Genomic DNA, 144,179 nt, shown 5'->3' with positions numbered 1-144,179 from the left:
GTGGGTCAGTTGTCTGCTGTGGTTTATCTCACCAAAGGGATGGAGATATTTTCTCTATCAGCTATACCCTTGCTGACACTCCTATGATGATTTTTGTGGCTCACCAAGGAAGCTGTCCCAGTGAAATTAACCTGCAGGTTTAAAACACTAAAAACCAGGAAGGAAGCTCACTTCACTCAATCTCTTCTCCCCACCCTCCACTATTGTTTTCCACATTTTATCTGTCAAGAACATAAATAAAAAAATCTGATCCAGTAAAGGATCCACACAGCATCCAAGTTTGGTGGACACCATGTCTAGACATTAGGCAAAGAATGCATTTACATGGTGCAGGCTGCTCATCTGAACTGTTACTCTCTGGCTCCTACATGCTAGGGTGAGAGTCCAAACTGGTGAGTGGGCAGCAAGCCATGCCAACAGATGGGCACAGGGATGAAAGCCAAGGAACTATGTATGTGCATCAAGGATAGGTATTGAGAACAGGAATTCCAACTGAGAAGATCAAAATGACTGTCTCAAGCTTATGGTTATGTCAATTCATGCCTTGTTTAATATAACTGGACTAGAATTCAAGAGAATTGATAGATTCTGACAAAATCTGGCATTTATTTTTATTTTTGTAGAAATATGAAAATAACTTAGACATTTGTAATAAATGGTTTGGTGGCATTTTGTAGGCAGAAAATGTTTCAACTTCTTCAGAAGCTTTCATGATTATTCAAACTTCTCCTAAGGAAATACAGAATTGAACCTTTTAAGAGAATAAGCTGATCAGCTTCTTATATGCTATTAAACTCCTTAAGTACATTCAACTCCATTACTTCAATGTCATGTGTAAATTTTTAGGAAATTTATCCGAACAGATCAATGACATTGTGCTTCCTAATTTAATCATTTATTAAATCTCAACAATACCTGAGATCTACTCTACTTTGTTTTTAATGTACGAAAAATAACTAAGAGGACAATTTATTGGTGTTTTAAGTTTTCTAAAAATAATTTCAAAACTTCAATTCCTGGTACTATATGGTTTGAAACATAAATGGAAGAAGGGGAGATTCAGAATCTCCTAAGATTGCTCATATGAACAGAGAAGGGAATATGTGGTTTATATTATTTAACTTATCTGTGCTTTTTTCCTCATTAATAAAATTAGGGTTTTTTTTTTCTAGGTTATGCCTAAGGTCCTCTCCTGCTCTAGGAAATTCTCTATTGGTAATGCAAAAAAGTCAAATGATGCTGTCTTTTTCAAAATAGGAATTAAGCCCTGAGTGGTGTGGCTCAGTGAGTTCCACATTGTCCCACAAACCAAAAAGTTTGCTGGTTTGATTCCTGGTCAGGGCATATGCCTGTGTTGCAGGCTAAGCCCTTGCTTGGGGGCCTATGAGAGGTAACCAACCCATGTTCATCTCCCTTTCTTTCTTGCTCCTTTTCCATCTCTAAAATAAATAAATAAATAAATAAATAAATATCTTTAAAAAAATAGGAATTAAAATTCTGAGTGCAAATTTCCTCGTGACTATTACAACTTCAAAAGAAGACAAGGTGCAATGGTTCCCACTACACAATACAAGTTGCCCTGGATTCCTAAACTTTTTAGAGATAAGAAAGTCTTGATTCATCCCCACTCTTTGAAAGGTCCTTAGAAACAGATTTGCCCTATCAACCAAAACTTCTTTATAGAAATATTTTTATAGTTTTCAATGAGGAATAATATAAACAGAAAAGGACACATATCACACTTGTATAATACATGAACTTTCATACTCTGAATACACTCATAAAAAGGGTAATAGATCAGGCAAGAGAATATCATCAGCACCCCAGAGACACTGCTACTCCTTCCCGTCACTACCTCCTCAACAGCAACCACTGTTGGACTTCATCAACATAGGTTAGCCATAAGTGGCTTTTGAACTTTACATAAATGGCATCACACAGCCTGAATTCTGTTAGTTGGCTTATTTCACTCAATGTTATGTTCATGAGTTTCATCCATATTGTTGCATCTGGTTTTAGAATGTTATTCTCGTGGCTGTGTAGCAATACATTAACCTATTCTATTGTTGACAAGCATTTGGCTAGTTTCCAGATTTTGGCTATTACAAATAGCATTCCTATGAATATTTGAATAAATGTCTTTTAATAAACATATTAGGCATTCAAGAGGGGGTATACAACTACAGGGAAGACTTGCTGTTCATAGGTTATGATATGGTTCAGCTCTAGTAGATACTGCCTTTTTCTTAAGTAATTGTAACCAATTTACACATCTACCACCAGTTTATGAGAGAGTTCCTATTGTTCCACATCTGTGCCAAAGTTTAGTATTTATGTCTTACTTCAGGTTTACTTTTCTAGTGGATATTCCAATGTGTAGGCTTTTAAAAAATATATTTTTTAAATGAAATTTACATAACATAAAATCAAGCTTTTAAAAGTGAGCCATTCTGCCTTGGCTGGTGTGACTTAGTGGTCTGAGTGCCAGACTGTGAACCTAAAGGTCATGAGTTCAATTTCTGGTCAGGGCACATGCCTGGATTGCAAGCCAGGTCCCCAATGGGGGCAACTGATTTATGTTTCTCTCCCTCTCTTTCTCCTTCACTTCCCCTCTCTCTAAAAAATAGTCAATAAAATCTTTAAAAAAGTAAAAAATATAAAAGTGAACAATTCAGTAGCATTTTGTATTCACAATGTTGTGCAATCACCATCTCTATCTAGCTTCAAAATATTTTGTTTTTTGTACCCATTAAGTATTCACTCCCTATTCTCTGACTCCTCCCTACCTTTCCATGGCAACTATCAATCTTCATTCTGTCTCTGAATTTACCCATTCCAGATATTTTATATAAATGAAATCATATAATATATGATTTTGCCTTTAGTTTCTTTCACTTATCACAGTGATTTTCAACTGGTGTGCCACAAGAATTTTTAAAACACGTAATACTTGACTATTTCATCAGGGGCACTGACCTCTTTTTCCTTAAGTTGTCAAATAAAAAATGACAAAAACCAGCACAATAGTCATCCAGTGTGAATGAATCAAAATTATACCTATTTATTTTCAGATTGACAAAAAAATGATATATTTTGGTGTGCTGCAGAATTTTAACAATTAGTTTATGTGTGCTAGCCATGAGATGAAAAATGTTGAAAATCGCTGACTTAGCATAATGTTTTCAAGTTTCCTTTATATTGTGTCAATACTCAATTGTTTATAGAGGAATAATATTCCATTCTGTGTGCGTGTGTATAACAATTTGTTTATCCATGTATCTATTAATGGACATTTGGCTTGCTTCCACGTTTTGGCTATGGTGACTAGTGCTGCTATGAATATGTGGGTACATGTATTTGGTTGAGTACCTCTTTCCAATTCTTTTGGGTAGGTATATATAATACTTAGGAATGGAATTTCTGGGTCATTTTGTAATTCCGTTTAACTTTTTAGGGAACTGACAAAGTGTTTCCACAGCAGCCTAATCATTTTAGATTCTCACCAGCAATATGTCCATCCAATTTCTCCAAATCCTCCATAGAAAAGTAACACTTGTCATTTAATGGATTGTTAAAAGAATTGCTATTATAGCTATAGTCATCCTAGTGGGTATGAAGTGGTACCTCATTGTGATTTTGATTTGCATTTCCCTAATGATTAATAATGGTGAGCATTTTTTCATGTGTTTCTCAGCCGTTTGCATATCTTCTTGGGGAACTGTCTGTTCAAGTCTTTTGTTTTTAGTCAGTTGGATTGTTTTTCTCTTTGATGTTGAGTTGTCAGAGTTTTTAATATGTTCTGGAAACTAGACCTTTATCAGATATATGACTTGTGAATATTTTCTCCTTTTGATGTTATCTTTTCATTTTCTTGATAATGTTTTTTAATATTAGCACAAGAGTTTTTAATTTTTATGAAGTCCAATTTATCTATTTTTTTCTTTTTTTTCTTGTGATTTTTCATGTCATATCTAAGAATTCATTGCCAAACTTAAGGCTATGTAGATTTACCACTATGTTTTCTTTTAAGAGTTTAATGATTTTAATTTTTATATTTAGTCTACTGATTCATTAAAATGTTTTATTCAATTACATTTTAGATTCAATATTATTTTGTATTAGTTTCAGGTGTATAGCATGGTGCTTAGAAAATCATATATTCTACAAAGTGTTTCCCCTGATCTTTCCAGTACCCAGCTGGCACCATACATAGTTATTATGATATTATTGGCTATATTTCCTATGCCGTATTCTACATCCCAATGACTATTGTGTAACTACCAATCTGTACTTCTTAATCCCTTCACCTTTTTCACCTAATCCTCCAGCTCCCCTTGCCAATGGCAACCATCAGTCTGTTCTCTGTATCTATGAATCTGTTTCTCTTTTGTTTATTTATATTGTTCTTTATATTTCATATAAATAAAATCATATGGATTCATCTTCCTCTCAATGATACCACTTAGCATAATACCTTCTTAGCATAATACCACTTCACTTAGCATAATACCTTCTAGGTCCATCTTTGCTGTTACAAAGGGTAAGATTTTGTTCTGCATTATGGCTGAGTAATGTTCCATTGTATATATATGTACCACAGCTTTTTTTTATCTGCCTGTCTATTGATGGGCACTTTGGTTGCTTCCATACCTTGGCTATTGTAAATAATGCTGCAACAAACATAATAGTGCATATATTCTTCCAAATTAGTGTTTTGTGGTTCTTTGAATATAAACCCAGAAGTAAAATCACTGGGTTATAAGGCAGGTCCATTTTTAATTTTTTGAGATAACTCCATACTGTTTTTCGAAGTAGTTGCACCAGTCTTCATTCTCACCAGTGCTCTAGGGTTCCCCTTTCTCCAGACTGTTCCCAGCACTTACTGTTTGTTGGTTTATTGATCATAACCATTCTGATTGGTTAGGAGGTGATCTCTCATTGTGGCTTTAATTTGCATTTCTCTGGTGATTAGTGATGTTGAAGATCTTTTCATTTGTCTTTGGCCATTTGTATGTCCTCTTTGGAGAAATACCTGTTCAGGTCCTTTGCCCATTTTTTGATCGGATTGTTTGATTTTTTGGTGTTGAGTTGTATGAATTCTTTATAAATTTTGGATATTAACCCCTTATCAGGTATATCATTGGCAATTATCTTCTTCCATTCAGTGGGTTGCTTTTCATTTTGTTGATGATTTCCTTTGCTGTACAAAACCTTTTTAACTTGATGTAGTCCCATTCATTTCATTTTTCTTTTGTATCCCTTGCCTTAGGAGATGTATCAGAAAAAATATTACTAAGAGAAATGTCAGAGATTTTACTACCTATGTTTCATTCTAGTAGTTTTATGGTTTTAGTTCTCACTTTTAAGTTTTTAATCCATTTTTAGTTTATTCTTGAAATGGTGTAAGAACATGGTCTGGTTTCATTTTTTTTACAATATTTGTTGTCCAACATTCTCACCACCATGTATTGAATGTATTTGCCCCATTGTATGGTCTTGCTTCCTTTGTCAGAGATTAATTGACCATATAGGTGTGAGTTTATTTCTGGGCTCTCTATTCTGTTTCATTGATTATTAATTTATTTTGAATTAATTTCTGTATATGTTGTGAAGTAGGAGCCCAGTTTTATTTTTTTGCATGTTTATCTGGTTATGCCAGCACTATTTGTTGAAGAGAGTGTCTTTTTCCTATTGAATGGTCTTAGTACCCATGTTAAAAATCAATTCACCATAGATGTGTGGGTTTATTTCTGGAATTTAAATCTATTACATTTGTCTATATGTCTATCTTTATGTCAGTACCACACTCTTTTGGTTACAGTAGCTTTGTAGTGTTTTAAAATTGGATGTATGAATCCTTCAACTTTAGTTTTATTTTTACTAAAAAATATTTTTGAACTCCTAAGGGCTGCTTGGAACTCCATATGAATTTGAAAATTGGCTTTTCTGTTATTGTAAAAATTGTAATTGAAATGTTGATAGACATTTCCCTGAATCTGTAGATTTCTTTGGGTAGTATTACCATATTAATAATATTGTCTTCCATTAAATGAACACAGGACATCACCTTTAATTTTTTTAAGCAATATTTTATAGTTCTCAGTGTACAAGTCTTTCACCTCCTTGGTTAAATTTATTTGAGGCACTTTTTTCTTTTGAATAGTATTGAGAATAAAACTCTTTTATTAATGTCCTTGTTGGGTTATTTATTGCTGGTGTATTGAAACAAAAGTGTGTGTGTGTTTGTGTGTTGATGTGCACTTTGCAACTTCACTGAAATCTACTTATTAGTTCCAGCAGTTTTTTTTTTCTTTTTGGTAGGGTCTTTGAGATTTTCTATATATAGGATCATGGAAATCTGAACAGAGAGTTTAATTTTCCCTTTCTCATTTGGATGCTTTTTATTTATTTATTTATTTATTTATTTCCTAATTGCTCTGGGTAGAACTTCCAACACATTGTTGAATAGCAGTGGTTAAAATAGCCTTCCTTGTCTCATTACTGATCTTAGGGGGAAAATTTTTCATCTTACTCCATTGAGTATGATGCTAACAGTGAGTTCTTCATAAATACCCTTTATAATGTTGAGGAACTTGCCTTCTACTCTTAGTTTTCTGTTTTGTTTATTTGTTTGTTTGTTTTTTATCATGGATGGGTTTTAGATTTTGTCAAATGTCTTTTCTGTATTAATTCAGATGACCATGTAATATTTTACCTTCATCTTATCAGTGTGGTATATTACACTGATTGATTTTCTTATGTTGGACCACCTTTGCATTCCTGAGATATTTCCCACATTGTCATAGTGTATGATCCTTTTAATATGCTATTGGATTTATTTTGTTAATATCTTGTTGAATATTTTTTGAATCAATATTTATAAGAAATATTGGTCTGTAGTTTTCTTTTTGGTAACTTCGTTTGCCTTTAGTATCATACTAATACTGACATTATAGTATAAGTTAGTGTTTCCCCCTCTTCTATTTTTAAGAAAAGTTTGAAAATAATTGCATTAATTCTTCTTCAAATGTTTGGTAGAACCAATGTGGTTTTAACTTGCATTTTTCTTTTTTATAAAGAAGTTGAACATCGTTTCATAAGTTTGTTGGCCATTTTTACGTACATTTTCTTTTGTGAAACTCTGATCAAGTCTTCTGTCTATTTTCCTTGGTATTCTGTCCTTTTTCTGGTTTATAGAAGTTTTTATGTGCTCTAGATGAGTTTTTGTTTTTTGTTGTTATATGTATTGTTATATTTTTTCCCATTCATAGTTTTCCTTTTCATTCTCATAAGAGTATCTTTTGATTAACAGAATTTCTTAATTTTAATAAGGCATTTTTGCCTCCTCCAATGTTGCAAGTATTTCTCCTGTGTTTTCTTCTAAAAACTCCATAATAATTTTACCTTTCACATGCAATCTTCTCCCTGAAACTTATTTTTGTGTAAAGTGTGAGGTAAGGGTTAAGATATTCAGGGGCTCCCCCCAAAAAACAGAGTTGTCTTCTGGAGGGCGGGCACCTTGTAGTACAGGCTTCTCCTGCTAGGTGAGTGTTCTAGGAACCTATCTGCATCAATGTACTAGCTGGAGTTGTTGTGAGAGGCTGTGTTTGGCTTCAGTGAAATTTTTTTGAAATTTTTTTAAATTTTATTTTTAAATCATGTTTATTCTTTTACAGTTGTCTCAATTTTTTCCCACTTTGGCCCCCCCCACAAATTCCACCCCCACCCCTGTTCGCACAGTCAATTCCCACTCTGTTGTCCATGTCTGTGGGTCATTCATTCATGTTCTTTGTTTAGCACCTTCTCCTTCTTTACAGCATTGTCCTCCTTCCCCATCCCCTCTGGTCACTTGCAGTCTGCTTCAAGTATCCATGCCTGTGGTTTATTTTGTTCGTTAGTTTATTCCGTTGAATAGATTCCACTTATTAGTGAGATCATAACAATATTTGTCTTTCACCAACTGGCTTATTTCGTTTAGCATAATATTTTCCAGTTCTATCCATGATGTCACAAAGGGTAGGAGTTTCTTTCCTTCTTTCTCTTTCTTTCTTTTTTTTCAAATTTATTTATTTTTTCAAATACATTTGTCTCCACCTTCCCCCCTCCAACTTTCTTCTGCTCCCCTCCCCCACTGCCTCCCTCAATCCTTCCCCACTTTGGCTTTGTCCATGAGTCCTTGCTATATATTCGTTGACTTGCCCCTTCCCTTCCTTTTCCCCCGCCCACCACTAGTGAAATTGTCTTGAAGACTCTTTTAATACGTTTGTCCATTTCAGAATGGGCGATTTACAAGTGCACCTGCTCACACAGCACTGAGTGTTCAGTTTTTAACTGGAAAGAGCATGACCCCTATGTCCCACCCTCCCTATTCACTCGACCTCACCCCTAGTAACTTTTTTTTGTTTCTCCAGATGAAAAAGTCCTCAAAGAGAAATATTTTGCCAATGTGGAAGAGCTGAAACAAAGAATGGCAGAAGCACTAAAAAACATCAAAATCAATGAGTTCAAAAATTGTTTTGAGCAGTGGAAAAAACATTTCAATAGGTGTATTGCATGAAATGGAGAATACTTTGAAGGTGACTGATGTTTAAACATGTAAGGATAAATACACAATTTTTAATAAATTAATTCCATTTTGGGTTTTGGGAGTCTCCCTCATATATTTTTTATATACAGATATTCAATTGACACAGGACCAATATTTTCTCTAATGGCCTTCAGTATCACCTTTTTTATAACTTAGGTAACCATATATGTATGGACCTTTTCTTGGATTCTATATTCTATATGTTGGTTTGTCTATGCATAAATACTACATTGTCCTAATTACTATAGTTTTATTATATAAGTCCTAGTATCTAATAGTGAAAGTCATCCAACTTTGTTTTTCAAGATTGTCTTGAACATTCTTCACCCTTTGCATTTCCATATTAACTTTAAAATCAACTTCTTAATTTCCACAAAAGAAAAAGAAAAGGCTTACTGAGATTTTGATTGGGAGTGTGTTGTTGCACAGGGTTTCAGAAGCTAAAAAAAATAAAGGACACCTTTAGAATTTGGGAAAAAGATGAGAAGAAACATTGTTTAATTCAGTAAAATTTGTTCATTGGCTGAGTTTGGCGCTTCCCTCTGTGATTCCCACTTGTGTAGCAATACAGTGGTAAATAAGACATAGAACCTACATTCAGGGAGCTAGTCTCTGAATTCCACACTGAGAATCTCCATAGATATGGTTCTAATTGCAATATCAGTTCAAATACTGGTGAAAATTATAAAAACCCCTATATATGCAAGGTTATTAGGGGCTCAGATTTTTCAGGAATACTGATTTGGGTTATCTTTTTGGCTTAAGAATCCCAACCAGCTGAAGGTAAGGGAACATAGTAGAGAAGGAAAATCATAATACCTACCCTGGCCTGCTAATTCATAATGTGAGAGCTATTTCCTTCTCTCCTAACTCAGGTATATAGCTATAAATTTTAAATAAGTTCTATTTTTTCTCTAAGTCTCTTTCCCCACTATTTTATATAGGCTGTAAGTTCATCTAGTGATTAACTTTATAACTTAGTCTACAAGTAACAGAATATTGAGAGGGATGGTGATGAAACTGGAAAAAGAATGCACATTGTCCTGAGGTCCTGACTTGGAACAGGATGCAGTTACTAATTAGACTCTGCGTTGACCACCTGGGGAAAGAGGGGTGCACATTTTTCCATGGAACTGGGGGTTACTGGTCATGTTAGAATCATCTCTTCCCTTCTAAGATTCTTCTTCTCTCTCTCGCTCCTTCATTTTGTCCTTCCATTTTTGGAAGTTTAAGTAATGGAAGAAGATTGTATGCTGATAGGAGGCAGTTACAGGGGTGATACATAGAACTGGGTAGGCTCTTGTTATGGTTTTACCATCCAATAGCTGAACTCTTTTTTTAATTTTTGGAGAATCCCTGAAGCTTGTTGGTTTCTAAGCTGAAAACATGAAATACTTGCTTTTCAGATTCCCTGCACTTAAGTGAGGGCTGTCAATGAGATGCATCTACCAATCAAGGTATTGGAAGCTAGCAACAAAAAAGACTCAAGAGTCATGTGCTCTGGTGAAAGATGTTAACTGTGGCCACTTCTGGAACCAACAAGGGGCGGTAGTTCTAGCAGTACTGTCCTGTGCCCAGCTAGTGACCGGTCTGTGTTCAGCTGTCTTGCATGCTGTTTGCTCATTTACGTGCAGCGTTATCTTCCATGGAGCAGTGCTGTGGATGATTTGGGGTGGTTGCTGGCTGGGTGGCCTCAAAACATTGGTGTACTAGATTGAGCCGGCCATACTAACTTGTAAAAGTCAACTGCTAGATTTTCAGGAATTTTGTGAGTCAGTCATTAAATGTAAGTCTATTAAATTATATAAACTTCCAATTAAATAAATTATATATAAAACAAAGATAATAAATACTTAAAATTCATCATTTCCTAATTATTTCACTGTTACCTATGGACTTAAGGTTATCCACATCTTCTGCATCTGTATGGTACATCTTTTCCCAATTCTGTGATCAATAATATCACATTGAGAACTTGATATCAGCCATGGTGGGAGTATTTATATAACAAAAATTGGCAAACACTACAAATCAGGGCTTTATTTATTGTTTTGTTGATTGTCTAAAGTTAAAGTGATGATAAAATGTTAGTAATACAGATTAAACTTAAAGGTGTGTCATGTCCATAATCATTACAGAAGTTAAGAAAACACATTTTTTTCCCCCAGAGGGCTGGTTTCAATTACCAAAAGTTTCATTCTCTAAATCGCTCAGAGATTTTTTTCTGAATAAATCAGTCAGTGTATGTTTTTAAGGACTAAGAAAACTGATAGATGCACTACTTTATTTATAATGGGACAGGTATCTTTTCAGCAGGATGTAACAAAAATCTCAGCAATAAATCCACAGTGTTCACGATGGGCAGGATTCTGCCTTTCATTTTGAAGATTAGCCTCAGCCTGTAACAAGAACATTCTAATATTTTGGATAGTAGTCAAATTCCTATTTTAAATTGTTCATCTTTCTATATACCCCAACTTAACATCCCTTCCACATATTATAACATACACCCACTGTCCCCAAATGTAAGTTTATATTCTGATGTGGGACTATATTACATAGTTTTTTAGGAATTAAGCTACTCACGTTAAAAGTCACAAATATTTATTGAGTACCAACAATTTTCCCAATATTGTAGCAGAAACTTTCAGAAAATAAGAAAGTTTTGTTTTGTTTTTGAAGAACTTTATCATACAGTACTAGAGATGATGTAATCAGTCATTATAATTCAAAATAGAATGTATTAGGAAACAGGAGAGGATTAAATTACCATGAAATTTACCTATTTCAGTGAGAAAACCACTAAGCAATCATACTGTCTATAACAATAAGCCAAGCTTGATAATGTCATCCAACCAAAAATGTTAATTTTTTTTTTTCAATTGAGAGGATGACTGATACAAGCTTAAGAGTCAGACAGATCTGGGCTTGAGAAGTGACTGAGCAGTTTGCTTGTTGTATGTATCAGTTAATAGTTCAATCAGGGAAGCAGAACCACTAGAAGTGATGTAGAATTAGAGATTCATTATAAGGATTAGGCCTTACACAATTGTGGGAGAAGATGTGGTAGGAAAGCTATGTAAAGGAGAGGATAATTGGATGATCAGATAAAGTAGCTAACCTGGGAGTTTATAAAGGGTTCTATGGAAAGCTGATTCCTCAGCTGGTGGGCCTGACATCACTGCAGACCAGAAGAACAGGCTGTTGGTAAGAAAAGCTGGACATGAAATAGCAACACAGTGTGTTGGCTTTTATTGTCTCTCACTGCATCTAATCTGGCCCAGGACTGAGAATGCCTGGAGAATATTGGCAGAAACTGAGGGAACTGCTTGCTGCCCAAAGCCAACATGGTAAACCAGGAGATCAGCAACAGTGTGCTTTGTGTCATGGCTGCTGCCTCACTTCTACATTCCAAAGCTTGCACAGATTTGTCTTGCGTCAACTTCAAATGAGAATCATACAAACAGGGGAATCTTAGGAAATGTAATTCCAATTTAGCTAAACTGACACAGTATAAATCTACTACAGCATGTTACCTTGGGTAAGAGACTAAAACTCTCTCAGCTTCAGTTTCCTCATTTGTGAAAAGGGAATAATAGTACTTACCTGGGAGAGTTGTCATGAAGATACATATCTTAAGGCATATCTCTTCTTACCTGGCATATAGTCTATATTATTATTTATCCCATAGAACAAATTACTTGAAAGCCTGTAATGCCACTTTTATGGTATTTCACTCTATTTTTCACATTATCCTCTTTTGATAAGATTATCATTATAATTTGATATTTTTTTGTCTGTAATAATTACCAGTTTTATTCCTCTGGCTACAAGATCCAGTGGTGCTTTAAACCTTACATTTTAGTAGTTATTTCATCAAGAGTTTAGGTGCCCCCCTTGCTCTAATAAGCTTGTTGCAAGTTACTTGATTCTCTTCAGTATTTAGAAAATTTTAATTCTGTCTGTGACACGTGTTTATTAAAAAATACATAAAAGCAAAAAGAAAACTCACCTCACACAGAAATAAGCACAGTTAAGTTTTCGATGTATGTCTGTATGTACATACACACGCATGAACACACAGACTTTGGGATTTTTATCCTACATAATGTAAGTTGATACTAAATATCTTGCTTTGTAACTTGTTATGTTTTACTTTATAATATGGGATACATATTTTCATGCATTTTTGTGAAACTTCCCAATCGAAAAATAGAACTAGGGAATGAGTCAAAATACAAAATCCAGTAAGATGACGGTAACAAGGAAACTACCTAAAACAAAATTCCACCAGATGATTAAAAGTAAAACAAAGGTAAAAGATACATCAAAAAATGTTAAAAGAAAGAAAGCAGGAGCCAGGCTATACATCAGATTTAAAAAAAAAAAAAAAGAATTCAAGGCCTAAGGCACACAGGATAAGGACGTCTGTGTGAATGCCTTTGCTTTCAATGCATCATCACAAACTTGCTTCTTACTCCTCTTATTTCTTCCCTAAGCCTTTCTAACTCATTTACTCCTCTTAGCATTTCTTCAGGGTCCAAATACCTAACAGGACTGTCCTCTTTAAATCCCTGAACAGAATTAGTCATCCCGTTTCTAAGGTTTCCTTCTGCTTCCTGGCTTACACCTTTTCTGAAAATTGAGGATTTTCTTCTGCCTCCTGTGGTACATCTTCTGAAGGCTGGCCTTCATCAGCCTCTGGCTTATTCTGTGGTTTTCCTTCATTTTCTTCATAAGACTTTTGCATACTGAGTATTTTTCTATTTCCTTTTTGGATAAATTAATCCTGCTTGGACCCAGGGGATTTTTCTCCTTCCCTTACTCAATTTATGTCATGCCCCAAAGACCAAGAGTCCTGAAAGGATCCTGGGCACTCTTCTCCCCCAGCAATAGGGAGCTGCTACAGGGAAACAGGCCTCAGACTATAATGACTTCTGCAAATGCCTGATTTGCTATTTTTAAAGAAGTTATGTTTAATTTTTTGAATATATACTAATATTGTGTTTATTGTGTCATTTTCTTTTGTTAAAAATGATTTTTTAATATTATTGAGAGCAAAACTCACATGCAGGTAACATTTGCTTTTATGGCCACAAACTTGAAAATTGGCACATGATCTGGATAATATGAGTTTTCTTTAAGTCATCATCAGTCTTGTCCTCAACCTAACTGAATGGAATTTTTAGATTCCTCCAAAAATTTTGTGATCCTCTCTTTTGATGTTCTCTCTTCCTTTGAGGACCTTGAGACCAACAATTATGCCAGATTTAGCAATAAAAATATAAGATGTCTGGCTGAATTTGAATTTAAGATAATCAATGAATAATTTTTAAGATAGGTGTATCCAATGCAGTATTTGGGAACTTATAAAAAATCATTCATTATTCATTAGAAATTTTAATATAACTGAGCATCCTATATTTTATATGGTAACCCTCTCTGATTCCCCAGTCCTTCAGAGACACCCTGATCTCATTAATTCAGGAATCTCTCCTATTGTCATATCTTTCCATACTATTTTGCTGACGAGTCCCACAGCAACTCTACACTTAGCATATCCCAAGATGAAGCATGACCTTGACCTCTAAAATGGCTACCCTTTCCATCAAGTCATCTGCATCTGCACTATTGACATTCTTCTCATTTCCTCAGGTTGAATTTAATTCTTGAGTGCACTTATCTATCATTAACTATGTCTGGACATTACTAAATTCTGTTAATTCATTATTTAAAGTAATTTCCAAGTGCTCATTTTCTTCATTTTCACTGCTACCACCTCTGCTCTCTCATTGGCTAGATCATTTCCTTAACTCCAGTCTCCTTCTTTGATAACTTATGAATTCCACTCATCTACCTAAACCATTAATGTTTCACTGTTCTGTGCTTCTCAAGAACTTAGAACTGCTTGCAATTGTCTATTGTATTAAACACTATAACTAATGTAAAATCATCTGTTCTTTGAGAGGTAATATTAAGAAAATGAAAAGGGACAGTTCTCGAAAATAATAGGTAACCTGAGTAGTACTATATCCATTTTAAAAATAATTCATAGCTAAAAACATTAAAACAGAGAAAACTGCAGGCCTAGGTGGCTTCTCTGAATTCCACAAAACATTTATTTAAAAAATAATACTAATTCTCTACAAACTGTTCCAGAAAATAAAAGAGGAAGAAGGTCAGCATTACCCTGACACTAAAAAGGAGACAGATATTAGAAGAAAACTACATCCTAATATGCTTCATGAATGTATATACAAAATCCTCAACAAAATATTAGCAAATTATATCCAGCAATGTATAAAAAATAATACATCAAGATATCATGGGTTTTACCTCATAAGTACAAGATAGGTTCAAAATTTAAAAATCAACCACTATAATTCAACAGACTAAAGAGGATTGTATGATCAACTCCATCATACAGAAATTGGCTTTGAAAAAATTCATCATCTATTCATGATGTTAAAAAAATTCTCGGCAAACTAGGAATATAAGGAATGCTACTATGTTTCTCAACCTAAGAAAATATGAGAAACAAGGTAAGGATGTCTACTTTAACCACTACTATTCAACATCATACTAGAGGTCCTAGCCAGTACAATAAGGCATGAAAATAAATTAGAAATCTACAGATTGGGTAGGAAAAAAATAGAGCTATCTCTATTTACAGAAAATATGATTGTCTACACAGAAAAGTCCCAAATAAAGTCTATAAAAAAGCACTAAAATTAATAAGTGGGTTTAACAAGGTCATAGAATATAAGGTCAACACACAAAATCAGCTTTATTTTTATATTCTTGCAATGAATAATTAGAAAGTGAAAATTTTTAAACTATCATTTTAAATAGCACCTAAAACATAAAATATTTAGGTACATCAAGTCTCTCTGGAAAAAGTCCAGCCCTTGTTAATATAACAGCCACAATTTACATGACATTGATATAACCTGACAGCCAAGGAGCGTGGACTGGCATGCACATGTGTGAACAATGATGATTTCACTGTACTAGTCAGTGGGAATAGTAGATGCCAATGAGTGAGCATATGTACTGTGTGGCCATGGCATTCAAAATGACTGAGCAAATAAAGCAACAAATCTGCATCAAATTTTGAGTTAAGCTTGAACATTGCTTTGTGGAAACTATTCAGAAGGCCGCAGCTATGGGCAACTGGTAACAGGCAGCTTCATCACGATAATGCACCTGCTCATGCTGCACGTCTTGTGCAGAGTTTTTTTTTGTGAAACATCAAATCACCCAGGTGACTCAGTCCCCTTTACAGCCCAGATTTGTTGCCCTGTGACTTCTGGTTTTTCCCAAAACTAGAATCACCTTTGAAAGGGGAAAGATTTCAGACCATTGATGAGATTCAGGAAAATACGATAGGGCAGCTGATGGCAATTGGGAGAACTGTGTGAGGTCCCAAGGTTCCTACTTTGAAGGAGGCTGAAGAGTTGTTGTCCTGTGTATGATGTTTCTTGAATCTTGTATCTTCTTCAACAAATGTCTTTATATGTCATAGTACATGGCTGGATACTTTCTGAACAGACCTTGTAAATATAACAAAATATGCATAAAGTCTTCATGCTTAAATATAAAGCATTGATGAGAGAAATCAAAGGAGACACAAATAAAAGTAGAGATATGTCATGCTCAGGAATTGGAAAACTCAATATTGAAAAAGAAAACAGTTAAAAGACTCACAGTACCTGATTTTAAGACTTACATAAAGATATAGTAATCAAGACTGTGTTGGTATTGGCAAGCAAAAGGAGAGGCACATATATCAATATGTCATAGAAAATCCAGAAATATTATCCAAGATGGCACTGGATTTGGTGGAAAGTATTCTCCCTCTTCCTAGGACCACACTGGAATTACAACTAAAATATAGAACGATCAACCAGAATAACCAATTGAAGACTAGCTGAATGGAAGTCTTATAACTGAAGATTTAGAGAAGAAGCCACATTGAGACTGGTAGAAAACATGGTAATACGAAAAGAGCTGACTCTGCTCCAATGCACAGTAGCTGAGATTCTGGAGGGATAGATAGTTCAGCTGCAAACGTCTCAACCCCATGCCAGGCTCCCTAGCCTACAGCACCAGAGATGGGAAACGACATCCACATCACATCTGGTATGAAAAATCAGTTGATCTTCTGTCCACCAGGGAGAGAATGAAGTTTCCTAGAGACATAGGCACTCTCTTAAAGGGCCAACACACAAAATCTTGTTTGTAACCACTCACCCTGGGCTCCAACAGAGAGTGGATGAATGGGACTAGAGTCATGTGAGGATAGACTGGGATTTGTGAATCTGGGGAGAGAGCTGAAGAGACAGTCACCAAGATCTCTGTGCTGAGTTCCACTCCCACATCACAGAAACCATCTTCTTGGGTGGAGCAATCCCCTCCCTATGGCATCAGCCTGGGAGAAGGTAATAACCCCACCCTCTGGACATTCTGTTGCCCCATTCTCTGGACATCCTGTTACCCCACCCGATGGAGCTCATGCCCTGCTGAGGAGTTAGCTACTTTGGCTGGGGAGTAGAGATCTAAGCAGAATCAGGGTGTCAGTGACTGTGTTGTGTGGCTTTGGAATGGGAGCCATCTGTCCCACTTTTCCATGAAATTGACTATACCTCCCCCTCAGAGGAGATCCCCTAACCCTATCATTCAGGCTATTAGAGGCCTCACCCTACCAAATGCAGGCTCCCTAGGGGGTCTTGGATCCAAGACAGGCTGAGTCATGTGGCTCTGGGGCGAGGACCATTCCCCCGCCTTCCCCTAAACCTAACTGACACCTCCCCTCATGGGAGATCCACTGTCCCACTCTCCTGACTTCTGGCAACCTGCCCTGTGGAGCTATAGCTCCTGGAGGAATCTGGGACAGGCTGACTTTTATGGCTCTAGGATGGGGGCCATTTTACCTTCACATGCTTGACCAGTACAGAGTCTTCCCTTCACACAACTAAATCTTGGTCTGTTTGGGACTGAGAAACTCTTGCTGAGCTCACTCTGACAACTCCCTGATACCCTGCCCCACCACAAATGTCTGTAGGCACCTGCCAGGGGACAGCTAGACTTGGTATACTCTGGGACGTACACTGAGTGGCCTCGGATCCAGATCTGATTCAGGTTTGAACCTGAATCAATCTGGGGAACACCACTCCCCTCTACCTGGTGACTCACTGAAAGCCTACCTCATGCAACTCCATTACCACCAGAGGTTCTTTCAGTGACTGAGCCTATGAAGCAGAGGCAGGAAGAGGCAGATGGAGGTGGATCTTGGGATGTCTTGGGCCTTTTGATGACCTGTCCTAGGCTTGGTGCAGGGGGAGGCTGGCACTGGTGCACAGCTTGGTGCTTCCTCCACACACCCAAACTCAGTTGAGGAAGCCATATACTGCATATTTTTTAGTAACTCCAAATAGGTTGCCCAGGGCCAATCACAGGCAGCATCTGATATTGACCTGTACCAGAGCCCCTCTCTCTACGGGCCCCAGAACAGACACACCCACCAGTGGCCAGATTCAGACATCAGAGCAGGATCCAATTTTGCTTTGCGTGGTCTGCACCTGACAGAGATTCATGCACTGTCAGCCAACATGAGGGTTGACACCACACATGAACAAGCCAATAACAATCAAGACTCAAATATATCAGGAGGGTTCACATAACCCACACAAGGGACATTGTTGGAGCACCCAGCTCAGGTGATCAAGGAGACTACACCCTGGGTCCCACAGGACACCTACCACATAAGGCCAACCTACCAAGACTGGGAGATATAGCAGATCAACCTAATGTACAGAAACAGATACAAAGAGGCAGCCAAAATAGGGAGACAAAGAAATAGGCCCCAAATGAAAGAGCAGGAGAAATCTCAAGAAAAACAGCTAAATGAAATGGAGGCAAGCAATTTACCAGATACAGAGTTTTAAAAAAGGGTTATAAGGATGCTCAAAGAACTTAGTAAGAACTTCAAGGAACTTAGAACTCCAAGAGCATGAAAAAAGACATAGAAACCATGAAAATGAACTAGCCATAAATGAGGAATATAATACTTGAAATGAAGAATACACTAGAAGGAATAAACAGAAGGTTGGATGAAGCAGAGGACTGAATCAGCCATTTGGAAGACAAAATAGCAGAAAACACCCATCAGAACAATAAAAAGAATTTTAAAAAGAGGAATAGTCTAAGGACCTTTGGGACAACATGAAGCATAACAACATCCACATAATAGGGTACCAGAGAGAAGAGAGAAAGCAAGAAACTGAGGGCCTATTTGAAAAAAATAATGACTGAAAATGTCCCTAACCTGGCAAAGGAAAAAGCTACACAAGTTCAGGAAGACAGAGTCCCAAATAAGATGAACCCAAAGAGGCGCACACCAATACACATCATAATGCAAAGACAGAATCTTAAGAGCAGCAAAAGAAAGAAAGTTACCTACAAGGGAGTTCCCACAAGACTGTCAGCTGATTTCTCAACAGAAGCACTTCAGGCTAGAAGGGGAATCTCATGAAATATTTAAAGTGATGAAAAGCAAGGACCTACAACCAATATTACCAGGCAAGCCTATCATTGAAAATTGAAGGAGAAATAAAGAGATTTCCAGACAAGAAAAACTAAAAGAGCTTATTATCACCAAAGCAGTATTACAAGAAATGTTAAAAGATATTCTTGAAGAAGAAGAAGAACAGAGGGACATAGTTAAAAAGAATAAAATAGCAATAAATATCTATTAATAATCATTTTAACTGTAAACCACTTAAGTGCTCTAATCAAAACATATAATGTAGGTGAGTAGGTAAGAAAGCAAAACCCATATATATGCTGTCTACAAGAGACCCACCTCAGAAAGAAAAGCACACACAGACTAAAAGTAAGGTGGTGGAAAAATATATTTCATATAAGTAAAAGTTTTAAAAAGCTGAGGTAACAATAATTTTATCAGACAAAGTGGATTTTAAAACAAAGGCTATAGGACTTCCAGTCAAGATGGAGCCATAGGTAAACACAGCTCACCTCCTTACACTACCACATCAAAATTACAATTAAACTACAGAACAAAGATCACTCAGAACGGTCAGAAAAGAACATAAGAAAACAAAAAACAACCAAGCAGATATACAAAATGAAGATGAACACTCTATCAGATGCAGAATTCAAAACACTGGTTATAAGGATGCTCAAGTAACTCACTGACTTCAACAGTATGAAAAAGAGCCAGACAGAAATTAAGGATATACTAATGGAAATTCGAGTAGAATGGAAATCTGACAACTACAGAACTAAAGAAACTGCATCAGTCCAGATTGGTAGGAGACATGGAGACATGGGAGACATGGATCCCACACCCACACATGGTAGATAAAAATTCAGGAGGGATATCTGGGGAGTGAGGATTCCCAGCCCTACACTAGGTCCCCCAGCTCAGGATACCAGTGCCAGGAAGAGAAACCTCCTTAACTTCTGGCTGTAAAATCCAGTGGGACTGGAGTCAGTGAGGAAAAACTACCAGACTTCCTGGCAGTTCCTTTTAAAGGGCCCGTGCCAAACTTACTCAGAGGTACTCCCCATGAGCTCCTGCACCACTGGGGTAGTGGCTTGAAAGGCACCAGTGTCATACAGGTAGGAACTGAAGTGTCTGGCATCAGTGTGAGAGCTGGGGGATAGCTCTCTCCCAGACAGAAGGGCAGGCTGAGGCCACTGTGCCTTTTTTAAGATCCTTCCCACAGAGCCACAGAACCAGCAGGCAGGTGCCATATCTGAGGCTCCATCAACCTGGCTTACATTGTTTGCCTTACCCTACTAATTACCTGAGGCTCTGCCCCACCCAACTTATGGGCTGCCCCCAGTCCCATACCTCTATCTAAGCGGCTCCAGGCCCGCCACTAGCAGCAGCCAGCTTTGGATTACAGTTTTGCTCCACCTGGAAACATACAAGAATAGCACACATAGCAGCCATTTGCTGATTGCTTTGTAGCTCATGCTGGGCGGCCCCAGGTGGAACATAGGTGGTGGCTGAACCTGACCCTCACCACCCATGAAACCCAAACACCTGCGCACCCAGTGGACAGCTACAGACCACATCAGAGCACCACCACCTGGCCCCATCACAGCTGATCCACCATGGAGAGTGGAGGCTGGTAGTCAGTGGTCACAGCCAGTCCTTGCAACTGACTGCCTTGGGTAAATACCTCCAATAGACTTGCTAATAGCAAACAAGGTTCAACTACAAGAGGTGGATATATTCAGCCCCGATGGAGGGTACACATGGAATATGCAGTTTGTGTGATAAGGGAGGCTGTGCCAAAGGAGTCTACAGGCCATGCTACCAAGACAGGGAGTCATAGCAGCTCTACCTAATACACAGAAACAAACACCAAGAGGACTGATAAAATGAGGAGATAAAGAAGTGTGACCCAAACGAAAGAACAAATCAAAACTGCAGAAAAAGAACTAAACAAAATGGAGATGAGCACTCTATCAGATGCAGAATTCAAACCACTGGTTATAAGGATGCTCAAGGAACACAGTGAATACTTCAACAATATAAAAAAGAGTCAGACAGAAAGGAAAGATATACTAATGGAACTGAACAATGTAAAGGGAATCAACAGTAGAGGGGATGAAGCTGGGAATCAAATCAATGATATGGAACATAAGGAAACAAAAAACAACCAAGCAGAGCTACAAGAAGAAAAAGATTCCCCCCAAATGAGGATAGTGTAAGAAGCCTCTGGGACAACTTAAAGCCAACCAACATTCACATCATAGGGGTGCCAGAAGGAAAAGAGAAAAAGCAAGAAATTGGAAATCTGTTGGGAAAAGTAATGAAAGAAAACTTCCTTAATTTAGAGAAGGAAATAGACATGCAAGTCCAGGAAGCAGAGTCCCAAACAAGATGGATTCAAACAGACCCACTCCAAGATACATCATAATTAAAATGTCATAAGTTAAAGATAAAGAGAGAGTCTTAAAAGTAGCAAGAGGATAGTTACCTACAGAGGAATTCTCATAAGGCTGTTGGTCAATTTCTCAAAAGAAACTTTGCAGGCTAGACGTCATTGGTAAGAAATATTCAAAGTCATGAAAAGCAGGGATCTACAGCCAAAATTGCTCTACCCAGCAAAGCTATCATTTAGAATCAAAGGACAGATAAAGAGTTTCCCAGACAAGGAAAAACTAAAGGAGTTCATCATCACCAAACCATTATTATATGAAATGTTAAAGGTACTTACTTAAGAAAAAGAAGATCAAAACTATGAATAATAAAATGGCAATAAACACATACCTATCAACAACTGATTCTAAAAAACTAAGCAAACAAGAAGAACAGAGACAGAATCATGGATATGGAGGATGTTTTGATGGTTACTAGATGGGAGGGGAATTCGGGGGAATGGGTTGAAGAGGTGAGGGGATTAAGAAGTACAAATCATTAGTTAGAGAATAGCCATGGGGATGTAAAGTACAACTTAGGAAATGCAGTAGCCAAAGAACTTACACACATGATCCATGGACATGGACAATGGTGTAGGGATTGCTGAGGGAAGTGGGTGTTGCTCGGTGGGGGTAGCAAAGGGGGAAAAATTGGGACATCTATCTGTAATAGTACAATCAATAAAATATTTTAGAAAAATAAAACAAAGGCTATAGTAAGAGACAGAGAAAGATACTGCATAATGATAAAGGGAGCAATCCAACAAGAGGATATAATCCTAGTAAACATTTATGCATCCAACAGAGGAGCACATAAATAAATAAATAAATAAATAAATAAATAAATAAAGCAAATTTTAATGGACCTAAAGAGAAAGATCAGCAGTAATAGTCATATAGGGGATTTTAACACCCCATTGACATTGATGGATTGATTTTCTAGATAAAAATCAACAAGGAAATGGTGGCTTTAAATGACACACTGGATCAGGTTTATTTAATTGATATCTTCAGAACATTTCACCCTAAAGCAACAAAGTACACATTCATTTTAAGTACACATGGAACATTTTCTGGGGTGAACCACATTAGGACACAAAATAAGGCTCAATAAATTTAAGAAGATTGAAAGCATATCCACCATCCCCTGGATCTAATGGTATAAAACTGGAAATCGATCACAAGAAAAAACTGAAAAACATTCATACACATGGAGGCTGAATAACATGTCCCTAAGCAATAAATGGGGTTAACAATGACCCCATTTTACCTCAAGGAAGAAGTAAAAGTGCACCTTGAAACCAATGAAAATGAGAAAACAACAACTTAAAATCTGTGGGACACAGCGAAAGCAGTCTTAAGAAGGAAATACATAGATAGCATTACAGTCCTACATCAAGAAACAAGAAAAATCTCAAATAAAAAATCTAATTTTACACTTAAAGGAAATTTTTAAAAAGGGCCCAAAATGAGTGAAAGAAAAGAAATAGCAAAAGTAAAGCAGAAATAAACAAATAGAGTCTAAAAAGTAATACAAAAGATCAATGAAACAAAGAGCTGCCTTTTTGAAAAGATAAACAAGATTCACAAAACTTTAACCAGACCCACCAAGAAAAAAAAGGACCCAAATAAATAAAATCAGAAATAAAAGAAGACATGACATTACAGAAATACAAATGATTATAAGAAAATACTATGAACAACTATATGCCAACAAATTGCACAACCTGGGTGAAATATATGCCAACAGATTGCACAACCTGGGTGAAATAAGTTCCTAGAAACATACAATTTTCCAAAATTCTCTGAGTCAGAAAGAATCAGAGAATTTGAATAGACAGATTAGAACTAATGAAATTGAAGCAGGAATTGAAAAATTCTCAATAAACAAAAGTCCTGGACTGGGTGGCTTCACAAGTGAATTGTACCAAATTTTTAAAGAAGAACTAACACCTATCCTTCTCAAAATAGTCCTAAATAATTAAAGAAGAGGGAAGACTTCAAAACTGTTTTTATGAGGCCAGTACTATCATAATTCTAAAACCTGATAAAGATACTAAACAGAAAGAAAGTTATAAGCCAATATTCCTGAGGAATATAGATGCTAAAATCCTCAACAAAATATCAGCAATATCAGCAAGATCCAGTAATACATTAGAAAGATCATACATCATGACCAAGTGGAATTTATTCTAGGGAAGCAAGGTTTGTATAATAACAGCAAATCAATAAATGTGATACACCACATAAAAAAAAGTATAAAAATCACAGGACCATATTGATAGATTCAGAAAAAGCATTTGACAAAATCCAGTACCCAGTTATAATAAAAACTTTCAGCAAAGTGAGAATAGAGGGAATATACCTCAATGTAATAAAGGCCATATATGACAAACCCACAGCCAACATCATACTGAATGAGCAAAAATACAAGAACCTTCCTTAAGATCGAGAACAAGACAGGGGGTGTTTGCTTTTACTACCCTTATTCAACATAGTAGTGGAAGTCCTGGTCAGAGTGAACAGATAAGAATAAGAAATACATGAGATCCAAATTGGAAAGGAAAGAGTAAACTGTCACCCTGACTGGTGTGGCTCTCTTGGTTGGGTGTTGTCTTGTGACATGAAAGTTCAGCGGTTTGATTCCCAGTCAGGACACATGCATGGTTTGTGGGTTTAGTCCCTGACTAGGGCATGTACAAATGGCAACTGTTTGAAGTTTCTCTCCCTCTCTTTCTCCCTCCCTTCCCCTCTCTAAAAAAATAAATAAATAAAATCTATAAAAAAAGAAATAAAACTGTCATTTGCAGATGACTTGATAATGTATATAAAGAACCCTAAAGATTCCACCAAAACACTACTGGAACTGATAAATGTATTCAGTAAAATAGCAGGATACAAAACAAATATTCAGAAATCAGTTGCATTTTTATACACCAGTACACCTGAATGAACTATCAGGAAGGGAAACAAAGAAAATGATGCCATTTACAATTGCATCAAAAAAAAATCTAGAAATACATTTAACCAGAGTAGTAAAAGATCTATACTTGGAAAAACTATAAGACATTAAATACAGAAATTGAAGAGATACAAATACGTGGAAGCATATACTGTGTTTATGGATAGAAAAAGTTAACATCATTAAAAGGTCCTTACTACCTAAAGCAATCTATTGATTCAACTTAATTCCTATCAATATACTAATGGTGTATTTCACTGAACTAAAATAAATAGTCCAGAATTTATAAGGAACTATGAAAGACTCAGTATAGCCATAGTAATCTTGAGAAAGAAAAACAAAGTTGGAGGAATCACACTTCCTGATATCAAATTGTACTATAAGGCCATACTAATCAAAACAGCATGGTACTGGCATAACAACAGATATATAGCTCAACGGAACATAACAGAGAACCCAGAAATAAACCAATGTCTTTATGGTCAACACATATATGAAAAGATACTCAACTTCACTGGCCAAAAGGGAGATGAGAATCAAAACAATGAGATACCACCTCAAACCTGTTAGAATAGCTATTATTGTTAAGAAACTTTTCATGAAGGAAATGTTCTGTATCATGAGTGTGGTGGTGGATCATGATGTTTACATCTGCCAAAACTCATCAAGTTGTGCTCTAAACATGAATAAATTGCATTGTATGTAAATTATGCCTCAGTAAAGCTGTTTTTATTTATTTTTATTGGGATGACACTGGTTAATAAAATTATATAGGTTTCAGATGTACAATTTTATATAACATCATCTGTATGTTGTGTGTTCACCACCTCAAGTCAAGTCTTCTATCATAATTTATCTCACCTTTACCCTCTCCTACATTCCCCATCCCCCTTTCCCTCTGGTAATCATCAAACTGTTGTCTGCGTCTATGATTGGTCTGTTGTTTTTTTTTTTGCTTAATCCCTTCACTTTTTTCACCCAAACCTCCCTCTCCTCTGATAGCTATCAGTCTGTTCTCTGTATCTATGAGTCTGTTTTTATTTTATTAGCTTATTTTGTTCATTAGGTTCCACATATAAGTGAAATCATATGGCACTTGTCTTTCTCTTACTATCTTATTTCACTTAGCATAATAATCTTCAGATAACTCAACACCAAAAAAAAAATCCAATTAAAAAATGGGCAAAGAACCTGAATAGACACTTCTCCAAAGAGGACACACAGATGGCCAATAGATGTAGGAAAAGGTGCTCAATGTCACTAATCACCAGAGAGATGCCAATTAGAACCACAATTAGATATCACCTTACACCTCTCAGAATGGCTATCATCAATAAATCAACAAACAAGTTTTGGCAAGGACATGGAGAAAAGGAAAGCCTCATTCACTGTTGTTGGGAATGAAGATTGGTGCAGCCACTGTGGAAAACAATATTAAGTTTCTTCCAAAAATTAAAAGTGGAACTGCCTTATGATACAGTGATTCCACTTTTGGGAACATATCTAAAGAAACCTGAAAACTAATTCAAAAGAATATATAAACCCTTATGTTCATTGCAGCATTATTTAGAATAGCCAAGATTTAGAAGCAACCCAGGTGCCCATCAGTAGACGAGTGGATAAAAAAAATGATGGTACATTTTACACAATGGAATAGTACCCCACTGTGAAAAAGAAAGAAATCTTGCCTTTTGTGGCAAGCATGGATGGCCCTGGAGAGTATTATGTTAAGCAAAATAAGCCAGTCATAGAAAAACAAATAACATGTTATTTTATTTATATGTGGAAACTAGTGAACAAAATAAACTAACAAAATAGAAACAGAATCATAGATAAAAAGAACATACTAACACATGTCAGAGGTGAGGGGTTTGGAAGGCTGGATAAAAAAAGGTGAATGGATTAAGCAAAAAAAAAAAATCATAGGTACAGACAACAGCTTGATGATTAACAGAGGTAAAGGGGGATAAGTAGGTAGAAGAGACTAGAGGGGGATAAATGGTGATGGAAGGAGACTTGTCTTTATGTCGTAAACACACAATACAATATACAGATAATGTATTATAGAATTATACATTTGAATGCTATATAATTTTGTTAACTATACCACTCCAATAAATTCAGTAAAAATAAGAAAACCTAGAAAAATCCAGAAATAGAACCACATATATGTAGTCAATTGTGTTTTAACATGACTGAAGACAATTCAATGGAGACAGGATAGTTTTTTAAAAAATAGAGCAAAGTAATTGAGTGTACATATGCCAAAAATCTCAATTTAATTCATATCTCAAAGAGTATATAAAAATTGACTTAAAATGGATCACAAACCTTAATGTAAAATCTAAAACTGTAAAATTCCCAGAAGAAATCATAAGTGAAAATTGTGGAAAATAAAAAGACAATCCACAAAATGGACACAGAAATACTGCAAAAACATATCTGATAAAGGATATGTATCCAAAACATATAAAAAACTATCAAAACTCAATAATAAGAAAGGAAATTACCCTATAGCAATGGGTCAAAAATTTGAATGCACACTTCACTAAATATATATATATATATATATATATATATATATGAATGACAAATAGATACATGAAAAAATGTTCAACATCATTAGTCATTAGGGAAATGCATATTAAAGCCACAATAACATACTACTACACACCTGATAAAATGTCTAAATTAACTGATATTATCACATATTAGGAGGATGTAAGGCAACTGAGACTACCATACAATGCTGATACCGGAAGGCAATATTATATAATATAGTTCCTGTTGAGAACAGTTTGGCAGATCACACCTTGATATTTATTCAAGAGAAATAAAAGTATATGTCTACACAAAATTAACATACAAATATTTATAGACATTTTATTCATATACTTCAAAAACTGGAAACAATCTAAATGTCCTGCAATTATGAATGGATAAACAAACCATGCTAATGATCCATACAATGAGATGCTATTTGGCAATATGAAGGAATTAACTACTGATGCACTTATCAACATGGGTGAATCTCAAAGGTATTGTACTTGGTAAGAGAAGGCAGACACAAAAACTATAAACTGAATGATTCTATTTGGATGACATTCCAGAAAAGACAAAACTATAGTGAGACAAAGTAGATGAGTGGTTGTCAATATCAGGAGTGTGGTAAGTATTATGACTGTACATGCTACATGACTGCATACGTTGCCAAAATTATTGATTTGTTCAATATTTTGAAGTTGTAGGGGTTATACCTCCGCATTCTGAATTGTGTGTCCTCCATTCTGTGGTAGGTAAGAATTCTTTTTCTCTTATTGTTTTAAATTTGCATAATCTTTCTAATGCCTTATGAAGCCTGTAGCTTTTTGTAGAAAATGTTCCAAACAGAGTCAAAAGGATCATAAATATGGATCACTGTAACTAGAGTATAAGACAATAACTTTCTGATGTTAGACAAGAGATGTTTCAGAGAAGAATGTGAAGACATCTTGATCTTTGCTTCCAGAGGCTTTCTACAGAGCTGCTAACCAAAGGAAATGACTCAAGAAAAACTAGAGTTAGAATGAGTAAGACGAGAAGGAATGGCCCCACTAGGCCTGCTTAAGAGGGAGGTGTCAAAGGTAGGCTGTTCATAAGGGATGCTGGCCTGGATTCTGAGATTCCTGGAGGATCAAAATATAAGAGGTAAGATAATTATTATCATCAAGGTCTTTGAGGGCCTCTTAGGACTATTGCTATTAAAAGAAGTCATTCATAAAAAAGATCCAGTCAGAAATGAAAGATACACTAATTAAAATAAAGAACAATTTATAGGGAAACAACAGTAGAGTGGATGATGCCAATAATCAAATCAATGATTTGGAACATAAGGAAGCAAAAAACAGTCAATCAGAACAGCAAGAATAAAAAGAATCCCCCCCAAAAAAACCACCCCAAAATGAAGATAGTATAAGGAGCTTCTGAGACAACTTCAAGCATTTCAACACTTTGATTATAGGGGTGCCAGAAGGTGAAGAGAAAGAGCAAAAAATTGGAAATCAATTTGAAAAAAATAATGGAAGAAAACTTCCCTAATTTAGTGACGGAAATAGACATACAAGTCCAGGAAGTATTGAGAGTCTGAAACAAGATGGATGCAAAGAGGCCCGCTCCAAGACACATCATAATTAAAATGCCATAAGTTAAAGATAAAGAGAGAATCTTAAAAGCAGCAAGAGGAAAGAAGTTAGTTACCTACAGAGGAATTCCCATAACGCTGTCAGTCAATTTCTCAAAAGAAACTTTGCAGGCTAAAAGTTATTGGTAATAAATATTCAGTTATGAAAAGCAGGGCTCTACAGCCAAGATTGCTCTACCCAGCAAACATATCATGTAGTGTCAAAGAGCAGACAAAGAGCTTCCCAGACAAGGAAAAACTAAAGGAATTCATCATCACCAAACCATTATTATATGAAATGTTAAAGGCACATATTTAAGAAAAAGAAGATCACAACTATGAACAATTCAATGGCAACAAATGCGTATCTATCAACAATTGAATCTAAAAAACAAACTAAGCAAACAAGAAGAACACAGACAGAATTATGGATATGGAGAATGTCTTGATGGTTGACAGGTGGGATGGGGGGATGGAGGAATGGATGAAGAGGTGAGGGGATTAAGAAGTACAAATAGGCAGTTACAGAATAGCCATGCTGTAAAATACAGTATAGAAAATGGAGTAGCCAAAGAACTTACACATGACCCATGGACATGAACAATGGTGGGGGGATTGCCTGAGGGAGAGGGGGTGCTGGGTAGAAGGGGGCAAAGAGGAAAAATTGGGACAGCTGTAATAGCATTATCAGTGAAATATAATTAAAAAAACAAAAAATAAAAAAGTCACTTTAGAGTCCCTGAAAGTAAAGAAGTACTAGGTAGTTCAGAAGTTTTTTATTTAATTTTGTAAGTAGGGGCTTACGTGCTTGGGATCCTCAAATGGTTATATCATGTGCACAACAACTATAAATCTGAATGAAAAAAAACCTATGACAGTAAAAACAAAATTATAATTACAGAATTATATTATTTGGTTATAATGCATGCATGAAGCACATGCACGACTTGGCTCTGAATACTTTTGAAGAGACATATAAAATGAGTTGCTATTATTATGTCCACTGTACATATGAGGAAAATGAGACAGAGAAAGTAAGTCCAAAGTCATAAAACTGAAAGTATGTGGGATAAAGCTGTGAGCTCCACTTGTTCTGTCTCTATGCTCTACTGTTTTCATTCAACTAACATTCTTGATTATTATGTTCCAGGTACTTGTCTCATGAAAGGACTCTTCATAAATGCAGCAAAGTAAAAAAGTAACAACCATAAAGGTTTAAATCTCATGAACTTCAGTGTACTTTAAGAAAGCGTTCTAACTTATTTACATGATTTATAGTGATTCTCAGTTATTGAGATAAAAATAAACTTTTTAAGCAATGTTATGGAAATCTCCCTATTACAAACAATAGATACATAGCTGGACAAATACCCCCAAAACTATTTTTTATATTTCTTATAGCTAAATCTTGTTATCCTAATTGAATATGCTATTCAAAAGATTGATATTCTACTTGAAACTAAGGATAAACTCTAATCCTTAAATTTGTCATTTAAATTCTTACATTTCCAAAATAATTATTCAGGTTATCTTAAAGGAAAAAAAGAGTAACAACTATTTTCATTCAAAAAAATGGTGCAATATTATTCCAATACACAAAGTAGCATTATCTACTATTCTGTTATTATATTTAGCTGGAACAATCTTTTAAAATTTCTGCATAATATAAAACTATGCCTGAGATTCTGATCACATTTCAATATAAAGGTTTTTTTAAACCATCTTAGGAATCATGATGAATGTGTTCAAATCTAACCAAAGGGAAAAAGCTTAAGGCTAACACAAATAGATTGTCTTCATGCCATTTATGTCAATGGACAGATACTTAATGCTTCGCTAAAGAATTGTATGTTACTTTATTGACATAGGCTTACCTCCCACCCCCTCACCCCTGCCAATTATCTGACAGGATGTTTGCTTGCAAAATGACTACTTTCCTACAGTCACTCTTGATTTTAATATAAAAGGGTATCATTATGACTCAATTTGAACATTAGTCATCATGGAATGTCATAGTTTCTACAGACAAATATTGATCATAGTAACTTTTACAAACAGAAAAAAAGCAAAATAAAATTAATTTAAAAGTATTAGTTTGAAGTGTTTTAGTTTTCCAAAAATACTTTAATTATTGGTAAAAATAGCTCACAAACACCTGGATTTAAGATTTTTATGTCCAACTTGTTACAAAAAATTTAAGGCAATCTTCAAATCTACAACATACATAGTAGAATATTGTTTCCCTTCTATTATTATTATTGACAAATGTAAAATCGGTATTTCCAGTATACACTGCTGAAAGAGTTCTTTTAAAAAAGAATGTATATTGTCTATAGAAATTTATAAAACACATCACATCTCTTTACTGGTACCATTGGTTTTATAAAAATGACTCATTTCAATTCTCAAATATTTTAATTACTGTTTCAACAAAAACAGAAGTTTTCTTAAACCTTTGTTGACTGCTCAAATGTATTGTAGCTGGGCCTCATTTAAAATTTTCTGTCAGCTTCAAATTTTAAGAAAAACAAATTAAAAGTCAGTTTTCCTAAGCCTCATTTGCAGATGTATTTCCATCTATACTTTATCAAATTTCTGATTTTTCAAAATTTTAGAGCACTGAAAGCCAAATAAAAATTGCCAATGTCTGATTAATTTTGATTTAGAATAATCTTGCTCCAAATAATCCAGGCCTATTTCCATTTAGAGCAAAAGAAAATTAAGTAACCACCCAGATGTTAGTTAATGCAGATCCGAGTGTCTAATTACATGGACTAAACTGACTACGTTAATACATTTTTCGCTTTCACCCTGTTGCTAGTCATTCATTACAGACGCTCCTCGACTTACGACAGGTAACCTATGTTAAATTGAGAATACTGTAAGTCGAAAATGCATTTAATACACCTAGCTTACCGAACGTCATAGCTTACCTTAGCCTGCCTTAAACATACTCAGAACACCTACAGTAGCCTATGGTTGGGCAAAACATCGAACACAAAGCCTATTTTATAACGTCCAGCATCATGAGAGAGAATCATACGACATATTGCTACCCTTGGAAAAGATCAAAGTTCAAAATTTGAATAGGTTTCTACTGAATGCATATCACTTTTGCCCCATCATAAAGTTGAAAAAATCATTAAGTTAAACTATCATAAGCCAGAAACCATCTTTATTTTCTTGGTATTTTATGACATTAAAAACATTTTATAAAACTTGTTCCCCAATACCTTTCCATAAAATACAGATTAAAATGTTTACACAAAGAAATGTAATTTTGAAAACATACTTAAAAGAGAACTGTATGTTTAACTTTAATAAAACAAAGTTTAGGGAGAAAATAACTGAATCTATGGGGGTTGGGGAAAATGGAGAGTTTCCATGTTTCATAGGTGCCTGTTTTCACAACAATCTATAAAATTACTTTCTGAGCATTTATTACGGTGTAAAAATCAGTTATGTATAAACTAAGGTATTTTCTGAATACTTACGTCTATGCCAAAAATACTAGTGAAAGAGTTGAATTCCAATTATTCTAAGATTTTTTTTTTAATCCTCACCTGAGGATATGTTTGTATTGATTTTAGAGAGAGAGGAAGAGAGAGAGAAAGAAACATCAATGAGTTGCCTCTAACATGTGCCCTGATAGGGATGGAACCCGCAACCTTTTGGTGTACAGGTGATGCTCTAACCAACTCAGCCACCCACCCAGGACCTCTAATAAGTTCTTTAAAGATGTACTTTTAGACTGAATTTTGCATAAAATTGTTTCAAGTCTATGTTTCATTTTGATAAGAGAGATAAAATATACATTCCCTTAAAAATAAGAGATTCAAAATAACCACAATTAAAATGTTAAATCCCTACCCAGTATTTCTTAAAATATCATGCATATTCCAAAATATTAAAACACTTTACCTAGGCTTTTCTTTGCTAGGTAAGTGCTTTTAAAATATTAATTTTTAGTTTAAATGTTTACTTTAAATGAGATAAAAGCTCATAGTGTTTTTAGTGTTTGTATTATATTTAATTCAGATTATGTATTCTTATGTACACAATTTCCATTCTGAAATAATTCATTTCATAATGGTCAAATCTTTCATTTGAGAAGCAAGTGTAGATTACTGTTACCTGAGTTTCAGTTTATAAAACACTCCTTGCATATTCTTGTTTCCATTTTTATTTTAAAAATTATACTCCTTTAAACAGATAAATATGAATATTTGTATATTAATTAAATTTCAAATTTTAGTATACAGAAAGCATGCTCTCAAAATATAAACTCTTAAAAATTACTGGCTTTAAATAATAGTTCATAAAGTAGGCCAATTTGTTCTATTTTTTTGTTGAAATTTGTGGATGTGGCAAAGCTCCAGTTTCTGAGGTAAGAGAAAATAGTGTTAGCACAGAAATTCCAAAATCAGAATAAAAAAAAATATGTTAGATACTCTGTTGTTGTAATTTAAATATCAAGATATAGGACATTTTGAAACTGATTAGGTTCTGGACATGACAGATGAAATTTCCAGTCTATTTCGAGCATTATTTTGAAGGTCAGTTAATTCAGTGTAGCTAAGAGAATCTGGTTGTAATGGATTGTGTGAGAGAAAATAAACAGTAAATAAGTTTTCTGTGATATTTCTTCTCATGAGGGGAAAAACTATTCTCTCCCTCCTCCTTCCTCTCCTTCCTTCCTTTTTTCCTCCCTTCCTTCCTTTTTTTCTTTCACTCTTTCTTTTAAAAAATATTTAATCTCTTTTAAAACATATGCTAACAATTTAAGGGGTAGTCTGTAGATATATCACAGAATTAATTGGATGTATTTATCAAAGTAAACTTGTCTCAGCTATGTCCATGCTTCAGTTTCATTCTCTTGTAGCTAAGCCATGGGTTATTCCAGCTGAAGTGGTAATTTTTATAACTGAAATAGAGAAAAAAAATCAACCTGCTGTTGAGGTAGAAACAGTGTTTACTATCTAAATTAGAATTTATTGGATAATTAATCAGTTCCTAATGTTCATACCACTAGCAAAGTAGATAGGAATTATGCAATTTGAGGAGTAAACTTGATTTTTATAATCCATATAAAAGATAAGTAAATTGTAATCACTTATATCACTTACTGAATTTAAAGATAAATTATTAGTTTTTATTTGCCTACTTAGAGAAATTCTAAGACATAGTTCAACCTGTTCTTTTCTCATTAATTGTAATATGAAATATGATTGCTTTCTTTGTTCTTTTTGATTCCTAGCCTTTAAATTAAAATTTGCCTTTCATCTCTTGCAAAACTGTATTTGTTTATTCTCATTTCCTTTAAAAAATCAATTCCTCATTTTTTCTTAGCTGAAGACTTCACAATTTTAGTCTGTAAGACCCAGATATTCCCATGTAATATTAATTACTTTGCTTCAAAATAAGGGACCAAAATTCCTGAAAGAATCCTTAAAGAGCAAACATGATTTTTCTAATATGCACAAATTCTTTTTAAAACTTTAGACTGGTTAGATACAAAGATTTTATATTAAAAATTATAATTGGATTTGTATGTACATACCTTTACTGAGAGTCATCTTATTCTGACCCAAGTAGCTAGTAGAATTATGGCATGACACTTGATGATAACTCCCAAATTCACTTCACAAATTCAAAAGTATTCTCCTTTTTTGACAATATCTTGAGTATAGAATTTTCTGTTGTAAAGTTTAACAAAATTAAAGTTTGCTAATTTCAGGAAATGCTTTGAGACTTTTTTTTTAAGAAACTCAATTTCTTAGTTGTGTGATAACCTGTTAAAACTTAGATTTAGTATACTTACTTTTGTTGTTTTAACACATTTTGAAGTTTTATACTTAATATTTATTTCCCTGATACAACTATCTTAAAAAATTAAATTTTAATATGATACAAACTTGTGCAAACATTACTGAAATAGCAATTGTACTATGTAGTCTAAATGTTTTCAATAAAATTTCAGGAGAAAAATCCAAAACACTTGGACAAAACCGTAAGTATGAATTTGCTAAGTGTTTTAGATAACACTGTATTATTGATATTCATTCCTTGGTTCTAGTTTCTTGAATGTAACTAGCATTTCACTCTCCTCACACATTAAGGCACAATTCCATTTAAATGAATTTAAAATGTATATATAAAAATGCATATATATACAAGATAGGCTATATACTGTGAAGGGGAAAAAGGCTCTATTTGTTTATATCAATTATTATAGCAATCACCAGTTAGAAATTATCAGGAATTAGATTACATACTTAATTTGATGTTCCCTCTGAATACCCAACGTGATCTGTTTGACAATAGATATGACAGAGGACTCAATTTGAAACCAGTGAACTCTGTGAGCATGAATGTGCAAGTACTTGACCATTCAGATTCCAAGTCCCAATCATTGCCTTACAAAGTTATTTCATAAAAGAATGTACATAAGTATTATAAATTTCACTGAAATAATTTTGATCTATACTCTCAAATGTCATATATAACTCAATTAAGTATTCCCCCCAATTGTCCATTTGTGGTTAAAATAACTTTAAAATAGTAATTTCTATTAATATTTACCTCAAGTCTTTAACATCACTAACCATCAAAAAATCTGTATAAGGAAGGCAGAGAAAAAAATGGTTTCTCACATATAATTTTTAAGCATTTTTAAGTTTTTTCTCTGTAGAAAATGAGCAGATATCCCATGGGCAGGAATAAAATAGAACCCCACTAGAATAAAGAGTTTATATGCCAGGTAAAACTTCTCGATGTCTCAAGGGTGCTGAAGCTTATTGGCTTTTTTCCTCCATCCCTGTGGATGTTCAACAAACACTTCAATCTAAAGGAATACTTTTCTTCAGCTTTGTCTGCACAAGAGCAAAAGTACTTATACTACCTAAAAGAATACTAGAAAACATTTTACTTCATAAAACTAACAAAAAAAAAAACCAAGGAGGCCTTTGGGAGCTGACTATGTAGATCCTACAAATACCCTAGAACACTTTAATTGTACTTCCAATATTAAATGGTTTTAAAAACAAACTAAAAAAAAAAAAATTCAAAGGATACAATATATTTTAGAACATTGTTTAAAATAATACTTCCTAATTCTTTGAATAACGTCTAGATTTTCAAAAAGAAAAATATATCAGTATTGTCTATCTTAACATTTTCAGTTTAAAAAGAAAAATTTATTATTAACATGAGAATGTTTAAATATCTATTTTGTTATTTTCAGCTGTACCTATTATGTTTAAAGGTTCTTTGAGGTCAAATTTAGTCTATTAGCTTTAAGCCTACAGAATTTAAAAAATTCTAGTGAAAGCTCCAACACAGTTTTCAGTGATTAAAGCACAAATTTTAAAGTTTTTTTCTTCACACATTTAGAATGTGTTAGTACATAGTTTTCCTGACAACATAAAGTACACTCATTTTTTTTGCTGAAAATCAAGAGCTGGATAATCATGCCATTTTAATTATCATACTTTAATGTATTTCAATGGCTGAATTGTCCAAGACACACATGTTCTGTCTGCACTGAAACAAATACTTAATTCTGTGTCTCCTTCAAAGGAAGTTGAAATCAATGTACCTATAGTAAAAGAATTGTTTTTCTAGCATCAGGAAACATCATGGGTAAAATTTTTGTGTGAGCAGGAAACGTACCCATCACTTGGGCCTAGCACATAAATATATTCAGACAGAAGAAGACAAGTGCCAAATAAGAGAAAGTAATTACATATGTACAAAAGAGGAACACAACAGCTATTAGGGAAATAATCCTTGTGAATTTTCTCCCTTTTATGCCCACAAACTCACAACCATTTAATTGTATTTCCTTTCCTCTTAAATTTTTTTTAAAATCTATGCTCAAGCATTACTGTTTTGTTTTTCAACACCAAATTGAATATGATTACAATTATCAACTCAAATTGTATTACAGTATTAACAATCAATGTTATGCAAGGTCATAAAATATTGTGTAATGAACATAATGAGCTTGGATGTTGTTACTATTGTTTAACATTTGCCCTGTAAAATATATCCCTATGTAAATAAGATATCTGGAAATCTGTCGACTGACATTTTACTACTGATGAGAAACAAGGGGTTTAGAAAGAAAATAAGAGATGGGAAGAAAAGATGAACATGATTAATAGGTGTTTGTTTTATAAAGAGGCTAGGGAGACTCTTTTAAATCCTTCACTGCTCCTTCCTATGTGCTCATTGAAGTGAAGAGGTCGTTCACATGCCTTTCAAAGCCTTCAAAGAATTTAGTACTCTGTTACTGATGCTAAATTATTCCCCTTGCATCCTATTGTAATAACAGGTGCTCTCCATGTATTGGTGCAAGGTGAAATGTGGACTGTATTCATTAGAAAAAATTTTCTCAAATAAGCAGCTACATTATGCCCAGAAAGTATTTCACATACAGTTCATTTCAAATAACCTCTGCTGAACACTAAAACACCTTTCTAGTTGCTTATCCCTCTCCTCCACCCGTATAAAACTGGGATTTTTACTTTTCCTTTTAAATTCTTTTGATCAAAAATGCATAATCTACTTCGCGGTTTTTTTAAAGAATCACTCTTGTTCTCCAACTTCATAGAAATATAAAGAAGTTACACTTCATACAATATTTGAATCTTTAAAGTTACAGGTATCCAAAAACAGTAACTTAGTTCTAATTAAAATTCTTGCCATTCCTAACTGTATTTTTACTAAGATAACTGCCTGGTATAAATATATGAAGATTCTTTGAGTAATTAAAAATGGAACCATAGATGTACTGAGTACAGTAGCACAAAATTTGTTTTTGCTTTCAAAAGGTATTTATTTGCAGCAGCATATACAAATTTTAAAAAAATTTGTCAAATATCTTGGTGAATAATTTATTAACCCCTTTATCATTTTAGTACATTACGTACACTAGCGCGCCATACGTATTATATATTTGTACACACACGCACACCCAACGCAGGAAAGAATCAATTGCCATAGTTTAGGTATGACAATGAAAAAGGAAAAACAAGAATTACATAATTAGATATTCACAGACTCATTAAAGGGGAGTCCGGAGGGGTTAAGCTGGTGAATAAAAGAAACGCCTCAAACTAAAAATCAGTTGCCTCAAATTAAGAGTTTTCCTCAGGCTGTCGCGCTGAGCGAGGAAGGCGTACTTTCAAGGAAGTGGGGCGGGATCCCGACACCCTTCACCACCTCCCAAGGGGGTCTGTCAGAGAAGGCGGCCGCAGAGTCCCACAGGAGCTGGTGACAGTACCAGGTGAACACGAAGGGGAAGAGAGAACACCGAACGCGTCCACAAAGCACGCGAGGCCGCCCCTCTAGCTCAGGATCGGCAGCTGTGGCGGCCGGCGCTGAAGGAAGCGGCAGCTGGCAGCAGGGTGCGGGCCGCGGGAGGTGGGCTGCTGGGGTCGAGGGCAGGGCGGCTGGGGACGGAGGCAGGGCTGCGGGTGGGGGAGGCCCTAGGCTTGGGAGGCCCATAGCCAGCGCCAGCGCCACCGCCCGAAGCCGCGTGCGCGCGCGGCCGCATCAGCTGAGCGCGCGGCGCGTATCACGTGGTGCGCGTGTCGAAGGTCACAGCGCGCTCACAATGGAGCTTTCGGAGTATGTGCAGAAAGGCTTCCAGATGCTGGCCGATCCCAGCTCTTTTGACTCCAACGCCTTCACGCTTCTCCTCCGGGCGGCTTTCCAGAGCCTACTGGACGCCCAGGCGGACGAGGCCGTGTTAGGTAAGCCGCTCGGCTCTGAGCTAGATCGGCCTGGGTGGAGGGGCGTTCAAGGAAAGCTGCGAGACCGAGCGAGAGGGGTAAAAGCCCCGGGAAGAGGAAGTCTCCGGGCTTTGCCCTTCGCTCCGGACTGCAGAGTGTGGGGTTGTGCGTCCGCCAGAACCCAAAGCGGACCCTGAACGTTGTTCTGTCTCCTGTCGGCACCTGCAGATAGCCAGCCACAAGCTCCTAACCTGATTCCCTCCTCCCAGGCTCTTTGTTCCTTTCTAAGTCCTGTGTTTCAGTCTTGTTTGTGGCCTAAACATCTGAGATTTTCAGCTTGGTCGGGGGAAAAGGCTGTTTGACACTTGAATTTCATCAGGCGAGCTCTGGCAATTCAAGCTTTCAGTGCTAGGCTGGCGGAGGTTTTAAAGGGTCTGTTTCCAGAGTAATTACTAGGTCAAATAGTGTTGATATTTTCCAACTTAGAGAATACCTCAAGTTCCTACGATCACTCCAACACTCTAGTTAGGTATGTTTTACATCTGGAACGTTAAGATACGGTGCATAGTGTTTTGTTCCGCACCAGTTAACAGGAGGCGAGTCTCTTAAGTGGTGTGGTCAGTGATGCCGAGTGTTTGTATGATTTGAAGACACATTTTAAGACAGATGGCTTTTAGATAATTTTCTTAAGTATAAATATCCCAACAATTCAAATTTTTGTGTTTTTTTCCCTTGTGGTTTCATGAACAAAACACTTGTACAAAAAGTATGAAAGTGGAAGTTCTTTAAACGAGAATAGGAACCACCACCTGGGTAATCTGAAAATAAGGATGGCTGTCAAAATCTGAAAATATTTTGAAAATTATATTTAATATTCTGAACTTGTGCCCTCGCTACCTTTGATGCATTAATGCCCATAGAGCCATTTACCCTATAATTTAATCAATCTTTAGAGGGAATGTTTATTCATTCTTAAATTTGCACCATGTAAAATATTTCTTTCTTTTGAATTTACTCCAGTGTTAGAATGACCACTATATAGTTATTTTTCTTTGGGACTATAATTTTTTTTAAACAGTAAAAATATTAAGGCAAAATATAAGAAAGTAACTGAAACCAGGAAACAGTAGAATTATTGACGTGTGCTCTTTATTGTTTTGCTATTGACGTTGTTGCTCATCTCATTTACTTAAAATTGCCAGTCCTTGCAGTGGTATTCTTTTTGTTCTCTTGTTAAAGGGGGGGGGGGTTCCCCAAATTAAAATATCCCTTTTAGATAAAAGACTATAAAAAATTTATTCCAACCATCACTGGCAATTTATTTTAGATCACCCAGACTTGAAACATATCGACCCAGTGGTTTTAAAACATTGTCATGCAGCAGTTGCAACTTACATACTGGAAGCAGGAAAGCAAAGAGCTGACAAATCTACCCTAAGGTATAGGATTTACTTAAATTCCATTTATTAGCAAAAAGTAACTTTATGATTCCAATTTGAGTTTTAAAAATGGGAACTAAACTTTGGCTTCTTTTTTCCTTTAGCACTTATCTAGAAGACAGTAAATTTGATAGAGAGCGAACAGAACTGTTTTGCACGGAATATCAGGTTACTTACATCAATTTTTTTAAAATTAAGAATTACTATTTTTTTCTACTCTGTTTGCAAAGGTGTGTTTTCTTTCTTTTCTTTTTTTTGTCCTCTAGAATAATAAGGATTCCCTAGAAATCCTACTGGGAAGGTACGTACCTGTATAAGGTGTCAAGTTGAGCTACTTTTCACTTGCAGGTATGAATGGAGAGTGCTGGTGTGAAACAAAACAGGGCAAAAAAACAAGGATCTTGACCAAAAGAAAAGGGGCCAAAGGGCAAGTTAAACAATTGCATTTAAGCAAATGTTTTTAAAGATAAAGTTTATTGAAATAATTTTTAAAATGTTCTTTTACTATTCAGACTTGAAAATGAAGTTAAATGATATTTTAAGTGCAGAATAGATTAAAATGATGTGTGTGTGGTAGTGGGGGCGGGGGGTGGAAGGTAGACACCATAGTAAAAATACGGATAGTCTTATGTAGGTATTATGTACAAAATTATGCTTGTATCTTTCAGTATAGGCAGATCTCTCCCTCATATAACTGATGTTTCTTGGCGTTTGGAGTATCAGATAAAGGTAAAGTTTAACTGTTCTCTAGGGTTATTTAAGAAACTTTAAAAAATAGAGTTAAAGACTGAAATATTTTGTGTTGTTTTAGACCAATCAACTTCATAAGATACACAGACCTGCATATTTGGTGACCTTAAAAGTAGAGGTATTTATACATCAGCCCTGTCTAAAGATTAAATGTGTAATGGAATTTTAATTTCCTTGACTTAAATAAACAGCATTTTTTTTCTTCTCTAGAACACTGATTCCCTATCCCACCCAGAGATTAGTTTTAGTTGCAACATGGAACAATTGCAGGTACAGTATTAGTTCCTGTGAATACGCCTATCTTTTCATAGATGTTTAACTGAGAATTATGCTTTTGGAAAGTTCAAAAGAATAATAATCTAACCCATCTATCAGTAGATAATGAAAGTTGGTTAAGGATTTATTGGGAAGGGGACTTCAAAAGCAATATTTTAATGTAGACTTCACTTTTGAAATTAAAATGTCACTAATAAAGAATTGATGTACATTTACTGTTCCTCCAATTAAAATAAACTTCTGAAGTGTAGTGTTGAGTGAAAATTCCTTCTATTTGTGATGAGTTTGATCCTATAGGACAAAGCAAAATTACAAACATGGATTTTAAAATGTCTTTTTTGCTTTCAGAAATTGAACTAAATTTTCAAAACAGGATTTTAAAACTGTGGTTTTGAATGACTTTCAATAAATGGGGAAGTATACATAAAATTCTAAAGCTTTACATTGCCAATGTAAGACTGGGGAAATTAAAAACTACATTGATTAGTGGACATGACAGAGAATTTATTTCTTACCACTTAAAAAATGAAGATCATTGCTTGAAATTTTGATGAAATTTAATTTCCCAAAAGACAGCTCCTCGAGTTGTTTTTACTGTAACCATTAATCAAACTTGAAGCTTTCAGAAAATGTGAATACACCATAATCTTTGTTAGAATAATATGGGAAATTTAATTTAGATATCTTTTCTGTTAGGAGGATTTGGTTATAAATCATATTTCAGATCTGAGAGCAAGTAGCCTATTTGAAGATGAACTATTTTAGAGGAAAACCTTCTTTGATGGTCTGTCAAAGGTTAATATCCTCGTGAATTTTAAACTTGTTTATCAAGTGTCTCCCGACTTTTTTTCTTGAATCTTTCTCAAACTTGGATACCTCTTTTCCCGTGTTTTATCTTAAAAACTTGGCATTATATACGTCTTTTAGGACTTAGTGGGAAAACTTAAAGATGCTTCGAAAAGCCTGGAAAGAGCGACTCAATTGTAACTTGGGGAAGGTAGCGATCCGCCCGGGTCTGGAAGACCAAGAATTCCTTGCCGTCCGCAGAAGCATCAGAACCATCTCTTGTGCGAGCTGGATATACTCATTTTTAAAAGGAAAAAAACCCCACTTTTTTGGGTTTATGCCATTCATAAACTTTGACGCTTTTTTACACTTGTGAAAGTGTTAAGGGGGAAATTCTGCCTAAGTATTTGCATCTTTATTGTTGTACATTGGTCCATTTTGATCATTTTTTCAAGCCTTAAAAAAATGAAGTAGACAGTATTTGCATTCTGAATAAATAAGTTCCCACCAAAACTACTGAACGTTTGTTCGGATGTGACTTTGTGTGTCAGTTATTACTGTGAAGACAGAACGATTAGCGTTAACTTTTAACGACCGCCTTTTCTCTGGATTAAAATTAAACCCAGTGGGAAAAGATGCGATCTCCGAGGTTTGTTGAAGATTCCAGCTTCGAGACTTAGGGAGCAGGCGCGGTCGCTCTGCGGAGGGGAGCTGGCGCGTCCCGTTACCTGCGCGGGAGGGCTCGCCCGCAGCTGGACCCTCCCCCGCAGGGCTCCCTTGGCCCGGCTGGGCCATCCCTTGCGCGGAGCCCCTGGCCAGAGCGAGCAGCTGCCCGTGCGCGCCCCTCTTCGGCCGCTGGCGGGAGCTGGTGCGGCCGCGGGAAGACAGGGGCGGGCGCTGTTGTTTCCACGAGCCCAACTCGGGCACAGGTTCCGCGCCGCGGTGCCGGAGTCTGGGCCGCAGCCCTTGCGGGTGGCAAGGCCGAGAGGGGGGCGGTGACCAGCGCTCTCCTCTCCTGGAGGCCGGGGACTTGTGCGCCGCGGGCGGAGGCGTACGGCAGAAAAAAGAAATAACGGGGGGTGGGGTGGGCTAAGCTCCGGCGGCGCCGGAGCGATGCCCGCGTCTAGAGCCGGGTAGCGCTTGTGGCGTTGTGGAGAAACGTCGCCGCCGCCGCCGCGCAGAACGAGGGGGAGGGGGCCGGGTCGCGCTACTCCGAGGGGAGGGGGCGGCCACACCGGCCCGACTACACCGACACTAATTCCCAGGCCGCCCTTAAGGAATGAGGGGAGCACGTGACCCAGTGGGGGGGGCGGGGGAGGGGGCGGGCGGACTCTGAGCCATTTTGGAGCCGGTGTCAGTTTCCACTCTGCCTTCAGCGGTGCATTTTTTTTCCACCCTCCCCTGCCCCCTTCTCATCCTCCTTCCCCTCCCCCCGCCTCGCCGCACGCACATACACAGCGCCCCCCACCCGCCCTCCTCCAACAGCAATATGAAATAATAATCGTAGTATTAAAGGCAGAGATCCGGGCGAGACAATGGGGATGTTGGCGAGGGAGCCCCGATCCGGATTAGAAACACCTCCCAGCCCCGCAGAATAATACTGATCGCGCCCCCTCCGCGCGCTCCCTCCCCCGAGTGCGGAGCGGGAGGAGGCGGCGGCGGCCGAAGAGGAGGAGGAGGAGGAGGCCAAGGAGGAGGAGGCGTTGGAGGCCGAGGAGGAGGAGGCCGAGGCGGAGGAGGAGGAGGCCGAGGCGGAGGAGGAGGAGGAGGCCGGGCTCGGGAGGCAGCATGAGCCGAGCGCGGCGGCCGCGGCTCCTCTCGGCTGCGCTCGTTGCCCATTGACAGCGGCGTCTGCAGCTTGCTTCAAGATGGCCGCTTGGCTCACATTCATTTTCTGCTGAACGACTTTTAACTTTCATTGTCTTTTCCGCCCGCTTCGATCGCGTCTCGCCGGCTGCTTTTTCCGGGTACGTAAGAGGCGAGGCGCCCCCAGGCCTGGGCCGGGGGCCGGCTGGGGCCGCGCGGGGCTGGAGCTGGCCACGGGTGGACTGGGAGCGACCCCCCCCCTCCGCGCCTCACCCCGCCGGCCAGGAGGGCGCTGACAGCGTGGGCGCCGAGCCCCGCGCCGCCGCCCGCCGCCGCCCTCCGGCCCCGCGCGCCGCCCGCGCCCGCGAGCACGCGCCCGCGCCGCCCGCCGACTCCCGCGGCGCCGGGACCGACCCGCAGCCCGCGCCGCGCCGCCGCCGCCAGCCGGGCTCGGCGCCGCTCCAGCCGCCTCCCGCTCAGCCCCGGACGCGCTGCGCGCGGCCCCACGTTTTAGTTCCTTTCTCCCCCCAGCGCCCCTTTACACCCTCGCGATGCACATGGCCCCCGAGAAGAACACTTCTATTTGCAGCCTCTGCGGCTCTCGCGGCCACGACGCCCTTTGTTGAGAGGTAGATTTTGATGAAACGGGGACGGGTTCCTGAAATCGGGAGCTGCTTGGGTCAAGTGGCTTCCCTCCTCTCCTGAAGAAAGGGCTTTTGAGGGGTTTAAACAACCAGAGAACGCCCCCATTTTATAGGGACGGGTTACGTGGGGGGCAGCGGTCCCGCCAAGGTGGATGTTAGACTGGGGAGAGCCCAAATAAAAATGTTATTAACTTAAGTTGGAGGGACACTTGTGTGAAATTGGATGGCTTGTAAGATGGCGGTTCCCAGTTGTTTCCAAGGTCTCCTGCATTTGTGTTTAAAATGGTAAAGTTTTCAAGGTGTTATTTGCTATTAGTCTTGAATAAGTTCTCTAAACATCACTTGGGAAGTGCTCCCTGGGAAGTGGCCATTTCAAATTTGGAGCTTTTTTTTTTTTTTTTTTTTTGGAGTGATGATGGTGACTGGACGTTAGTCTTTCTTGCAGGAGGTTTCCTTTCTTTCAAGCTTCTTTTTTCTTTCTTTCTCTTTTTCTCTTTCGGAAGCTACAATTTTTCTCTCAACCTCTACTGTGGGATGCACCTAGAACCATGACTTCAAGTCTACTATCTTTTATAGATTTTGCTAACCGTCATCATAGATCATATGGTAAAGATGCTTTGAGAAAGAAGCACAAAAAAGTGCTTGGATGTGTTTATGCAGTCTTTTGGGTTTGACAGCTATATAGCATGATCTTTTTTTCACAGAGCTTTACAGTTAATAATTAGAAGTAAACAAGTGTAAAGACTTTGATCATTTCCAATTGCAACAAAAGGATTTAGTGGGCTTAGTAGTCACGGTAAAATATTTGAAAGAGAAGGATTCATTAACCCCTTCCCTTAAAGTAGGCAAAATTCTGGACATAATTTTTCAAATCCAAGTGTAGGTTGGTGGTACCTGGAATGTTATGAATAGTTCAACTTATTCCTTAACCCCCAAGTTCTGGAAACACATTACAAGCTATATTAAACACTTGAAACAGAGATTCAGATTGTTGACAGGATATACTAACTTATGAGACTGTTATCATTTGAGTTTTAAGTAAACTAATCAGAATCCCTTAGAGGTTGATTTTATGAGCAAATTTATAAATTTTTATACTTAAGTACATTTCTATACTTCTGCCCTAGAGTGCAAGTGTTTGAAATAACCTACCTGTGCAAGTTATACACCTAGTAACAGTATCTTTAAAGCCATGTAAAAGTCACTGTATGTCCATGGCATGTCTGTGTATATACACATGTTTGTAAGATAATTGAGCATTTTGTTGTTATTGATAAATCAATTAAGATACTGTGGAGTTCTTGGATGTCCATTAAGTGCCCAAATAGGCAAAATTCTCCCTAGGAGCCAAGTTAACCCCTACTTTACCCATACTTGTATTGGGCTGTGAGCCTCAACTGGGGATATGAAGTTCATTTGCATTTCTTAGATTGCAATAGTTAAGCTGATGGTTAACATAAGAACTTGCTTCTGTTTTCCTTCATTTTGACATTACTGGTGTCAGGCCTCCAACCAAATTGACAGCCCAACTAAGTATGCTATAATGGCAAGTTTTAACTATTGAGTATTTTCACCATTGTATGTTTGGTGCATCTTTGCTTGCTTAGCTGACAGTTTCTGTGTTGGAACCTAGGAGGTGTTCATTTCTAAGGTGCAAGTGTTTCTTAAACCTTATCAGCATGTCAAATGTTTTCATTTTTCAATAAGCAGCCAGTACTTTCAAATGGAATAAAGACAAAGGACTGGTTTATATATAGTAACAAAGTGATACTATTTAGCATTATAAATGATAATAAGGTTGTGGTCAAATTCTTCTGAATTTAGGTTGAGTTGTTGTGTGAGTTAAGACTTAGGATGAATTTGAAAGGGTTTTGGTCAAGTACATGTGATTTAAATGCTTAAAGCCAATCAGTAGATAACTCTCTACTGAGGTTTGATTGTTCTGCTGTTAATATTTGTGTTTGGTGTTGATTTTCTGAAGAGTAGAGGAGGAAAGGCAGCTCTTTTCATTGAATACCCTAACTTAAGCTTCATGATTGGTGGCATTAATGTGGTATGCTTTCACAGGCAGATAGAAGTATATCACCTTACTAACTTTCTAGGAAAGGTCCTGCGGTGTCCCAAGGAGAGTTTTCTTTAACAACCAAGAGTGTTTGTTTTTAATCATTAAATACAATAGATTTAAATATTGCTACTCTTTAGGGATACTGCTCCACTCACGACTCCTCTTCAACCCCACTTAGATTTATATCAACAATATGTTGGCAAATTTTTCTAAACAGGTAACCCAAAGATAGCTGAGGAATCAAACATGAAGCTTTCTGGGTGAAGTCGCTGGTTGTCATTGTAGGCACTTTCATAAAATGGGTTTTGTTTTGTTTTTTATCATTTTTTAATTCTCCAAAGCTTTTAGTTTCAACCATTGAAGTATGTTGATTGGTATTTCCCTCTTCTACAGTAAAATTTCCTAAGAATTAAAACCTCAGATACTTCTTCAAGTTTCACAAGCTCCCAGATTTCTATTCAGGGCAGCTTTGAGAATGTATTTCAGACAGGTCTAGAAGCTTAGTCTTATTTTAGTTCTGAAATGAATGAAGTGGGAGTAAGCAATGTATTTTTCAGGACTGCTTACACTAAGTAATTGGCTTCCTTGATTGTACACTGGTGTATCGTTGCTGACAGTATGCCACTGTGACTTTTTATAACATATAATATCTGTTGGGAATGTCATTTCATCGTGTGGGGGTCTCAGTGGAGTTTAGGCTGAAAAAAATGACATTTGTTTTTCTCCTGTGGTTGCTCTAGGTTGACAAGGTGTTGATTTAGCCTTGGGAATGGGCTGGTCACATGGTTCTTTACATATTGTCACTATTGTACCTATTAAAGTAGTTTTTCTTACACCCAGCATAGCTCCAATAAAATACAGGGCTTTGCTCCCTTCTCATCTTCTTGTAAAACAGATTTGAGTTTTCAGCCTTTCCAAAACTTTGTGTCGCTCATCTAATCCACAGCAGAACTTCATATTAAAGAAAAAAGTTTTAAAGAGGTTCAGTTCAATAAACATTTTTGCAATTTGAGCCCTGACTGTTTGGGGCTAAGTGCACAGTTGGCAGTTCTCAAAAGATCCTTCGTGAAATTTTTGACCTAGTGAGTACTAGCAGGAGAGACCAAAAGAGTCAAGCAAGATCTGAAAGCAGCTCTTCGCGCGGAGTCGACGTGGAAAGAGGCCCCCAAGAGTGTCCGAAATGGCCGGGAGTGCGGTTTGCATTTTCCTTTACCACTCGCCCACTCTGGGGTCTCCCCGCTCCGCTGCCCCACTGGGTCTCAGCGGGCGAGGATACTGTTCCCCAGTGTCACGGGCCTCGTGGGGCCGCCCCACCCCCTGAGCGCTGCTGCGCCCGCACCCCACCCCGCCCCCGCGCCGGCCCCGCCCCCGCGCCGCGCCGGCCCCTCCCCCGCGCCCGCCGCCGCCCCGACCGCCCCGCACGCCCTCCGAAGCTCCAGCTCGGCCTGGGTCCGCACAGAGTTGTAGCTGTGGCCGGATGCCAAGTGTAAGTGTAAGTTGCTATGGAAACCCCGACAGAGGCCAGTGCCGAATCTGGAGCGAGACGGAGCCACGGAGCCACAGAGCCGGATCCGCCCCTCGCATCCCGGCCCCCGAGTGTCCGCGCGCTCAGGCCCCAGCCCGAGGCCGACTTGGAGGTGCTTCTCCTGAGGCCCCAGCACCCAGCTCCGGAAATGCCAGGGATGCAGATAGAGCAGAATTTGTTTTCCCTTTGTGTTGCGTAAAAAAACGTGCCAGGTTCTGGTTGCTGGAAGCGCCTAAAACAACAGGAACCCCTGGAAAGCCAGGGCATGCTCCTGTGTTTTCGATTGAAGATCCATAAAGAAGTTTTACAATAAATTCGGAGACTGAACAAGCCCTAGCGGTTGGTAAATATCTGCGGGGACTCTGTAGCGACTGCAGCAGCCCTGGGGCTGCTATGCTGGAGGACAAATGGAAGAAAGAGACCCGAATACTCTCGGCTCCCTGCCCCCACCCCAGACCTTTTCTTTGCCCTGCTGGAATGACCGAGGGACCAAAAGTTAACTTTAGTTGGAACATTTTTCAGTGTTTCAGTAGAATTGATTTGAGTCTGATTATAAATTTCTTCTGTAGAAAACGTTGGGGCAGTCTAGCTGTTCAGTGGTAGAGTTTCGTGAGCATCTCAGCATTTCAGAGTGTACGGTTACTAGAAGTTGGAGTTAATGTCGATTCTCTTTCTGTGAATTATGGCCAATATTTCTGTGTCTTGCAGGATCTTTTATCAAGCAGAAATGCATCGAACAACCAGAATCAAGATCACTGAGCTAAATCCCCACCTAATGTGTGTGCTTTGTGGAGGGTACTTCATTGATGCCACAACCATAATAGAATGTCTACATTCCTGTAAGTATGAAGTTTTAGACCTTCTTTGTGTCATAGTTATTTTACATTTCATCCTGAAATTAGGGAAATTAACAATTCCGCAGTCCTTGGTAATGTTGCTAAAAAGTGATGGAATCGATTTTTCTCTTGAGTTTAGTGACTTTTTATTAATACATATTTAATAAAATGTCATATAAGTATGCAATGTATAATGTGTGTTTTTAGGATATTAGTTTAGCTTAGTTAATTGAAAATATCTTTTGGCATTTACCATCTTGCTACTATTAGTTCTCCATTTCAGACACTAATTTTAATGGTTAGCATATAATTTCTAAGTTTACAAAATGTTTCTATTTCTAGTCTGTAAAACGTGTATTGTGCGTTACCTGGAGACCAGCAAGTATTGTCCTATCTGTGACGTCCAAGTTCACAAAACCAGACCACTACTGAATATAAGGTAGGTAAATATTTAAAATTCTTGTTTGTAACTGTTGTTTAGTGAAGGTTACCCTTATTTCTTCACAGAAAATACACTCTTGAGTCCCCACCTAATATGTATGCTTTTTTGGAGGTTACCCTTAATTTCTTGCTGTGTTAACAATGACTAATTTTAAACAAAGCTCAGTGTTATTCAAGTGATTTTAGGATTTTAAAAACTGAATCAGTTCTCCATTTTTGCATTGTTTTATTTACTTCATAACAGGCAAAAAAGTGAATGTGTTTAAAGTGCTTCTATTCTTGCCCTATTATTCTTTCATAGCTAATTTAGTAACTTAAAGGCCTGCGCCTCTTGACTTAGAGAATTGTGAAGAATTTTTTGGTAAATATTAAATAAATATTTTTCTATTGATTTTTGAATACTACTACATAAAGAACTTTTATGCCCGTAATAGAGGGTCTTATTAATATAGTTATAGATGGTAGTATATTCAAGTAAAATATAGCACCAGGAAAACAACTTATGAATATTTTTAGCTTTTGTCATATTGATAGTTTACTTTCCTAATTTATTGTTTTTCAGGTCAGATAAAACTCTTCAAGATATTGTATACAAATTAGTTCCAGGGCTTTTCAAAAGTAGGTAACTTGCTTAAAAATGAATTTTAAAAAGTATTTTATCAGTTTTACCCACTGTACCAAATGTTTAAGTCTTCCCCCTCCCTCCCCCTTTAGATGAAATGAAAAGAAGAAGGGATTTTTATGCAGCACATCCTTCAGCTGATGGTAAACTCTTTGGGGCGTGGGGGAGACATTTTATTTGGAGGTAGAACTTACTCAGTAATTTCTTAAAATTGAATTTAATCTGAAATATCACTTCTATTCTTGTATATATAATATTTAATTAAAATACTTTTTTAAGATTGAATTTCAAAATGTCTTTATAGCTGCCAATGGCTCTAATGAAGATAGAGGAGAAGTTGCTGATGAAGATAAGAGAATTATAACCGATGATGAGATAATAAGCTTATCCATTGAGTTCTTTGATCAAAACAGGTAAATTCTTTAGGAAATGTGTTTTATACTTATGTGTTTATTAGATGCAATGTTCCACTAATAAATGATCTGTTTCCTAGATTGGACCGAAAAGTAAACAAAGACAAAGAGAAATCTAAGGAAGAGGTAAGGTCCCACCTCTCCAAAGCATAAAAGAAACATTGTTTAGATTCTAAATTTTATGAGTATATGTTACCCTTCAAAATATTCTAGGGTCAGATGATGCTGTCAAATAGAAGAAATTTGTCATGTTGATGTTTAAAGAGTTATGCCTGATAGGTAATAAATATAGTTTATTTTTTATATGATTACTATTACAAAATATTTTAAATAATTAACATTTAATGCTTTGATATACTTACAACTTCCTTATTATATCAGGTATCCTTTCATTTAATATTTATAAAAATAGTAATCTCAAAGTACAGTTGAGAATTTAGTCATATCCCAGTGTTGGGGATACCTTTTATCATATTCAGGCAACCTAAAACTTTTTTTTAATCTGAAAATTAAGAATAAAATAATTATTTTTCTAAATGTACTTAGGTGAATGATAAAAGGTATTTACGATGCCCAGCAGCAATGACTGTGATGCACCTAAGAAAGTTTCTCAGAAGTAAAATGGACATACCTAATACTTTCCAGGTATGTACTTTATGTTGTTCATGCATTCTATAAAGATCTCTCTCTCTCGTTTTTTGTTTTAATTCAATGACTTTTTTCTTTTTGGATTCTGAACCAAAAAAACAATAGAAATTTTTTTTTAATTTATTGTAATTTAGTACTTAACTTGGAAATATCTCTTAAAATAATTCTGTTTTGTGCTATGAAAACAAACCTCTAAATCATTTCAGGAAATGTTTTCCCTCATTTGGGATTTCAAGAGGGATTCTTTGTCCAAATGTTTGGAGCAAATGAAAATGTTTTTTAAAGGGTTTTTGGATTATATTTAGATGACAAAAGAAAAATCTAGATTTACCTTTGTTCTTATACTTAATTGAAATACTATTTTTCAATAGATTGATGTCATGTATGAAGAGGAACCTTTAAAGGATTACTATACACTAATGGATATTGCTTACATTTACACCTGGAGAAGGGTAAGTACAATACTTAATAAGGATTATTGTGGTAAACTGTATTTAAAGAGTTAAGACTGATTTTTTTCCCCCCTTTTAACTTTGTAGAATGGTCCCCTTCCTTTGAAATACCGAGTTCGACCTACTTGTAAAAGAATGAAGATCAGTCACCAGAGAGATGGACTGACAAATGCTGGAGAACTGGAAAGTGACTCTGGGAGTGACAAGGCCAACAGCCCAGCAGGAGGTATTCCCTCCACCTCTTCTTGTTTGCCTAGCCCCAGTACTCCAGTTCAGTCTCCTCATCCTCAGTTTCCTCACATTTCCAGTACTATGAATGGAACCAGCAACAGCCCCAGCGGTAACCACCAATCTTCCTTTGCCAATAGACCTCGAAAATCATCAGTAAATGGGTCGTCAGCAACTTCATCTGGTTGATACCTGAGACCTTAAGGAAAAAATTTTAAACCCCTGATTTATATAGATGTCTTCATGCCATTACAGCTTTATAGATGCTAATACATGTGACTATTGTCTAATTTGCTTTCTTTTGTAGTGATGTTAAATTTGGCTATAAAAGATGGACTAGGTGTGTTACTGATGTGGACGTTAATTGAAAAGAAAGTTTGTTCCTATAAAGAATCGGTTTCTGAGAAGGCAGGCAAGATTTTTTTCTGTGTGTTAGGAAAGATATGAAATGATTTCTGTAACTGTATTTTGGATTTGAAAATATTCTGCAGTGGATATAAAGATTTGGCCATAGTTTGTTAATTTCAACTAACGCCTACATTACATTCTCCTTGATTGTTCTTGTTATTAAGCTGTTTTGTGAACCTGTAGAAAACAAGTGCTTTTTATCTGGAAATTCAACAAACAGAAAGAATATGCATAGAATAATGCATTCTATGTAGCCATGTCACTGTGAATAACGATTTCTTGCATATTTAGCCATTTTGATTCCTGTTTGATTTTTACTTCTCTGTTGCTACGCAAAACTGATCAAAGGAAAGTATACTTCAGTTTTACAATCTGTATGCCTAAAAGCGGGTACTTCCGTTTATTTTACTGACTTGTTTAAATGATTCGCTTTTGTAAGAATCAGATGGCATTATGCTTGTTGTACAATGCCATATTGGTATATGACATAACAGGAAAACAGTATTGTATGATATATTTATAAATACTATAAAGAAAATATTGTGTTTCATGCATTCAGAAATGGTTGTTAAAATTCTCCAAACTGGTTCGACCTTTGCAGATTCCCTATGTTTGAGCCTTCTTGGCATAGAATAATTTTAATGTGGATATCTAATTCTGAAGTCTGTTCCTTCAGAAGCAATTGGCAAATCATTATACTGACTTTCTCAAGTGGTACATGTTTACTTTTAAAATATATTGTTGAAGTAAAGAAAAACTTTTAACTAAGGAATTTGGAAATAGTGTCTTCATTTCCCATTGTTTATGGTGAAATTAGTGTGTTTTTAAAATGCATATTGATCACTATAATCTTAAAACAAATTTTAAAATAAACCAGCAAATTCCCGAAAGAAGGCATTTTATCTAAAATTATTTTAATATGTGATATAGCAGTAATTTCAAATTTAAGAGTTGCTTTTACAGTTTTAAATAATGGCATATGCCCTCTCTCTTGTCTGGAAATAGAAGCAATTTATTATGAGCTTCTACAGGTATTAATTTTTAAATAGAGTGAGCATGTTGAATTTAAACTATGAGTAACCCCAACACTTTTTTGTTTGTGTTTTGCTTTGGTCGAACTTGGTGTGTGTTCATCCATCACCCATCAGTTATTTGTTAAGGGTGTTTATTCTATATGAATATTGTTTCATGTTTGTATGGGAAAATTGTAGCTAAACAATTTCATTGTCCCCAGTCTGCAAAAGAAGCACAATTCTATTGCTTTGTCTTGCTTATAGTCATTAAATCATTACATATATTGCTGTTACTTTTGCTTTCTTTAAAAATACAGTAAATGAAGTTTTATGAAACCACAAAATACATATATTTTTATTTTGACCTAAATTTGTACAGTCCCACTGTGTTGTTTCTAATTATAGGTGTATAATTAAATTTCATTTGTAATTGGGAAAATTCCAATGAGAAGGATATTCATTTAGAAAATAGCTAAGACTAATAAAAATTTGGTATGAAAAGCACAAGGTGCAGAAATTTTGGAAACCCTATTGTGGATAACAACAGGTTAAAAGCTAAGGAGAATCCATTGCTGTCTTAAATAGTGATGTTGCTGAGAAGTACATGATTTGTTGTATAATTGCTTGAAAGCCCAATTGAAAGATGTATCTGTTTATTTACTTTATAATCTTTGAAGTAAAGTTACCCATGTTTGCCAATTTCGGTGAATTTAACTCATTTTTGTAGGCCTCAAGTTTTTCATGTTATCTAAGGCAAAGAAAAATTAGTGTAAGTTTCAAGTGGTATTTTTACTTTGGATGATCATGTGTATAAAAAAATGAAAATACTTTTTCGAAGGCTAAAAACTTCAAATGCTAGTAGACTCATTTGACTTACACAAAACCCAAGTTGTAAGATCAACATGGAACTTAGACTTTAATGATGGACTTATTTTGGAAGTTACTTATTAAAACATCAGATACTGCATTTATGGCTTAACACTTGTCATACTTTAAAATGTGTACATTTATTAGAAAAAGGATTTTTCCCCTATTCAATTTAAAAATTGCTTAAGGTTATTTCAGCTAAAACTTCTTTGTCTTTTATTGAAACAGAAGATTACCTCGTTTTGCATTCTCCCATAATCAGCCACCACAGTTCTGACAAAAAAGATTTAAACCTTGCTAAACTACCACTTTAAACAATTTCAACCTTACAAAAAACTTCTATCAAAGCTGCTAACTTTTGTAACTCTTAGCAGTAAAAACAGGGTACATGAAAAGTCGGCTTTAAGTTTGGCTTTAGATTCTGAAAAGTATTCTAGGATTCTATATTACAACGTTAGTACTAACAATATTTTCCACAGAAAATGCCTAAATTGATTTCACAGATTTTCGCTTAAATGCAGAAAGGATGAGGCTGGTTGCTGTTGTGTAAATAGTGATCTATCTTGCTTTACACATGCACACCACTTTACAAGTACATTTTGCTTTTAAAATTGCCGGCCGTTAATTGCACTAAGTTGGGGAAGAAAAAAAAAAAGTTGACAACCCACCAACCACATTGCTTCATTTCCATATCTCTGTGCAAATGTTAGGATATCTGGAGGAATGATGCGGTAGGCAGAGTAATCTGGTAGGGGCTTTTCTTTATCCTTTCCTCGTTACTTTCCCAATATTTAAAGTTTTACTTTATTTGTGAAATCTTCTGGTACACTCATATAGGCCTACCAAGATAAAGTTTTGTTAAGAAATCTTAACAGGCATTTAATAGGACATACTACTGCACTGCCCAACAAGGAATGAATATGTTTGTTTTTTTAAAAAAAAAATAGCTTATAGTAATTTTTGAGAGGATGGGATTTTAATTTTAGAAACAATGTGCACAGGGAACCTCGTCTCTCAGAATTCTGGGGTAAAGGAAGTGTTTTGTGTGTATATACACATGCATACACGTGTATATATATATGTTTTGATAAATGTATCTTTTCTCATTACCCCTGGAATAACTGGAAATTCAGATTTAGTTTAGTGCTTTCCCCGTTAAATCTAACGCGAATTTTATCCAAAAGGTCTATATGAAATTACATTTTAATGACCCTTTAAAAAAAATACTTTGAAAGACATCTAATGGTGCAAAGAACACACCGCAGCTCCAGTATAAGGCTCTGGGTTAGACAACGTCATTGCACTGGAGGATGTTACTTCAAGTATAAAATGAACAGTACAACAGGTGATTCTTGCTAAGGTCGCTCTAAAAAAAATTCTGCCTCCTCTAAAATAAAACCTTGAACTAAATTGGGACTAGAGCTTTCAGATAGCCGGGTCCTTCACCTATTAGAGCCTCCCAGTAAATCAGACTTGGGAAATAGCCCCGCGAAGACCGTGAGCTTGTAGATCTTGCAAATCTCAAGATCGCCCAGTTTTGATTATGAAAGTCTCCGAAAATGTTTACACAGTCGAGTGTTTCCTGTTTCCGCAGTTAATTTTTTTAACGTTTTTCTTCTTTTGGTTCTTGAAACGGATTTCCTTTATTTGCACCAGTTTCTTTTTCTTAGTGTGCATTTTCTAGAGGTCTCATAAAGACTTCACTATGAACTTTTGTCTTCAAGTCGACGCCATCAAAAGTCATTTATCTCTGAAAAGACAGCACTCTCAGATACTTGTGGGTTTTCTGAACAAGTTCAAGTGCATGTGGAAAATTCATTGCGAGGTCTCATTTAACCCTTCCAAAAAATAAAAAAGTAAGCACTCCAAAATTTCCAGGGAATGAGTTATATGACTTCCATTATTTTAACTCATTTTAAAATATCCCTTCCAGAGACTATCAGAAAGAACTCCCTAACTAGTAGGTGATGTTGTTCCCTCGAAATCACTTACACTTCAACACAAATATTACTTCTTGCTCTGATTTTTGGGCGCAGGGGGTCGTCATAAAATCCAAACTTCACAAGAGAATGTGATTTCAAGTTCGGTACCGATTCTGCGCACTACAGCCTGTTCTCCTAAGAAGCTAGAACCCAATTTGAGAGAAGAGACTTGGACGGTTGAGGACCAGGGTACTCGGGGAAACGCTTTGAAAACTGGGATGAGAAAGAGATCGGACACAGAGAAAAGAGATCACTGGATAAGAGAGGTCTGTCCAGGTCTCGACGATACCCCCAGGGTGAAAGATACTGGAACAAAGCCCGAAGCCGAAGCCAGGCGCGCACTGCTTGACTTGGAAGATAAAGCAGGGGCGACGGTGTTTAGGGTGGAAAGATCAACGGCTTTCCATCACCCCCTGAAAAGCCTTTTTATGTTGTGGTGCTCAGTGGAAGGCGCACAAGACTCCCGCCTGCAGAAAATGACCTCCCTTTCTCGGCAGCGCTGCCTTCCCGGTCAGGGAACCTTTACCAAACGGACACGTTCGGAGGGAAGGTCCGTTCTCCCACTCCTTCTTTTCTAACCAGCAGCTCTCCGAGGAGCGCGAGCAGTCACAGCTCAAACCTCGGCTCCCAGCCGCGCCGCGGGGGTTCGGCCGGGCCCAGCGCGGGTCCAGGCCGCCTGGGGCACCGGGAGGCCATCTTGCGCGTGCGCCGCTCGCCTCGCGCGGCACTTGGCTGGGCGGATTCGCATCCCGCCAATTTTGAAAGCTAGATTCTCAGGCCCTGCGGGGCTTGGCTGGCGGGGAAACGAAGTCGTTTCTCCAGCGTCGGACTCCGGGATGATCGGCAGCGACAGTAGGGTGCTCATGGCCTCACAAGGTGGCCCCTTTCCTGCCGAAGGCGAGGCAACGGCGGGTCCTCCCGGCTGCGAGGCCCAGCGCCCACAGGAAACGGACCCGCGTCTGGGGAGGCAGCGGCCTGGCCTGCAAAGCCCACAGAAGCTCATTTTTGCTGGGCCATTCGAAATAATCGCCTCGCTTTGCCCTCCTCTTCCTCCTGCTTCAAATCCTGTGTCCTTTCTCCGCCAGTAACGAGGTGTCCTTGGAGCTGGTGATCTTGTTGGATATACTGTAAACTAAATGAACACAACGTAAAACTGCCACCTTGAAGGTTTCCCAACTGCTGCGCTTCGCGGGCATGTGACTGGAAAGGCCAATGAGAGAGGGTCGTCCAGTGGAGCTTTTTGGATAGGGGAGAACAGGCTCTAATTCTTTGGGAAGGAACCTTGACCAGGTGACTGTGTCCAGGAGAGGGGGTGGCTGCGCGTCAGGAGTCCGAAGACCTGGGCAAAGAACCGCACTTTGGGACCGAACGGCGGCGCCTAAACGGCTTCCGGGCAGGGCAAGCCTGGGAAGGCCCGGTGCTCTCGCACCCCCGGCGCCCCCGCGCCCCCGGCCGGGCAGGGGAGCGGGCTGTTGGAAGTGGGATGTCGCCTCCAAAGCCTCAGGGACACAGCCGGCTTTCCGCAGAGCCTGCGCCTGCCGGATCCCCTGGGTATAAACGCCTCTCTGATCCGGGAGTCCCACGTGCACCCTGAAACCGGGAGAGCGAGAAACGACTTTGGGGAGGGAGGGTCGGGGTAACGGCAGAGACGTGAAAGCGGCCTAAACCGGGTGACGCCGGGCGAGTGCTCTGTCTGTGCAGCCGGCTGCAGGAGCCGCCATTTGGTGGCGGATTTCGGTATTTCAGTAGCACGTTGTGTTGAACGTCACAACTGGCTTGTCTATGTGGCATGATGTTTTTTTTCAACCACGGTTTTTAAAAATGTAAATTTACTCTTAGGTTCCCCCCTTTACCTCCTAGGAGTGAACCCCTTCCCCACTCGTGGGTGGCTCCGGATCGGCCAGGCTCTGGACCCCAGAGTAGGGGAAATTTCCTTGGGGCGACACCGACCTCCGCCACCCAAGGGCTAGTGTGAAGCGCAGCGCGATGAAGCCCAGCACAGACCTAACAGGGCATTTTCATCCCCGTTTTCCCAAGGCTGCGGCTATTCTGAGCCCGCAACTTTCCTCTCCACGGTGAAAAGAATCTCATTTCCTTGGCGTCCTGACGGGCCTTGTCTCCTCGCCGGTCCGCGTCCCCGCCGTGGTCTCCCGCCTCGCACCTCGGAGCGGGGAGGCGGGGAAACGCTGAGCTGGGCCTAGCGGCCAGGAAGCCACCCGACGAGAGGCGGCTCCTCGGGGAGTGGCGGGCGCGGATCCCGCACTCGCACTTCCAGCTCTGCCTGGAGCCCTCCGGAGACCAAGGAAGCTGGAGAACTCTGTGCAGTGCCAGGAGGTCTGCAGCCCCACCCCGGGTCGCCGTCTTCGAAGATTTACATTAAATTACCCGGGAGTGTGGGGAGCCTACGGAGTGGAGAACAAAGGGCCGGCGGGGGCGGGGGGCGCGGGTGAAGGTGAGGCGGGTCCGCACGCCAGGCTGCCCTGCGCTCGGCCTGGCTCCCGGCTGGGGTGCGAGCAGGGCGGACTCCGGGCCTGGAAAGGAGCAGGCGAGCGCCCCGGGGAGCCTGCGGTCCCCGCCTCCCCGGCAGACTGAAGGAACCCAGTCTCGGAGCCACAGCTGCCATGTTGCATTCACTGAGGGCGCCAGTAATTTGACGCTCCAGAGGCAATGACACCCCCAACCCAGGAGCCCTTTGGCCCTTCGCGCGGCACAGCTGTGGTCAAGGCCCCAAGGGACCGCAGGGCGCGGGTGGGAGGGAGAGCCCTACTGGCCGCGGAGTCGCCGCGGTCGCGGCGCCGCAGCCGCTTTCCCTTGCCGCCACCTTCCTTCCAGGGGCTGCGTGGCTGCGCTCTCCGCAGAGGCTCGGTTGCCAGTAGCAACCACACGACGGCGATTTGCAGCCAGGGCCGCTGCCGCTGGTGTAGCTGCCTCCCGGCACACCTCGGGGTAGAACATTTGCAACTCTGGGGGTGGCCCTCGTTGACATCTCTGGTCCCCGCCCCGGGTCCTCATTTTTTCAGGATCCTCAGCTCCGCTCAAAAGCCAGCTCTCAGGGCTCGGCCCTGCCCCCACGGCAGACAATAGGGGAGCTGAGAGCGCACAACTGCAGCGCCCGCCGCGCTGAACAGGCACCTGAGCCCCCGAGAGAGGGGCGCTTTGCTTAGTCCCAGCCCCAGGTGCCCTGTCTGCACCTTGAGCTGAAATTCTTTGTCAGTAGCCAGTCCATTAGAAAGCTTTTCTTGACATCGTTAATAAGGACGGTGGTAAAGAAAGAAGTCAAGACCAGACACCCACTCCCTTTCTAGTAACGTCATCACACAGAAAACCTTAAGATTGTGTCTGCTGTTGGTAATGGTGGCTTTCCTCTTGGTTAGAGCCACAGGCAAACGCTACTATCTTCCATCTTTGTCTGTCACGAATATTTTGCGCGAAATCCATGATACAACCGCTCGTGTGAGCTTAAACATTATATCCATACACTTGTCCTTGTTATACATAAGTGGATGGTTCATTTCATTTCCTGAACTTTGGCAGTGTGGACCGAGTGGTCTGATGCGTAGAGAAAGTGACTAACCCTCACGAATGTTTCTGCCTTTTCTATTTTCTGTGGTTCTAGGACACTGATTTATTTTTTTTAAATAGAACCCTTGTTATTGTTTTAAACAGGTTTTCACTGAAGAAAAATCTCCAAAGTATCCAGCAAAGTCTTTTATTTAGCGAGCAGGATAACTCAGGAAATATATGCACTGTTAAATTTCTTCATTCTTAATAACTGTCCAGTCTTTAAAGACTTATGTAGTTCAGTGCTCTTTGTGGATTGAAATTTCATGTAAATCACGGATGTGCTGAAATTTCTAAGTATAAAGCTTCTTGAGGGCAAGCATCTGTTTTATTTATCTTGGTATGCTCCAGAGTCTTTTTAAAACATAACTCAACAAATATCTGTTGAATTTCCAGAGGATTCCAGAAGTTCAACAACCCATATTAGAAAAAGAAAACCTTAATAATAGCTATTATAAAGATTAGATATCTTTAATGAACTCAATGAAAAGCTAAACATTTTCCAGGCTAGTGGCATTAATAAGATATCCTCATTCATTTTTTTTTTGATGAATAGGTAAAATATTTTTACCTAAGTATATTTCAAATGTGGTACATTGTACTAAAAAATATCTGACAGGTGTTTCCAGAATTCTAAGAATAAATTGTAAATAAGAAGTTGTAACTTTGCTATTTTCCCACCAAAACTCTGAAAACTGGTTAAATAGCCATAAGTAAGATGACATTTTAAAGTGACTTTCATACTTTCATAAAGCACAGACATGGCATTAACTATCTTTACAGTTCAACAGGAACACTTAAGGGGTTAGTATTGGGTATTGTTAATTTACTAAGACAATGTTTCTTGAAATATCCTATTTAATTTAAATAAGCTTTAAAACATATTGAAAGTAGTTAATATGTCTTAATCATATCAGATGGCAAACTCAAATCAAAATGACTCCTAAAATGACTCTTAGGTATGATGTTATAAAAGGGTTTCACCTTTAATCTGCACAAAATGTCAAGTTCACTAAATAAGACAGTTTACTTCAAAGAAGAAAGTTAGCACTACTTGGTTCCTGGAGGCAACATAATGACCTGTAGCTTGCCTAAATACCCCCACTACCACCTTAAAAATAGGAAAGCAAGGCTTTAGTGAAAAGTTCCTTTCTATGGTCTTTCAAGAATGAAAAGCTCCAACAACTTGCTTTGGACCAAGTTAAAGAGATTATCTCCCTTTTTCATTACAACTGTGTCTTTCAATGAATTGAAGGATAAGATCAAAGTGCATTCATATTCATGTGAATTATCGCTATTGACGTGAATAATGATGGATTTCATTGTTTTATTTAAACTGAAACCAGAAATGCTGCTGCTTTTGAGTCTATACCCCTAAGGCTGTAGAATTTCTTCTATGAGTACTCAAAAGCCAAACAATTAGGTTTGACAACCACGTCATTTCCATAATGTACTTCCATACAGAGGACCTTTTATTGGAATTGGTTACATTTCTATAGGATTTTACCACATAATCTTTTACTCCTTTGCAACCTCCTGAACAAAACTTCCAAGTTCAATAAACACACTTCCAAAATATGTAAGTATAAATTGTACTGGGAAGATTGTTTAGAAAGCACCTAGCTGTTCATGAATCAGAAAATTAATGTTATCAGTAATTACCTCAGGAGAGTGCTTTTGCTTTGAACATGATTCATTACAGTTTGTTTTCTAGTGTCACTGAAGAACTCAGAATAAGCTTGGGAAAATGTGTTTACCAGCTGTTTCTTTCTACACATGCCTCATGACAATTTTCTTAAAATATTTTCACTTGGGTTCTCTTCAAACTATCCCATCATTTTCTAAAGAAAAAGAGATTATGAAATCCAGTGGACCTCATTCACTTTTATCAAATGATCTTTCTGCTCAAATTACTCACCTATTGAAATTTTTTGTCACTTTGGGGGACACTTTTAAGGAAATTTATTAAAATAAAGTTCACAATGGAATAAGAGCAACCTTTAGAATAGACTTAAGAGGATGCATTTTCATGAACTTTAATATACACAATTCATATAGGCTCTCTAAACTTAAAGACTCTAGTGCAGCATAAGTCTATTATAATGGTCTGCAATGGGTTCTAGGTATATCCTTTTCCAGAAAGATAATTGGTGCCAGTTACTTGTAGCACTCTTAAACATTTGCCATTCACTTAAAGCATTAAGTATCACATTTTAAAAAATACTGCTTTCCTGTCCAACTGTGCTGCAAGAAATCTATATCTTTACTGTCCCCATTTGGTGCACTTACTATTGCAAGACACTCTTTAAGCAAAGAGTGTGTAAGTTTGTTTTTCTTTGGTATTTGATCATAAACATACTGGCATTATTGTATAGTTTCAAGTGTATCTGTAAACCTCCAAGACCTTTACCCTTGACTTAAAATTAAAATAAGCAATTACGTATTTTTTCACCAGGAAAATAAAAAGCACTCCTAAAGAGCATTTCTTTATAATTCATTTCCTATCTTACTAATGGGGAAGGTATTAGTAGTTTCTTATAGGTGGCCATTAATCTTTTCTTATGCTTTTCATATAATAAACTTTATTCTTCACTTAAAACAATAAATATGGGGTAATGTAGGAAGTAAAGTAATCCAACTTTAGCAGCATTCAGATGTTTCTTCTGAATCAAAAACAAAAAATGACAGGAGTTGCGAATTGTACTGCAAGTATCTGCTCTTAGAAAATGAGATGCTGTGCCATCCCGTCTCCCAGTCAGCCTACATTAACGTAGCTCACTCTTCGCTCCGATAATCCCTGTGAGGATATGCAGAATGGATAAATAGCCTATGCTATTTTTGTGAAAACTGAAACCTCGAAAACCGCTTTTCTGTACTTTTGCAGTATTTCCTAGGCATTAGAATAATGCACGAGCAAGAAATTTGGCTTGGGACTTGATAAAGAGAAATGACGTCAAAAAATAAAAAATTGAGGCTCGCACATGCGCAGTGAGGTGCAGCTGTTTTTTTTTTTTTTTTTTTTTTTTTTAAAGTAGGCTTTTTGGCTCTTCACCCAGCCTCTGGGATTCAGCCTGCGCGGCGAGGTCTGGGGAGCTGGCTGATGTAACGTAGTGCAGAGTTCCCCAAACCCACTCCGAGCGAAGAGTCTGGAAACCCCACAGCCTTTCCTCCCCCGCTCCCCGCCCCCGAGCAGGACTCTCTAAGTCCCCGGGGCAGAAAGTCGTCGGGAATCCAGGCCGACCCGACCGGCCGTGGCGAGTTTTTCTGGCTGCGCCAATGCGTCGGGGTCTCGGCTCCCGGAGTCCGGTCTCTGCCCTGTCCAGCTCGCTCCTGCGGGTCAGCCGCACCACTCCCGGGCCCACGGGTCGGCCGCGCCGCGGGCAAGGTCGGGCCGGGACGTCTCCGCGAAAGACAGCGCGGGGTGCGGTTCCTGCTGGAGGCTTGGCCACGGAAGCAAAGCGAAAGAATAGAGGCCTTCTTCATCTCTCCTGCCCTCCCCCCGCACTTGCAGAAGCCGGCTCTGTGGGACCCACGGCGCCTTCCTCCCTGTCCCCAGGCCGGTAGCCTGCGGGGCTGCGAGGAAGCTGGAGAGAGGGACTCCCCCCGTCCCTGCCCGCCTGCTCCACGCCTGCGCTCCCAGCGTCACGGGAGGCCCCGCGGGACGGAGGCCAACCGGCCGAGCCTGCCTCCTCTTCCGCACTCGCGCCCTGGGGCCGCGCGCCGCCCCTTCCTCCCGCCCGCGCTCCTTGCCCGGCCTCACCACTTTGGCCTGGCCCAACGACTCGCGCGGGGGCCTTAGGGGCTCTAACCTGAGCAGTAGCCTGACGTAGCCCCAACCGACTACCTGCACCCTACCTCGCTAGGAAGTGTGCAGGGAGCGCAGAGGTGCTCGTTGGGGGTTCTAGAAAATTCGGGATAAGCTGTGAACGTCAGGGATGTCTGCATCCCTCCCTTCCTCTTCAAACCCAGCACCTCTGGGTTTGGAGACACTGAACGCAGGTGCCTGCCAGCGCCAGCGCCTTCGAACCCGGAACCCCGAGGCCACGCTGCGCAGGGACCCTCCGGGTGTCAAGCTTTGCGGCTCTGGCTGAGAATCCCGAGTCCGGGGCTGGCAGAATCTGCAACTGCCAAATCATAGTTCCGATGCGGGCTTGGGGGTCTCTAAGGGTCGTTGGCACCTCCCATCTTTATCTCTTGAGTCCTGTACTAATAAAAAAGTGATGCTCATCTTCTCAGAGAGAAGTCCAACAACGCCAAGATTTTAAAGGGGTGGTGGGTGGCCCTGAGGGTGAGCGTTTAGAGGCTGACAGACTTGTATGGCAGGGCACTTAGAAATTCCTACCTGGTAATATGGGGTTTGGGTACAATTTTTAAAGAACACCCACTTTAGAAAGATCTCTCTCTCCCCCCTCCCCGTAGTAATATTTTATTTTTATGCATGCGCATTGTCTTAGAAAGTGTCGTGCTGTGTTTCACACTTCTACATTAGAAGCATCAATTTTTAGTATCAATTTGTGCTATATGGTGTCTTTGGAGATGAAATTATTCTTGTGTGTAATTCCCCTAATGACGGTTTACTTTGGGAGTGTGGAAAAAGCTCCGTATCCACTGAATTAGTGGAAAAGATCTTTAGAACTTTGGGGCCAACTAAATCACTGTCATCTTAACATTTTATTGATCTGAACACACACACACACAACCCCGTAAAAACTTTAACGTTTAAAATGTAAAGAGTTGACTTTAAAAGTCTTGAAAAGCAAAGAATGGGAAATAAAACACAAGCATGGAAATGTTAATCTTCCCCTCCTGGACCAAACAGTCGGAGAGTCTTCTGCCCTGCTGACACACTTGATGGCAGAATTGGTCCACTCAGTCGTACGCGTAGAATCATGACGTTTCTCCCCGCAAAGAGTGGTAATGCAACATTGAAGATGTAATGTTTGTTTACCTCATTATAAATATTTTGAATCCACTGACTTAGTTATGGGGTATATTATGCTCTTACTTTTAATTTCAGTATGTAAATATGGAGTTACTTCATTAAGTCTTAATGTTGGCAAAATGATTAGTGTGTTCTCATAACTTGAATTACATGCAATTGCCAAATGAATGCCTATTTAAATACTAACACTATGTTTTAATTGTTTAGGGGAGAAGGGAAGGAGACTTCATACGTAGACAAAACAGCTAATTTTTCTTAATAGCAAGAAGCCTTTTATTATTTAACTGATGTTTTACGTTGTCTTACCTCTTCACCTAGGTTACCCTAAGTCCTTCGTGTTTGCTCCCAAAGCACTTATAGTGCTTAGAGCAATTACAGCCCTTAAAACAAGGCAGGATGCATTACGTGCTTGTTGAGTGAATTAATACTTTGTTTACATGTCTGTCTCCCACTAGATTTCATGTCTTAGAAGACAGGGACATTCTGTTACTAGCAAAGTATCTAGCACATACGTATACACACATCATTCATCTCAACAACAGTTTTAAAAATGTGGATGTTAATATCTAATTAGTATATATAAAGCTTTAATTTTTAAAATTCAGCTAGGAGCTGAAGAAAAAAAGCATACATATTAAAATGAACAAAATTTATTTTAGGCATATGTAGAATATATTCCCATGATAATGGGATTATCTGAATTTCCAAAGCAGATTTTTAAAGAGAAACAGAACTTTTCAACTGGTTTTATACTGTCTTTTGGAATTTCATTTACATAAGTAGAGGAATACAAAGGTGATTTTGAAGTTACGTAAGATTAGCTTTTTACAGAAGAGCCAAAGTCTCCCAAACATATCTTTCATGGAAACATTTTTGCAAGTTGTTCAGATAATATGTTTCATTCTCAATCAAATGTATTGTTTAATGTGCCAAATACATTGTATATCTGTATTTAAAGGCATCTGGTACTTTAAGAACTTTAAGTAATCTTTAAGTAATCTTAAATAGCATTTGGAAAAAACCCCCCTGAAATATCCCTTTAAATAGTTTTTTTCCCTCCCCTCAGTGCTTAATTGTTAGAATTGTGTATGTGATTGTGGGGGCATTCAATTAACTTTGAAAAAACAGAATGGTGTTTTAAAGTTAGGAAGTTGAAAAGTGGGTCAGAAAATACAGATTGGCTTTCTTGTTAGTAACAATAATCTGTTGCCATATTTTATTTGAATTCCTAACTATATATTATGATCATTATATGTTACATTTCTCCATTTAATTTTAAAAGCTTCTAAAAAGGAAGCTAGAATTAAGGAGCGAGGATCAAGCTTTTTTAATATGTCCAATTTCAGATATAAAATAGGAATCCTATTTTGTGTTTTATCAGGAACAATACAGTTTAATCCATAGACATGGCTAATGACATACTCTCACATCTGTAGTTAAAAACAAATTAGATACCACTTGAATTTAGGTTTTCAAACTTTGTAGCATTCCTTAAATAGACATAGGCTTATAGGTTTAGACCTTTTTCACCACTGAGCTCTAATCTCAATACTTTTAAAGTAGAAAACACATAGTAAAAGAAAAAATACATAGTAAAACATTTACTAAAAATGGAAGCTGTACTAGCTTGGGAGTTTGATTGTTTAAGGACTGAAACCAATTATGGAACCTTTTAGTTTTAAGGGGATTTTTTTTTCATAATGCAACAAGGAACTGAAAACAAAATTACAAGGAAGGTTTTTTGCAATTTTCATTATTTGCTCAACCTGTTTCTCCCCACACCTTGAAGTAAAAACACACAAAAACCTTAATTTTAAAGGTCTGTTTCCTTAAGAAAATGTGGAGATCATTATGAACCTTTTGCCTTAGAATTAAGTAAAGGGATTGTGGATATCATTGGCTTCTGAACTGTGGCGCAAAAGACAGGCAGGCACCTGCCTTACTGAACCCACTGCTCTCTCTGATTTTTGGTCCATTCTCCAGCTATTTGGGGTACCACAGAATATTAGGACTTCATTAGAGGGCTCAAGTCAGAATGAGATCTCCAAGATTATTTTATAGGACTCATCCCAAATATAAGAACCAGCCAAGTTTGCATGCTCCCTTCTATTGAAGAAGGCATGTCAAGAGGTTTCCTGTCTTGGCACTACTCAGCAGCAGCTGTGACTACTCACTTGGCACCTGGTGAAATTGTAGTTTCTGATGGGGAAACATTTTAAATTGACACCTGTGATTGAGACATATGTCTACAGTTTTTTAAGAGAAGCTAGAAACCAGTAATAGACTAAGCATCTAATTTTTGTTAAAAGAGACTCAGTAAAGAGTTCAAGTTATATAAGCTAGGAAAGTCTTGTTAAGATAATATGAATTAAGACTTTCCAGGTAAAGATTCTCTCCTCCCACCTTTTCCTGGAAATGTCATTCAGCAACAAAATGAGCCTACATTTTAAAAAGTGAAAATGTTTAAAACTCACACAAAAGTGAGGAAACAGCAAAGCTAGTAGTAGTAGGAGAAAGTCATGGAAGACAGAACATCTATACCTTTGTTTCCTCGTCTGCTTTTCTCGTTGAATATGTAGGAGTGCTTATTAGATGTTTTCAATACAATGTAATTCAGGGTATCAGCATCGTTGTCTTGACCCACCAGGGATTCTGAAAACCGAAATGTCTGGTATATGAAAGCTGGACTAAAGGGAAAAACGTTTGACTTTAAGGTTGCATTGACAATAATATATTTATCAGATTATGCAATATCACATTGAGATTTCTTTTGACTGTCAAAGACAAGACGACTCGTTGCCCAATTTCCTCGTCTCCCCTCACTTGCAGCGGGTTTTCCCCGCGCGTGGGGTTCCTGGTCGGACGAGTCGCGTGCTGTCAGGCTGCTACGCTGGTCTGGAGCGGTTTGTAAAGAACCTGGGCTCCTTGCGACGTCCTTCCCAGCAGGTTAGTGACACTCGACGGTGCACGACGCCGGTAGCTGTGGGGCGCGTCTGGCACGTCGGGGGCGCCCCTGCCGGTGGAGTTCCCCCGGGGCTGGCCGGCTTTGCGAACGCGGGGCCCGGGGCCGTGACGTCACTCCGGGGACTGGCCGTTGCAGCGAGACGGCCGCGTTTCTGTTCTGGTCGGTTGACAGGGAGATGTGGGTGCACAGGGAGGACCAGCCCCGGTCCGAGGCCGAGTGGCCGTCGCAGTCGCCCCGTCCGCTCGCGGACTCACAGGCCCGGCGGGCGGGCGAGCCTGTGGCGGGCGGGCGCTGTGGCCGCGGGCGCCAGGAGGCAGACGCAGGTGCTGCAAGGTAGGGGCTGGGGCGGGCGCCCCGACGGCTGGCGGCGGGAGCAGGGACGACGGGGCGGCCCCCTCCGCTGCGTCTGTCCCCGCAGTGTTCGAGCAGTACCAGAAAGCCCGGACCCAGTTCCTGCAGATGGTGGCGGAGCTGGCGACCAGACCCCAAAATATCGAGCCCCTGCAGAACGCCGGTGAGCCCTCACCTGAACCCCCGTAGCCTTGGACTTGCGGAGCTGTGCCACCTGGGGCCTCTGCCCTCCTCGGCGACTCGAGTCCTTAGTCACTCTGAGTCCTCAGCCCTGCCTCGCCTGTCACTCGTATCCCCGGCCACTCGCCGCCCGGTGTCACCTGGCCTCTCCTAGCCCCGAGTCCCCGGTTCTGCTCTTGAACGCTTTCCTTACCCAGGCCTCCTTTCCCACTCCCTCCCCTACTGGCTGAGCTTTGGGGAGGATAAAAATTGGGACTGGAGGACGGCGTTCCTAAATTCCTCCAGTTCACCGTGAAGGCTGTAGAAGCATTCAGACTCTTTAGCTTGCCTTGCGGGCTGAGGCTGAGAGGGTGAAGCTTTCAGACCGGTGTGAGAGAGGCCCAGCGTCCCTATTTCCATCCTTATCGCAGCCAGGCAAGTGTCAAGTTGGAAGTCAAAGCCAAAGGAATTGCCTGGAAGTCATTTTACGTGAATGGGAATCTGCCCTAATCAGACCCGTTTTATCCGGGTGCCGGTGCATGTCACCCTCCCTTTGATCACCTTCCACTTCTTTACACCAAAGGAATTCCAGAGCAGTTGACACATTATTTCTCGTTTTGCATTAGTGAAAGAGCAATGATGTGCTTGAATATTTTCCAGGAGATTCAAAGTCGGTAAAGACCTAGATATGAGAAATCCTTATGGTGTTCTCATTCCACCTCTCAGCCCAAACTCTTGGAGACTATAGAGGAAGAGTTACGTGTCGGTGTGTGTGATTTGCTTCTTATCTATTAGCAAAGAGATACGATAATTATGGTTCTCTTTTTCTCTTTTCTTCTCTCTCAATCTCTCTCTCTCTCTCTGCATGATTCCAACCACCATCGGAACTCAAAAGTAAGATAACATTTTATGATTACAGTGTCAAGAGAAAACCTTCAATTTATAGGATATGATCTTTAAAACTCATTTAAATTAACATGGAATTAAAAGAAAATTAAGAACATATGGGCAGAGCATGCATGTTTAGACATAATATTTATTCTGTTCCCCAGAGGAATTACTAGTGCACCTAGATTTTATTATTATTATTATTATTATTATTATTATTTTGTTACTGGGAGAGATTTTGGTGTTTATTCCTTGTATGTTTTCATTTGGAGTCAGGAGATGTATTTATAAGAGAAAGTGTACTTTATAATCACTTAAAAATTTTTATTTAGGGTTAATTGTAAATTCATATGTAGTTGTGAGAAATAATAGAAGATCCCATATACCTCAAAACTGTAGTATGATACCACAACCAGGATGTTGACATTGACAATTCATTGATTTAATTTAAATTTCCCTAGTCTTAATTGTACATATTTGTGTGTGTTCTACAGTTTTATCCTGCATGTATCCACCACCACCATAGTTAAGACACAAAACTCTTTCATCACAAGGATGCCTCCTCATATTGCCCTTTATAATCACACCTACCTCCCTCTTGTCCCTAACCCTGGGCAACCACTAATGTGTTTTCCATTTAAAACATTTTGTCATTTCAAAGTTGATAATCTTTTGTTCTACAGTTGTTTCATGTGGATAACTTACTTTCTTCTGCATGTATGTATGTGCTTTTGTGCATGCATATATACTCCTCAAAGTACTCAGAGGATTGCTGGATACACAAATTTTCATATATACTGACTAATTCAAGATTATTAGATTATATTACATTTTTTAAAATGCACTTATTTTTTAGGTCACTTTTTCCTCTCAGTCCTACTCAATGGCCTTTGTGAATGGAAATTTGGAAATTAAAAATATTCACTTTTTGGACAATACACAGCTAAACTAAAAAACAATTTAAAGGGTAAAATGATTGACATTAAAAATTTGATACTGACATGTAGAAGTATAGATAACACTTAAGATACAGAATATCATGTTTTAATATAATAGTGGCAGGTTTTCTCTTCCCATGAGTGTACAGTGTAGAATATATTATGGAATTTAATCAATCCAAATATTTAGGCTAGGTGATCACCAAAATATAAGTGACTTAGATATGACATTCTAAATAGCCACCTATTTCCACTTATGGTCTGGCTTATGAAGGAATGAAATACAAAACCAATATAACTTAATGTTTTAAAGTTATATGCACTTGACTAATAACTTGATGGAACATTAATTTTTCTTTTCCTAAGAAATTTATTTTAATATATTTCATGTAAGCTAGATTTAATTTCAAGTACCTCTTTAGTTATTTTACATAGAGACAGATCATGAATATACTAATATATTTATTTTTTAATTAAAAAATAATTGGTCAGCTTTGTTATGAAAACCTAAGTCAATTAACTGAAATATTCAGATGGCTTATTCTTTTAAAAAAATCATCTGGATTCAACATGCTTTTGAATAAGCCACTGTATGTATGCATCAATTATATATTCTCATCAAACTTTGTTTTTATCAGACTTGTGACTTTATTTTGGTAGTCTAAGACACCAATACATTTTATTCTTGGCTTTGACATAATTTCTGCATACATGGGAGGGTTTTTTTCCCTCACTTTTTCTAATAAAGTATAAGTACATTTCATGTATCAAGATAGTGTGAAAAACTATTTCCATATAGGCATTATGATAAATCAGTAGTTCACTTGTTAAAAATTCTTGAATTCATCCACTGTGAAAGAAACTTTAAAGGTGAAAACCATCAATGGAGTTTTACTTCATTTTAAATCTCTGCTCTTTTTCATTTTGTTTTTGATGTGCTAATTAGCTAATGAGAGACTTTTTCTTGTTAAGTATATCCAAAGTAATTACTAAAGCAAACAAAGTGTTGCTAGATATATTCTTAAGAATATTTGGACAAAAATAAGTTTGATTTCTAATCAAACTTTGTTCTAGAAAGAACTGTGTACAGTGTGTCTATAATTCAGGGTTATTTTTTCTCATTGAGATTTTATTCTAAATAAAAAGGGCATACATGAAACATTAAAAAGGTGATTGGTTGTGAAAAGTCTCTTTATGTACCATCAAACCCTGTATGTTTGAACCATTGCATCTTGTAGCTATTTAAAAATGAATTTTTATACTTTTCCTCTTTGAATAACATCTGTAATAGTAGAAAAATACATTGCCACTTCTACCAATTGTAGAATTTGAGCAAGATAAGGTGGCTGTTTAGTTATAACATATAAGAATCATGTTTTATGGCTTATTGGAATACCAGGCCACTCTTAAGTTGTTTAAGAGGTCTTTTGAAATAAGCTAGTAAAAGTTCCAAGAAAATTATTTTTAAACTGCTTAGCTAAATAAAATAAACTTCTCTGAAGCAAATATTTTTATAAGTGGAGGTAAAGTTTAAAATAATACTTTGTAATATATCACATATAACCTATATTAAAACAGTAAACATGGCATATCATTAGGTATGTACATTTTCAGAAGAATAGAAATAAAGAAGTTTGCAAAATACTTTAAATATGCATCTGTATGAAGCTAATTTGCAAGTTGAGGCAATTTAATGGGTTCAGAATTCAAGAAAATAAGTATTATATATTGACATAAAATGACTTTAAACTACATGTATACAGAGCATGGTTAAAAGTCTTCAGATTAATTATCTAGCACTTCAGTTTGCTATGAGAAGAAAAAGTCTGTGTTAAGTATTTATGATGTATTTAAAACATATGTGGTAGGTAAATGTACCATGATTCTCTTATAAAAACCACTGTTCAATAGGATAAAGATAATTAGTGGAGCAATTTCAAAAGACTTAATGAATTATGCTATTTAAATTTGATGCATTTTGTCAATATAAAAGGAGTCATGTAGTTGTAAATATATGATAAGTCAAAGCACTGACTTTTTTTTCTTAAACATAAGGATAGAGGTTTTTTTCACATATGTTAAAATGGAAAATATTCTAGGGAAGTATAAAAATTCTGAAAATGTAGCATCTAACAATATGTCCTAAAAACAGGATTATTCAGTATTTTATTCTGTGTTCCAAATCACTGTTCCTACATGAACATTTATTTGTTTTGTTATATAGGCATTGGTGCATAAATAGAAAAAATACAGTGAGAGCTGGGTGTCATTGATTTCTTGGGAAAAACTGGATGATAAGAAAAAACAACAAGCTGTTGATGAGCTTATAAGAGTAGGGCTTGGAAATGGCAAATGCTGTGGGTTAAATTTAAATATTACATATTAGTTTTTGAAAGGTTATTTAAATATTTTAAATTCCACTTTACATTTTAATTTTGTTTTTTTTAAATGGCCTTTGCTCCTATGACTAGAACCTTTTCCTATAATACTTCTTTGCCTAAAATTAATTACTACTCATTCTTTTTGGCTCTGTTTAGATGTTGATTCCTTAGGGAAAACTTCCTTGGGCCCTCATAGTAGGTTAAGCCTCCTGATTTATGCTTTTCTTGCTCCTAATATTTCTCTTTCAGAATTGCAATGATTTAGTTTCTGTTTTCTCCACTAACTGTGAATTCCATGCCTAGCATAATGCTTAGCATAGAGCAGATATTTAACATGTTTAAATAGAATGAAGAAGTAATTATTTTTGTGTTTTCACATCTCTTAAAAATCAGATTTTTGTAACAGCTCAGGTAGGTAGAGCAGGTATCTGCTCCAGTGTGGATACTTAAGCCCAAAAAGGTTGAATAATTGCCCTCATCACAAAGTGAGTTAATGGTCAAAGTGGGACTAAGACTTGTTTCTTAATTGCTGCCTGACCTTGTGCACTTTCTGCTTGTAGGAATTAGTAAACCATTTCTAAATGGTTATAGGAATTCCTAATAAGCCTCAGTGTTAACTGTTAAAACAGGTTGTCTGTTTAGGCCTTGAGGTACCAAGGCTGTCCAATAATTGTGTATAATTGCCTTTTGAGGTTTCCTTGACTATTATGGGATCTTGAGTGGAGGCCAGATGCAGAGGACTAACTTTAATAAATACCTGGAGGTTTGAGGGAGAAGGAGTTGTATTTAGGGTTAAACTGGCCTCACAGCTCTTGAGGACCTTCTGGTTTCCTGTGGCTAAGGAAAAGTCTTATCAAACCAGAAACTCATTTAAAGCACCCAGGGAAAAGTGTGTAAATCCACTGGGAACTGAGGCCCAAGAGAGTACCTCAGAGAATTGTTGGACTGCGACACTGCTGGGATCAGGGAAGGTACAGAGGAGGCTTCATCAGAGCCCACAGCGCTGTGACTGACTGTCTTTTCTCCTGGGCTTTTTGAGAACAGATGAGGTAGAGCACTGTGAAGAGGGAGGCACTTAAAAAAAATGTTGTTTGATTGATGTAAATGTGTACCTAACACTTCCCTTTGTTTCTCATTTAATCATGCTTTATGTGAAGGATTTTTCTTCCATGATTTTTAGAGGCAGAACTTTGGGATTTCTATCGAGTAGACATGCCAATCCTAGGAGAAATGCAGGGCCACACCTTGAGAAAAATTTGGCCTGGCCTTGCAGTGCATGGGATGGCCCAGCAGAACACAAGTCAGACTTCCCTAATTTCCAAAGTAAATAATGATTTGGTTTTTGCCATTTGCCCCCATGTTTTCTGCCATAAGGGTAGTTCAATTTAAAAATTTATTATTACTTAAGTTCTGTCAAAAGTCTAGGTTAAAACAAGTAACATTTGTGTTTGTGTGTATGTATGCATATGTCTCCAAAGGAAATGATCTCTCTCTACTTTTCCATATGTTCTGTCTCTGTGTCAAGTCAGAATCACTATTAAATTATGTAATTTACTAGGTTATATTAGTTTTCCATGGAAATGTCTTTGTAGAATTAGTTTAATAATATGCCCCCTTTTTAATTTTTAAATCAAGGGCATATTTTACAAAATAGACAATATCCCATAGCCTTTTTAAATCTGCCATTGAAGATATTATCCATTTTGTTATTAAATGTTTTTAATATAAAGATTTATATACTCTTTTATTTAACTGTCTTAACTATTACTTGTCAAACTAGCCCCTGGTATGGAATTTTAGGGAAAAAAATGCTCCTACTTTCTATTTCATGAAGTATTTCCCTTTTTTACTTTTGCTAACATAAAACTCAGTGCTATGTTCAGAGCTCAACTGAAGAAACTATCCATAACCTATGTTTCTAATAAAATTGTCAATCTGTGTCTCCACTCCATGGCTCTTAATGATTATCTTTGTATACATGTATTTTAGAGTAAACTACCTACAAAGAATTTAGACTAGGTGGAGTATGAATAAAATAAAAATTCTATCTGAAGATACATTTTTGCATTAACTGCCTTCCAACATTTTCCTTTTTAGATATTACTCATGAAAGCTCTTGGAGCAGACAGTCCTTTTAGAACTGTCCTATTTATTCTTTACATATTAATTTTCACCATTTGTTCATCATTCAATAAACATTTATTGAGTGTCCAAGTGCCAGATGAATACTTAGATGCTGATTATACAAAAATAGAAAGCCCTTAAGGGGCTTATTTGCTAATGGAGAGATATATAAATAAATAAAATACTGTTTGATAAGTGTCTAAAGATAGACATATGGAGCACATATGGAGGGTACTTAACTCAGGCTTTGGGAGTGAAAGGTGCTGTTTATAGGAGTTTCTAGGAGGCATTCCTAGGAGTTAGCCAGATGAAGGGGGGGAGGGAGAAACTACATTTAGGTAGAGGGAAATTATGTGGATAGGCACAGAGGCAAGAGAAAACGTGGCATATACTTGATAGAAAAGACAAATATTTAGGTATGGCTGGAGCTTCTTGGGGGTGATAAAGCAAGGGAGAGAAAAGTCAGTGTCTAGAGAGGAAAACAGGCCTAATTATTAAGAACCTCTTCTGAAATTCGTATTTATCCTGAAATTGATAGACAGACATTGAAGAGTTTTAATTAGAGGAATATTGGGATCCATTTTGTGTTTTAGAAAGGTGATTTTCCCAGTAGCGTGGAGAACAGATTAGAAGAGATTAAAAAAGTATCAGGAAGACTAGGTATCCATTTTTGCTGTACCAGTTACATTGGGTAAGAGATATGTAAGACTTGTGGCTTAGTAAAAGGGGTAAGTAGAAGCAGTCAGGAGAGAGATGAGTTTAAGATGAGTTCCAGGCTTCTGGTTGCATAGGCACATTAGTGCCATTTGTTAATGGTGAAAGAGGATACAAAAGGCAGAGGAAATGGTGATTTCACTCTAACAGTGTGGAGGTTGTAGTGTGTCTGGGATATCTATGTACTAGTGACTATGTTAAGCAATTTGGATATATAGGGTTCTGGAGCCTAGGAAGAATACCTTAGCTGGGAATAAAGGTTTTGATATGTGGAACTTACATGTTCATTTGAAAACTATAGTCAAAGCTCATTTTTATATTTCTTTATGTAATTGTAAACATGTGAGTTCCAATCATTTTATCTAAAGTATATGTAAATTCAACTTGCCTTAACTTGTATCCTTTACATGCTCACTCAGTTCAAATCTCACATATATAGATGATGATGGCTGTGACATAGTGGAGAGTCAGACACACTGGAAGAATGAATGAAATTTCAATTTAATACAGTAATAATGACAGAAACAGTAATGTTGGTGTAGAACAAGGTCATTTCAGCAGGTTATACCCTTTATTATGCATTCTAAACCTGGCAGTAGACCAGTTTTAATTGGTAAATGGTACATGCTATGTATCATTAAATCAGTAAATAAATACATACTCTGCTTCTTTGCCCTCTTAAAAGAACTGCTAGCTTGTTCAATGAGTCAGTGGTCTCAGTCCCATCTTCCTCTAACCTCTCTCCACCCAAAAATGACATATCGGGTGTGGTAGCCCTTCACTCATAAGCAATTGAGTTAATAGTGAATCACCAAACAAAATTCAGAAGATACTAACTATAGTATTAACTATAATGATAATAATTTATAAAGGAGAAAATAGATGTTTTTTTATCATAATGTAAAAAGATTATACATACATTTCCTGATTCATTCTGACCCTTTAAATATATTATAAAACACTTTGTGTGTTGTAAGGGATATAACATCTAAACACATAATTGGGAGACTTCCAGTCAAGATGGAAGCATAGCTAGACACACTTTGCCTCCTTGTACAACCATATGAAGGATCACAATTAACCTCAAAACAGAAAACACCCAGAACTGCCAGAAAATCAAACTGTATGGAAGTCCTACAACCAAGGATTTAAAGAAGCCATATTCATCCAGATGGGTAGGAGGGATAGAGATGGGGACCTGGGGTGGAGAGGATGTGGTGTGGTGGTGAGATGGCAGTGGAGGCTGGAGAAATGGGTGGTCAAGCATTCATATGTGGTGGATAAAAACTGGGATAACTGGGGAATGAGTGATCCCAGCCCCAGGACAGACTGCTCAGCCCAGGGTTCCAGTGCCAGGAAAGTTAAGCCTCATAACTTCTGGCTATAAAAATCAGTGGGGGTTGGGGTGGCAGAAGAAATTGCTTGTCTCTCAGGAAAGTCTGTTTAAAGTGCCCACATGGTCCTAGAATGTACACAAGCCTACCTGCTCTGGAAACTAACACCAGGGCAACAGCTAGAGGGGCACCAGCCGCATATGGGAAATGGCTACAGTGACTGGAAGAAGGGCAAGTGCCAAGCAACCCTCCAGCATCCAAGCAGTGGCATTGTCCCCTTTCCAACCCCTCCCCAACACACAGAGCCACAAAATGGTAAACGGGGTTGCCCCACCCTAGCAAATACCTAGGGCTCCACCCCATATAACTTAACAGGTGTGCTAAGACACAGAGTAAAAGCAGATCTACCTAATACAAAGAAACAAATACAGGGAGGCTGTCAAATTGAGGAAACAAAGGAATATGGCCCAAATGAAAGAACATAACAAATCCCCAGAAAAAGAACTAAGCAAAGTGGGGCTAGCCAACCTATCAGATGCAGAATTCAAATTACTAGTGATAAGGATGCTCAGAGAACTCATTGAGTTCAGCAAAAGCATAAGGGAAGAAATGAAGGCTACATTAGGTTAAATAAAGAGAAATCCACAGGGAGCCGACAGTGGAGGGGATGAAGCCAAGAATCAAATAAACAAGTTGGAATGTAAGGAATAAATAAACAGTCAACTTGAACAGAATGAAGAAACAAGAATTCAAAAAAAAATATTGAGGAGAGTATAAGAAGACTCTGGGACATCTCCAAAGCGGCCAACATCTGAATAATAGGAGTGCTAGAAGGAGAAGAGGAAGACATGAAATTGAATACTTATTTGAAAAAAAAATAATGAAAGAGAACTTCCCTAATTTGGTGAAGGAAATAGACATCCAAGTCCAGAAAGCACAGAGAGTCCCAAACAACCTGGACCAAAAGAGGACCACACCGAGACACGTTATAATTATAATACAAAGGTTAAAGATAAAGAGAGAATCTTAAAAGCAACAAGAGAAAAGGAGAGAGTTATCTACAAAGGAGTTCCTATAAGGCTATCAGGTGAGTTCTCAAAAGAAACTGTGTGTGCTAGAAGTGACTGGCAAGAAGTATTCAAAGTGATGAAAAACAAGGACCTATAGCCAATATTACTCTACACAGCAAGCTATCATTTAGAATGGAAGGGCAGATAAAGTGCTTCCAAGACAAGGTAAAGTTTCAGGAGTTTATCGTCACCAAGGCTTTATTACATGAAGTGTTCAAGGGACTTATTTAAGAAAAAGAAGACTATGAACACCTAATGAAAACAAACAATTATCAACAACAGAACCAAAAAAACAAAAACAGAAAACTAAGCAAACAGCTACAGCAGGAATAAAATCATAGATATGGAGATCATTTGCAGGGTTATCAGTGGGCAGGGAGAAGGGGAGAATGGGGGGAAATAGCGTAGGGAATAAGAAGCCTAACTGGTAGGTACAAAATATACAGGGGTATGTTAAGAATAGTATAGGAAATGGAGAAATAAAAAAACTCATATGCACAACCTATGGACATGAACTAAGGGGAGGGGATTGCTGGAGGGAAGGCAGGTACCAGGCGGAGAGAGGCAAAGGGGGAAAATTGGGACACCTGTAATAGCATAATCAATAAAATATACTTTATGAAAATAAAATCATAATTGACTGGCTATTCATGACAGTAAAAAAGCATTTCACAGAAAACAGACATGTAATACCAAAATTTATGATTGATTTTTTAAAAAAGATTTTATTTACTTTTAGAGAGAAAGGGAAGGAGAAAGGGGGGTAGAGAAACATCAATGTGTGGCTGCCTCTCATGCACCCTGCACTGGTGACCCAGCCTGCAACCCAGGCACTTGTCCTGGCTGGGAATCAAGTCAGTGACCTTTTGGTTCACAGGCTGGCTCTCAATCCACTGAGCAACACCACCCAGGGCAAATTTATAATTTCTTAATCAAATGCAGGAATAGTGGCCCAAAGTACATAATCATAGAAGCTAGGAGAAACCAAATCAGGTCCTGAAAATTCTTACTCTAAATAAAAGCAAGGGAGCAACACTTAAATATTTTCAAATAAAATAGGACCAGTGAAGGAAGATGAGAACAAGTTATAAAATTCACCAGTGTCATGAAACTTACCTCAGTAAAAATATAACCATGTAAATGTAATATCTTATTACAGAAATAAAAATTTAAATCTATTAAAGTTGATAAGTATAATTGGAGAAACTCTTTGATAGGAAAAAAGGTATTATGTAGACTAGTAAAATCAATGTGAGTGGTGGTTTCTAGAGCCAAGAGCACAAGTGTTTCAATAAGAGCTAGTTGTAAAGAGTCTGGCACAAATATGCCCCTTTTTTTATTACAAAATATTTTATTACAAAATCATAACCATTTAATTATGTAACATAACAATATCACACTCAAGCACACCATATGACATTTTAGGTGAAATGTTCAAATTGCTGTCCATCTTGTGCGAGACATTCATGTACCCTGCCAACCACGCTCAAGCACGCCTGCCTTCTGCCGGACCATGTATTCAGAATGGTGCTAGATACTTTGAGGAACAGAAGAGAAGTATAAAACATAAGCCCTGCTCTAGAGGTGTTTATTATTTTACTATGGAGATAAGACATTTATTCACATAAACTAGAGAATCACGTAACATACTACACTCATGATAGCTGCTGTGCTTTGCACAATTTTGAGAGTGCCATTTATATCATAATCTATGTGAGTGGCACCTCCTGGATTTGTGGTACACAGCCTGCTCAGTCATACTTTATGGACCTGGGAATTACTCAGTCTTCATTTTCATTTATTTCCCTGAGAGTAAGTAGTGTAAACAATAAAGCTTCTCATGGCTTCCCATTTCACTTAGAATATCACAAAATCTTAATTTGACCTATAGCTAAATTTGATCTGGCCCCAACCAAACTCTCTAGCTTTATCTCTTGCCACATCACCCCTACACTTAACATTTCATGCTCATCTGAATTTATCATGGATTCCTCAGCAATCTGCCATAATCATGTATCCTTTGTCCAAGCCAGAAACCTGGAAGTATCACCGATTATTCCATCTCTTTCACATGAATGTTTGTCTCCTAAATATCTCCTTAGGCCTTCTACTTTTCTCTTCCCCTTTTGCCATTGCTGTTCTCCAGGCTATCTTCACATCTGGTGTAGGTTCCTACAACACTTTCCAAAGTGGTCTGTCTTCAAGCTTGTCTATTTTCATCCTTCCCCCCAACCCTGCTCCCCCAGTATAATTAGAGTGATCCTTCTTTACAAAGTACAAATTTGATTCTGTCACTGCACTTACATTAATAGTCAGATATAATTCAAAATACTTGCCCTGGCTGGTGTGGCTCAGTGGATTGAGTGCCAGCCTGTGAACCAGAGAGTCATTGGTTCGATTTCCAGGCGCATGCCTGGGTTGTGGGCCAGTCCCACATGTGACATGTGAGAGGCAACCACTCATTGATATTTCTTTCTTTTTCTCACTCCCTCTCCTTCTCTCTAAAAGTATATAAATAAAATATTTTTAAAAATCTTAAAAAAACTCCAAATACTTAAAAATAGTTTATTGGACCCTTCGGGATTTTTGCTTCTGTTAATTTCTTAGCCTTCTTTCTTCAACCTTCTCTCTCCCCTCTAGTACTTTAGTCATACTCCATTCTCAGTTTTGTCAATATATCACACTGTTTTTGGTTCTTAACTACATAGTTCCTTTTGGTTGGAATATTCTCCAATTTATTTACCTTTCTACTCCAATTTTTTAGCAGGCCATCTGCTCAGAAGCCTTCAGATATCAACTAAGATGTAACTTCTCCTCAGTTGCCTTTTCTGTGTTCTTTAAAGCCTGGGTTAGATGTTCTACTGTATGTTTGCAGAGCATACTCTACTTCTCATTTAGTTGCACACATCATAATTTGTTGTATTTGTTTATCTCTCACAGCCTCTTTATAAGTTTCTTGAGGTCAAATACAATTGGGCTTCAACACCTTGTCTATACAAACACACACACACACACACACATGTCTTTTTTCAATTATAGTTTACATTCAATATTATTATGTATTAGTTTCAGATGTACAGCATAGTGGTTAAAAAATCAGGTACTTTATAATGTGCTCCTCCCAATATTTCAAGTACCCACCTGGCCCCGTACATAGTTATTATGATATTATTGACTATATTCCCTATGCTATAATTTACATCTCTATGATTATTCTGTAACTACCAATTTGTATTTCTTAATCCCTTCACCGTTTTTACCCATCCCTCCAACCCCTTCCCTCTGTCAACTGACACTATATTCTTTGTGTCTGTGAGTATATTTCTATTTGTTTATTTTGTTCTTTAGATTCCTCATATAAGTGAAGTCGTATGATACTTGTCTTTGTCTGACTTATTGCACTTACCTTAATATCCTCTAGGTCTATTCATGCTATCACAAAAGTTAAGACTTCATTTTTTTCATGGCTGAATAATATTCCATTTTTTACCCACCTGTCTATTGATGGGCACTTGTGTTGCTCCCATATCTTTGTTACTGTAAATAATGCTGCAATGAATATAAAGGTACATACATTCTTTCAAATTAATGTTTTGGTTTTCTTTGGATATATTCCCAAAAGTGGAATCATGGGGTCATAAGGCAATTCCATTTTTACTTTTTTGAGGGACCTCCACACTGATCAACATTCCTACCAGCAGTACATGAAGCTTCCATTTTCTCTACATCCTCGCCAACACTTGTTTATTGATTTATTGATGATAGCCATTCTGACAGATGTGAGGTGGTATCTCATTGTGGTTTTGATTTACATTTCTCTGATGATTAGTGATGTTGAGCAACTTTTCATATTTCTGTTGGCCATCAGTATGTCTTCTTTGGAGAAATATCTGTTTAGGTCTTCTGCCCACTTTTTAATTGGATTGTTTGTTTTTCTGGTGTTGTATTGTCTGAGTTCTTTATAAATTTTGGATATTAACCCCTTATCAGATATATTGTTGGCAAATATCTTCTTCCATTCAGTAGGTTGTCTTTAGATTTTGGTAATGATTTCCCTTGCTGTGTAAAAACTTTTTATTTTGATATAGTCCTATTTGTTTATTTGTTTATTTCCCTTACCCAAGAAGATATGTCAGAAAAAATATTGCTAAGAGAAATATGACAGATTTTACTGCCTATGTTTTCTTCCAGGAGTTTTATGGTTATAGGTCTTACCATTTAAGTCTTTAATCTATTTTGAGTTTATTCTTCATATAGTGTAATATGGTGGTCTAGTTTCTTTTTTTGCATGTATCTGTCCAATTCCTCCACCACTATTCATTGAACAGACTTTATTTACCCTATTGTATATTCTTGCTTCCTTTGTTATAGATTAATTGAACATATAGGCATATTATTTTTTAATTTTAAATATTTTATTTATTTATTTTTAGACAGAGGGTAAGGGAGGGAGAAAGAGAGAGAGAGAGAAACATTAATGTGTGGTTGCCTATTGAGTGCCCCCTACTGAGGACCTGGACCACAACCCAGGCATGTGCCCTTACTGGGAATTGAACCATGACACTTTGATTTGCAGGCCAGTGCTCAGTCCAATGAGCCACACCAGCCAGGATAGACATGAAATTATTTCTGAGCTCTCTATTCTGTTTCATTGATATATGTGTGTTTTTATGACAGTACCATATTGTTTTGATTACTATAGCCTTGTAGTATAATTTGATATCAGGTAATATCATACCCCCTATCATGTTATTTTTCAAGGTTTCTGTTGCTATTTGGAGTCTTCTGTGTTTTCATACAGATTTTTGGATTATTTATTTTAGTTCTGTGAAATATGCCAATGGTATTTTGACACGAATTGTGTTGAATCATAACAGATACTTCTTGAATGAATTATTCATTCCATGGTAATTACTAAAATATGTGGTAGAAAAGGCTCAATTTATGGGCCTGTAGAACCTTAAGTGTTTTTTCATCAGAATAGAAGGTATTGATTAATATACACTAATAATAATAAAATGTTGATGAAAAATATGGTTAACATAGGGAATTGATTCCTTTAGTTAGTATTTATTTGTCAAGCACTTGTGTTTAATATGTCCCAATTCATGTTCCTATCACTTTAGAAATTTTACCTCATTATAATTCTCACAACAATTGTATGAGGTAGCCCTAGAATTTACCACTATTTTATATATGAGGAAAATGAGACATGGAGTTTTTAAGTAGCCTTGTTGATTCCCATAGCTAGGAAGTGGCATCACCCACATTTGAACCCAATCAGTCCACCTCCAGATATAGGCTTTTAATTACCTCAGTCTGTTGTCTCTCAACATAAGCAGTCATGTAATAAGTGGGGCAAGTTGATTCCTTCTATTTTTAAAGCATGAATTTCTTTTATATTCTCAATCAACTTCAAACAGAATGCATAAGTAGATAGTAATATTAATACTCAAAGGTGAATTCTTTGTTGTATATTGGTTAATTGTATGCAGAAATCACTTCTTCCAAAGCTTGAATGAATGATAGTGACAATTTCATAGTAAATGGTCATATGGAAAGTAGTTTTAGATAAAAATTTGTTGGAATTCACATTTTTAAAGTTTTGAAAAATTTACAGTAATAAATCTTTAACAAAGCTTATGATAATTTTGAATAAAATTGGAAAGTAAATACTATATATGGTAGAAATCACTTTAAGTCAGAAAGTACAAAGAAGGGTATCAAAGGACACTACAAAGAGAGTAAAAAGAGAGCTTACAGAATGAGAGACTATATTTGCAAAGTGTATATCTGATAAAAATATTAATATCCAGAATATATAGGAAACTGCTAATATTCAACAAAACCCCCCCCCACAAACAACCTGAATCAAAAATGGCCAAAAATTCAAATGGACATTTCTCTGAAGAAGTTGTAAAAGTGGGCAATAAGTACATGAAGAGATGCTCAATATCACTAGTCATTAGGTACATACAAATCAAACCACAGTGAGATAACACTTCATATACATTAGGATAGCTATTATTAAAAAACAGCAAAAAATAACAAGTGTTGATGAGAATGCAGAGAAATTGGAACCCTTGTGCTTTGCTGGTGAGAATGTACAATGGTGCAGCCATTGTGGAAAACAGTTTGGTGGTTCTTAAAAATTAAACATAAAATTACCATTTGATTCAACAATTCCACTCAAAAGTATACACTAAAAAGAATTGAAAGCTGGGAATCAGATTGATACATGTACACCAATGTTCATAGCAGAATTATTCATTATAACCAAAAGGTAGAAACAACCTAAATGTCTATCAATGGATGAGTGGACAAACGCAATATTGTATACGAGGTCTATCTGGAAAAAGTCCAGCCATTGTTAATATAATGAGAATGATTTGCGCAATGTTGGCATAACCTGGCAGCCAAGGAGAGTGGACTGGAATGAGCATGTGTAAACAATGATGACTTCGTTGTGCTAGTCAGTGGGTGTGGTAGATGCCATTGAGTGAGCATGTGTACTGTGTGGCTGTTGCATTGAAAATGACTGAGTAGAAGAACGAAGCTGCATCAAATTTTGCATTAAGCTTGAACATTCCTCCGTGGAAACTACCTGGATGGTTCAGAAGGCTGCAGCCATGGGCAACTGGTGATTTGCAATTTCATTACAAAAATGTGCCCGTTCATGCTTCACATGTCATGCAGAGTTTTTTGACAAAATATCAAATCACCCAGGTGATTCAGCCCCCCTACAGCCTAGATGTGGTGCCCTGGGACTTCTGGCTTTCCTCAAAACTAAAATCACCTTTGAAAAGGAAGAGCATCAGACCGTTGATGAGATTCAGGAAAATACAACAGGGTAGCTGATAGCAATTGGGAGAACTGTGTGAAGTCCCGAGGTGCATACTTTGAAGAAGGCTTAGGTGTCATTGTCCTATGTACAATGTTCCTTGTATCTTGTATTTTCTTTAATAAATGCCTCTATTTTTCATATTACGTGGCTGGATACCTTCTGGAAAGAAATCATATGCGCAAACACACACACACCATAGAATATTATTGATCTTAAAAAGGTAATGAAATTCTGATACATGCTATGACAGAAGAGTGTTAAAAACATGGTATGAAATAAGCAAGACAAGAAAGGACAAATATTATATGAGTCCATTTATATGAGATATCTACAGTAGACAAACTTAGAGAGACAGAAAGTAGAATAGAGGTTACCAGGGGCAAGGGGAAATGGGGAGTTAGTGTTTAATTTACAGATTATCTGTTAGTGAGGATGAACTTCTGGAAATGATAGTGGGTGATGGTTACACAATTTTGTGACTGTACTTAATGCCATTAAATTGTACATCTAAAAATGGTTAAAATAATAAAGTTTATTATATATATTTTAAAATAAAAATGTTTAAAACAGTTAAAAACAAAACAAAGAAGATAAGATTAATCAGGGCAACAAGAAATCTTTACTATGACTGAAATGGACCCAAAGGCTCAGTTTGTAGATACTTGTTTTTAAAGAAACAAAGCTGAGATTTTAAATATCAGTTTTAAAATTAATTTTTAAAAAATTCTCACCTGAGGATATGTTTATTTATTTTTCAGAGAGAGAGAGTAATGGGGGGAGAAAGAGAGAGAGAGACATTGATGTGAGAGAGAAACATTGATTGGTTGCCTCCCATACACACCCCAACCAGGGATAGAATCCACAGTTTAGCTATGTGCCCTGACTGGGAATGAAACCCACAGCCTTCTGGTGTACAGGATGACACTCCAACCAAATGAACAACCTGGCCAGGGCAAGATGTTAAATATCTTTAAAAACAGAAGACTATAAGTTATATATGTAAAATGAGAATGAATGGGTAATTTTTTGGTCTTTGGGAATTTTATATTTCATTCCTAATTGATATATGCAGTTGGTATGCAACATCAAAGTAATCAGGCCTATGTTGCATTGAAAGGAATAAAAGAAAAAGCTGTGATTATTTAGAGGCTATTTAATAATCTCCATCTGATTTTTAGTTTCCTAAGAGTAGGAGCTGCATTAACTCTATGTGTAGTTCTATTCCTTGCCACTTGGTAAACCCTGATCTGTTTTTTGAATGAATAATTGTGGCAGGATCAGCATAACTGTATTGCAGTGCAGGTATTAGCAACAATGTCTCCAGCATGGCACTGGAACAAGAAAAATAGAAAAGGAACTCAAAGCTATAAAGTTGGGGGAGGGGGAGAATTGTAAACGTTTGTAAATTAAATTTCAAAATAGTTTCACACTAGCTTATCAGTTTGTGTAGACTAAGTTGTTTTATAAATATTAGAGTATAGTATATGAATTATTTTTAATATTAGATAGATCTTGCTGGTCCTTCAGTGGAGACCCCAATGAGGTCATTAGCTGCTCCCTGGAGACCTTGTGTATCTGATATTATAGCAACTGTTCAGACTGCTGTAATTCATGGCTTCTAAATTTTCATGCATTTGCTCACCAAGGATCAATCACTAAGGATTCCTAATGGACAGGCAGGAAAGGAAAAATTTCTTTTTATGTTACATACACTTCTTTTCCCCTCTCCTCTCCACCCTCCCCTTCACTATCCCTTTTTCTCTCTCAGTATCTCTTGCATCATTAACTGTATTTTTAGGACAAACCTGTAATTAAATAACAAAGTGTCCATACTTAATCTGTGGAAGAGATAAAAAACATGTCCCTGGATGATTATAAAACACTAAGAGGCAATTTAAGGACTAGAAATTAAGAACAGTGTTTTCTCTAATAAGAATGATTTTTTAAAAAGATTTTATTTATTTATTTTTAGATGGGGGGAAGGGAGGAAGAAAGAGAGGAAGAGAAACATCAATGTGTGGTTGCCTCTTGTGTGCCCCTCACCAGGGACCCAGCCCGCAACCCAGGCACGTGCCCTGACTGGGAATTGAACTGGCAACTCTTTGGTTCACAGGCTGGTGCTTAACCCACTAAGCCACACCACCCAGGGAGAATGATTTTATTGAAACAAATTTTTTATTGAACTTATTGGGTTACATTTGTAACAAAGTTATATAAGTTTCAAGTGTTCATTTCTATAATACATCATCTGTATGTGTGTTCACCATCCAAAGTCTAATCTCCTGTTACCATTTATCCAGTTTACCCTCTTCTATCTGCCCCCACCCCCAAAGATATTTTAAATGGAAACTTTAGTTTTTACTTTTATAGGTTCAGAGATTTAAAATTTTTCAAAATCCTCATTGTGCTACTGTCTGAACTAAGGAATATAAGAAATGTATGATAGAGTAGAAGTTTCCATGTAGAAGCCTAATTTGGATATTGAATACAGGAATAGAGGGAAAGAAATTATGTATCATTTTATTGGCATTATTTTTCCTGGGCCAGATGCAACAGAAAAATGGAGAGAAAAATACATAAAGTAGAAAATTTCTTTGAGCATATGAACAACTGAAATACCTTTGGGGGTAAAATATTTTACGGCTAAAATTGCAATTTTTGGCTAAAAGTGAAATTTTCCAAAATTGTAGACTTTTGGTATATTAGCTAAATGCTGTAACTAATAATTAACTCACAATTATGTTAAATATTATAGACCTAGTTAGATGAATTCATTAAATTCTTAACTTAAAAGTTCAATGTTCTTTAAATTTTAATTTAAAATATCTAGGTTGAATAACTAAGCATAGATTGATTTTCCAATTATATTTCAAAAGATAATAAGCCACTTCCTTCACATAAATTTATCAAGCAAGAAAAAAAGGAAATAACAGTCATAAAGAAAAAACATAACATGAACCATGATCATGAGTCTTATTTTTTAAAATTGTGATTCTTTTAAAACTATTCTAAGCATAATTTTACTTTATATTTTTTGCCTCACTAATGTATGTATTACAAAACTTTACATATGTGTTAACAAATTTAGCTTTTCTTTTTTAATGGTGCATATTTATTTTCAAAAATGTTAAGTTATATTCAACAACGACAAATAACCTAGTTAAAATGGGAAAAGGAGTTGACTAGGCATTTCAATAAAGAAGATGTACAAATGGCCTATAAACACATAAAAAGATATTCACCATCATTAGTGCTAGGGAAATAAAAATCAAAAGCACAATGAGATACCACTTCACACCTATTAGGATAGCTATTACTTTAAAAAAACATGTAAAATAAGCATTGGTGAGGATATGGAGATATTTGAACACTTGTACTTTGCTGGTGGAAATGTAAAAGGGTATAGCTTCTGTAGAAAACACTGTAACAGTTTCTAGATAATGGTGATGATTACACATCATTGGAAATGTGCTTAGTATACCACTGAATTATACACTAAAAATGGTTTAATTGGTAATTTTTATGTTATGCGTATTTTGCCACAATTAAAAAAACAAACAAAAAAATCAAGTAATAAAGCAAATGACAAAGAAGAGATCAACAAATTGCTTCAAACCCAGCTTTCTAGAAAGAACCCATGATAATACTTCACAGTAATTCTAATACTTTATTCTGTGCTTTAAACTTTTTGTTATTTCAGAAATTTTCTCTATAAAAAATAGTATAGATAATAATGTAAACAACACTTATGAGCATAGACATGTTGATTTGTTTTATTGGAGCTATGACCTTGGCATGAGCAGGAGTACTTTGTGTCTGCAAAGTTAATTAGCATGTGTGGTATTTAAACATGGAATTGTGGCCTTGTCTAAGATGATGTAACCAAACCAAGTTAGACATAAAAATGGTCACTAAATGAAATTGGAAACAATGAAAAACCACAGGTTTCATCATTAAATGTATCTGAGGTAAGCATCATCATTCTCTGTTTATGTTATTTGATAGTACTATTTTATTTTACTTTAGTCTGATCCTAAATGTTATTGTAAATGTTTTTCTTTTATTCTATTTCAAATGTTTCTGGATATAGTATTATAAAAGAATATACTTTTATAGATTGCTAGAATATGTTTTGTTTAGAAAAGATGTAGTAACATCAGTTGAATAACTAGGTGTAAATTACATAAAGGTTAGAAAATCAAGAGACTTTTTTTTCAGTTTGAACTCCATCATTATCTTTCTTGTAACCTTGTACTAAAACACTGTCATTAACATCATTACCTTTCTTGTAACTTTAGATTACAACACCATCATTAAAGCACAAATAGCAGTTGCCTATTTTACATATTTTCTATGAAGGCAAAGTTAATATAAAGAGTTGGAATGTCCAATAAAATGACCAAAATGCAATTATTATTTGTCTCCCTTTCCTTACCTCCTCAATTTTTTAAATAAAATTTCTCTGATGAACTCTAAGTTCATTTGGAATCAGAGAAAACACCCAACATCTGGAATCAGAGAAGAAAAAAAAAACAACAAATGAAAAACTTCATTGAGAGGAAAGGATCTGAACTGAGCCCTAAAAGACAGGATTTGCAAAGGCTGAGGTCAGGGATGTAGGGAGAGTAGGGACTCTGCCCCCTTTCCCATTCGCTGGGCATTATACTATGCGCTTTATAACCTTTCTTTGCATTCATCATGACAGCTCTGTTAGGTCACAGAACTAGTATTTGCCAAATCAGGGGTTTAAACTCTTATCTAATCCCAAAGTCATTCTTATTTCCACACTATGCTGCTGCTTTGAGAATTACAGGTTCCATTATTTTGTATCTTGCCTGGTTACATGTTTCTAAATATCCCATTAGTTTTTAATGACTAATTTTGGGTTTTGCTGATTTTTTCCTCTTAATTTCTCTGAATTGTATCCTTGCCTCTTAAGTTTTACTGATTTCTGTCCTTTCATCATTTTTAAAAATTCTCTCCCAAGGATATGTTCACTGATTTTAGAGAAAGGAAGAGACAGAGAGAAACATTGCTAGGTTGTCTCCCATTAGTGCCCCGACTGGGAATAAACCAGTAACCCTGGCATGTGCCCTGATGAGGAATTGAACCCACAACATTTTGGTGCACAGGATGATGGTCCAACCAACTGAACCACCTGGCCAGGGCTGTCCTTTCATAATTTAACTCAGTGTAGTGTCTTCGCTGGGGTCTCTCTTCTGGATTCAACAGATTGCCACTTTGGCACTTGGGAGATTGGCTAATTATAATGGTGAGCTACCAGGCACAGTTGTGAAAAGCGACATTCTTTTACAGCTTGTTTATTCAATGGCAGAATAGGATGTAAGAATTTTTAAAAAAATAAGTTATGCTTTTGACTTAAAAAATTGATAGTTTGGGATATTTGCAAGCTTGTAGGTCTTAGTATTAAGATGTTAATACACCTTCAGTTCTTTGAACTGAACATAATATCTTTACGGCATTCTACTTTGAGGTTGATATGTAGATTTTTTCCATTATTATTAATATAAAGAGAAAACAGATTTTGAAAGTGTAATGGAATCATACATAAAGCAGTATTTCTGTGAATAGAATTATTAAAATTATGGGATCAGTCTCAGGTATATAAAGCCTTAGGCAAACAAAAGTTGTTTACAGAAATCTTTATACACAGGTGAAATTTGGTTAATGGCAATGGTAAGAAACTGCTTTAAAGCAAGGAGGAGAGAAGCATCCAAAAGGAAAGAGAATGTATTTAATGGAAGTTTTGATAAAGCATTTTTACTGAGTATGCACACATGTCAGGCCTTTTAAGGGTCATGTAAGAGTGCCCCAGTATTTTTTCTCCTTCTGTCTGATTTCACTCTATGTTTTGGTACAGCACCACTTAACAGTACCTAACAGTATTTAAGGACCTTCCTAAAGGTAGGACCTTGGACTGTTCATTCCATTCTGCTAGTTTGTCATAATGTAGGACTGTATCTTTCTTGACATATCTTTAAAGTTACACTCCTATTTGTCTAACCAAAGGACAAACAATCCAATTAAAAATTGGCAAAGGACTTGAATAGACATTTATCCAAAGAAGATGTACACATGGCCAACAAACATGCAAAGATGTTCAACAGCATTAGTCAATAGGAAATACAAATCAAAACCATAATGAGATAACATGTTACCTGCAAGGATGGCCATAATAAAAAAAATAAAAGGAAAATAACAAATGTTAGTAAAGATGTGGAGAAATTGGACCCCTCATACATTGCTGTAGAAATGTAGAATGGTACAGCTGCTTGGAACAGCTTGGCAATTCCTCAGTAAGTTAAAACATTACTACCATACGACCCAGCCACTCTACTCCTAGTTATAATATTTCCAAAAGAATTGAAAATGGGTGTTCAAACAAAACTTGTACACAACTGTTCATAGCAGCATTATTCACAATAGCCAAAAGATGAGTGGATAAACAAAATGTTATATATTCATGCAGTGGAATATTATCAGTCATCAACAGGATCAAGTACTGATATATGCTACAACATGGATGAACCTTAAAAATGTTATGCAAAGAGGAAGACACCAGACACAAAGGCTACATATTATATAATGCCATTGACACAAAATATACAGAATATGCAAATTCATAGAGACAGATGCAAAACATGGAAATCCATTGATACAGAAAGAGATTAGTGGTGGTCCAGGGCCAGGCGAGAGGGGAATGAGGAGTGATTGTTTAACACATAAGGGATTTCTTTTTGGGGTGATAAAAATATTCTGAAACTAGAAAGATGATTGCACAACATTGTGAAAGTACTAAATGTCACTAAATTGTATACTTTAAAATGGTTAAAATGGTAAATTTTATAACATATATTTTACCAGAAATTTAAAAAGTAAACACAAATCATAATAGTTGAAAAATGTGTCTCATTTTTATGAATTGGAGAGTCATTTACTAATGATTGTCTTATTTCTATAAGAAGTCACAGAAATTTTGTTTTTCTTGTAGGTATTCCTTCTATCATCAAATACTGTTAGACTTTCTTCTTCCTGGACTCTTATCTCTATCCTTTGAGGGCAGAGTATGCTTTGGCATCCCACATAGAAGGTTCTTTTTTTTTTTTTTTTTTTTTTTTTACCACAAATAGGCCTTTTTATTTATCACCATTAAAAGTCTGAATTTTAAACAGATTCTTGCACTGGGGGTTCATATCCATCAGCTGGTTCAACTTTAGCACCTGTCTCATCCCCAGTAGCTTTTCCAGAACTGCTGCCTTCACCATGAAGCTCCATGAGTTTTCCCAATTCAAACTTGGGCTTCTTCAGCATTTTGACTTTTCTAACAAAGACATCATGAAGTGGATAAATTGACTGACAAGCCATTTCTATGTCTTTTCCAATGCCTTTTCTGGAATCAATTTATTGACCACTTCCTTCAAGTCATTTGTCTGCACCTCTCGGGTCATGATTTCCATCATCTTCTTCCGGATTTGGCGGACCTGTTGGTGCTGAGCATAAGAGGTCTTCCGAATCTGATTGTTGCGTTTTTTAGTAAAACCAACACAAAACAGATGAAGCAAATACCCATCGGTAGTCTTGACATCAACATGAGCTTCAATCATGGTCTGCCATTTTTTGACCATGGAGCACATTTTGTCACGGGTAAGATCCATGCCGTGGAAATTAGGCAGTTTATGCCCTGGACATCCTCAGTAATAAGCTTGAATTTTCTAAATGCAACTTCATCATTCTGCAGGTCAGCTAGGCTCACTTCAAACACACGACCCTTCAGACCATCCGATGTGATTTTGGTTCCTTGAGTTCTCGTGACTAGTGTTTTTCCAATATTTCGGATATTGAACATAGCTGGTGCTTTCACATCATACCAATCTTCCTTAGAAAATGGATCAACCACTTTCTTCTTTGCTCCCTTTTTGCCGCCTTTTGTAAGGCGCTTGTTCTCACCCACCGCCATGGTGCTGCTCAGGGAGCCAAAAAGGCTAGAAGGTTCTTAATAGAAGTTTTTTAAATGTGAATGATGTTCACATTTAGTTGTAAAGAAAAAAAATATTAGGGCAGAAAAGTGATAAGAAAGTGAGAATGTGATGCATTATTCACAACTGTCTATTTCCTTTATCTACCAGTTTTTTTAAAACTCATTTCTCATAGGAGATTTAATATCTATTTATGAGGCACAAAGTCCTTTGGTGTTGCTTTTGTTTGTTTGTTTTAAAGGAAATTCCTTTGGTGAGAAATGGGAGAGAAGAGAGGAATTTGGGGAAGCAGAAATTAGGAGAAAGGAGGAATGAGATCAGAAAGTGTGAAGTATTTGTACTGGAGTTAGTAATGACTATTAATACACAATAAGTTGTCCGTAAATTTGAAAATTATATAATATAAAAAGTCAAATTAGCTTAAAGTAATGATAAGGAATGTATCACCATTATTTTTCCATGACTATAAGAAAATAATCCTTGGAAAGCTACTTTAAAACTCTCATTTTTACAATAATTAGTAGCTAATTTGGTTACTGGCCTATAAAATTAGACTTTACAACAAATATTTTAATAAATACATGTTCCATTTAAGAAACTAAAAAAATATATAAAATAAAAAAATCATTACTAAATAGCCTGTTTCTTATATCATCAATGTATATCAGGTTTTGAAATATAAGGTTAAAAATATACTTGGTGTATTTTCTCTCTCATATACATTTTTTGTATTTTAATATTTTAGTCTAAGTAAATAGAATGCTTTTAAAACAGGTGCTGTGCTACCCAGTCACTTTTTAGTAGTCACTGTAATGAAGTAGAAATAGAATAGGGGAATAACTGGGTTGTATTAATGAAAGGAAGAGTTAGGAGACCAGTACTGTATCATTATGTGAACCATACAATGACAGTGAGTGTTACAGCCAAATACTTCGTAGACATTTAATTTTCTTAGCTACATGAAGAAAATCATGTTTCAGCTTTTTTAAATTTCTTAATCTAATAAAAATTTATGTATAGAAAATGTTATAAATATAAAGCATTACTTAAAAAATTCACATAATGGCAAGTCATTCATATTTACCTTTCTAAAAAAGCATTTCTACAAAGAAATAAATAGTGTGTCCCATTGTTTGGCTTGTTTATTTGCCAGAAAAAGTTTTAAAATGCATCATGAATGTTTTTTCTTTATATTTATTTGTCTCAAAACATGGTGGTTATTTCGGGATAACTTAGAACACCAGAAAGATTAGTTGAGGTCATGAAAGGCCTACCAGGCTTAGAGACTGAGGGCAAGTAAAGGAAACAAATTTGTCAGTTGCCAGTTTAGTTGCACATGCTAACAATCCAAGAGTTCCCATGGGTCAAACAAATACCTTTAGTGTAATACAGATACATAAAAGTCTTATTATTTTATAGATTTTTTAAAGGAAATACAGTTTGCAGGAAATATTTTATATGTACATATTTTAGAATAAAATATTTGAAATGTAAAAAAAGATTCACATTGTTTTTGTTTGGTTACTGAACAAAAGCAATGGATCACCGAAAAATAAAAATGATGTTGCAGGATGTTTTTCTTTTGTGTATAAAAGCTGTTGAGCTTAATTATATTAATGTGATTTTTTACACTGCTTTTGGTCTATTTTAACTTTTTGTTATATAAGGGCTCAACTCACTTTGAGTTTTGTCTATTTTATCCTTGTGGTATTTCTACAAGAAAGCAGCTGCCTTTGTGTTATAAGTAATTAGTAAACACTCTCCTCAATTAGCTAAGGCAATAGTTGATTGTGGAGCACTGGATATGCTAGTGATATGCTTGGAAGATTTTGACCCTAGAGTCAAAGAGGCTGCAGCCTGGGCACTTGGGAATATTACAGGACATAATGCAGGCAATGGAGCATATTTTAAACTAGGATTATTAAAGTTTATATTTATTAGGTAAATCTGACTTTGTTTAGTAAAGTAGAGGTGAGTTTTTAATGATGTTTCTATATATTATTGGAGATAAGCTCTGAATGATGCCCAAATTGTTTGGATTACAAACTCATAAAAACATCTATACATTCCAGTCTTTATCTTAGTTAGCAGAAGAGAAATTTGTAGATGGAAAGAGAAGGTGCGGGGTGGGAAATGGGATGAATGACATATTAATTCTCAAAGACTTTGGCAAATTTGTTCAGTTGAAAAATTAGTTTGTTTCCCCTCAGGGTACATTGAGTCTTCACTCTTACTTATAATATAGGGTATTCCAAATCAGTCAGAGACCATGTCATATAAGTGACTGATGTTCAAAACATATGGACATAACTTTCTAGGACAGGTTTGTATTTGGCCCATATTGGGCAGGGAGGAAGAGAAAAAGAAGGACCACCTTTGCTTATAAACTGACAGCTCAGTTCCAGGACCTCTTGTGCAAAGGTTGTGCTGACACACCTCATCAGTAAAAAATACACAGGGAACAAAATTGCCCCCACAACTTTATAGAAATTACTAAGTAATATGAACAAATAACACAACAACACTATGCAGTTTAACATATGTAAAAATTATCTACTTTGCTAGTAATCAAGAACTGTAGATTAAAACATCATTGTAAATATCTTCCCCCCTTTTTATTACTTGGGGTTGGGGAAGAGTAAAACAGAAATAGAGCCAAGTGGCTAGGGACACTGTAGTGTTAGAGAGGACCAGAATTTGAGTCCAAGTTCTATCACTTAGTTGCTATGTGACATTGGATATCGCTTTTAAACTTTCTGAACCTTTACTTCCTCATCTGCGAAAAAGAACTCAGAGATTTATTTAGATGTTCTAAGTAGCTACCTTAGAGATTTGTTGCGAGGATGATGAGATAATGCATGTGAAGCACTTAGAACAGTGCTTGACACATTGTAAATATTCAAAAAAAGAAAGATATTAGTATTAACATTGATGGTTAGAAAGGACATGATAATGTTTTTACCCATTGATGGAGACACTACAAATTGTATAAATTTGTAAAAAGTTGTTTGGTAAAACTAAGTCACAAAAGAGTTTATGGTTACTCTAAAAGGCCTTCTTGGAGGATTGCTCCTAAGGAAATAATTCCACAGAATGAAAAACTATATTCATGCAAATGTTATTATAACATTATTTGTAATAACAAAACCCCTCAAATATCTGGCAGGAATGTAGAGGATAAATTATGGTAGTTTACTTAATGGACTTTCACTCAGCAAATTAAAAAGGCAACTATAATCCCATGTGGTAACATGGAGAAGTGATTATAATGTAAAAAAGAACAAAATAACATATTACAATTATCATAATATAAAAATAAGTTTTTATGTGAACAAAAATTACAAAAAGATACATGTTTGTGTTACTGGGGTGATAAAATTAAGGATATTTTTCTTCATTTTCCAAATTTTCTTCCTTTACTTTTTTTTGAAGGCTAGCTTTTTAAAAAAGTCTTTATTGTGTTTTTTTCCCATTACCATTTAGTCCCCTTATACTCCTCTCACTCCAGCAATCACCACACTCTTGTCCATGAGTCCTTTTTCCTTTTTGCTCAGTCCCTCCACCCCCAAACTTCCCTTCCCCCTGAGCTGTCATCTGTTCTCCATCTATGAGTCTGTTTCTGTTTTGCTTGTTAGTTAAGTGTGTTCATTAGATTCCACATATGAGTGAAATCATATGGTATTTGTCTTTCTCTGACTGGCTTATTTCACTTAGCATAATGTTTTCCAGGTCCATCCATACTGTTGCAAAGGGTAAAATTTTCTTCTTATTTATGGCCGAGTAGAATTCCACTTTGTAAATGTCCTATAGTTGTTTTATCCACTCATCTATTGATGGACACTTGGGCTGCTTCTATATATTGTTGATTATAAATAATGCTTACATTCTTTCAAATTAGTGTTTTGGGTTCTTTTGGATTTATTCCCAGAAGTGGGATTGCGGGGTCAAAAGGCAGATCCATTTTTAATTTTTTGAGGTATCTCCATACTGCTTCCCACCGTGGCTGCAACAATCTGTATTCCTACCAACAGTGCAAAAGAGTCTCCACATCCTCACCAGCCCTTGCTGTTTGTTGTTTTATTGGTGATAGCCATTCTGAAATGTATGAGATGGTATCTCATTGTGGTTTTAATTTGCATTTCTCTGATGATTAGTGACATTGATCATCTTTTCATATGTATATTGGCCATGTATATATCCTCTTTGGATAAATGTCTATTCAAGTCCTTTGCCCATTTTTTAATTGGGTTCTTTGTTTTTTTGGTGTTGAGTTTTGTTAAGTTCTTTAAAACTAATGGATATTAACCCCTTATAAGATGTATTGGTAAATATATTCTCCGAGTCTGTGGATTGTCTTTTTATTTTGTTGATGATTTCCTTTGCTGTGCAAAAACTTTTTAGATTAATGTAGTCCCATTTATTTATTTTTTTCTTTTGTTTCCCTTGCCTGGGGAGATATATCCGGAAAAAAATTGTTATCAGCAATATCCAAAATTTTGCTGCCTATGTTTTCTTCTAGGATTTTTATGGTTTCAGGTCTAACACTTAAGTCTTTGATCCATTTTGAATTTACTGTTGTGTATGGTGTAAGAAGGTGGTCTAGCTCCATTTCTCTGCATGTATCTGACCAATTTTCCCAACATCATTTATTAAATAAACTCTCTTTAGCCCATTGTATGTGCTTGCTTCCCTGTTGAATATTAATTGAAAATAAAGGTGTGGGTTTATCTGGGCTCTCTATTCCGTTCCATTGATCTATGTGTCTGTTTTAATGCCAGTACCAGGCTGTTTTGATTACTATGGCCTTGTAGTATAGTTTGACATTAGGTAGCATGATTTCTCCAACTTTGTTCTTTCTCAGGATCGCTATTGCTATGTGGGGCTTTTTGTGGTTCCATATATATTTTTGAGATATTCTAGTTCTATGAAAGATATCATTGGAATCTTGATAGGAATGTTGCATTGAATTATAGATCACTTTGGGTAGTATGGACATTTAAATGATGTTAATTCTTCCTATCCATGAACACAGTTTGTACCTCTACTTATTTGTATCTTCTTAAATTTCTTTCTTCAGTTTCTTATAATTTTCTGAGTATGGGTCTTTTATATCCTTGATTAGGTTTATTCCTAGGTATTTTGTAAGCATATTTTATTGATTATGCTATTATAGTTGTCAGGAATGTTGGCATGTAATTTTCTTTCTTTGTAATATCTTTATGTGGTTTTGGAATTATGGTAATGCTGGCCTTGTAAAATAAGTTTGGGAGCCTTCCCTTCTCTTGGATTTTATGAAATATTTTGAGAAGGAGAGCTGTTATTGCTTTTCAAAATGTTTGGTAAAATTGACCCGTGAAGCCATCTGGCCCAGGGCTTTTGTTGGCTGGGAGTTTTTTGATTACTGCTTCAGTTTCATTAAGTGTAATAAGTCTATTCAGATTCTCTGATACTTCCTAATTTATTTTTGTAAGATTGTATGTTTCTAGGAATTTATTCATTTCACCCAGGCTTCCCAGTTTGTTGGCATACAGTTGTTCATAGTATTTTCTTGTATTCTTTTGTATTTTCTTGGTGTGAGTTGTTATTTCTCCTCTTTCATTTCTGATTTTATTTACTTGGTTCCTTTCTCTCTTTTTTTTTTTCTTGGTTAAAGGTTTGTCAATCTTGTTTTCTTTTCAAAGAACCAGATCCTGGATTCATTGACCTTTTGTATCATTTTTTTAGACTCTATTTCATTTATTTCTGCTCTGATCTTTATTATTTCCTTCCTTCTACTCACTCTGTGCTTTGTTTGTTGTTCTTTTTCAAGTTCCTTTAAGTGTAAAGTTAGATTGTTTATTTGAGCTTTTACTTGTTTTTTGAGATAAGCCTGTAATGCTATGAGTTTTCCTCTTAGGATTGCTTTCCTAGTGCCTCACAGATTTTCGATTGTAGTGTCTTCAGTTTTAATTTGTTTTAAGGTGTCTTTTGATTTCTTCCTTGACCTTGTTGTTGACCCACTTGTTTAATAACATGTTATTTAGCTTCCATGTCTTTCATGGTTCTTCTTGTGATTGGTTTCTAATTTCATAGCATTGTGGTCAGAGAAGATGGTTAATGTGATTTCAAACCTCTTAAATCTATTGAGACTTGTTTTGTGTCCTAACATGTGGTCTATCCTAGAAAAAATTCCATGTACATTTGAAAAGTATGTATAGTCTGCTGTTTTGGGGTGAAATGCTCTGAAGATATCAATTAAATCCACTTAATGTAGTATGTCATTTAAGGCCACTGTATCCTTGTTGATTTTCTGCCTGGAAGATCTATGCATTGAAGTCAATGGGGTGTTAAAATCCCCAAACATGACTGTATTTCTGTCAGTCTCACCCTTTTTGTCTATCAATATTGCTTTACATATTTAGGTGCTCCCATGTTGAGTGCATAAATGATTACTAGGGTTATATCCTCCCTTTATCATTATGTAGTGTCCTTCTTTGTCTCTTATTATAGCCTTGGTTTTAAAGTCTCTTTTGTCATATATAAGTACTGTTACCCCAGCTTTTTTTCATTTCCATATGCATGAAATATCTTTTTCCATTCCTTTACTTTTAGTCTTCGTATATCTTTCGATCTGAGATGGGTCTCTTGGGCTCAGCACATCTTGGGTCTTGTTTTCTTATCCATTCAGCTACCCTATGTCTTTTGGTCAGAGCATTTAAGACATTTACATTTAAGGTGATTATTGATAGATAAGTATTTAGTGCCATTTTATTGTTAGACTGTTTTTCTCTGCTTTTTTTTTTCTCTTTCTTTTTCTTTTTAAAGCAAGCCCTTTAACATTTGTTGCAGTACTGGTTCGGTGTTAACAAACTCCTTTAGCTTTTTCTTGTCTGTGAAGCTCCTTATTTCTCCTTCCATTTTAAATGATAGCCTTGCTGGGTAAAGTATTCTTGTTTGTAGATCCTTGCTTTTCATCATTTTTAATATTTCATGCCACTCCCTTCTGGCCTGAAATGTTTCTGTTGAGTAGTCAGATGCCAGTCTCATTGGTGATTCCGTATATGTTACCAGCTACTTTTCTCTTGCAGCTTTTAGGATTCTCTCCTTGTCTTCAAGCTTGTCATTTTAGTTATGATGTGTCTTGGTGTAGGCCTCTTTGGGTCCAACTTGTTTGGGACTTTCTGAGCTTCCTGGATTTGTGTGAGTTTTTCCTTCACCAGATTAGGGAAGTTTTTGGTCATTATTTCTTCAAATAGGTTCTTCACCTTTTGCTTGCTCTCCTCACCTTCTGGTATTCCCACGATGCAGATGTTGTTCTGCTTCATGTTGTCCAAAATGTTTGTTAAGCTTTCCTCCTTTTTTAAAATTCTTTTTTCTTTTTTCTGCTCTGCCTGGGTGTATTTTTCTACCTTGTCTTCCAAAACACCAATTTGATCCTCTGCTTTGTTTAACCTGTTGATTATTCCTTCCAGTGTATTATTTATTTCAGATATTGCATTCTTTATTTCTGACTGGTCCTTTTTTATGGTTTCTATGTCTTTTTTTAATGCTGTTGAACATCCTTAAATCATTACCCTAAACTCTCTATGTGATAAATTGCTTGCCTCTGTTACTTCTAGTTCTTCTGGAGAATTCTCTTGTTTTTTCATCTGGGGCCTGTTTCTTTATCTTCCCATTTTGGCTGCTTCTTTGTATTTTCTGCCTAAGCTGCTAAACCAGATCGGTTGTTAACCTAATCAGTCTGTAATCAGCAGCTGTGCTTAAGCACAACAGGGTAGGGCAGAGTAATTCCTAGGGGTGGGGTTATTGCTTCCCCTCAGGCTAATGCCATTCAGAGAGGAGTGCTCTGCCTGAGAAAGATGGCTTCTGCAGTATGTGGAATGACTGAGCACAGGGATCCTGGTAGCTATTCCTTCACTTTTCTCCCCAGAGCCACCAGCCCTAAACTCACCTCAAGCATCTCTAGTCCACTCTGTCCTCCCTCTGCCAGAGCCCAGGGTAAATGGCTACAATTGAGATTTTGTGCATTGGCCCTTTAAGAGGCTCTCTGTGTCTCCAACATCTCTCCCTGGAAGACAGAAACCCTGCTTCTTTTCACAGCTGGATATTATCTGAGTTCCTTTCTGGCTCTGTTGCTGTAGGCTGGGGTGTCCAGCTTGGTGTTTAGACTTGACACTTTTTAGGGGGAACCCCCCAGCCACTGAAATATTCCTCCAGAACTTGAGTTGCCATACATGGGAGCCCAGACAGCCCTCTCATGTCTCTGAACTCCCTACCAGTCATGTTGTGGTGAAGTGGTTTCTTCTTTATCTGTGGTTATAAGTCTTCTCTCCAGCTAGTGTTCAGTTGGTTTTTCAGGATGCTTTCTCTACAGTTCAGTTGTAATTGCAGATTGGTCCTGGGAAGAGGTTAGTGTAGACTCCACTTACTCCTCCACCATCTTGGATCCTCCCTTCCAGATTTTTGATGTGTGTATATACATACATAAATAAAATAGCTACCATTTATTGAGTGATTGCTATATGCCTGGCTCTGTACAGTGTGCCTTAGATACATTATCTCACTGTGATTGTGCTATCCTGAGGGTAGATATTACTCTCCCTGTTAAACAGAAGAAGAAAGTGGAATTTAGGATACTTGAAGTTATGTTAAAGGTGGAGCTGGCATTTGAGTCTAAATTTGTCTGAATCCAAAGCCCATGGTAACTACTTTGCCATACAGCTTCACTAAATACTTCTTGAAAGAGGATTGAAGAAGAAATTCAAAACAGGAACAGTAAGAAACTCCCTAATGGCTATGTTTCATTTGGTTCTAAAGTGGTGACACTACTAGAGACAAAAAAATAAAGTGTCCATTTTTTTTGTAAAATAAAATATACACTTTTCATTTTCACCAATAACTTCATTGATTTGAATATCTCCCACATGGTATAACATTGATTTTTATCAATTAATTTCTTGATTTGATCACAATCAACTTCAATTGGTCTACTCAACTGTGGGGCATAGGGGAGTGAGAAATCTCCAGCACAAAATTTTGCAAACCACTTTTGACACTCTTGATCAGTCACAGTACCTTCTCCATACACTGTACATCATTTTTTGAGTTTCAGTTTCATTTTTACCTTTCTTGAAATAATAAAACATAATATGCTGAAAATGTTACTTATTTTCTTCCATCTTCACTATAAATGGCTACCCCCAAATTCACCAATTTTGATTCTTTAAAAATGCATGTTGATATAACATGTGTCACAATACAATCTAACAAAATGGTTTTAAATGAAATTAAAGACAACTAAGTACTACTAGAGCCATCTTATGGAAAACCTATAACATGAGTATTTCAAAAGGTGGTGCAAAAGAGCTTTGAAGGGACAACTGCACAGGTTCATTCTCAGGCAGGTACCCACTGTTATTCTTTCCATTTCTCTTTTTTGTTCAGTCTGAGGGCAAATGATAATAGTTTATAAATAGGATCTGTTTTAGGGATTCCATTCCAATTTTTTGCCATAATCTGGTTCCCACATGGAATTCCCTCTATAATTCCAGGATTTCATGGTACTCAGAGGCCTGGGACCCAGAAGCTCCCAGAGGAGATTACTGTACAAGTTTCTCTGAAAGAAGGGCAATTGTTATTAATAAGAAATAAAACAAGTCATCATTCACATCCTGAATATCAGTGGAAGTAGAAGATTTACCTCCAAATAACCTGATTTCTTTCTCAACGAAAATGGAATATATGAGATTAATGGGAGGACATTCATTCAGTGGTTTCTTCTTAGTATTAGTGGAGAAATATTTGATTAAGAAGTTTAAGAAATCTAAACTTCAAATAGAGATGTAAAAGAAATAAAGTGTATCTTTAAAAGCAATAGAAGGGAAAGATTCTGTGTATAGGAAATAAAAATAAAGTAAGCATTCAGTTAGTAGTGGAGAGAAATGAATGGGCATCATCTGACTTTTCCCTATTTGAAAAATACAATTTATAAGGTCTATACTTAGGTATAGATTGTAAAGCATTTTATGGATAATCAAAGGGAACTTGGGGCTAACAACCAGAAATGGGGGGTTTAAAAAAATTCTGTGCAAATTGTGTCATTCAATATCTATGATTGAACCACTAGTTATTAAACACATTTGATAATATGTACCTCTTACTTTGAAGATAAATTATTTCTTTATATTTTTTTCCTGCTCCTTAAAGGCTGAGGTAGAATTCTTCTCATATTGGTTGTTTCTCTTTTTCCTTGTTTCCATACTCTTTCACTCTGCAGAATCAATCTAATCTATAGCAAAATCTCCGACTATTTCTAAAGATTAGTCTTGCTTTCGGAGATACAAATAGTGAGGCAAGCAGGCTGGAAGTGTGAGATGAGGCAGAAGGAACCATGGCACTGTGGAGCCACAATGCTTCCACTGGGAGAGCCCCAGAAAGGTGCTTCACTTTGCTGGAGGTCCCCCTTCCTTCCTCCCACCTGGCAGCTTCTGTCTGCCTACCTTGTTACTGTTTGTAGCACAGCTTTGTGGAGGAGTGCTTCCAATGAACTTGTGTTAAGAGTGTGGCAGCAATTAGAGTACTTAGTGTGGTGAGGGCCACAGCCTGACTGGAAGTGTGAGGAAGGAGGAGCCATATAAGTGTTTTTTGTATAAACAGTCTTTCACATTTGGGCTCAAAATTAAGTTTTAAGTGTTTATTTTGGGAGCTTTAGCTAAAAATCCTGTCTTTTCTCACCTTGGTCTCTTACAAATTGTGGCTATTCTCAAGCCTAACAAACAAGAATACATTTGATTAGATGTTACAAAACATTTTAGTTATTGATATAATTGTCATATAGATGAGGAAACTGAAGTAGAGAGGTTAAAGGATTTATTCTGTGCAGACAGCAATTAATGGTGGAACTGCTTGGCAATTACTCAAAACTTATCAGGAATTTTTTCTTTTTTGTAGTGTGAGAAAAGAGAGCGTATGAGAGCTCATCATTCTTCGTTTTAATTTCCGTCTTGTATTCGAAGGTCTTGCCAGATACCTCGGTTTTAATCCCTGATGGCTGGTTTCCACATGTGTAACTATTCTTTCTCCTGTAGACCTGATTTATGCTCTTTGGACCTAAATCAAGTGAGAAATATCCACTCCAGCTCAGTACCCGTTAGGAGATGAGATGGCAGTGGCCAAAGATGAGCAGTGCTTCCAGGAAATGGCTGATTTGGACACTACGGAAACATGTAGTAGAGTGTATCCTATTTACTAAATAAATAGTGTAAGGAAGGAATCCAGACAGAGCTGGCCCACCCAATTCTTTTTTATCTTGTATAGAATGATGATAGGAGAAAACAATTTAGAAATTCAGAATTTTTGGAAATATTCTTCTCATGCCACTCATGCCACGTATATATATAAATACCAATATCCTAAATTGTGTGGGGCAGATTTAGGAAGCAGTAATTAACTTTAAAAATCCACGTGTTACTAACAAATATCTGAGTTAACTAGGGACTTTGTAGTGTATGTTTTAGAGTAAACAAGAATGGGCGGGAGAAGGGGACAAGAGCATGGCAATTAAAAATATTTCAAAAGCCCTACAGACAAGATTCTTTACTGGTGCCTATAGATAATGTTGATTTTTATACCATCTTATTATTTTTATTGATGTAACTTTTTTTTTTAATCTTAGAAGGGTTGAAAAATACATAACCATAGAGGCAAATAATGTTTATGAGATTACATATATTATACCTATTTTTATCTTAATATTTATGTTGATGAGAAAGAGAAAGTGAAAATAAGTGTCTCTTATTTTTTTGGGCATAGAAGCCAAACAAAATAACATTTGTTATTACAACTTTATTCAGTAGTTATCTAATTTGTTAGTCATTTTTGGAGTTAGTTTGTATGCTAGTAAAAAAAAATATGTTGTAAATCCTCCTGTATTTTTATTAAATGTGATTTGAGTATTTGAAACACTTAGCTCTCTACCTCATACCTAATTAGGTGCTTCCTCTACCTAATGACAGTTAACATTCATTTAGTCTGAGGCTTTGTTTCCTGTGTAGTGCAAGCACCTATATGAGAAATGTCACTAAAGGTGTGTGCTGAGTTAATAAAGAGAAAAGTATTTGTATCCTAGTGGTTTCATAAATCAAATTTGAACAGTGCACCACGACGTATTTTTAAAATTTGAACAAAATTGTTTCTTCAACTTCATTTATTTTCTGGTCACGAGTATATAAATCCTCCTAACATCTTTTAGGTATTGAGGGAAAACACATTTTTATGTACATTTTATATTTATTTACATTTGAATTTCTAGAAGTACATTGGGCATAGTGTACTAGACTGAAATTTGAAAGTACTTCAATTAAGCATTTCACAAACATCTACAAGACACTATCTATTAAAAGCTTAGGACATTGTTAGCATAAGGATTATACTATGACATTAGTCATGTTCATTATCTTGTCAAAATTTTAAGTTCACGGTCTACAAGAAAATAGTTGCTGTATAATTACTATGTTTTCTGATGAATTTGAACAGTTAATTTTGGGAGCTTACTTTGTCCTTATCGGTGGTTTTAGATGAATGGACCAGCTTGTTATTATAATGTAGTGTAAGTTAATTGCATTGAAGCATTTTGCTCATGACAGGACCTTTGGCCTTGAACAGGTATTAACTGTAGCTGTTTAACCATTTGTGTCATAGAATATTTCTCTATATCTCCTTTGATTTCACACCAAAGTTTTACCAGTATGGTAGCTAGTAGTCACATATTACTTGAATTGTGACTAGTGTACCCGAGGAACTAAGTTTTTAATTTTATTTACTTTTAATTAATATAAATTTAAAAATCGATGACCTATTATTGGAATACTTTCAGGCATGATTGGAACAACTTGTGTATGTGAACCTGCTTTTTAAACTGTAAATTTTTTGAAATCTAAATAAAGGTTGAGTATTCCAATGAAAATATAGCAGATTAATTGAGGTGTGCTGTAAGTACACAATACACATTGGATTTCCAAGACTTGGTATGAAAAAAAAAGTGAAATATCTTATTAAAATTTTAAAATATTATTTACAAGTTAACATTATTATATTTTGCATATCTTATGTTAAATAATGTATAATATTAAAATTAATTTCACCTATTTCTTTTTATTTTTAAAATATGGTCAGTAGAAAATTTTATATTATTTATGTGGCTTATGTTCCTGTTAGATAGCACAGACTTAGAATTACCATGCCTATACTTTGTAGTTATTTGCCAAAAGCCAATATGGTAGTAATGTCATGGTCTAAAGAGGTCACACTTAATATTCATGTTTATTAATCAGTGTAACTCTATCATATTTTTTAACTCACTGTTGAATATGGTAAGTTAAGGAATATGGAACTAAAAGTGTCATTTGGGGAGAGTAAATGTTGATTTAATTTTAAGCAATTGCTTACTGGATATAAGGGCTAAAATGAACCTTATAAGGTAAATGGCCAAACTGCCAGCTTCAAACATTATCTGTAGGGACATATACTGATACATTCTCTTTGGAAACAATATTGCAGTACATTAGGTTGACCTATATGAAATTACCTATATTTGACTGGTTTTGACTTAACAGCAGTCTCAAATACTTTAATCTAAAAATATCAAGGACCTCAAAAAATGTCAACATTCTTCCCCTCAGTAATTTCACTTCTGGGCCTGCCTCTATCTTAAGTAAATACACACATGCCTGCATGTACATACATAGGTATGTTTGTATAACCTGTGGAGATGCCCCTCAAAAATCCTGGATCCTTGTATTCACACCCTTATATAGTCCTCTCCTACATCTCCCAGTATTGGTCTGTGTAACCACTAGAATACAGCAGAAGTGATGGTGTGTCACTTTTGAGAATTGGTGATGAGATATAAAAGATCAAGGATTCTGTCCTGGGATCTCCCTCTCTCTCTCTGTTGCTCTCTTGCTTTTATACTCTCCTCTCCACATCTCATCACTTGCTCTGGGGGAAGCCTGCTACTAAGACATGAGGACACTCAGGCAGTCTATGAAAAGGTCCATGTGAAGAGGAACTAAGGTCTCCAACAACCAGCAAGAAATTGAGCTTCCCGACAACTTATATGAGTGAGCTTGGGAGTAGGTCCTCCCCAAATTGTGCCTTCAAATGACTGCAACCCCTAGCTGACTATAACAACAACTTCATGAGAAACTCTGAGCCACAACCATCCAGCAAGGCTGTTCCTGGATTCCTGACCCACAGGAAATGTGAGATAATAAATGATGTTGTTTTAAGATGCTGAGTTTGGGTCACTTGTTAACATAACAATAGATACCTAATACGTGATCTAAATGCACAAAGAGGTCCACTATACTGTACTTTATAGTGGCAAAATCCCAAACCAAACAAAACAAATGTCCTAGAGGAGAATCTTTAAGTATATTTATGGCACATTTACTCAGTGGAATATTATGCAGTTATTTAAAATGTTGGGCTGGTTTCATTTTCAGTAATAAAACTGGACAGTGAAAGCCCACACAGGTAGCTCCAAGGAACTATTCAAAAGGAGTCACACTTAAAAACTGCTGACCAGGGACCACTTTTATAAAAATACCATGTAAACTTTCTAACCATCCAATGTCTCATTCTGCCTCCCTTTTCTCTTTCCTCTTTCCTTTGGGTGTTCTCTCAGGGAATCCCACCAGGGCACCAGGAGCCCTTTACTGCTGAGCCTCCTCTATGAGCCTGAGTTCCTTAAAGGCAGGGACTTACCTGAAACTGGGCTGGAGCAAAATGTGAATGCCAATGAAGTTTGAACAATAAAATATGAATTTTCCATTTAAGTCTTTGTTAAGCAGAATACAAAATTATAAGTAGGGTGAAAATATAACTCATTGTAATATATAAAGCAAGTGGAAAACAAATGTCAAAATTTCTAGGTATAAAAAGTGTATTTTATAAAGCTCTGATTCCAAATAACTCATTTACTTCACTCTAAGAGCACTCCAAACTCTCTACTTTTGTCTTATTATATTCAGCTTAGTCTCAGCTGTTAAGTAGTTATAAGTCAAAAACTAAAAATTGATAAAATTTGAGTTTTAAAAATTGCTTTAAAACTTATGCTACCTATTATCTTCCAAGGCCATACCTAAGTCTTTATCTTTTCCTACCTTCTGTTTCTCTCATCTCCACTTCTTAACATATTTTTTATACTTGAGCCCTGTAAGAATGTGTGCCTTCCATTCTAGCTGATGGTAATTTCTTACAAAGGTCCCATTAATTTCAGATCAGTGGCTCATTTGACTCACTTGACTTTTTTAAAAAGCCAGAATTACTTAATCTTCAAAGCATACGTATGTATGTATGTATGTTAACCCTTAATCTCTCAAACACTCAACCCATCCATGTATAAGGGTTAGACCAGTGGCTCTGAAGACTGAGTGGAAAAAATTGGTGTGGGAATGATGAGTATAGGTTAAAAAGAAAAGGCATTTGCAACAGTGAGACTGGCTGGGAGAAGATAGATAAAAATTATATGTTAGACATTTTCATAATAATATGCAAATTTCTTCACCCTTTTCTTACTCCCACCTGAAATGGGAGATATCAACTTCTCAGCTCAGAATTATAGCTATAATGAGCATTACCTATGGGAGGATGTTGCCTCTCTCAGATGTGTTGGTGGAGAATTAAAGGGTTAAGGTAGCCAGCCTCCATGATAGTCCTGCAATGTTGCCTGCTTCCTCTTATTCACATCCTTAGTAGTTTTCTCTTACATTGTACGAATGAAATATAGCAGAAATGATGATATATCACTTCTGAGATTAGAATATAAAAGTCTATAGCTTTTGTCTTGGTTTCTCTCTTTTGGATCATTCACTTTGGTGCAGGCCTCATCATGAACAGCCTGTACAAAGGCCCCCTAAATGAGAAGGAACTGAAGCCTTCCAACATTCCCAGGAGTGTGGTTGGAAGCAGAAACTCTAGGGCCCTAGTCAAGCCTACAGCCCTATCTTGACTGCAACCTAATGAGAGGTCACAGATCTAACCACTCAGCTAAGCTGCTCCCAGATGCCTGACCTACAAGAAACTGTGAGATAATAAATGTTTCCTGTTTTAAGCAGCTAAGTTTGGCATAATTTGTTACAGAGCACTAGATAACTAAACCAGTTGTAACAGCTGGGTTAGACTAAAAATTAGACAAATTTCTTCTATTTTGGAAGTGGGGTTCCTAAAATCATATTGGAGAATGGTCAGTATATAACCAAGTTTGGCAATTGCAACAGCATATTTGCTTTTACTATAATATCATCAAATCATGAAAAATTTGGCTGACTAGGGTGACAGTATTAAAACATTAAGATTGACATCATAAGTGGTAGCGAAATTTTAAATGGTTTTTAGGCCTTTCTTTCACAAAGGTTTTGAAGTGATTTAGCTATATATTTTAAAGCTAAATGCAAAAGCCAATTAATCTTTAAAACTGATCAATTAGGACCACCAAGTGCAGAGAAATGATGATTCGTAACTTTCTTTTACTTTTTAATGCAACAAAATATAACTTTCTGTAGGGCTTAGGAACAGTGAGATAAAAGTAGTATTTGAAAAAATAAATTAAAAAGCAATAAATTAATAGAAATCAAAATTCCTGAGGTGTTTGATTTGCCTGATTATTTTTGAATTAGTGTTCTAAATAACATGCATAGATACAGTTCCCTTCCTTTGTTCCTTTCTTTTGGAGAGTCTCTTCATTGTGAATTCTTTTTCTCAGTTCTTGTGATGGAACAGTTAATTTTTCTTTTACTTCCTCCTATGTCTCCTTTGTGAGTCAAAAAATTAATTGAGATTAATATGTTTGGATTAATCCTTTTTTAAAGGCAATTTTTAGGTTTTCCTCAATTTCTCCTGTGAAGTTTCTTACATAATCACTAGAGTGGTTCTTCTTTTATGATTCAAAAACATGACTGCAAGCATCAAAGGTAGAAAGTACATCACCTTTTCACTTCCAGGAAGCCCCTCCTACAGGCTAGTTTAGAAGGTGTGAGGTGTAAGCCTAAGTTATAAAACAGCAGTTGCAGGCTATAGCTGGCCCACAGATGGATGTTTTATTTGGCCTGAACTATATTCTTAAAAGAAAAATGTTGGCAACACTTAAAAACCAGGCAATTTCACATTAAAAATCAGATTTCTGGCTTCTCTTGAAAAATCAAAAGATCTGACAACAGGCCTATATTCCTGCATGGCCACACTGGGTTGAAGCTGAGTAACTCCTGTTCCTTACAGCTGATGCCTAAACTTTTCCAGTGTACTGCTGTTCTCACACTGGGTATTTTTCTTTTCTTCCTTCCCCCCCCCCCCAATTTATTGATTTTTAGAGAGAGAGAGGAACATTGATTTGTTGTTCCATTTATTTGTGCATTTGAACCTGCAACCTTGGTGTACAGGGGTGACACTATGACTGACTGAGCTACTGGGCCCAGCTCCTATTGGGTATTTTTCGTACACCCTCTGGCTTCTCTGTTCCACTTACTTGCCTGGGTCTTCTGGACATTTCAGTTTTCCACTCTTAATCTTAACAAAGAATTAGCCATAAATAACAGTTAAGAGGTAGGATTAAGGCCATTGGGAGAACTACTAAAACAAAATTACTTTTGCCCGATTTATCTAGCTTTACCTGTTATAGTCATGCCTCTTATACAGTGATGGGCATTTCTATCTGTGTTCTTCACTTCTAGGAAGTATGAAGTCACTTCTAATATTCTGGTCATCCAGCTTTAGATAATACTACTTTATAAATGTTGTTGATTTTTAAAATCCTCTTTTATTTGTGTCTCTTTTTGTTTTAAAATTAAATCTAAAGCCATACTGATCTTTGTTGATTGTTCTAAACTGAAGATTTTGAAGTACTTAAATGGTAAAACTTCACACCTATTAGTGAGAGAGCACTGCAAGGTCAGTCTTTTTTTTTTTTTTTTTTTTTTTTTTTTAGGGGAAGAGAAAGCCCTGAAAACAAAAATCCATAGTCTGAGAGCAGCATAGAATAAAATTCTTAAGGAAAAAAAGCAACTGTCTCAGAAGCAAAGAGTTGTTGCCCAGAATTTTCACATATTAATATTCAAAGAGTTTCATGCACATAAGCCACATAAATGTTATTAGAAAGAACCATAGAGAAACTGAGACAGGACTGTGATAGGATGACCCCACCACCACCCTTGTCACAGTGCTGTGGGAGGAGGCTGCTTCAGTTACTTTACTCAACAATTCATGAGGCCCAATAGAACTAGTTATTCCTTACTGAAAATAGCTGACCATCAATGTGAGGACTTCATATTCAATTGTCTACAATGTATGCTTTTTAAACTATGTTTTAATAAGGAAGGTGCTAATTAGATAGCTTATTCTCTCTGACAATTTGCAATCTAAAAATATGAAAAATGATAAATAACCTTTAAAATTTAAAAAGTTAATATTTTAACTTAAATGTAATAAGAGGATGGATTAAGGCAAGAGGGGAAAATGTGAAAAGGTAAATGGATAATAGTTTTAGTATATATTAGTAATTCTTTAAAGAATAATTAGATACTCTTTCCTAATATTTTCATTAAAGAAGACATATATTCCCACCATTTTTTAAAATAAGAAACTTTCTGCCACATTAAGAAATAAGCTAAAATGTTTATACTTATTTGTCCTTTATAATAGTAATGTTAATATAGTTAGTCCTAACAGTAGCTACATGTCTGGACAAAAAAAGTTCATATTTCTTTTATTTTTTAAAAATATGTAAACACATTGAAGAAAATTTGGCAAATAAAGAAGAAAAATATATCACCAATAGTACCATAAAACCAGGGTAAATCCCATAGGTATGTTGGTGTAACATATAGCCTTTTTACTCTGCATTTGTGTTTGCATAACTACTACTAATCTTGCCTGTTATTAATAATATATAATTATGTCAGCTGTAATTGCTCAATAGAAGGTATATTTTTAAAGAATAAATCTTCTTGAAGATTCACCTAAAATTTAAAATAAGACTAAGATATTTTCAGATATGAAAGATAAATTTCTTGACTCACTGCTTTTTTTTGTTAAATCTTTTCTGAGCATCTGAATCTACATATATCAATCTTTTATTTCATAAGCATGATAATTAATTGAACCAAATTGGAGTTTAAAAATGACCTCTATGAAATTTCTCCTATGGGAAGTTTATTATTAAATGTTGTCAGAATTTTGTACATTTTGGTTACTACTGCTTTTTTTAGAGTAGAGAAATACAGGTGGAAAAAGAGAGAAAGAAGTAAGGTGGGAAGCACTGCCTGCAATGGCACCCCTGTATACATTTTCTCCAAACACCACACAAACTTGACTCCTAGCTCTGCTCCATACTTCTAGTGGTCTATTTGTATATTTGCCCGAGGCAGAGTCTTCTAGAACAGAACAATGTTTTACTCTATTCTGCTTCCCCAACATCTGGTCAAATTTCTAGCACATAGTAAGCACTTAATGTAACACTCAGTGACTAAAGAGAGAGGAAAATATGCACATACACTGAGCACAAGAGAGGACAAAATTATATCAGGATGTTTTTGGCTGTAAGTTTCAGAATATCAACTACAAGTGGCTCAAACAATAAGGACATTTTTTATTTCACATGACACAAAGTTCAGAGTCAGGGCAACTCCAAGACTGGTTATGCAGCTGAACAGTGTCATGGAGGACCCAGATGTTTTTCATTTTTGTACTCAGCCATCCTCAGCATATTGGTAATTTCTTTCATTATAGTTGCAAGATGGATGTAGGAGTTCCAGATGTCATTTGAAGAAATGGCCATGTCCAGCAAAGAGGCAGTGTTTCCTCTTGTGTATCTCTGTTTATGACTGAGGAAAACTTCTTACAGATGCATTTAGCTAATTTCTACTCAGGCCCCATTGGCCAGGATTCATTCACAAGCCCATGCCCTGGCTGACAAAGGCTGTTGTGTAGACACGAGTCACTGGCACTGAAATGCCAAAGGAGGTAATAGTGGGGAAGAGGATATGCCATAGGAGAAAGAGTACAGTGACAGGAGGCAGGTTAAAAAAACCTGTATTTAGTTTAGTATAGTAAGGCATGCATTATGCAGATGCCAGTCTTATAGAATCATATAAATACAGAGATGTAAAGCACAGGAAATCACAAGTGCAAAATCATGAGGCCCAATCCAGGTCCTTGAATGCTTCATTACCTTCATGGAAAATCTTTCTCCAGTAGCTATCCTCAGCCTTCTCCACATTTAACATCACTACTCTAGTGGGAACAGAAAACAGCTGTGTTAACAAGTCAGAAGAACCGTTTGCTTTATTATTCAAATTGTAGAGTTCAGGGAAAAGAGGATGACACTCTGTTTTTCAGGAAAACTATAAAATGTGTGGGGATTACAAAGATAATGGATTTTTTTAAAGAATCTTACATTTTTATTAGTAGTTCTTTTAAATAGTTGTAGTTTACTGCATATTCTTGACTCAGAAACTATGTATAAAAGTTATCCAGGGTTGTCCAACCTGCAGCCCATGGGCCGAATGTATCCCAGGATAGCTATGAATGTGTCCAACACAAAATCATAAATTTACTTAAAACATTATGAGATTTTTTTTTGTGGCTACATGTCACCGCATATTTAACGTGTGGTCCAAGACAACTCTTCTTCTTCTAGTGTGGCCCAGAGATGCCAAAAGGTTGTACATCTCTCTCTCAAAATAAAATGGTCAGTCCACGTCCTTGCTGGTGTGGCTCAGTGGCTTGAGCACCACCCTGAGAACCAAAAGGTTGCCTGTTTGATTCCTAGACAGTGCACAGGCCTGGGTTTCCAGCCAGGTCCCCAGTAGGGGGCACGTGAGAGGCAACTGAATGCTGTCCCACAGCAGTATTTCTTTCCTTCTCTGCTTCCCTCCCTCTCTCTCTAAAAATAAATAAAATATAAAAAAATATTCAGTCCATTATATATACGCTAGGTGCCATTAAATATGTACATTTAAAGTTGATATTGTTGTACATTACCTGTATAATTTGGACTGAATTGAATTAATATGTTAATAATTAACAAAATATGAAAATTATATCTAGAAATTACATATAATATCACACTTCGTTTCTTTCCATTTCCTCAGGTGGGGTGGGGTGGGGTGGGATGGGAGAGAGAGAGAGAAATAGCAATCACTTGCTTCACCTGCTGTCTTGTTGGTCTTTAGGCAGCTGCAGCAGAATCACAGAGATGTTTCTGAGGAATGTTACAGTGCTAGGTTGATATCCTAATCTGTTGCTGCTGTTGACTTTTTTTTCCCAAAAACCATTTTTATCTATCTGCTTTTGGTTCTTCATTACATATTAACTTCCCACTGTATTTCATATTTCATACTAGATTTTTAAAGTTGAAACATCTGCTAATCAATGTAGTATTAATTTGTAGAAGCCTGTCATCTACACTAGAGTCGAAAGCGTCCGGCACATAATAACCTTCCATTAATACTTGTTTAATGAAAGAATGAATGAATTGTTTATACAATATTGAGACTTCTAACATAATTGTAATAATTTAAGGAAAACAAATATTGGATGATAACCTGTATTTTCTAACATTATTTACTTTTAGAAAATATGGTACTACCCATCTTCTGAAAAATTAAACACCATATTTTCTTTAAAAACCTAAAGTGATATGTTCATTGATAGCTTGGTTATTAAGACATAAATAGTCAGGGCATTACAAATGTGGAAAAATGAGAACATATTTTGAAAGGAAAAATTACAGATACAGGTATATATGATACATTAATAGAGGCCAGGAATACAGTGAAAGTAGAATCTTGTAACTCTGTATTGTGCTTTATGTTTCCCCCAAAATATTTTTTTTCATGTATGGATCTGGCTGACTGTCTCTTATATCTAAAATTTAAAATGTGTTATTTTTATAGCAGTTATTCTTGGACACACAAGTAAATCAATGTGTATATTCAAAAGATGTTTATTTTTGAGGAATAAAATTGTTAAGATAAATTTATTCCTTTATCTAAACATTAACATTTATATATTAAAGTATGCTGTTTAGTTATAAATCTTGTTTTGAAAATGTTTTTGTGAGTACACTAGAAATGCACCTTTTTATTTTGTATAACATTAAAAAAATCTTTTAAAAATACTATGAGATGAATAGGATGTAAAAATTGACATTGTTAGCACAAGATTCATGTTAATGTTTACTCATGTAAATAGTACAAAATACTGCCTAATTAACATGGTTGGTAAATTTTTGGTACTTTAATTTTCTCTGTTATTGTAAACCATGCATAAAATGCTTGCCTATTGAGAAGTGCAGAATTGTCAGAGCTTAAACAGCTGACATCTGCTTACTCTCTTAAAAAAAAAAAAAGGAATAACAAGCCATTTCAGCCTAATCTACCTCAAATGTGTTCATGTAAATGGAGGTCCATCTATTGACCTGTATTCTTTTCAGCTCAGGATTGGTCCACATGGTTTATGAAACCAGGAAGGCTGATTTGAAATGCAGATGTCGAGACAGTGAAGTACACCCTCCCCTTTTTTTCTTTGCTGTATCTGTCAGGGTGAAAAATGGCTTGCACAAGGGTCAGTCACCCATACTCACTTAATTACTTTTCTTGGACCCACAGAACTATCACAAGCTGTGGTGGATGCGGGAGCAGTTCCTCTTTTAGTACTCTGTATCCAGGAGCCAGAAATTGCTTTGAAAAGGTTGGCTGCTTCAGTCCTCACTGATATTTCAAAGCATTCTCCAGAGTTAGCACAGACAGTAGTGGATGCAGGAGCTATTGCTCACTTAGCCCAGATGATTCTGAACCATGCATGATGCTCAATTTAAAAATAAGTTAAAAAAAACAGACTTCTGTTAATCTAAGAAAATGGAAATGTGTATAGATTAATGTTATATCTTCAGGAATAATTTATAAATTATCATTGAAAACAGATGTGACTATATTATACATTTGGTCTTTTAATTATCCTGTAAGGAATAGACAACAAAGACATGACTGGGAAAAATATGTGCAATGCTAAAAATTAGAAGTAGCATCAGTATTAACATTAATCACTGAAATAAGGAATCATATAATGATTGAATCTGAGGACAGGAAAGAACCTAAAGTTTTTCTAGCTCACCACTATATATATTTAAGTGTCTTATGAAAATTTCCATATTTATGTTTATCTTTTTTATACCTTTCTAAATCTAATTTTCAGTTAATAGTCACCAATTAATTATGTCTTACGAGGTTTTTAAATTGTTAATGTTAACTAAGTAATGGAAAGTTCTTTGAAATGTTATCAGCATCATGCCAAAAATAAGATATTAGTTCTGCCTGATTTTTTTTGTATTATATCACCACATGTATTGTAAATTAACAATTTACATATTACATAATTAAGTAGTATTTATTCAAAGATTACATTCTTTGTTGATCTGCAATAGAGTTTTAAATATTCCATAGAACACTAAGACATTTAATTTGGAAATGAGGGAATTTAAGAAATTGGGCATTTAGGTATAAGACTAGGATGTGAATGTCTCAAGACTCAGAAATCTTAGGTTATGTTAGACATGTAATTATTTTTTCTTTTTATAAAGGAATTTGACTAAGTATAAAGCTTTGCACTGGACCCTAAGTAATGCTTTACTTTGGTTTTTGCTTGACAGCATCCGTTCTTTTCAGCTCTCAGTAAGATTGCAAAACATTCTGTGGATCTGGCAGAAATGGTGGTTGAGGCAGAGATTTTTCCAGTTTTACTTACCTGCCTGAAGGAGAGAGATGAATGCATGAAGAAAAATGCTTCCACTTTAATTAGAGATTGCAGACTATACACCCGAGGTTTAGAAAAAAGCTTTAACTACAATAATATTAGTTAGTTTTCATTATTAAGTAAAACTTAATTTGTATAAACTCAATTTTGTAATTAAGTAAAACTCAATTTGTATAAAAGGCGCAGGTGCTGTGCACATGGTTTGGTTAGGTCAGGTCAGGGTTTCTCATCCTGAGCACTGCGGACATTTTGGACTAGATAATCCTTTGTTGTGGGGGACTGTCCTGTACACTGCAGGCTGGATATTTAGGAGCATCCGTGGCCCCTGCCAGTTCCCACATCATGATAATCAAGATTGTCTTCATATATTGCCAAATGTTTCCCAGAGGACAAAAGTGCCCCTTGTTGAGAACCCAACTGAGTTGTATCAACTGGAGTTTGAAACAGAAATCTCAGTTTTTAATCATTTTCTGCTTTCCATTTCTAGATTGTGGGGACTGTAGACCTTTGCCATTGTTGTCATTTCAGGTCAGCTGAGGGGAGTGAGAGATTGTACAGTTCCAGGGAGGGAGAGACCACCAGGCCCCCACAGCCCAGTGTAACTGCTCTAGTAGCTGCTCTTACATGGTGGTTCCTGCTCTGAGTTTTTAGATGCCAAAGGCATAGAGATGAAGCAAGCCTGGGTGGATTCTGAAGTTGTGTCTTTTTCTGTGTATATCTTTGACTAATCAATTTCATTTTACTAAAATTTGAAGTCCTCATTCTTTATTTCACCTAATATTTTTACCTGGTTGAAATTTTTTATGGTTGAAGTGTAATCAGCTAGTAATCAGTGTTTGTGAAGGGGGGATAATTAGGCTAGAATAATTCAAATCTGACATTTTCGTTCAGCATTCAGTTTAACCTGCTTCATACTCATATGTTGTGATTGGGGCTTTCAGTAGTTAGCTAGTTATCAACTAGCCCTAGGCTTAGTGTCTAGGTGAGGAATTTTGACAACCATTAGAATAGGGATAAAAGTTGTGCCATCAATGCATGAAAAATTGAAGCACAAGATAAGCTCCTCACAGTGAGTATGTTTGTACATTCAAAATAGGATTATTATACTTGTATATTTCTTTAATAAGTATAGTAATTTCACTAAATCATATTTCAAATTTCACCAGGTGTTTTTAGGTCCTAAGTAAAAATGTTTGGCAATACTAAAGTAATATTTGAAGATTATCTTATGCTTTTTGGTCACAATTACCTATCTCTTCTTCCTTTCCCTTAACTTTCGTAGTTGATAGTTAACACAGGAGGAGTTGCTGCAGTGATTGATTGCACTGGATCTTGCAAAGGAAACATAAGACTGCCTGGCATCATGATGCTTGGTTATGTGGTGTCTCATTCTGAGAATCTGGCAATGGCAGTGATCATTTCCAAGTTTGTTCTTGCTTTATTTTCTTCTAGTTATTGCAGTGAAAAATTCTAAGACAAAGCAATAGTACTACTCTCCTACAGATTGTAAAATGCAGCTGACCAGAGTGAAAGAAACCTGAAGAATTCTTCAGCTTATTTTCAAAGTTTATTAGTAAGTTTCTGAAAGCAAAGTTTTAAGTAACGTTTACTTTGTAGACAGTTAAAAGTTTTACTCAGTATTTAATATCTACAAGTATCAATACCTCTGAGCATTAGTATAACATGGATTGAAATACAGTATTCAGTGTATTTGTATCCTGAAGGATTGACTGTACATATTCACAAACATGTGAAGCATACTTTGATTAAAGACAGCTATTTAAATTTTATATGCCCAGTAGTCATTCTCCCCTTTCCTGTCATTTGGGGTAGGAGATGACAATGGCTAGGACATCCTTCTTTTATCTACTTTCCATCAGGTTTCATGAACTCATTTCTCTTTTTAGATGGGGACAATTCAGAGCACATGTCAGATAGCAGCGTTTTGTGCCCTTGCTCTAGGAATTTGGCCTCATCTTAATTTACAACTTGGTAGTAACCCACCATACAGTGTAGCCCTAACACAGAGTAGGTATTCAAAAATATTGATTGAATGAATAAATATTGATCTCCTGAAGAATGCTTCAGAGGCTGTGTGTGTATAGCGTCTTTGGCAGCCCTCTAGGGTGTAGGTTTCTTATCAGCATAGAAAACCTGCTGCTGTATGTTAAACAGCAGTGTGGATTTTTTTTTTTTATCCCTTGCTAATCCTCAGAATAAAAAGGAGCCTCAGATCTTTATTTTCTACCTATTCCTTGACAATTCTTTACTTTACTCGCTTTTTATCCTACACTTTTTGTTCTTCTATTACCAAAGACTGTGACAGAGACTAGAACAGTAGTGCTGCTTTCTGAAGGGTCACTGTGGGGATATTACTGGGATTTTTGAGTCTTGGTTCTTTTGTGGATTGTCAGAAAGCTTACACATAGGAGGAATGATGAAAGAAGCAGCAATTGCTTCTTTATTTTATTTTTATTTTATTTTATTTTTCAAATATATTTGTCTTCATTTACCTGCCCCTACTTTCCCCTGCCCCTCCTGCCCCCACTTCACTCCCTCAATCCCTCCCCACCTTGGTTCCATCCATGTGTCCTTCATACATGTTCCTTGATTTGACCCTTCCCCTTTCTTTCCCCACTACCCCACCTCCCTCCTTTCCTCTTGCTTCAGTTGGTTTCTTTTTTCACTCAATGTGCAGCAATTGCTTTTGCTTCCTATATTTCCTCCCCAAGCTAACCAGTAGGTGCTTCCCTTCTCTGTCTAGGATTGCCTGCGGCCTCTCTCACCTGGCTCTCTCTCAGCTGAAGATGAAAGTGGCAGCAGCACTTTTAGGCAAACCCGTCTGTGTAATTCTTTCTTTTTCCTACACAGTAGTGTAAGGACTAATAACAGTACTTCACATTTAACTAAAACTTTATAATTTTCAAAGCACATTCATTTTTCTTATCTCATTTGCTGTTCATTACAACCGAGGCCAGTAAGTCAGAGTTTGGAGGATGGGGTGGAGGAGGCTGCCTTCCTTTCCTTCTTCTTCAGTCTTGTTAAGTCCCAGAGTACGGACATTGTGGAAAATTGCCTCATTTTGAAGACAGATCTGACCTTTTGTATTGGTAGACAAACATTTTAGTTGGTAAAAAAGAAACCAATGAAGAAATATGGCAGGTCTTTTCAGGAAATCGGTCTTAATAATCAAATTTAAAGGTACGAGGGAAAAAGTGTATATGATCATTTAGACTTTGATATGGTAGCATGACAATGTGACACTGATTTTTGTGGTACTAAGTTTAAGGTGATCAAGCCCTGATTATATGAAATTTTAAAGGGACTTATCTAAGAAAAAGAAAAAAGTCAAAACTATGAACAGTAAAATGTTAACAAACTCACAACTATCCAAAACTGAACCTAAAAAACAAAAATAAAAACAAATTAAGCAAACAACTAGAACAGGAACAGAATCAGAGATGGAGATCACATGGAGGGTTATCAGTGGGGAATGGTAGGGGGAGAATTGGGGAAAAAGACACAAAGATTAAGAAGCATAATTGGTAGGGACAAAATAGGGGGAGGTTAAGAATAGTTTAGGAAATGCAGAAGCCAATGAACTTATATGTACAACCCATGGACATGAACTAAGTTGAGGGGGAATGCTGGAGAGAAGAGGGGTGCAGGGTGGAGGGGATAAAAGGGAGAAAAAAAAGGGACAACTCTAATAGCATAATCAATAAAATATACTTAAAAAATAAGAAAATAAATTTAAGGTGATAATTATTATAGTCTCAAATTAGTTAGATAATTATTCCTGTACAGAATCTGTAATTATAATTTGTTTTGGCTATTTGATTCTCCCTTAGATATAGAAATTGTGATGTATTTGAGACGCTTTAGTTAATTATGTTTTGATTATTTAGGTAAAACTGAAGCCTAAAGTTCAAAATATAATCACATGCTATCTGTGTAACAAAAGTAATCATTTCTATTTTGACATTTAATCCTGTTAAAATAGGCAAAATTATCATTTAAAAGTTGTCCAAAATTAATTAAAATTTATTTACTATTTCAGGAAAGGTTTCAGTGAAAATATTTAATCTAAAAATGACATAAATAGAATTCTGGCTCACATCATTCATTGGATTTCAAATCTGTAGTACTGATTTTGTTGTCAGATTTATTATGCTTAGTGAAAAGATTATTTTAAAGGATTCTAAATTAATTTTTTAACAAAGGACAATAAAAGGCTTTAAAATCTAAGCATTTTAAAGCTGTAACAGTAGAATCTGGTTTTGCCTATATACTAATTTGTGACATCTGTGGTTTGGTTAAATGCTTCTTTATTTAGGGGAGTAAATGCTAGCAGAGATAGTCTTGGTTTAGTTGGATTGTAACAGATAATTAAGGTAAATTAGTTCTAGTCATTTTATTGACTTGAAAAAATGACAGCCCCTGTGATGTGCTCATTTATTGAACCATCTAGGGAAAAAAGGATTAAGGCCAAAATGATTTCTTCTAATGTTTGGGAGACATGGAAGACTCTTTAATCCTGCTCTAGAGTCATAACACTTGCTCTTTTGATCAACGCCGCAGGGTGTGCCCCAGTTGTCAGTCTGCCTGTCAGAAGAACCAGAAGATCATATTAAGGCTATTACTGCTTGGACCTTGGGACAGATAGGGAGACTCACCCCAGAGCATGCACAGGTTGTCGCAGTCACAAACCCTTTGCCAGTTCTGCTTTCTTTGTACGTGTCAACAGAAAGCTCTGAGGGTCTTCAAGTAAAAGTAAGTGCTTGTTGATGGTAGCCATTCTAACAGTTGTAAGGTGATATTTCATTGAGGTTTTAATTTGCATTTCTTTGATGATTAGTAATGTTGAGCATTTTCTCATATGTCTGAAGACCATCTGTATGTTCTCTTAGGAGAAAAAGTATCTACTCAGTTCTTTTGCCCATTTCTTAATTGAGTCGTTTGTCTTCCTGGCATTGAGTTGTATTAGTACTTCATATATTTTGGAGATTAACCCCTTGTCAGATGTATCATTGGTGAAAATATTCTCCCATTCAGCGGGTCCCCTATTTGTCTTCCTAATGGTTTCCTTAGCTGTGCAGGAGCTTTTTAATTTGATGTAGTCCCATTTGTTTGTTTTCTGCTTTGTTTCCAGTGCCTTAAGATACATATCAGTAAAAGTATTTCTACGTTGAATATCTGAAATTTTACTACCTCAGTTTTCTTCTAGGATTTTTGTGGATTCACGACTTACATTTAAGTCTTTTATTTGTTCTGACTTTATTTTTGTGTATGGTGTAAGTTTCTTTTTTTTTGCATATACCAGTCCAGTTTCCCCCACACCATTTACTGAAGAGACTGTCTTTGCTCCACTGTATGCTCTTGCCACCTTTGTCAAATATCAATTGCTCATGCAGGTGTGGGTTTATTCCTGGGTGCTCTGTTCTTTTCCATTGATCTGTATGTCTGTTTTAGTGCCAGTGCCAGGCTGTTTTTATTACAGTGGCCTTCTTGTATAGTTTAATATCAGGAGTTGTGATACCTCTAGCTTTGTTCTTCTCTCGCAAGATTACTAAGGCTATTTAGGGTCTTTTTTGGTTCTATATAAATTTTTGGGATATTTGTTCTAGCTCTGTGAAATATGCCATTGGTATTTTAATAGGAATTACATTGAATGTATAGATTGGTTTGGGTAGAATGATCATTTTAATGATATATTTTAAAAAAGTGAGTCTTAATTCTTACTGTTCTGTGAAAATTTGTTAGATTTTGACTCATTCTTAAAATATATGTTATTTAAAATGTTTTAATTTTCATTATGGATAATATTGTTTTTAGAGGTCAAGAAATACAAATTTATCAGCATTGAGGAGACTCTCCTTTTAAATGGGTTACCCTTGTCTCTAAAGAATCTGTGATACCCTTCAAAGAAAGTTTTCTGCAGGTGCAAAGTTGTTTGTAAAATGAATATCTGGTTGTTACCTTCTACATTCCTGCTGACATTTTTTATAGAATAGGAATTGAAGAATAGTAAAATTTTGGGATTAAAATTAGCTGGAGAGAACTTTACATTAAAAAATTAATCTTACATTAAATTAATCTTACATTAAAAAATTGAGTCCAAATGAATTTGAAGTGCTTCCAAATGTATAATGTAACTGCGCGGGAGGTGTTTCTGAAGCCATGATCTACCCCTCCTAACTCCAAGTTTGCCAGGTCTTTTAATTCCATGTCTTAAATTTGTTCCTCAAAAGAAAAATGTCCATACTATTCACAATATTAAATATTTTAAGACATTCATTAAAAAAAATCCAGCTTTCTGGCCAAATATTACTAGCTACTAAAAGTCTTCACAAAACATGAATATAAAGTAGGGTAGATTGTTCAATAGTCATAGAATTTCAAAGGAAAAAAAATGTTCTTCATTATACTATCTTGTTAGGAAACCATGTAACTTTTTAAAAACAGTTTTTAGAATTGACTTGGATTAAAGGAAGTCCACAGAAAAAATAATAATTCAAAGTAAAGTTAACAACAGTAAGTTAAATTATATTTAAATTTTAATTAAAACAATAAATGAACATATGAGAACATGCTTGCTGAAATTAGATGATACAATGAGGCAGGAAGTTTATTAGAACTGTATAGTTTAGGGATTCTGAAAGTTATATATAGTTAATCACTTATTTAATTATCAATTTATATATTTAAAATTTTATAATTTATAATTTTATAAAACTAAAGTCTATTTGGTTATGTGTACATGTTATTTCTCTACAAATTCATTGAGTAAAGTTGATTTCTAAGACTAATTTTTTTCACTTTTTATAAGACTTTCTAAATCAAAGCCATGATTTGATAGATTTGGGGCTCCCTTATATTTCTCTGGTGTTCACTGCATTCCTTGGCAATGCTTGGTAGGACAATTAAGATTGGCAATGTGCTAAAGCCATTTCCCATTTAAGAATTCTGGGATTCTTTGACTTTCTGGTTGAGAAATCACAACCACATTTTCAGTTTTGAATTGCTCAGGACAGGTTATTTATATATATGTAATTTTAACCTATATATGTAGTTCTATTTTGGCCTCAAATTTCTTTAACCCATTATCATTATTGTCTTTTCTTCCTTCCACATCCCTCCCCTAACCCCCAAATTCCTCTTCTTTCCTATTCCTTCTTCCTCACCTCTCATCCTCATGCCCCTTACTTCTAGTGATCCAGTCACATGTCTCTTCTGCAGCGTTTCTACAGGTATAAACTGTGCTGCCCAGGCTATAATAGTAATTATGTTCAACTTTTAGGTCATCAACAAATACATTCACTTTCAAATACTCTATCACCTTCAGATTCCCACACTTAACAACTTTTATTTTCCTGTAAGTATTGGAAATAAAGGAATACATGAGTTATAGCATGAAAAATTAATACTGGGGAGTCAATAGTAATTATAGCTGAGAAACCCTTGCAAATAGTTTCTTAGGAAGCACTATACAGAAGTGAGCAAAAGTATATTTACAGTTTTAATATAAATAATACAATAATTAATAAATGATAATACAAAAGTAAACTGTGTTTCACATACAACTGTAAACCTACTTTTACCCATTTGGTATACTTTTTATATACTTCCAAGTTTATATAACTTGGTTTTTAATTAATTATTATGATATTATAATGTATAAATATCGCTGGAGTAAAAGTAAGATAACTTTTATTGCATTTTATTTATTTATCTTTAAAAAGATTTTACTTGCTTATTTTTAGAGAGGGGGAACAGAGTGAGAAAGAGAGGGAGAGAGACATCAATGTGTGGTTGCCTCTGATGCACCCCCTTTTGGGGACCTGGCCCGCAACCCAGGCATGTGCTCTGATTGGGAATTGAACTGGCAACCGTTTGGTTGCAGGCTGGCACTCTATCCACTGAGCCACACCAGCCAGGGCCCTATTATACTTTATTTTAACAATGGTGGTTTTAGTAAAACACTTAGGTTTACTAGTAGAAGTTAAGGTTCCTTCTGCCTGCATTTGATATGATATTTATTTTCAAGAAACACACTGGGTATTTAATTAGAAAGTGGGATCTTTATCAGTCGTTGTTCTATGAGCACTCTTCCAAGGCTTTAAATTCATCCAAATATTTTTTAATGTAGGGGTTTGATTATTTTTTTTCTTCTCCAAGTTCTCTTGGATTGTATCAGTAATTGGATGGAAGTTCAAGTCTGTTTGTTTCGACACTATCTCAGTGGGAAAAGATGCAACCAAGAGCTTCAGAAACTGTCTAATGGTATTTCTCATTTGTTACTCTGGCAGCTTTCAAATTATAAGGCTATGTTGATGTTTATTTTGTCTCAAAGGCATGTCAGCTTCTGTAAGCTTTCTCTAATTTGTTCTGATGCAAGAGAACCAATGAGCAGCCCCTTATAATTTCTTGCATATTTTCACATAGATTTATTATCTGCCTGTGCCTGTATTATTTCAAATACCTTATTAAAAACTGAAAAAATACATCTTTTATTTAATAAACTTACCTACATGTGTTTTTAAAATATTCAGGCAGTTGCATTTTCATTTGTTTTGATTTAGAGGCATCCTACTTTCCATGTTAGTTTTGACATTTGAATAAGTTCATTATATTACCTTAGTTATAAAACTATTTCTAAGATAATTATTTGATTTATTGTGTTCTTATCATGATGTTTGTTAACTTTAACTTTTTTAGCAGCTTTATTGAAATATAATTTATGTACCATACAATCTACCCATTTAAAGTATACAATTTGTTGGTTTTTAGTATATTCAGAATTGTGCAGCCACACCACAATCTAATTTTAGAACATTTTTATTCCTCCATTAACCATCACTTCATATCTTCCCTATTTAGCCCCAGGCAACCATTAATTTACTTTCTCCCTTTGTCTCTTTTGGATATTTAATTTAAATGGAATTGTACACTATATGTGGCCTTTTGTTCCTGGCTTCTTTCACTTAGCATAAATTTCAAGGCTCATTCCTATATGGCATGTATTGATATTTTGTTCCTTTTTATTGCCAAATGCTATTCTAATGTATTGATGTACCATATTTTTTTTTTCAATTTACTAATTGGGTTGTTCCCACTCTTTGACTATTATGAATAATGCTGCTATGAACATTATTGTACAAGTTTTTGTGTAGACTGTTTTCATTTCTCTTGGGTAGATACTTAGTAGTGTAATTGCTAGCTAATACAATAACTCTGTTTAACATTTTCAGGAACTGCTGAACTGTTTTTCAATGTGAGCACCATTTTGTATTCCCATCAATAATATATGTGGATTCCAGCTTTCCACATCCTTGCCAACACTTATTATCTTTGATTTTTATTATAGTCATCCTAGTGGGTCTAAAGTGGTATCTCGTGGTTTTGATTTGTACTTAATAGTTAATCAAATAGTTAGTTAATACAATTGACTAGTTATTGCTATAGATAATCTTTTCATTTGCTTATTGGTCATTCATTTATCTCCTTTGGAGAAAAGTCTAATCAGACCCTTTGCCCACTTAGAAATTACGCTATTCTTGAGTTGTAAGGGTTCTTTTTGTATTCTGGATACAAGTACTTATCAGATGTATGATTTACAAGTATTTACTCCCAATCTGCAGATTACCTTGTCACTTCCTTGATGGTATCATTTGTAGCAAAACACTTTTAAATTTTAAAGAAATTTAATCTATATATTTGTTCTTTTGTTGCTTATACAGTTAGAACCATACCTAGGAAAACTTTGCCTAACCTAAAGTCACAAAATGTATTCCTATGTTCTCCTTTTGTTATAATTCTTTGGGACAGAATGCTTTCAGAACAAGATGAACTTCTGAATAAGAAACATTTTAAAATTTTAAACAGCTTTTAAAAAAATTTATTAAGCAAAGCAATAATGAATAATTTTATTATTCCTTTGATTTTTTGTGAAAAACAATTGAAATGGTATCAAGTGTTTGTACTGACAATTTTATTTTGTTAATTACTATTCTTATGTATATTACTAATAGGTAAAATATAGTGCTGCTAGTCACTTATTGTGGTTTTTACAACAGTTCTATGAGTAAATATAGAACTGTAGATGCTATGCTAGTTCATAAGAAAACCAGGCTCAAACTCAAGTTGCTCTAAATAGATAGATAGCCCATGACTTGTTCTCTGACATCATCATGTATTATGCTTGTATAAGGATAAACACTAATTACTAAATGTGGTGATAACCAGCAAAATTCATAATCTGTTATTCATTAAAGTAAGATATTACTTCATTTACTGAGTTAACTAAATAAAAGGATCTTCTGACATCATATAATTTCTTTCCAATCACACTATGAAGTTGTAAGAACTATTTTATTTTTCTAACACAGGCACATTTGCTAAAGACTATCAAATTTTACATTCAACATGTGACATGACTTTGTATGTAGAACACCCTATGGAATACACACACACACACACACACGCTAGAACTAATAAGAGTTCAACAAAGTTATAGAATATAATATCAAAATATAAAAATACATTTTTATATTTTGTTAATAATGATCAATTAAAATATGAAATTAATAAAATAGTTTTATTCACAATAGTATTAAAAAGAATATATTACTTAGGAATAAATTTAACAAAAGAAGTATAAGACATGTACACTGAAAACTGCAAAACATTGTTGAAAAAGTTTAAAGAAAATCTTGGTGGAGAGACATTCCATATTCATGGATTGGAAGATTCAATATTGTTAAGATGGCAATATTCCCCAAATTATTCTATATATTCAACAGATTCTCTATAAAAAAATCCAAGCTGGCTTCCCTCCACCACCTTGAAAAGCAGATTCTAAAATTTACATGGAAATACAGAAGACCAGAACTATCCAAAACAATCTTGAAAAATAAGGACTTACACTACCTTATTACAAAACTTACTCAAAGCTACAGAAATAAAGATAGTGTGGTACTTATTTACAGAAAGACATATATATCAGTGTAATTTAATTGAGAATCTCACGTAGACTCTTTTTTAGTCAATTTATTTTTCACAAGATGCCAAAGCAATTTAATATGAAAAGGGTAGTATTTTTAACAGATGGTATTTTGACAAAGCACCAAATTAGATTTTAACATGACAGAGTTTTTCATTTCCCCTCATGCTCTGTAAAATAATCTTAGAAAGGTGTAGAAAGAAGACTTCTATTCGAGAAAGTACTTTACTATTGGTTAATTCTAACAGATTATTCCATTTGGGGGGCCATTTTGTTTGCTTTTACCCCATTTTCTATAATTTTGTTTATATTAGAAAACTGTATTGAAAGTTATTTTAACCTAACATAAAAATAGTATTCTTCCAAAGGCGAGGCATAAATGTGCAAAAATTAACTTTATTTTATTTTCTTGAGAAAATATTTTCATATTTCCTTCATTTAGTGATTTTATACATTTTATATATTATATAAACTGTTTGGAATACCATTGTATTTGTAAATTATATATAGTAGCTATGTATATCCTTTATGATATTCTATTCCTTTGGTATATTTTATATGTATTAATATTTTCAAAGCTAACTTATTGAAACTCTTTTGGTCAAAGAGTTCACATAAACCTCCCAAAAGTGCATAAACTTATACCTTTGGAAAGACTTTACTTGCAGAATATATGTGAACAGAAAACAAATTTTAATGTTAAATAAAATTATTTTTGCCCACCCCTGTACGTACAAGCAGATGTAGATTTATAGTTGAAAACAGCTGTAGATAAACCCAGCTGTGAAGCCTTCCAAAGTGAAGGGGGCAGGCTTTGCTACAAAGAAACAGAATCACAACCAGCCGTGTCTTTAGAGCTGGCTGCAGGAATGTGCTTCAGTCACATCAGAGCCCTTCTTCAGCTACACTTTTGGCTGGGGGACAGCACTGCATGGTGTCACCATGAAATACAGGGTGATGGGGGAGGGTGGGAAAGGTACCTGTGGGTACCTATTCTATTGCTTGTGGGCGATACGCTCCTTGTTGTTGAACTTTCCTCTGCAGCTGAGTGGATTCTGTTTTGCTTCTATCTGTGAGTGAGGCAATTTCTACCTGTAATCTATAGCAGCGTATCTGCAAATGCTCATTCAATAATGCACACAGTAGAATATTTCTGATTACATACCTATAAGCCATGAAGTCTTTTGGAACATAGAATAACTGATATTGGCTTTCTACAGTAAACTATTTTCTCATTATTATCTCACAGTTTCATATATACACTAATAAATGTAATACATATTAAATACATATTTTACACTAATAAAATGTAATACATATTAATTTATAGCCTATAGCATTATGATTTATAATTTTAACTTCCTCATAGGTATTTTAAGAGCTCAGCAATACACCACACATTTTAAAATTTGACACAAAGACAACTGGCAGAGTATTCTATGATAAAACCAATGAAAGATAGAAGGAATTTTTCTGACAACTATTTTAAAAATGAAACAACTGCAGCTTAGACCAGGAAATTGATTTCATTTTCAAATTCCAGGAACATGAGACATGAATTTTTTCAAGCTTTCATTGATTGCTTACTTTAATATGTATTTTACTTTGTATTTCAATAAAGTAAAAAAGCCATACAGAATATCTTACAAAAATGCACCTATTGCCAGCCATTGAGCCATTTCAATATGATGTTCCTCTCAATATTCTGAAGCATGTTGTTGGACAGTTCAGTAAGGTAAGAAGTGCTCTTAGCCTGGAGGTGGGGGAAGAAAATGAAAATGAATTAACTTGCTTTTTTCTGTGGGGTAAATGTTTTCTTCTGTAAGATGGGGGCAGGGTCCTACTACTTAACTGTTACTGATTGTGTTGACAGGGATGGTAATGTAGATTAATAAAATTAACACATATAATTCACACTTCCTTCTTCCTCATAGTTTCTGTACTCTCTCTTTTAGTGTTCTCAGGGAGTAAATAGTATGTCAACACATAAAAACCTCATAATGTGTAGAGATAATTTATATTGGTAAGTAACTCTTAGTAATTTTCCCGGTGTTTGTTAGTCTCACTCATTTGGGAACACTGCAAAGACCTTTAAAAGAAAAAGAGAATGGTCTCTGAACCACTGAAATATTTTCCACAAAGTTCATGCATATACCAGAGATGCTCTCTGTATCTCCTACAGACAGTCATTTAAAGTTTATTGACTTATTTTATGAACAATTTTAATAAATGTAGCTGTTAAAAATTTCTTAGATTATTGCAGATTAAAAGTAGTAAAGTAGGAAGGTCAAGCTGCTAGCAGTGGGCAGCAGGACTGACAACTGATAGCAAAGGCTGGGAGAGAGTGACTCTGTTGCCGCAGCCATTGGTGGCCAGGACGGTGACCCTGAGCCATCAAGAACTGGTTAAACTGTGCTCAGGGGATTTGATTTAAGAAACGAAGGTCTTTGGAAATAATATCCCATAATGGCTCTGAGATCAGGCTGTGGAGTTGGGGTACATGGATTTATATTTACCAGCTGTAGTATCCTTAACAAAGTCTTAACCTCTCTAAACCTTAGTATGATAACCCATAAAATGGGGATAGTAAGAGTGCCTGTTTCATAGGGTCATTGTAAAGTTAAATGAGAGGTTATATGAAAAGAGTTTAGCTCAATCCCAAGCACATATTAAGCACTCAAACACACACACACACACACACACACACACACGCACACGCACACGCGCGCGCACACACGGTTGTTTTTAAGATATAGAACATGAAATGAAAGTAAAGCTGATTTAGAATTAATAAAAATGGAGGATGAATTTATTTAAATAGTCAGGTATAATACTGTATAAAGGAGCTACTATTATCTGTATACTCTTTTCCTGCAAAGAATGAATTCTCCCTGAGAATACTAAAAAACTGTGTATTGCTATAACTTGTAAACTAGTCCCTACAGGTAAATAGGTCTAGTTGTAGGTATTCATCTGAAAGATACTAATAGCCTCTACTCTTCTGAACTATGTCCACCATCTCCAACAGTTTGGTTGACCCTCAAGCACCATGGCCACTGGATAGTACATTTTATATTGCTGAGGCCACTCCCCCTTGGGAGCTAAGTAAGACATTGACCAGCTTAAAAGGGGGGAGGGGCAATGAGGAGCTGAGTGGATCATCTATAGATAGAGTCTTCAGTTCTTGAAAAATGAGTAGTTGACATTATTTCTGAAAGTTTCATTTTATAGTCTAATCTTTTAGGCTACTGAGATATTCTAGTTTTATTGAACTTACTATAAAAATGAACACTAACCTAAACTGTGTTAAAAATCAGTCACTAAAGCAAATAAAAATAAATTAGTGAGATTTGTGGAAGGTTAAATAGCCAAGGTAAAATAAAGACAATACCTTATATTATGTAATCTTATAAATGTGATTTTAGGAATATTTACTTCAGGCAGAATTGTATGTTTTCTTAATCTAAGGATACCAGAGGACTAAAAAGAGATGGGAAAACAAGGCAGTAGGTAAAAAGATAGTAATTTAATGTGGCTGAGGACAGGCATGGAAGGTATGAAAACTCTTCAGGCCAAAAAATATTTAAAATTTATATGCAGAGCATTCCATTAAAAAAAATCCTCATATGTATTTATTGATTTTAGAGAAAGAGGAAGGGAGAGAGAAAGAGAGAGAAACATCATTGTGAGAAATATTGATTTGTTGCCTCCTGTACCTGCCCTGATGGGGTACTAAACCTGCAACCTCCATTCCATTTTCTTTATTGGCCCAGCTACTATGTATTAACATTCTATTAGCCATATTGTTTGGTAATTTTAAGTATTTGTTAAACGTCTACATGTACCCTTATAGCTTTGAGGGATAGACAAAAAAGAATAAGACAAAGTTCTTCTCAAGGAGCTTTATAATCTAGCTGGAGTGACCAGAAGAAACAATTAGAAAATACTTTAATGTGCTAGACTTCATAATAAACTTCTATTTTTTAACTTAATTTTAATTTTTTATCTTCACCTGAAGACATGCTTATTGATTTTAGAGAGAGAGGAAGGGAGAGGGAGAGAGGGGGAGAGAAACATCCATGTGAGAGAGAAACATTGATTGTTTGCCTCTTGCATGTGCTCCAACTGGGGATCAAACCCACAAGCTAGGCACGTGCCCTGACCAGAAATAGAATCTGCCACTCTTTTGCTTTATGGGATGATGCTCCGCCCAACTGAGCCACACTGGTTAGGGCCATAATAAAGTTTTTAAAAAGAAGAAATAAGTTAAATCAGACTGAGGTAATCAGGAGGGCTTCAGTGGAGGAAATACAAGTGAAAAAAGCTGGTTTTGAAGAAAAAGTAAGAATGGTGAGGGAAAAGAAAGGGTGTTTCTCTCAGAAGAAATAGTAGCAATGACCAAGAAAGAGAGTGGGAATTCCCACATTGTGAACCCACTCTCCAGAATCTTCTTTGTCTGGTCAGTTGTTGTCATGCATAATTAATTTCTTCATCAGCAGTGGCTCTTGCCTCTCAATATACAAACATCCATTGTCAAATCCAGAAATTTTCTTTAGTTCTCATTAGTTTCTTCTTAAAATCTTCTCTTGGATTTGTTGATTCCTCACTTCCTGATTCTTCTATCTCTTTAACATCTTAATTTCCTTTTTCTGCCTACTCCTTAATATGTTCATTATTTGTTTAACAATAATTGACCATCTATTGGGCAGCAGGCACTAGAAAAATAAATGAATGAATAAATGTAGTTTCTGACTTCATGACATTTGTGACAGATGTAAACTGATCATGAAAATATTATGTGGCAAGTGCATCAATGGGGTTTAACAGAATGCTATGAGAGAAGAAAAGTACCTAACTCCTCCCGGGATAAGAGAGTATGGGAGTCCCACAGAAAGTTTCTTAAAAGAGGTAACACCTAGGCTGACTATTAGAAGATGAGCAAGAGTTATACAAGCAAATGGGGTGGAGGATGTGTGGAAAGTGGAGGGGCATTCTAGGAGAAGAAACAGCATGGGCAAAGGCAAGAAATGACCCAGCATGCACATTTGAGAATAGTGGGAAAAGAAGCTGGAGAGGTACTTACTTAGTTGCTGGGTCACAGAGAGTCTTCTGGGCTTGGTTAAGGAGTTTGCCTTTAATTTTGTGGGTAGTGGAAAGATTTTAAATGGGTGTCAGTACAGGAGGGACACCACTTTATATTTTATGTATGTGAGTGGATCTCTATTGCCTTTGCTCATGTTCATTGTCTTTATCCCATCTGCACAACATAAAAAGTTCATACATTTCTAAAAAGATTGAATTCTACATTTAACCATCAGCAAATTTAGGTTCATTATGTTACGGGTATATTGGATATAAATTCTCTTTTACATTTCCTCAGATACATTGTTGCTTTTCAGTAGTAACAATCCAACTTGGAAAAGAAAAGATGACATTTTAATGTGCTTCACTTTTCAAGCTGCTGCCACTACTTTTTTGTAACAAGTAGTGAACTTAAAAAGGTTCAAGAGATAAAAGCAGAACCTGGGTCTCTTTTTCAAGAATATATGAACAGTATTAACAACTGCTACCCAGAGGAAACAGTAAGGTGGGAAAGAATAGACTTTGAGAAGTTCAAAATTATAATGGGGTTTTTCTGTTTTCAAATGTAATTTTACATCCTTTCTGTCAAAATGCGGACTTTGAAATAATGTATACCTTTTTTTTTTTTTAATCCTCACCTGAAGAGGAAGGAGGAGAGAGAGATGGAGAGAGAGAGGGAGGGAAGAAAAGAAGGAGGGAAGGAGTGAGGAAAGAAGGGGAGAGAGAGACAGACATTGATGTGAGAGAGAAACATTGATTTGTTGCCTCCTGTATGCACCCTGACTGGGGATGGACCCGAAACCTAGGTATGTGCCCTGACCAGGGATCAAACCCTCATCCTCTTGGTGTATGGCACAATGCTCGAACCAACAGAGCCATCTGGCCAGGGCAAGATTAATGTGTACTTTTACTTTTGCTCCTGATCATTTTTTTTTTTTACCTCAAGTTAAATAATGTTCTCATTGACACACATTTCCAAGTTAAACTGGAATGCCATGTGAGACATTTCTGTACTAATTTAAGACATGTGTTACTAAAAAGTACCCAAATACAGTGTTTAAATTAAATTAATTTTTAATGTAAACCTGATTTAGAAAGGGCCTATTGATTCTGATTTTCATAGTTCCCTGAATATTGTTATTATTAAGCTCACACTTATATTAATGGGAGTATTATAAATGGGAAAGAAATGTTGAGTGTCAAGAAGAAAATTATAATTTATATCTGAAAAAAATTACATAAATAATACTGTTCATGATATGCAGGTGCTTCACAATACTATAGCAGGAAGCTACCTTCAAGGTTAATTTTTAAAAATAAGGTTGATTTGAAGATCATTAAACCTAAGCCTCAGACCTTGTAAGCCTAAAAAAGAACCATACCATTAAACCTAAAAGAAATAAAATGAAAGTTACCTCCTTGGTAATCTTTTTTATTATATGAAAAATGCCCAAAACACACGCAGAATTAAAGGCCATATTTTTCTAACAATACACTTCTTTCTTTCTCCAATTAATATTAGAGAATAAAAATTTCAATGAAAAAACTCTTAACATATAAGTTATATATACTCTTCTTCCTATTTAATATCAGTGGCTTTTAATACATGTAGTAACATTGATTTTATTATTTTTTAATAATTTTTATTGCTCTTCTATTATAGTTGTTCCAATTTCCCCCCCTTTGCCCTCTTCCACCCATTCCACCCCCTGCTCCCATAGTCAATTCCCACACTGTTGTCCATACACATTCTTTGTCTTGTCCCTTCCCCTTCTTTCCACCATTATCTCCCTCCTCCTTCCCTCTGGTCACTTTCAGTCTGTTCCATGTTTCCATGCCAGTGGTTCTATTTTGTTCATTAGTTTATTTTGTTCATTGGATTCCTCTTATAGGTGAGATTACACAGTATTTGTCTTTCACTGGCTGCCTTATTTTACTTAGCATAATATTCTCCATGCTGTTGCAAAAGGTAGGAGTTCCTTCTTTATTTCTGCTGCATAGTATTCCATTGTGTAAATGTATGACAGTTTTTTGATCCACTCATTTACTGATGGGCACTTAGGCTTTTTCCAGTACTTGGCTATTGAAAATAGCACTGCTATGGACATAGGGATGTGTGAGTTTTTCCAATTGGTGACTCAGGATTCTTAGGGCATATTCCCAGCAGCAGAATCGCTGGGTCAAAAGGCAGTTCCCTTTTTAGTTTTTTAAGGAAATTCCATACTGTTTGGCACACCAGTGGCTGCACCAGTTTACATTCCCACCAACAGTGCACTATGGTTCTTTTGTCTGCATCCTCACTAGCACTTGTTTGTTGATTTATTAATGATGGCCATTCTGACAGGTGTGAGGTGATAGCTCAATATGGTTTTGATTTGCATTTCTCTGATGGCTAGTGATGTTGAGCATATTTTCATATGTCTATGGGCCATCTGTATGTCCTCCTTGGAGAAGTGTCTATTCTGATCCTTTGCCCATTTTTTAATTGGATTGTTTGCTTCCTGGTGTTGAGTTGTATGAGCTCTTTATATATTTTGGAGATCAAACCTTTGTCTGATGTATCATTGGCAAATATGCTCTCCCATACAGCTGGTTCCCTTTTCATTTTGATGATAATTTCTTTAGCCATGCAAGAGCTTTTTAGTTTGGTGTAGTCCCATTTGCTTATTTTTTTTCCTTTATTTCCTTTGCCCTAGGAGATATATCAGCAAAAATATTGCCACATGAGATATCTGAAATTTTACTGCCTATGTTTTCTGCTAGGACCTTCATGGTATCATGACTGATATTTAAGTCTTTTATCCATTTAGAATTTACTCTGGTGTATGGTGTAAGTTGGTGGTCTAGTTTCATTTTTTTTTTTTTTTTGCATGTATCAGTACAGCCTTCCTAGCACCATTTGTTGAAGATGATATCTTTATTCCATTGTATGCTCCTGCCCCCTTTGTCAAATATTAGTTGACCATAGAGACTTGGGTTCATTTCTGGGTTTTCTATTCTGTTCCACTGATCTATGTGTCTGTTTCTTAATGACAGTACCAGACTGTCTTGATTACAATGACCTTGTAGTATAGTTTGCTATTAAGTATTGTGATCTCTCCTACTTTGTTCTTCTTTCTCAAGATTGCTGAGGTTATTCAGGGTCTTTTTTTGTTTCATATAAATTTTTGAAGTATTTGTTTTAGATCTGTGAAATATTCCATTGGTATTTTAATAGGAATTGCATTGAATCTATAGATTCCGTTGAGTAATATGGACATTTTAATGATGTTAATTCTTCCAATGCAGGTAACATTGATTTTAAAAACACAAAAATAATTTTCTTTAATATTATAATTTGTTTCCTGTTCACATATATTCTGCAAGTAAATTCTTTCCAAAGGTATAAAAAGTGCAAGAGTTTATGCACTTTTGGGAAGTCTATGAGAACTTCTTGACCAAAAATGTTCCAATAATACATATAAATATTTGAAAATATTAATACATATAAAGTATACCAAAGGAATGATATATCATGACATGTATATCTACTGTATATAATTTATAAATACAATGATCTACAAAACTATTTATATAACATATAAAATATGTGTAAAACCACTAAATAAAATATGAAAATCTTTTCTCAAGAAAAAAAATAAAGTTAATTTTCACACAGTTACACATCCCTTTAGGGAGAATACTATTTTTATATAAAGTTAAGATAACTTTCAATACAATTTTCTAATATAAACAAAATTATAGAAAATGGGGGAAAAAGCAAACAAAATGGCCTCACAAATGGAATGACCTATTAGAATTAACCAATAGTAAAGTATTTTCTTGAATAGAAGTCTTCTTTCTACTTCTTTCTAGGATTATCTTACAGAGTATAAGGGGAAATAAAAATACTCTGTTGTTTTAGAGTCTAATTTGATGCTTTGTCAAAATACCATTGTAAAATTTTAACTTCTAACATTCTGTGATCTAGGATTTTATTTTAAAAATTGGCTAATTATCATGAAGAATTTTGTTTAGCTAAGTTTCAAGTTTCTGATTTTTTTTAAAACATTGTGTTCTATAAAATTATGTTTTATAGAAATCTTTAAAACATTGTCTTTTATGAAAAAAGACAAATATAATCTTAAAAATGGTTTTATTTTTGCCATTATGTAATTTTCAAGAACCACTTGGTGACTATTTTAGAACTAATTATTCTTTATAGTACAGATTATCAATGGTTATATTCTCTGTGCTCTTATTACCCTAAACATTTACTTTACATTGCCTTCCAATTTTAGTAATCTTTAAAAATTCTTAATACAAGTAGTTGGTATGATGCAAGAGAAGGAACTGAGGACTAGAAGTTAGAAGATGTGAATTCTAGTCCTTGTCCACTTGAAGGGGAAGATGCTTTTAGGAAACATCTAATTTGGGGAAGAAGACATGCATACAGTCTTCCACTAAGCACATTTCTCATGTGGTAACTTTACAATAACCCAAATTCTACATAGATCCAGAGTAAAGTTAATTTACTTATTTAAAGGCCATATAGAAGTAAATTGGGATAGCAGTGGTTGATGGGCAGAGAAAAGGAATTCCCAGTTCTTTTTTGGAGGTCCATTTTGGTTCTTTCATGAGGAGTATGTGGTTAGCATCTACCATATAGCAGCACAATCTTTAAAGTTTGGGTTTTTTTAAAAATCTACTTCTTGCCATTTACATTTAAAAAATACTTATCTTGTGTCTGACATATTTATAAGGCCTAGGAAGGTGAGGCATACTTTAGAAGTTGTGACTGACTCAGACAGAGAGAGACAATTGTGAATTCCTCAGTGTATGAAAACATTGAAGAGATTCACTGTTGAAGGGGCAATTTTTCCCACAGTAGAGGCCTTTAAAAGAAATACATTCTTTAAATAGCTTTTTATGTTTGTTTATACATATCTGTTTAACTATGACTACCTATAAGAGCACACTATATATATATATTGAGAAGATACAGCTCTGTTTTGTCCACTATAACTTGACAAATTGTGAAAGAAATTAGCATACTATCAATTATGAGTTTTTAAGCCAAGCATCTGAGAAAGATAACTAACAAAGGCCAAAGCAAGTCTAACACTTTAGATGTAATCTGGAGAAAACAACTTAGAAGGCTTATTTATTTTAAGTGTTTTGGAAATTTTAAAATTTTACTTCAGGTTTCTTTTAGTCATTTATTATATTCTGGAATGTCTGCCAATTTTTCCATGGGATATGAAGCATCCCACAATGCATTAATCAATATATGTAATACTTTTATACTAAATCTTTCATAAAATGTTCTATTTATAACATAAATTTATAGTACTATAGATGCCCAAGAACAAATGAAATTGATTAGTTTCCTAGGTTTGTATGATGGGATATTTGTAAACCATTTATGAAATAGTTCTTTAATATGAATTATGCTCTCAGAAATTTTTTTATGGGTGACCAGATCTGATTAAAATATACACTGAGAATAATCTCTAAGACAATTAGAATGCAGAAGTTGATTATTGTGTTGTCTAACATGAAAAAAATCTATTAGCTATGATTATTAAAGCAACATCAGTCACTTGACATAAGCCAGTTTAATAAAATACCATCACTGGATTTAAATATCTTGCTTTGAAAATATCCATTATTTGCCACTGTAATGATATCCCTTAAGTGTTTTGTTATTTATCTAGCACAGTCTTGTGAGCTGATGTTCTTTTTCTTGATAGTCTCTAACCTTGTTTACAAACAATTACTGGAGCACAATTATTCAGAGCTTTCATTTATAGAATTATTTCAGATAAAAATCTTGTGTTGAATCTTTTGTGCCTACTGTGATGAATCTTTTCACCAGTATCTAATGAAAATTTTTATTTTTCAGGTATTATTCTCCTGGATATTTAGATACGCTTTTGCAGAGTAGACAGCTATCAACCACTTTCTAACTAAGCAAAGTTATGTTTTTCTATTCAAATTCACATCAGAGCGGTTATGAGTAACAGTTGTTAAATAAAGCTCTTTCTAAATATTTGAACCAAGCACACTCTAGATTTATTCAATATGAAATACCTTTAGATAATATTTTCTAAATTTATGTAATAATTTAAAAATTAGTGACTTGAATATATGAGAAGCTATTCATAGTCATTTACACAAGATTTACTCTTAGAGGTAGATTTAAAAAGACATTAAAGAACTTTAAGGCATTAGTTATTGTTCTATTAAAAACCATACATACATACACCCCTCCAATTAGACAGATGAAAGATGGTATTCAAAAACTCATGGCTATTTTGGCTAATTCTTTATAGGTGTAGGCAAGGAAAACTGGCCTTGCAAATTCCACAGTAGGTTATAGAAGGGACATAGTTGAAAGAGGAATCTGATGAGAGAAGTACAGAAAATAGTGAAGTACAGAGACTCTAATGCTGGTGACATAAAGGCATTAACCAAACACATAGATTTTCTGAATAACCTGTCATAGATAGCCTTCAGAACCTAAAAAACTCTCCTTTTCATCCCAAGTTTTCTAAATTCTTTTCTTATCTTACCTAAACTGTTTCTTATCTTTCATGGAGCTGGAGAGGACAGAAGTCAACATTCAGCATTATATGACTGCAGACATTCTTTCCACTTGCATTGAAAGGTTTTTTAGTCTAGCTCTGCTCATGAATAAACAAGGAAGCAGGCATGTAAAACGGGTCATCAGTATTCTTTTGCTCCTGCTTCACTTTCCCAAGTTTCAAAAGTCACATTTTCAGAGATTGATATATAATTTGAAAAGAACACCAAAAGTCTCGGACTTTACAAGCATCTTCGCTCACTTAGGGAGCTAAAATGAGGTGTGGGGGTGGGGGGCGGTGGGTTTCAATAAAATTTTAAATAAAAACAGTGTTAGAACTGTCCTTTTCATTTTTCCTATTTAATATGTTTCTGACCTTGGGGAATATGTGATTAGATTCAGGAACCTTGGTTAGTTGGCATATGTATGTCTTTCGATCTAAAGGGGCCGTCCTTACAGTGATCCCCCCTGGAAGACAGGAGAGCAGATGAATGAGAACCAGGGAGCCCCTAGGCCACGGTGCTTCCCAGGTGGCTGGCCTTCAGGTTTCCTCGTCAGACTCTTTTTATTCTCTCTCAAAAGGAATCTACCCATTTATTTTTGGTATTTTCTGGATACATTTCTGTCATTATTTTGTAACAGTGCATAGCTTTTGGTATCTTTTTAAACACTATTACACCCAAGATTGTTCCTTTTTTGCCTTATATCAGCTAAGGATTGCTTGCAGTTTGACTTTTTAATTCTTCTTTGCACCAATTTGCTTCCTTGCAGTAATTTCTTTGACTTATTGCATAAGAAAATATAATTTTTATTCACAATCTTGTGGCCCTTTTTCCTCTTTCCTGTCTGCCTGCTCGTCTTGTGAACCTTTTAAGACTCTGAGAAAATAAAGGTAGTTTTCATATTTCTTATATTAAGTACTTTTTTTCTTATATGACTATGTTGGTAATGAAGCAACTAGTCTATGCAGGATAAAACCTCCTCTGATGTTATGGGAATGGTGAATTTCCTTTTATGTATTTCTGCCATTGTTTGCTGTACTTGAAAGTTTTTACTTCATACATCATTTCATACTTATCAAATAGTATTAAACTTATATTTATAAGTTTAATATATCCAGGAGTAATAAATATTTAATAGTGTGTGCATGGGTGCTACAATTTGATCATTTACAATTTGGGAAAATTTATACTGCAAGGGGGGACTCCAAAAAGCCCAGAATTATCTTCTAGAGGGCAGGCCAATTGTAGTACAGGCTTCCCCTGTTAGGTGTTCTAGGAACTCATCTGTATCAGTGCACTAGCTGGCGTTGTTGTGAGAGGCTGTGTTCAGCTTCAGTGAATTTTTTTTGAAGACTCTTTCACACGTTTGCCCATTTCATTGCAGTTGATTTACGAGCACACCTGCCCACACCATGCTGAGTGTTCAGCAGTTTTTGACCAAAAATGTCATGACCCCCTTGCCCTACCATCCTAATTCACCCAATCTCCCCTGAGCAACTGTCTTTTGTTTCTCTGGATGAAAAAAGTCCTCAAAGGGAAACTTTTTGCCAACATGCAAGGGATAAAACAAAAAACAGCAGAAGCACAAAAAGGCATCAAAATTGAGTTCAAAACTGTTTTGAGCAATGGAAAAAATGTTTCAAATGGTGTATTTCATCAAATGGAGAGTACTTTGAAGGTGACTGAAGTTTAAAAATGTAATAATAAATACACAATTTTTTATAAATAAATTCTATTTTGAGGGGGTATCTCCCCTTGAATTAAATGTTCCCTGACATAAAACACTTTTAAAGCAAGTGAAACTTTATTTTTTGAAAAGTCCATTATGAGACTTTTTAAAACATAAAAAAAAATTTCTGTTTGTATAGTGTCTCTCATTGATGGCGTTCTTTGATATTTGTCAATTCCAATTCTCTGGGCAGACCAACCTCCGTCCCCACTGTTTCCCCTACTCTCATCATTAAAATTCAGCTATCATTAGGATATCTCATTTAGCTGAACAATTTCTTTTTCAGACTTCAGTTCAGGAATAGAATTGGTTGAATCTTATTGGTTGGCCTGTACATTCAGTTCATCTGTTGTGGAAATACAGAGGCCTATTAGTAGTGCCTGAAAGGGACGTGGAAAATCTGGGTTCTAATCGTAGCTGTTAAGTAAGTAAGAGTGATAATACTTGTTCAGCTTATGAATAAGATGCTTGTGAAAATAACCTGCAATGATGCATGTAACAATTTTGTAAACTGTCCCATTCTGTGCAAGCCAATATGTGATTTATGGGCAATGATAGTCAATGACAGATTACAAGTTTCAGCCCCAAATCAAGCAATTGGGCAGACCAGGTCCCATACTCTTAGATACATGGAGTTTATACCAGATGATTTATAATAAAAAAGCTACATTTTCTGCCCTCATGGAGTTTTCTAATATAAACACATTTACCTGGACATAGGGAATAAGATAGACATAAGACTATAAATGCAAAACAGGTGTATTTCATTTAGTATAAAAAACAAATGACAACCTTATATTTACAGGAGGTTGACCTGTTTTTCTAAACTTGTCTTCTCAAACTACCCCCTTAAAGAAAGGATTAAAGATTTGCTTGTTTCTAAACTTTATTTGAAGTCCTCCTTAATATAAACCCTGATCTTAAACTCCTTGGAAATTAAACATCCAAGATGCCAACTTTAAAAACTAACCTTGAAAGAATGAAGGATTTATCTGTTGTGTTTTCAGATCATCAACACTTTCCTAAAGTTCACAAACCCTGACCTTAAATTCCTGGGTAAGGCTATCTCCAATCTGAGATATCAAGTTTAGAAACTGACCTTGAAAGATTGAAGGATTTATCTGTTGCATTTTCAAATTGCCAACCCTATGATTAAGTTAGGTGCTAGCAAACATTGAGGCTTGTGTATAGTCTGGCTTATTTTGCCACAAAATATTGATTTGTAGCTTATCTGTTTCAGAGATTAAACAGATCAAATGACAGCCTTAACTATAACTATTGCATTTACCAGTCGTTTAAGGGACTTTGAACTTCCAAAATTCATTTGTCTAAAGAATTATTTTTCTAGTAATATTAACACTTACGTTTTGTTTTCAAGAGGTTTTGGTAGGCCATAAAATTTGACACATATTCAGAGGTAATTACTTTAAAGAATAGAGAGTTTTAATGTTTGTAAAAATCAGTAAGTTTTTTTTTCATTTTTAAAATTTAGAATATTTGAAATAAGTAAAAAAGCAAAAACACCACACCAAACCTCACAACCTAGAAAATAATTGTTATTAACAAGTTAATATAATTCCAAGTACTTCTTTGAGCCTTTGTACAGATAGAAAAAAATTTAGAAAAGTGTATTCATGCCATCAATGATATTTTAAAATACAAAGCAAAGGTTATAGCAGTTTGCTTGTTTCACAGAAGATGGAGTTTTAACTTTTTTGTTTATTTTTGTGGGTTCAGAGAAAAGGTTTCCTCAATGATAAATTAGGGATCAATATAAAATATGTATAAATGGCTTGTTTTTATTAATGATTGACTAACATTTGCTACGGAGATTTTAAGCTGAGTGCTATTTATGGCTAATCAGTTTTACAATATTGGATCAAGAATATTATACTAATAATATATCATTCTGCAAGGTGATTTGATATAGATATTTGTACATTTTAAAAAGCCTTTCCCAATGCATATAGAATTTGTGGTAATGCAGTCTTGCTAAAATTTATACTAAAATATAAAATTTATGCATTACTGATGATATTTACTTAATGTATTTTTGATGTAATTTCAATTCTTTGAGACTCAGCTAGTGTACCCTATAATGGGTTCTCTGTATTTTTTAATTTCTGTAGCATGTATGGTTTAAATCATATAAATGTAATTAAAATGCCTAAAAGAATGACATCATTCTCCCATTTTTTCCTTTACTAACTCAAGTATGACCTTCTGGGATGAGTGATATGTGCCCAGCTCTTCAGTCCCTAATGGCAACCAGCCCTGAGGTAAGCACACAACGGAACAGGTAGCAGGCTGGACTGAGCGCCAGGGCAGCAAGGCTCTCTACAGTCAAATCGCCATAAATCCCCAAGCCATAGTTTTCTGAAATATCGTCACTTAGTGCAAAAGAGAACAGACTCTAGAGTCAGAGACTCACCTTAGAATCTCAAAACTACTTCATCCTGACTCATTGGCTCTCTGCAAGTTACTCATAGCACCCACTTCATAGGATCCTGGGGATTAAGCAAGGGCGAGTGAGCGTAGACCCTGGCACACGGTAAGCAGTGCCACCACTAGTTTATATATCATTATGTACATAGGAAAAGGTGTACAGTCCTCAAGACATTTTACTTCCACTTGGCAGAAATTGTTGTAATATCCTGATTTTGTTTGAGCAAGTCACTTTACTGCCATCTTCTGGAAATTTTTCTTAATAAATATACAAACAATGATGTTTACAATATGAACCACACCCCCTTAGATGTGTTGGTGCCCTCAGTCAGTCATAACCTATATAACTGCATGTAAGTGCTCAATAGATAGTATTTGCCTCTCTTCACTTTTATAATTGGGGTTTGGAGAAGAATTCCAGATAATGTTGTTATTGCATGAAACAATTCATTTTATTTTATTTTTAAGTATATTTTATTATGTAATTACAGTTGTCCCAATTTTTCACCCTTTGACCCCCTCGCCTGGTATCCCCCTTTCCTCCAGCAATCCCCTCCTTAGTTTGTGTCCATGGGTCATGCATACATATAAGTTCTTTGGCTTCTTCATTTCCTATACTATTCTTAACATCCCCTATTTTGTACATACCAATTATGCTTTTTAATCCCTTTCCTCCTCTCTGCACCTTCCTCCTCCCTGCTGATAATCCTCCAAATGATCTCCATACCTATGATTCTGTTCCTGTTCTGGTTGTTTTGCTTAGTTGTTGTTTTGTTTTTGTTTTTGTTTTTTTTTAAAGATTTAGTTGTTGATAGTTGTGAATTTGTTGCCTTTTTAATGTTCATTGTTTTGATCTTCTTTTTTTTCTTAAAAAGTCCCTTTAACATTTCATGTCATAAAAGCTTAGTGATGATGAACTCCTTTAGCTTTAACGTGTCTGGGAAGCACTTTATCTGCCTTTCCATTCTAAATCATAGCTTTGCTGCTTAGAGTGATCTAGGTTGTTGGCCCTTGCTTTTCATCACTTTAAATACTTCTTGCTAGTCCCTTCTTGCCTTTCTTTTCAGAACTCACCTGATAGTCTTATGGGTACTTCTTTGTAGGTAATTAATCTGCTTTTCCCTTGCTTTTATGATCCTCTCTTTATCTTTAACCTTTGGCATTTTAATTATGATGTGTCTTGGTATGTCCCTCTTTGGGTTCAATTTGGGACTCTCTGTGCTTCCTGGACTTGTATGTTTACTTCCTTCACTAAATTAGGGAAGTTTTCTCTCATTTTTTTCAAATAAGTTTTCAATTTATTGCTCTTCCTCTTCTTGCATCCCTATGATTTGAATGTTGGCATGATTGGCGAAGTCCCAGAGTCTTCTTATACTATCCTCATTTTTTAAAATTCTTATATCTTCCTTGTGTTCTGGTTGAATGATTATTTCTTCCTTGTGTTCCAAATCATTGATTTGAATCCTGGCTTCCTTCCCTTCACTGTTGATTCCCTGTAGATTTTTCTTTATTTTACTTAGTGTAATTTTCATTTCTTCCTTTATGTTGTTACCATACTCCATGTGTTCTTTGAGGATCTTGATCACCTTTGAACTCTGCATCTGGTAGGTTGGCCATCTCCATTTCATTTAGTTCTTTTTTCCGGGGGGGTGGGGGGCGGTTTATTCTGTTGTTTCATTTGGGCCACATTTCTTTG

At 36.2% G+C, this 144,179-nt stretch overlaps 3 protein-coding genes and 2 pseudogenes across 4 annotated transcripts; 3 read left to right on the top strand and 2 right to left on the bottom strand.

Annotated features, from left to right (window-relative positions):
• Nucleotides 1-12,984: 12,984 nt before the first annotated feature.
• On the bottom strand, nucleotides 12,985-13,337 carry LOC129084298 (transcription elongation factor A protein-like 8; annotated as a pseudogene).
• Nucleotides 13,338-38,246: 24,909 nt separating this feature from the next.
• On the top strand, nucleotides 38,247-42,158 carry COMMD3 (COMM domain containing 3). The gene is made up of 8 exons (XM_054592766.1): nucleotides 38,247-38,423; nucleotides 39,730-39,841; nucleotides 39,946-40,009; nucleotides 40,108-40,142; nucleotides 40,510-40,570; nucleotides 40,653-40,709; nucleotides 40,802-40,861; nucleotides 41,795-42,158. The coding sequence occupies exons 1-8, from the start codon at nucleotides 38,285-38,287 to the stop codon at nucleotides 41,852-41,854; spliced, it is 588 nt and encodes a 195-aa protein (XP_054448741.1). The 5' UTR covers nucleotides 38,247-38,284; the 3' UTR covers nucleotides 41,855-42,158.
• A 1,113-nt stretch (nucleotides 42,159-43,271) lies between these two features.
• BMI1 (BMI1 proto-oncogene, polycomb ring finger) lies at nucleotides 43,272-53,707 on the top strand. 2 transcript variants are annotated; one of them, XM_054592752.1, is made up of 10 exons: nucleotides 43,272-43,620; nucleotides 48,402-48,532; nucleotides 48,872-48,968; nucleotides 49,533-49,588; nucleotides 49,685-49,735; nucleotides 49,897-50,005; nucleotides 50,086-50,131; nucleotides 50,552-50,650; nucleotides 51,025-51,105; nucleotides 51,193-53,707. In XM_054592752.1, the coding sequence occupies exons 2-10, from the start codon at nucleotides 48,421-48,423 to the stop codon at nucleotides 51,520-51,522; spliced, it is 981 nt and encodes a 326-aa protein (XP_054448727.1). In that variant the 5' UTR covers nucleotides 43,272-43,620; nucleotides 48,402-48,420; the 3' UTR covers nucleotides 51,523-53,707. The 2 variants fall into 2 exon arrangements, with proteins under 2 accessions (XP_054448727.1, XP_054448734.1); XM_054592759.1 differs by lacking the exon at nucleotides 43,272-43,620 and adding an exon at nucleotides 43,856-44,088.
• A 13,144-nt stretch (nucleotides 53,708-66,851) lies between these two features.
• On the top strand, nucleotides 66,852-137,694 carry SPAG6 (sperm associated antigen 6). Its single transcript, XM_054590867.1, is given in 18 exon segments — nucleotides 66,852-67,404; nucleotides 67,490-67,585; nucleotides 71,401-71,407; nucleotides 85,418-85,475; nucleotides 89,107-89,217; nucleotides 93,580-93,763; nucleotides 114,515-114,705; nucleotides 115,555-115,726; nucleotides 116,325-116,335; nucleotides 116,941-117,087; nucleotides 120,240-120,425; nucleotides 120,569-120,576; nucleotides 128,282-128,319; nucleotides 128,322-128,395; nucleotides 128,616-128,683; nucleotides 132,119-132,247; nucleotides 137,627-137,659; nucleotides 137,661-137,694. Coding segments are annotated over 18 exon segments (2,100 nt in total).
• On the bottom strand, nucleotides 90,998-91,868 carry LOC129084292 (40S ribosomal protein S3a-like; annotated as a pseudogene).
• Nucleotides 137,695-144,179: the final 6,485 nt, after the last annotated feature.

This window comes from Pteronotus mesoamericanus, unplaced genomic scaffold (genome assembly GCF_021234165.1).
Source record: "Pteronotus mesoamericanus isolate MK-2021 breed Mesoamerican mustached bat unplaced genomic scaffold, CSHL_Meso_final contig_130, whole genome shotgun sequence".
NCBI lineage: Eukaryota > Metazoa > Chordata > Mammalia > Chiroptera > Mormoopidae > Pteronotus > Pteronotus mesoamericanus.
This window is presented reverse-complemented; position numbering and strand designations above follow the sequence as displayed.

Coding starts and splice junctions, on each gene's coding strand:
- BMI1 (XM_054592752.1), top strand. CDS start 48,421: ATGCATCGAACAACCAGAATCAAGATCACTGAGCTAAATCCCCACCTA. Junction 50,006..50,085: donor GAGTTCTTTGATCAAAACAG/GTAAATTCTTTA, acceptor TCTGTTTCCTAG/ATTGGACCGAAAAGTAAACA. Junction 51,106..51,192: donor ACATTTACACCTGGAGAAGG/GTAAGTACAATA, acceptor TTAACTTTGTAG/AATGGTCCCCTTCCTTTGAA.
- COMMD3 (XM_054592766.1), top strand. CDS start 38,285: ATGGAGCTTTCGGAGTATGTGCAGAAAGGCTTCCAGATGCTGGCCGAT. Junction 40,010..40,107: donor TGTTTTGCACGGAATATCAG/GTTACTTACATC, acceptor TTTGTCCTCTAG/AATAATAAGGATTCCCTAGA. Junction 40,862..41,794: donor GCAACATGGAACAATTGCAG/GTACAGTATTAG, acceptor TACGTCTTTTAG/GACTTAGTGGGAAAACTTAA.